Below are 143,868 nucleotides of genomic sequence, written 5' to 3'. Positions count from 1 at the left end.
TTGTTTTTTATGTTTCAAATTTCAATCGGTAATTATATTGGGAATTTCTCACATTTCTCAAATTTCGATTGGGATTTTCTTGGGTATTTTTGTTTTAATAATGTATTTTCTGGAGTATTGCTAATATAATGTCCAAAATTTTAAGTGCTTGTCGCTGATTTCTTGCTTTTGCTAGGAATTGGGTACTGATATGCTGCTTCTTTTTTCTAGATATTATTTTTGGGCTGTGATTCAAATATTGTTATTTACTAGCTATAGCTGCCAATATACCTGCGGATGATATAATTTTTTCATTTTAAGGAATTGAAAATATGTGCTTTAACTGACATTGAACTCCAAGGACTAAGAAGAAATAGTGACTGAAAATTCAGGATTCGATGAGCATGATTTAGGGGAGGGAAATTTATCAGTCCCATAGTTAATTATTATAGAGTCATGGTTAATATCCGTTCCAATTTTTAACACCATGCGGAGTTTGATCTACCACCAATGACTCGTTCGCATAGTCTAACACGGGTATGGGTTACTCCGACTGGCATCTTGCTGAGGCGAGTTCCATGTACAAACTCGGTTATAAAAAAAAATAAAAAATACTGAATTGAGGAATAAATATTTTATATACAATTTTGATTTTTTTTCTTGTCAAATGTTGTATTTTTCTATTTTCACCTTTTCTTTAATTTTTTGAATTGTTTCCAGCCTTAAATCAAGATTTTCCAAATTCCGTCTTTTATATATATTTTCCATCTTTTTTGGACTGTAAATGTTGTTTGTAGTTTAGTTTGGTTTTCACTTTTCTGTTTTAAGTTTTTTTTTTAGCTTATTTTTGGGCTCCTTCACTTCTCAGGCTATTGCACTATGACTCGCCCTTGTTACTCGGCTTGGGTACAGCCGGAACCTGAGCCAAGTAATTGTACCTTGCCTCTATGGCCAGCTGGGAAGATGGATTAATGAAAGCTATAATTTAGCAAAAGTAATGTTAGAACCATGAGATCATTGGCCATGAAAATGTTGGTGAACAAATGACCCCTAGGAGACATCTCTTAATCACCTGTAATAGGCATCAAATAGAATTACAAGAGTTGGGGCATTGAGCAACCCCTACAAACCAAGATTGGTTACAATATCCATCTATTATTCATAGGTTCTCTGTTTGTTCCTTGAGAGACCAAATTGTCATCCATGAATTTATTAATATCTGTATTAAGAAAACCAGGATAGTTCATGTGATATTATTTTATTTCAGAGCATCGAATTCCAAACTTTTGTAAGCTAATAGGTCATAGAGTTACATGTATTCCTTCCTATTCTTGAAGGGGATTAGTTTAAGGTTGTTAATAGCTTAAACAAATCTTCTGGTACATTCAGCCTGCTTATTTGATTCATTTATCTTATCGCTTCCAATAAAAATGTAAAATTTGAAGATATCGTGTTGGGTATGTGTCCATCTTATTTTGTTTTGGTTCGAGGAATGATATCATTTAGCCATACTGATTTGGGGCATACTGATCTGAGCTGGTTTGAATGGCTTCCCAAGACTGGGTTGGCTGGTCCATATTGGGGGGATTGACTAGTTAGGCATTGGGTTCATTTCTATTTGTTTTTGTTGAGGTCCAATCTAGATCTGAAACTTTGGTAGCCTATGACATTGTGTAGTTTCCTCCTACATTTGGTGATGGCATCGTTTATCTTGGCAGGTCTGGGCTACACCTCAAGTGAACTTTGGGTGATTGTAGATGCAAATATTGATCACTCTGATTGCTTCTGAGTCATGAATTGCTTACCTTTTCTTTGCACAAGACGATGCCCTTCAGCATCAGAACCAATTCCTGGTAAATTTATGTTTTCCCGGATGTGTCATTTTTGCACCTGATATCGAACTTCATGTATCCTTTACACACTGAACTAAACTACCATACACTTGGAAAATTTTTTCGAGCACAGAGCAATGCTGCCATTGGTTGTTGTCCTTATTTTGTTAATTTGTTGGATAAATTAGTTCACATAAAGTGTTTATGAATGCAGATTCACCATCTTTCCGCAAATTTCATGTATATTCATATAATGATTTGAAGATCGCTACTGAAGATTTTGGTGAATCTAACAAAATAGGACAAGGTGGTTTTGGTTCTATTTACAAGGTACTATCATCCACTTGAAAGGTCAATTCTCTGTTTTATATACTCTTTTGCTGAAAGCTCCAGATATGGATTCACCTTGTGATATTGTGGTGGGCTATGGGCAATATTGGCAAAATTGGACTCGGTCTGGAACTTGGGCAAAGCCCAGAGCGAGTCAGCTTGGAGAATCCCATGTGGCTTGCCGAGTTTTCCCTAAATAATGGGGACATTTTGTGGAAACTAAGGAAAATTTGGGAAAAACCACATAGGAATATACAAATTGAGATATAAATTTAATTGCATGTCCTTAGAATTTCTACCACTACCACTACCTCTACCAAATGTCTCTGAATTTCTTTACTGATTGAAGATACCATACTCTAGTTGACTTGATTTTCAGTCTTGTCAGGTGACTGAATCTGATCACACATCCAAATTAAATAGTGCTATGCAAGAATAACATCAGGATATAGTACTGAATCCAATCAAATCCAAATTAGATCTGCATGGGCAAAGTCTCATTTCATGACATTTGTCGAACATCATTTTATAAACTTAATGAGCACGATGGATTTTATTTTATTTTTTGTACTTGGTTATAATACTTGGTTATAAACTTTCTTATTAATCTATGGAAATGTTTGTATTCTTTGCTGAATCTTTCATTGTATCAAAAGGGAAAACTCAAAAATGGTGCCACTGTGGCTGTGAAAGTTCTTTCCGCGCAATCCACACAAGGAGAGAGGGAGTTCTTGAATGAGATTTCTGCCATCTTTGACATCAAACACCAAAATCTTGTTGAGCTTTATGGTTGTTGTGTTGATGGGGATACCAGAATTTTGGTCTATGGCTATCTGGAAAACAACAGCCTTGCACAAGTTTTTCTGGGTAATTTTTCATTTCATGTGAAACTTCTATCAGTTATTATTTTCGTATGGCACCAGAATACTTGCTTTTATTAAAAAAAAATGTAGATAGTTTCTTTTATTCAAATGTGATTTCAGTAATATCCTACTTGCTTATTATTACAGGAAGAGTTCTGAAGTTCCTTATGCTTTTTTTTGTCAGGCAGAGAGTCCAGTGGAATTGAGTTTGACTGGATGAGAAGGAGGACAATCGGCCTTGGTGTTGCTAGTGGTCTGGCCTATCTCCATGAGGAAGTTAAACCACATATAGTGCATCGGGATATTAAAGCTAGCAATATACTCCTTGATAAGGACCTTAATCCGAAAATTTCAGATTTTGGTCTCGCCAAGCTTTTTCCAGATGACAAGACTCATATAAGCACGCGTGTTGCAGGCACTCTGTATGTTCGTTTTCCTTCTTAATAGATATCTCTTCTTCTATTGCTAATTTGAAAACTAGGCTGTTGATGATTTGCTGTTTTCTTCTTTTTGGCTCCATATGGATATTTCAGTTTAATTCAGAAGTTGTATATGGCATTCTCTTGAAGCTCTCAACATATTTCTTACACTATTTTTGGTTTGTAGTTGATGCATTGCATGGTTCTGATGTTATGGTTTCTGCTTGTACTTTGAAGAGGTTACCTGGCTCCAGAGTATGCAATAAGTGGGCAGCTGACTCGGAAAGCAGACGTCTACAGTTTTGGAGTACTTTTATTAGAAATAGTCAGTGGAGGAAGCATTCTCTACTCAGGAGTTCAGATTGAGGAACAATATCTTCTGAAAAGGGTGAGGACCATGGATGAGTGCCTCTGTTAGACAAGAATTAGAGGTTTGCTTTGACAATTAGTTATCATCATATGCACTTTAGGGACTGTTTTTTGATGAATCTCTGTTGGATCTTTAAACTCGAACCTAGATAAATCCGAATGTGTAGGCAGATGTAAACAAGTCTTTTAACTAACATACGTAGAATGTTGTTTTAGTTTATGTGGCATTTGGTGTGTATCCCCACGTGCGTGTGTGAGTGCGTATGTGTGTGCGTGAAGAGAAGGATTTTGGAGATGGCAAATAAAATATTCCTTTTTCATTAAATTATTGAGAAGAGTGTCAAATTGCAGTTGGAAAAGGGACAAGCTGACTATCTCTTTGTTGACCATGATAAAACTTTTTATGACTTGTGCCCCTGAGTAAAGAACTTTTACAGAAAATAAGTTATGGAGAATTGAGTTTTGGTTCAGTGGTGGATTTCTGTTCATTTCTTCAATATATTCTGCGAGCTTCCTGCAAAATAGTTCAATATGATGTTTCAGAACTTTATGATTCTAAGAAATCATTTTATTCCCTGTGATGCTGACCTAGAGAACTATGCTTATTCTTTGGATCTTTTACCAGAGCAATCACTGATGACTGCAAATGTGGAAGTAACAATATATCATGGAAGTAATGAATATCATGTTGCTTAAAAATGAAAGTAATGCTGTAATAGTTGCTGCAATGTCTATTTTGTCAATATGATTATCAATAAGATTGAGGACATACATGGGAAATAGTGTGAATGCATATCAGCATATGTTAGGAGTTGTTATAGATTGATGTATGAAACAGGGTTCCGTAACTCTCCAGAGTTGACTCGAATTTGGGCAAGTTACTCGGACTCGCCCTATGGCAAGGCAATTAAGTTTGCCCATTTTCGTTCAAACATCACCCAAATGACATGTTGGCTAGTATATAAGCTTCAGTGGCCTCACGACCAAGGTTCAAATTCCCTCAGACAGCACCGTATCGTTTTTTTATTAAAAAAATACGCTTCAGTAAAGTAAGGTTTAACAAGGTTTATTAAAGAAATAATGTAACGGGGGTTAAAAAAATATTAAATATGGGCATGGGTCTTGTTGAAGATCCATGTCATTTATATATATATATATATATATTTCTTTGTTTTTCTTTCTTTTCTCTTGACGGGCTGGATTCAGGCGAGTTACTTGGACTTGCTTGAGCAACTCGGCTTGGCCAATGGATGAGTACCTTGGCGGAGTCGAGTCCCAGTGCTTTGGTATGAAATATAACAAACGGGGTAGCAAATGCATTAAATAATGACATGGGGCATATAAATTGTGCATTCCCCTAACCTAGCAACGGAATGCTCCTAACAAATTAGTGCACAGAACCCTATAAATGTTAAACTTGCTGAGTAGCATCATGTGTGGTATCACTTGCATCAAGTTAGCCTGAGTAACCTCCTAAGCAAGTAGTTAATATTCCTAACAGGAAGCAGCATTAGGTGTATTCCAGGTTATGAACTATGTCGGTTTCACAAAATATTTGAACCTTGACTTTTTGTGGAAATATTAAAACTGGTTATATCCTCAATTTGCTGCAAGAAAATTTAGTAAAATGATGTTCTTTAATGATTCCTCTCAGGTCTGACTAGTGAAAATGGCACCAGAAGGATATGCAAAATGATCATAGCAGCTGTAAGCCTATTCATGAAGATACCTTTTTATGAATCATTGTTTTTAGTTGATTGGTATATTTTTTTGTCACTTTTTATAGTCATGAAAAATATTTGTCTCTTGCCTCAAGTGTTTTTCTTGTATGATATTGATGTCCTTGGACCTTCTTATTTGGTGTGTGACATGACCAATGTTAACATGTCATCTAATGGCCTGAGTTTTGCTCTATAGTTCACCATGTCATTTATGTATACGCACATTTACACCCTTGTGTATACACACATATGCCTGCATGTATGCATGTAATGGGTTATATTCCTATTGCTGAAATTAATGTTGATAGTAAGGCCGTTTTAATGTGTAAGATCCCTGGTTTGCTGCTTGCTGCTTGCTGCTTATTTGCGTGCCTTTTGGATAAAAGAAATTAGCTAGAAAACCAGAACAATAACTTCTATGCAAATCACTTAAATAGTTTCAATCACTTCTTTAGTGAACTTTAATGAGTATCAGTTGGTGATTTGTTGTCATTGTGATGCAGGCATGGGAACTGCACAAAGCAGGTGAGCTCTTAGAGCTCATTGATCCAAAACTAAATGGGGATTATCCCAGGGAGGAAGCAATTTGGTTTCTTAAAGTGGCCCTTCTCTGCGTACAAGAGAAACCTAACCTAAGACCTAATATGTCTGAAGTTGTGAAGATGTTATCAGATACTGTTAATGATATGGATGTGAATATCCGGAAACCAGGGATCATACCTAATTTTATGGCTATGAAAATGGGCAGAACGAAGAAAACTGAAGTCCTCTCTCAGAGCTCAGGTCACGAGGGGTCTTTCTTCTCTTCCTCCACTGGTGTCACACTAGGGTCATTTTCATCCTAAAATACATTTCATACAAAATATTGAGCCTAAGAAGGATGGTTTGAGCTTCTTGCATAGTTGCTGAACTTGGCTTGGCTTCACCGAAGAGAGTCGCCATACTTCGAGAAAGTCATGATTTGGTTGGAAGAGCAACCAGTGGTGTCAGGCGAGGCTAGATCAAGGATAAATTACCCAAGGAATGTAAGATTAAGAGGCCTCAATGTTTAGCCATGGATACCAATGTTAAAGAATGCTGACTCGGGCTCGGACATGCCAGGGTCTCGGGCCCTAGGAAGTTAGAGGCATAGTTTGAGAACTAACTTGGTTGATTTTCTGGGAAAATAACAAAAGGGACCCTAGGCTCGAGCGTAACTTGATTCCTGGGTAACTCCCACTTGAATCTCTAGGGTCTTGTCTGATTCTGAATGGGCATGCGATTTTCACACCATTACACCAATGCTACCACCACCATCACACAAGTTATAATTCAGATGGAAACAATTAAACATCCCACGAGATCAAATGATATTAACTAAATTGCTATTTGATTGATTATTATGGGAAAAATTATACAGAAATTTTGGAACTGAATGGTTTTCTATCTGCTGGGTCATCAGTCTTGATGGAGTTGGTCTCCGGCTCTCAGCTCAAACCCAACCAAGTTTGCAATTCCATTTCACTCGTACATTTCTCATACACCGTAATTGTTTTTAAGGTTTTGTAAAATATATAATAAAAAAAAGAGACTACAAAATGTCTATAGGTGAAACTGAACAGTATTTTTGTCCATAACTCTCATGAGTCCGGGGCGGTTTTTAAGCAAAGCCTATGTTCGTGACGGGGTGAAGCATTGTCGTTTTTAGAATTTTTCCATAATAAAATTAGCATAAATCTTTTGACAAAAAGTTCCTAATAAATGCTAAGACTGCCCAGCCCAGTCGAGTCGACCATGAAAAACCACATAATGGGTGACAAAAGTGTGACCGAGGGTAGGACGAGGGTCGGGCCACCTTGCTCGGCCTTTTTTTTTTCCCTTATTTTTTCTTGTTTCTTCTTTGTGTCCATTAGCCGTGGCCCTGCCCCAAACCTGGCCAAGGCTGTGTTGGTCTAGTCCGGTATGAGTTGGGCCCAAGCCAAAGATGGCCCAGACTACGCCCTGGCCTACGCTTGCCCAAAGAAGTGGAAATCACTAAAATATCTCCAATTACTTATGAACTCTAAAATAAGAATGAGCCTTTATTTTGTTAATTGTTGTGGGAGCTCACAAATTCAGCCAAAACAAAAAAAAAAAAATAGAGAAAAAAAGGGGGGGAAGATAGAGCTTCCTTCCTATTATTTTTTGTTCCAATATAAATTTGCGAAAGTCATTGGTCTTTGGAGACCTTGTTCTGCAACCTTTTATCTCAAAACTCACCAAAAATTGTAATTCTAGCGGTGGAAAAAATATTATCTCAGTCTTGACCATTATAGATGTAAAAAAAATATATATATATAATTTTCTATTATTTCTTATTTCAATATAAATTTGCGAAAGTCCTTAGCCCTTCTGAGGACCTTGTTCCAATTTCTCCAGGAAAAAAAAAAGAAAAAAAAGGAGCCCATATCTTTTGTTAAGAAAATATTTTGATAAGGCTGCAACCCTTTAATGCTTTACCTCCAAACTCACTAAAAATTGTAGTTCTCCATGGAAAATATTTAAAATGATTATCTTCATTATGGTTGTAAAAAACAAAACAAAAAAAATTTAAACTCTAAAAATATTATATATTACAAAATATTATCTAGACCGTCCATTTGCCCAAAAATAAATAAACGTTATTGGATACGCAAAATCTTTAATTTTTTGAGTTTTAAATTTCATAATCAGCATTGAAAATTGATTTTAAAGTCATCTTAAAGATTTTCGAAAACCAAAGTGCTTTTCAGATTAGAACTCGAACTCTAGATAAGGCTTTACTTTGTCTTCATAAATCCTAGGGCTTATAGGAACTGCGCCCCTTTCGGCAAGCATTGTCTCTCTAAACCTAGAAGGGGAGAGTAAAACAAGAATAGAAACAAAGAGCGGGAGAGGTTAAAGTACAGGACAGTCCTCAAGGAGACAATCCGAATCTTGATCAGAGTGGAATGGACGGCCCAGATTTCAAAACGTATGGCTGCCATTGGAAGAGCCAATAATGCTGCTGCTGCTGCTGCTGCTGCACATTTCCACAGACATTCTTTCTTTTCTCTTCTGTAAACATGGAAGGACCTCACCTCACTCATGAACCAATACCTCTCTCTCTAAGACCTTCATGAGACCATACCCAAAACCTATACCTCTCTCTCTAAGACCTTCAGGAGCCCATACCCAAAACCTCTCTCTCTCTCTCTCTAATATCTTAGTGAACCAATACCCCATCTCTCTCTCTAAGACCTTCATGAAACAATGCCTCTCTCTCCAACACCTTCATGAACCAATACCTCTCTCTCTAAGACCTTCATGCACCAGTATCTCTCTCTCTCTCTCTCTCTCTCTCTCTCTCTCTCTGGTGTTTGTATTGCTGGATTGGGTGTTGTTCAAGAACCAAACTTGAAAACGAGACAGAAATATCATGAACTAGTAAACTTGTTTCCACTATTTATTGATACTTCATTGGTCACAAAGGGAAAAAGAAAACAAGGGAAGATTTGAATTCATATGCAACCTCAGGCTGAATAAGGAAGGAATATTATGAAAGGAATAATAAGATGAGAATGAGCAATCAAATAAGTAAATTAATGGTGAGGATACCATGCATACATGCTCCTCTCCATCCTCCAATCTTTTTTCCTTTTAGAGAGAGAGAGAGAACAGTCTTCTGCCCATCTTGTCTTTTTCCTTTTAGAGAGAGAGAGAGGGAGGGTGCAGTCTTCGGCCCATCTTGTCACAAACGAGCACCTGGAATACATAAATGATCAAGAATTAAGTTTCACAGCGCAACTGAAACATAGTAGAGAGAGAGAGAGAGAGAGAGAGAGAGAGAAAGAGAGAGGTAAGTATGCATGGCTCCTCGCACGCCAGGTGCATGGTCAATGGAAGGATCATGGACGGTGCAGGTGGCATACAGGGAGCCAGGCATAGCATACTTGCACCATTCACTCATCTCTCCTCAACACACAACCTACATTTTCCTCTCACTCATCTCATCTCATCTTCTTAGAGAGAGAGAGAGAGAGAGAGAGAGAGAAGGGGAAGCAGGAGCAGAGGGGGAGGGAATGGAGAGGGGGTGGTGATGAAGGATTTATTGAGGAGGAAAGGGAGGATTATTGTATAATACAACAAAAAAGTGTTGGGAAAAACATTTAAAGGGAATTTTTGGTTTCCTTTATTTTGTTTTATTTTATTTCATTTCATGTGTGCATGTAATGTAAAGTGTACAGTTGGTGTCCTTCCCCTCTTCTTCTCTCTCATGAAACAGACAACTTTTGGGCTTTTCAACAAAATAAAACAAAATCAAAATCCTCTCACTACACCCAACCTCTTTGCTTCCTTGCTTTTTCCTCTCTCTCTCTCTCTCTCTCTATCGCTTTTCCCTCAACTCCTCTCCAAACTCGGTCTCTCTCTCGCTTTCCCTCAACTCCTCTCCAAAACTCGGTATCTCTCTCTCTCTCTCTATCGCTTTTCTCTCAACTCCTCTCCAAAACTCGGTCTCTCTCTCTCTCATTCATTTGTCTTAGTGGTTGGGCACTAGTCGGGGGTTAAAAATGGAGGGACTCTATTTCTTAGACACAGAGGGAGGGAGGCATTTGAATTAAGGGTGTGGTATAAATAAGGCTGAGGGCATAAACAATCCAAGTATCATGTCATTTCAATACCAAAAATCTTTATGATGATATCATGAAATTTTATTTTTATATCTAAATATAAAATTTAAAGCTTTAAAAAATTGTTTAGATTAAGAAGAACTATGAACTATTAAAAAAACTTAAAAATTGATAGGTCTAGATAATACATTACAAGATGCACTATTTTTTAAGATTTGTAATCTTTTTTTTTAACTTCCATGTGTTATCAGATTCGATAATTTTTCAACATCAAACCATCTTCCAGTGAATTCTTGAGGTGCCCAATAATTTAATTATTTAAGACCTCAACCTTATATACATTTTTTCCTTGAATTAAACCCCCTATTTCTTAGAAAGAGAGAGAGAGAGGAAGGAGGGAAGGGCTGAATTGAGTGCTTTGATTTTCCTTTTTGGGCTCTCCAAAAGCAGCAGCCAGCTTTTGCCTTCTCTGCAACATATTTGTCTCGAGCGTTTGGAAGATTTGGATTCCCTTTCCCCTAAAGCCTCCCCCTCTCTCTCTCTCTAAAACTTTATGGTGGTGGGGTTTCATTTTTCCATGCTATTGTCCTAGGGGAAAAGTACCTCTAAAATTTGTTTATTTATATTACTTTTAAAAATTTTATTTATTTTTATCACTTATATTAAAAAATTATATAACTTTGGAATTTTATTTATTGAAATATAGCAGTAATTTCAGTGTCTAGTTTATTTAAAGTTTTAGATTGAGCATTATCATGTATTAATAATGTCTTAAAAGATTTGTCAAATATACATTGTCCGATAGGAAAGAAACTGTCATCCCCACTATATTATATATATATAAAATTAATCCGATAAAATAGACGGTGTAGATTATCACAATTTTATTTCTGAATATAAAGTTACAACCTTAAATAATCCACATCCACACTAAAAAACCAATTAATTTTTCTTAGAAGAAAATCCTCCAATCTCTTTCAATAATATCAGTACTACATTTCCACAGGTGGCAGCATTAAATTGGGGCCATCCATTTATGTCCCATGATCATCTATCTGCTTGAAAGATTAACAGTGATCAAATGGTTAGCAGTTAAAATTGTTGGGGAGGTTTTTTTCTTGTCTTTTTTATTTGATATCCTGTGTTTCCTTATCTTTTTAATTTTAAATTTAATGGGAGGTTGGGCTTTTTATTGATAATGGAGAAATTTTATCGTTTTATGGGTTGGAAGTAAGAAGTGTGGGAATCAGGATGTCAGTAGGGGTGAAGGCGTTTCGTGTTTGGAGTCTTATGATGAGATTCCAATACTCAGTTTCTCTCTCTAGCTATCTAAATCTCTAGGCATCTCTATCTCTAGGAGGGTCTTTCTCTTTCCATCTCTATCTCTCTCTTTCACTTGCATATGTCTCTGTCTCTCATGTTGTTAGAGAGAGAGAGCATTGTATTGTATTGTATTGCATTGCATTGCATTGCATTACATGCAGAGGGCGTTCTCAGTTGGGGCTTTCATTTGCCCATATTTGGCTCCAAACTCAGTAGGAGGTGCATTTCATCTCTCAAACCATTTCTCCAAAATTGGGAGAGGTTTTAGGAGAAACAGATAGCGAGAGGGCTACCTCATATCATTGCTCCTCTTACCTTTTTGGGACTCATTCGATACCACCTGAGCCGTGGGGTAGAGAGAGTGACCCAACACCTTTCTTCACGTTATGAGTTATGATGGGGTATAGAACCAGAGAGAGACCCATCACCCTTCTTCATGTTATGAGTTATGATGGGGTAGAGAGAGGCTCAACACCCTTCTTCATGTCTTGGGTCAAGGAGAGACAACATCCGCATTGGCCTCCAACCAGACTAATCAGTAGTTGAGATTAGCCAAGCTATATATCTCAAGTTCGATTCCTACTGCCACTGCTACCAAAAGAACAAAAGAAGGATTCACAACACCTAGAGTGTCCGAGTGAGAGGGAGAGAGAGACACCTTTTTGTTGGGAACCGAGGCTATCTTGTTTAGTGAATCTTTCGCTGCTATAATTCTGAAACCTTGAAACCATCTTGCCAATTATTGATAAATTGATTTCAAGAAATCTTTGGTAAAAATATGGTAAAATTAATAAAATGTAACATAAGAACCCCAATGGTACAACCACACACTACGAACCATAATCAAATCAACATCACCACATAATATATGTGGTTTACGCAAAATCGTGCTATATCCACGGGCGTTTGGCAAGTAAATGATTTATTATCAATAGAAGAAACTTACAAGTTTGTGTGTTTTGTAGAGATTATCTAATAAAACGGTAAAAAAAACTCAAATTGATTTTCCTACCACAATAATATCATCAATCGACTTCTTGCTTTGTCTTTGTTGACAAACATCGCCGCCGCAAAGAATCCCCGATGCAATCCAACCTAATACAAGGGTACAATTGTGCTGGAGTTTGTGCAAAAAAATTTCCAATGATTTTGGCATCATGTCTCAAAATTTTCCACCTTGATACAAAATTATACCCTTGTCTTGTCAATTATATATTGTTATTCCTTTTTTAAAGAACTTAGAGAACTTAACGAATGCCATGAGCTCTCTAGTCCAATAACTACCGTGGCCATGCCTTGCTCATTTTCAATTGTGTTTATTCTTCTTTTACAAACTCCACATTCTTCAACATTCTCATCCTTAAGTTCTTGAGGCCATCTTGCCTTCACATATACTCTAGGTGAATCATTTTCTACACATCTACTGTGCTTGAGCTGATATCACTTAGAAACCCTATGTCAGTCTCTCCCACGAAGCCTTCTTTATGCTCAAAACCTTGGCTATACTTGCCCATACTTCTTAAATTTCAAAGTACCTATTTCACTTCATTCCAACATGTTCTTCCAAGTTGGTAGAGGAAGTGGCTCTGCTAGGGTTTCCTAGCCGCTTCCAAGAGATCCACTGCCGACCAAGCCATCCTAGACAGCAGCCACCTTCACCTCTACCTAGCAACTGTAGCATCCACCGCCACCACAACCGAGTAGCAGTAGCAACCTCCACCGCCACCACAACCGAGTAGCAGTACCAGCCGCCACCGCCCTGCTGTAGCTGCCACCAACACCACCCTGTGAGAGGAAACATATGTCATGTTGCAGCTGTTGTTTCTCTTGATCTTTCCTCCTTTGAGCTAGATCTAGTCTCTTGTGGGCTAGATCTTTCTGTTTCTCTTTCTTTCTCTGGTTTTCCCCTCTCTCTCTCTCTCTTCCCAGAGGGTTGGTTTCCAGGCCTTTGTTCTAAGCCTTCCTCATCTGCTATTTCATTTCTAAGGTAGTATATAGCTTCTTGGTGTCTTAAGGGGGGGTTGTCCACCCTTCTCCCCCCCTTCTCCCTCTTCTCCATCTTCTCATGTAGTCTATTCTTCTCATCTTCTCCCATTTCCAACCTTTCTTTCTTTTCCTCTCTTCTATCTCCAACTTTTGTCCATGATCCTCCTACTCTCTTGCACTCTTTTTCTTTTCCTCGACTTTCACCTCGTCTAGGTAGGCTAACGCCTAAGATAAGATTTTCTCTTTTTTTTAGGGATTTAAGACCCTATCGCCCCCTATTTAGGTCTTATGTGGTTAACGCCTAAGACAAGATAGACCTTTTTGAGGGCCACTTTTTCCCCTGTCATGGAGGATTTTGCTTCTTGTAGTTAACTCCCAAGATAGGTATGGCTTTGCTGAAGGCCACTTCCCCAGTCATGGAAGAATTTTTTCCTTCTAAGAAGTGAGATCCCCATTTTTTCCCTGTTCAATTGCTAGACGAGTTATCGTTGACCTCTTTCTCCATCCTTTTGTCATGGTTCTTCATCTGCCCCCCCTCTGGTTCCTCTTCCCTTCCTCTTCCCTCGAACTCAATGTTTTATACCCATCCTTTGGCCATTGGTTTAGCCATTTACTTTTAGATGCTGCCATTTTGGTGCAGTTTGGGTAGCATCCCAACCCCGGCATGTGTGCTTCCTGCAGAAGGGATAATGCTTTGGTTTGTTTTCAAGTTAATGAGGCTTGAGCTCAGGGATGTGAGCAAAATAGGCTTCCTTGCTTCAAGTGGTCAGCGAGTTTTCCAAGCTTCTAGATGGAGTAGGGTTTTCGATTTTTTGTGATTGTTTGTGTCTCACAAGTTATGGTTGATCTTGCTTTGAGGTAGGGCTACTCACCCTATTTTTCCTTTTTGTAATTGTAATATTGGAGTTTATCTCCTTATATTAATGAATTCTTACTCAACTTGTTTAAAAAAAAACATTTTCTTCCTAGTTTAAAACAAAAGCCAATCAAGAAAACCACAAACAAGTGAAATAACAAAGCATATATATAGATCATGGCAATGATCAAAATCAACACTAGAGAAATATACAATACTCTGGTCACCTCAGCTATTTTTTCACCAAATTTTAAACATTGGCTTGAAGAAAATTTATAACGTATTTTCGGGTTCACATCCTCTTGTGAAAGTCCTAAATCTTCAATTTCTCTGCCTTGGCGAATATCACCATTAAGATCTTGCTTTGTCAAGATCTTCCATTGTCAAACCATGTGCCTCTTACCAAACTTCTTCTTCTTCTACAACAAAATTTACCTTTTCATTCACAATTGCTCCCCGATAATTTATACAAGTTTCCTTTTCAGACTCCCTTCATCATAGTTAGAGCCTCCTTTTAAAACTTTGAGCACTTCACCTTGCCTGATAAATTTGTAGCCTTCTATATGTAAAGAAGAAAGTGAAATCAAATTATTCTTTAAATCCGACACATGTCTCACATTTTCATATATTAGAGCCATCCCAAACCGAGTTCATTCTGGTTGTGTTACTTATTGAATTATTCCCTATTGAAGCCAAACTACCCTCACATGACTTATATACATCAAACCACAATCTACACGGGCACATATGATGTGTGGCTCCACTGTCAAACATCCAACTTTAATAGTACATGGGATCGCATCCCACCATTAACACCTCATCTTCAATATAACCAAATATTGATTCTTCAACTTGGTGAACTTCATTCTTGGCTTCATCTTGATCTTTCATACGTGAACTGAAACATTTTGAGGAATTTGATCCTTTTCTTTGCTAATTTTTTTTTTTTATGTGGCCAATCTAGCCACAAAACCAATATCCTTTGTTATAAGACCCTCTCGACTTTGATCTGCTACTTGAGGAATCTCTTGATGAACCAACCTGTTCATCTAACCGACCTCTTTCCACAAGGACATCTATCCTCCAACCTATTTAATCACCTATCAAAGTCTTCTTTCAAAGGTCATTGGCAAGAAGTGCATTATAAACCGAATCCAATTTGTGTGATTCTTCATTGCTGCAACTCAATGTAGTAATAAGGTTATTATAAGACTCTGGTAACGAACAGAGCAGTGTTACTGCCTTATCTTCCTCATCCATCTTCACCCCGATGGTCTTGAATTGACAAATAATGTTGTTGAATTTATTCAAGTGTTCCGACACTTTCATATCATCTCTCATCCTCACATAATACGATTTTCTTTTTAAGAAAATTTGATTTGTGAATAACTTCGTTTGATACAAGCTTTCTAGCTTCGCCCATAAATCCGCTATATTAAATAGTATCTCATTCCCTAAACACAATAAATAGTGGCAAGCGCCTTCCAATCCAATTCTTCCCAATCGTCATCCTTCATATTTTATGGTTTTTGGATTTTTTTTGTAGTCTTTTTTGTAAAGGTCTTGTTGTACCAATATATCATGAACTTTTATTTTTCAAAGTTCAAAATCATTTCTTCCATCAAACTTCTATACTTCCAAATTGTAATTACCCTTTTTCCCAAATTACCACACACTTCCCTTAAGCTCTGATATCACTTGTTGGGAACCGAGGCTATCTCGATTACCCCTTGTTGCGGTGAATCCCCCACCACAACAAAATCTAGTACCTCGAAACCAACTTGCCAATCACCAGCAAATTAATTCCAAGAAATCCAACACCCAAGAATTAAATTATGGTATAGTAAATTTGGTAAAAAAACGATGAAATCAAGGTAAAATAAAATATGAACTCTAATGGCGCAACCACACACTACACAGTACAAACCATAATCAAATCAAATTGATACAAATTATATATGGTCCACCTAAAATCAATTGGCAAGGAAATGATTAACTATCAACGGAAGAAATTTTCAAGTTTGTATATTTTGCATAGATTACCTCATACAATATTAAAGAAAGCTCAAATTGATTTTCCTACCACAATAACACCATCAATCAACTCTTTGCTTTGTCTCTGTCGATAAACACCGTCGCTACAAGGAAATACTGATGAAATCCAAGTCAATACAATGACACAATGGTACTAAGGTTTGTGCAAGAAACCCCAAATCTCTACCTTTCAAAACTTCTCCCCACTTTTTATTATTATTATTATTTTCTCTCTTTAAAATTCACTTCTACAGCCTTCCATAAAAATTCATTTTTTATGATTAAATACCCCTCATTAAATAGATAATGCCATATAAAAGTGATTTTGACATCACGTCCCAACACCTTCATGACGGTAGAGAGATAACGTTTAGAGAGAGAGAGAGTTCTTCATGAGAGAGAGAAAGTGAATGCACAGACTTGTTAATTATGCTTGAGAGGCCTCACGTAGCTAAATTTGTTTAGCTTGTCTCTCCAGCATTAATCCCTCTAAATCAAAATTTTTGATGCTACTCATAATGTGTATGTAAAATAAGCGATCCACTTCAATGCTATCTTTAATTATTAAGATTCAAGATTAATAATTGTCTATCTTTTTCACCAGTCTTATATTTTTAGTAAGTTTTAGTTTGGAGATTCATTATTTCTATTTGCAAATCTTACCGATGAAAATACACACCAAAATTGAGGACCAATATTTAATTGTTAAAAGTTATATTACCACTTGGCCCTTGTTTTCAACAATTTTATGTAATATTAAAGTAAGAAAAAAACATTACCACCCAAGTGATTTAGAACTACAAGTGTGTTCCTTATTTGGAAACATTAATACTAATAATTTTTATTGTTGAAATCTCTATTTTATTTTATTTTTTACACTATCTTGAGTCATATTTTATTGTCTTTCCAATTTCTTTTGAGCTTTTTTTTTATAAGTAGTTTTTCTGTAGTACTTTCTTAAGAATGTAAAAAACTTTAAAAAATAATTGGAGATTTATTTTCCCAAAATATTCCTGAGAAGTTTGTCGCTGTTGACACCAAGGCCAAGAGCATGAAGTTTCTTGATCATAACACCTCTAACAACATGTTGGAATAACTTATGTTGTCTTATTCCACTCTCAACGTGATGTCCATATTCTTAAAATACATCCAATTCGGCTCAAGCCACTAGTTAGAGAGAGAGAGAGAGAGAGAGAGAGAGAGAGAGAAAACTTAAGGCAATTAACAAAGATTTAGTCAACATTGGCAGCTCTTAACTATGCTTTATAGCAATTTTTTGGGGGCCTAGTTAGTTAATGGAACAAAGAAAACATAGGGGGAGAGAGAGTTAGAAGTGTTAAAAAGTTATAGAAATCATATATTAATTATATGTTTGAGTTTATACAAGATATTAAAGTTTTTATATTGAATTTTCTATTTTGTGGGATTATTATTGTAATGGGATTTGTTTCTTAAAAAACAAGAGTTGTAATTCTATATATCTCTAATAAATCAGAGTAATCCCTATGAATGAGATATCGATCTACCTTCAGTGGATGTAAGCACTATTGCCGAACCACGTATATGCCTTGTTGATCTTTCTCTCTCATTACTATTTCTTTTATTGCATATTCTATATTATATTAGAGCAGGACGATTGATCGCTAAACGATCTATTGCTAGTCGACAATAAGTTCTGCACATTAACCTTCTTCCGTTCTATGACGAGTCGTTCATTGTTTGAACGACAGCTACGTTCAAATAACTTTTCCCTTATTACGCACCATATATTCTCTTTTTATTACTGCGCACCATATTTCCTCTTGATAAGGGTTTTAACGAGAAGCACTATTATTCTTCCAAGCTTTTAATGGGGCCACTTATTTTTGCAGGCAACAAAGGGTGCTTCTCATATAATGTGGAGCAGTTTATAAAAACCACCGTTTTGTACTTGGTTGTGGTTGAACAAGTGTTTTTTTTGCACGCAGTAATGGGTGCAACAGATTTTTGCATGCAGCAAAGAGCAACATTAAGACAAATTTTTTCCCTTTCGAATTTTTTTTACCGACGCTCGACTCTCTCTTTAGCAAATCTTGCACACAGCTGCGATTCTTAGCACCCACATGCAATTATATTGGTGACTTCTAGAGAGAAAAACAACAATGCTATTTGGGATCTTCGATTGGTAGCGGTATCTTTTTTTTTGTCGTCTTTTGCTGCTAATAAGGTCAGTTTTCTGGTTCCTTTTATTTCTTCGTAATGGCAGATTCAAAAAATCACTCCACCATGAAACTTACTATTGTTCTTTTGACTGGATTTAATTATCTTACTTGGTCGAAAGCTATTTCTCGTTCTCTCTTTGAAAAATCTAAACTTTGATACATAATTAGGAAGAATATCATGATTGTTTATTTCAAAACCTTTGAAGAAAGTGTTGAGAAATTTTTTATGGTTGCTAATAATGAGAAATATAAAAGAAAAATGCCTCAAAATAGTGGTGGTGGTAGAGATCCTACCAATTATCATGATAGGGGAAGGGATGCTCTCATGACTTTCTGTAACATTTTTTTTTGGATAATAGATTCAAGGGCCACAGATAATATGACTAGTAATTTATAATATTTATCTAACCTCAAAACTAATGAAAATATGAACCATGTATCTATTGCTAATTGTTCTTCATTTCCTATCCATAGTGTTGGTAAGACCAGTTTCTTCTCCAAGTCATAAAACTCTAAAGTTCTTTTTATGCCATCATTTTCCTCTAACTTGATGTCTGTTAGTAAAATCACTGTTGTTTTTTCTCCCTAACCCTGTGACTTTCCAAGACTAGGCTACGGGGAGGAAAATTGGTGAAGGAAGACTGTCTCATAGGCTATATTTATTTAATCAGGAGAATAAGGCTTTGGTTGTCGGTTAAGATAATTTTGATATTAATAAATTGTGGCATTTGATATTTGGATACCCCTCAGATAAAGATTTAAAATTTTTGATGCTATCTCTATCTTTGAACTCTCGTTCTTGTGAAGTCTATAAATTCTCAAAACAAACAAAACATCTTTTTCAATCTTTTATGCATGTTTCAAAGGAACCCTTTTATTTGATACATTTTGATATCGAGGGACCAGCCCCAATTGATTCTTATGCCAGCTTTAAATGTTTTATTACTTTTATAGATGATTGTTCTCATGCTACTTGGGTATATTTATTGAAATAAAAAACAAAAGTTTTTCCATTGTTCAAAGAATTTTCAAAACTGATTTTCAAATCAATATATAGTTTCTGTAATTATGCAAACTGATAATGACACAGAGTATATGAACGAAGCTTTTTCTGAGCATTTATTGAATCTTGGTATTATACACCGAATATCGTGTGTTGGAACACTTCAGCATAATAGAGTTGATGAAAAGAAAAATAGATACTTTTTGGAAGCTACAAGGTCTTTGTTGTTTTATATGCATGTTCTAAAAATTTATTGGTCTGAAGCTATTTTAACTGCTTGCTATCTGATTAACAAACTTCCAAAAAAAATTCTTAAGGATAAATCTCCCCTTGAAATTTTAAAAAATAGAAAAACTGATTTATCTTATTTGCGAGTATTTGGATGCAAAAAACTGATTGATCTCATTTGCGAGTATTTGGATTCGTGTCTTATGTTCATGTGGCTGGGCACAATCAGGATAAACTTGATAAGCGTTCCAGTAGATGTATTTTTCTTGGATACTCCTCTACTCAAAAGGGATACAAATTTTAAGATCCCATAACTAGAAAAATATATATTTTCATAGATGTACAATTTGTTGAAACAAAATCATATTTCCGTGACACATTGGAGAGCAGTTTGGAAAATATAACTCAGGGGGAGTGTTCAAGAGGTCATTTTCCTTTGCCTGTTATTAGCATCAGTTATATGTCCAATACACCCCGAATAAGTCATGATGATCAAGCCGAAGTTAAAAATACCTCTAAAACTCACCAAACAGGTTTAGAAGAAGAAGACTCCGTCGCGGCCATGGCCCCACCTGATCCCCCCATGCGTACATCTTCTCGTACTTTTTAATATTCATCTCAACTTCAAGATTTGTATACTTACTATGCAGTTTCTTATCCTGTTCAAAATCATATTGTTTATGAAAATATCTATCCTGACTATTTTCCTTTTTTGAATTCTATTTCTAATAATTCTAAGCCAGTCAATTTTTAAAATGCTATTTCTCAACCTGTGTGGAGGAAGGCCATGAAAGAAAAACTTCAAGCACTTGACAAGAACCATACTTGGGATATTGTCAAGCAACCTAAAGGGAATAAAAAAATTGGATGTAGATGGATTTATAAAATCAAATATAATAGTGATGGGTTTGTTGAGAGACATAAGGTCAGATTGGCAGCCAAATGATTTACCCAAACTCATGGAGTTAACTATAAAGAAACTCTTGCACCAGTTGCCAAGATGAATATTGTTCGTCTTCTTTTGTCTATAGCAGTTATTTGTGGGTGGTCTCTGCATCAGATGGATGTTAAAAATGTCTTATTACATGGTAACCTTGAAGAAGAAGTTTATATGAGTCTTCCTCCAGGCCATTCTAAAGAAAATGAAAAAAGTCTTGTATGCAAATTAAAGCAGGCATTGTATGGACTTAAACAATCACCTCGCGCATGGTACGCCAAACTCAGTTCAACTTTGATAAGTGTCGGGTTTCTTAAAAGTTTCACCGATTCTTCAATGTTTGTAAAAAAGGGGATTTCAGGTGCAACAATTGTACTCATTTATATTGATGATATTATCGTTACAGGCGACGATAAAGAAAAAATCATACAATTTAAAAATTATCTTCACAAGAAATTTGACATCAAGGACTTTGGTTAACTAAAATATTTTCTTGGCATTAAAGTATCACATTAAAAAAAAATAAACTCTTCATTTCTCAAAGGAAATATGTATTAGATATGTTGAAAGAAACTGTTGAATTGGGAGTCAAACCCGTTGACATTAATTGCAAGCTTAATTTAACAAATGAAAAACCTCTTGAAGATGTGGACCGCTTTCAGAAACTTGTAGGCATATGGATTTACTTGACTATAAAATGACCAGATATAATGTATGTTGTTAGTCTTATGAGCCAATTTATGCAGTCTCCTAGATCGTGTCATATGGAGGCTGTTGATAAAATTTTCAAATATCTTAAGTCGTTACCCGACAGAGGTGCTTGGTTGAAACCGAACGGTTACATTAATATTATTGGTTATTCTGATGCTGACTGGGCAGATAGTTCAATTGATAGGAAGTCCACTACCGGCTATTATACATTGGCTGGAGGAAACTTTATTACTTAGAAAAGCAAGAAACAAAATGAACTTTCTTGATCCAATGCAAAGGCCGAATACAGAGTGATAGCATCATCTACAAGTGAATTGATGTAGCTAAAATACCTACTTAAAGATATGGGGTTCCCAACGGTCAATCCAATGGAGATGTTTTGTGATAATCAAGCAGCTATATATAACATCCAATCCAATTTTTCATGAAAGAACCAAGCACATAAAAATTGATTGTTACTTTGTGAGAGAAAAGGTCTAGTAAAATATTATTTGTACTCCTTATGTTCAAAGTGAAGACCAACTTGCCGACATATTTACCAAAATTATTGTAAAGACAAAGTTTCATCAAATATTGTCCAAGTTGAGCTCTATTGATATCTACGCACCAACTTGAAGAGGGGTGTTGAAAGTTATACAAACTATATATTGAGTTTCTTATCTCGTATATTACAAGATATTAAAGTTTTCTATAGAGAGTTTTCTATTTTGTGGGATTATTATTGTAGTCGGATTTGTCTCCTAATCGGATTTATTGCAAATTCAACATACGGAGAGAGAGGGGGCAAAACAACCGAAAGTGGTTTGAGTGGCAGGAAAGATGAAAAGGAGCTGACACGCCTTACTAATATATCGTCTAACACCCACAAAACAAAAAAACCCCTGCACCAAAGCCTGATTTCAATATTCCTTTCGTTTTGGTGATTACCTCAATGCAATATTCTATTTCAAACACACAATTCTTTGTTAAAAACTAAATATAAAAGTGGTAGCCTTGGAAGTACACCTCCAGGACCATAGTTTCCAGGCCTACCCTCCAAGACTTTATTGATCTTACTGATAAGCAATATTTAAAAAACTCGGTTAGGCAGGGTGGATGAGAAACCGGTACGTGCTGGTGAATCGCCGGATTGACGATCCAGCTGAGAGAATAGGCTAATAAAAATAAAAAATTGATAACATAATAAAAAATTTAAAAATAACAAAAACGTCAAACGATAGGGCCTGATTAGCCTGTTCCTAACGGGAGTCGCCCGATTCACTGTTCCTATCGAGAATCGCCCGGTTCACGATATATTCAAGAAACTGGGACAGCCCCACCAATTTTCGAGTCAGATCGGGCAGTTTCTTTAAGGCTTAAGCTTAATGAAAAAGAAGTAGAGCCTCACTTCGAATTCTTGCCTAAAAACACTTTGAGCATGAAAAATCCCTAAGATGCCTCTAAAATCTATTTCTTTTCATGATTATGAAATGTGTAGCTCAAAAAGTAGTACCAATCTAATGAAAATGGAGAGCGTAGATAATGTGTTACAATATACCCTATTTTAGGAGTTAAAATCCTAATTTAAAAAAAAAACCATAATGATTAAAGTTGAGAAGATCGATTTAAAGATTTTTCGACACTAAAACTATAATTTTCAATGAGTTTTGAATCAAAGCTTTACTTTTTTTCCATAAAGTCTTAGCTTTATTTTAGCCTTTTCGATTTAATAACCATAGCCCATACTTTCCTAATCATTATGATAACCATTTACTGGTTTTTTTTTGAGCCACCGCCCAAAGAAGAATATAAGGTAGTTCGGATGAAAATATCCTTGTTGTAAAAAACAAATTTTTTTCATAAGGTGGAGTGGGTCCTCCACTTGGGTTACCCACTTGATACTAAATGTTCTTTAGAGGACGAAGCCGGTTAGACACTTGGAATGTCAGACCGGCCTCGTTTTTCAATTTTGTATAGATTACAAGGCCGGTTCAATACTCCATATACCAAATCATTGAGGTGTTTTAAAAACAAAAGCCGATCCCATACTCTTATGTGGTTGACTGGCTTTTAGTATAAAACTAAAACCCATTCAGTACATGAAGTGCTAATTATAATATTACATATTAATTATAGCTTGACAAGAATTGGCATTGTCTGCAATATTAGTTAATTAATAGCCGTTTGATCTTCATCATAGCACAATTGACCTACAAACATATAAATCATATGAGTATGAATCCACTATAAGGGTTTCCTAATGAAATTCTCAGAAAGACACACCATGTTATAAGTAAGAAAATTAAGGTCCTTGGACATACGCCTTCATACAGACACACATGCATATTATTGTTAGTTACGTGTCTGTGAATTTCACTCCTAAAAGGTTACTGGTTTGTGCTTGACTAAAAAATTTGGAGCTGAAAAACAATAGAGTATATGTATGTCAGTGTTAGACGGGTTAATACTTTAACTTCCAATAAGAACAAAAAAAAAAAAAAGATAAACTAAAGAACTAGTATTAATAATTTTTCGTTATCTTTCTTTGCTAAGCCTGCCCAAAAAGATTTATACTCCATAAGCCACTATTAATCATCAAAGTAACAAAGAAAATAAATTTAAAATAGTTTCAAAAGTTCTTCAAAAAGATTTTTTTGCAAATTGATTAAATGTTGTAAACATTCCATTTTCTTAAAAATTCTGGGATTTTAAAGTTTTTTTGAAAATCATGCATTTCAAGAAAAAAAAAAATATCATTATCGTCAGAGAGATATCCCAACTATTTGGAGTCAACGATATGATCATGTCATTCCACTCTATCAAATGTCATACTCTCAATTAGACTATAAGTCACCAAATATCTTCTCACAACTTCCATCCATTTTTTTTCGGGTAGACTTTCCCCTTGTTTTTTTAGAGCCTTCCACTTGAACAAAATCACCCTTCCTAACTACTGTGTTTTCAGGTCGACGTTGCACATGGCTAGACTACTTAAGTTTATTTTCCCGTATCTTATTTCCTATTGGAGCCACCACTAAATTCACTCGAATATATTCTTTTTGAATTCTATCCTTTTTTATCTTGCCACTCGTCTGTTTCAAAATCCTCATCTTAGTCATACTCATTATGTAGATATATTGTTTATTGACTACCCAACATTCTATCTTATAAAACATAGATGGTCATATAGTCATTCTATAGAACTTCTTTTCAATTTGATTGGTATGGGCATTCGTATGAGACCCTAGAAGCACATCTTCACTTCGTCCACCTAATTCTAATCCTATGCATGACATCTTCCCTAATCTCTCCATTCCAATCGATTATTAACCCAAGATATCGAAAACAATCATTTTTAGGTACTTCTTGATCATCAATCTTAACTAATTCAAAATGTTTTTTTCACTATTTATAGTTCCTACTGCTTTGCATGCATGGAGTGTAGAGTTTAAGATGATATGATGTACCTAAATTATAGGAATTGAAGGTTTTTTTTTTACTTTTTTGGACAAATTTATCAAAATACACTTCATTTATCAACTATTTAGCATTTTCCCCATTTTAAAGTTTTAAGCTATTGATGATCATGTACATTTTGACAAGCTTCTTAAAATTGATTAGAAATAAATAAAATCTTAAATATTTATTCTCTTAAATAGATTTTTTTTTTTTTGGATAATTCAATGGAGAAGACACGCTCCTATCCATTTATTAAATAATTTAGGAGTTAGTTTTTTTGAAAATATTAGCATGATGATATCAATGGAAATGAAAATTACAATAAAGTGACTAGGGTGTGGGGTGCTACCAGGACGGCCCCAGCCCCTTTTACTTCTCCTCGACAGATTTTCATTTCCATTGTACAGTTGAGTTGGGAGTTTAGAATCCTACAAAGGATGCAAAAGTGATGAGATGCCAAGGCATGGCACCTAGAGAGAGATTAGGCCTCTTTTCTTTATGTGTTGCTCTCCTTTTGTTCCCTTTCCATGTTTTAAAAAGCAATATATTCTTTATCCATGTGGTGTGGTCCATTTTCTGTTGTTTTTTGCATTGGTTCCTACCCAAAGGACTGGATGATACTTAACCGAAAAAAAAAAAAAAGGACTCGATAGATGGTGCATACAACCCAATGACTATTTGCCTCGCCTAAAATAATGGTTCCACCACTATCTCTCTCTCATGGCTATGCCCTGAGTATAGGTTTATTTATAATCTTAGCTGAAACTTTCTCAATAGACATTCCATCCCTCTCTCATGCCACCAAAGTGGGGGCTGGAGGGAGTATCTCAGAGAAAGAGAGGGCCTTATCAAAAATAAAAAAAAGTCCAGAATTATGCATATCAAGATTAGGGAGCTAGGAAATTTTTTTTTTTTTTTTAGAGATGTGGGTGGATTTTTAGATTAATATATAAGAATCATATTTTGGAGTTAGAGTTACTCTTGATGGTATGTGAGGAGGTCTCGACTCCCGAATCTATATTTTCTTCTTGCTGATTTTATTTTAGTGTTTTTGCTTCTCTTTCTAAAACACGATTGTTTTGCCGGTGAATTTTCAACTGCATCAAGATAGGGTGGAAGGGAGAGAGGAACTCCCATGAGACACAAGTCTTAAGCTCAAATTCAATTCCACAGTAACAAACAAAGAAAAGGGACACGAGCAGATGGGATTTATTTTCCTACGAATCGCAAATCCAGATTTTTATTTGATGATAACTTGTTTGATAAATATTTTGCATTCTGAATGGCTTTTTGAGACCAGAATGATGGCTGTGGATTGACAATTTAGAAAAATGAGATAATTACTGTTATTTTCAGGGGTTGGGACAGTTAAACCAAGATAAAAGAAAAACGAACTCTACTTCGTATGATTTTCATGATTAATAATAAAATGCCCCAATTTGCCAGATTATCTCAAATGCTCTCTCTCTCACACATAAATATAGAAGCAAAAGCTAGATACAAACACATGCAGTGAATGCTACATTCTTGAAATCCATCCAAAACATAAACTACAACCAGCAACATACATGGGACTGAACAAAAGATATCGAATGAGGAAAGAATAAAGGGTGAAGATCCCCTCCAATGCAGCATGCACAAAACACTAGGGACTCGGCCCCTGCCCTAGCCAAGTAACTCGGGCGAGTCCGAGTGGCCTCACCCAAGTTATGTACAAGTATAAAAAGGGCTAAATATGGCAAAAAAATTACAAAAAAGAATGACAAAAAGCAACAAAAAGTAAACTCACCATAGTCTAATAAAGATGTAAAAGATATACAATAGATGGAATTTGGGAAAATCTGATTTATAGCTAGAAATAGTTCCGAAAAATCTAAACAAAGTGAAAATAGAAAATAGAGCATACGATAAGTAAAACTCATAAATCATCATCATCATCAAAAACATCAAAATCATATATAAATACATTTTTGTATAATGATTTAGCCACATGAATAAGAGTTGAAACTAAAACCATCACAGTTTAGATATAATCAACGTTGCAAAATAACCACAACTCAAACAAACTTTCTAGTTTCACAAACAAAGCCTCTTCATTACAATGAAGTTGCTTTGAAATTGTAAATAAATTCCACAATTCTGCCCACTGCACAGGCAAGAAACAAACTTTCTAGTTTCACAAACAAAGCCTCTTCACTACAATGAAGTTGCTTTGAATTGTAAATGAATTCCACGTTATAAACAACGCACATGTGGGTAGGTATTCCATGTCTTGCACTAATACAGGGAGGCTATCCTGGATTCGTTCACAAGAAATGCCCTTGTTCAAGCAAAATATATTTTGCTAGGATCATCTTGCATTGTATGATGTAAAAGCTTAACAAAGCAATACATAATTTTTTATTCTTTGGGTACTTGATTAAGGGTTAAGATTTGGCTGTCAAAAGGCACTAATGCGACCTAACATGCATAACGCATAATTATATGCCAAATGTTATCTTTGTATTATCATGTAATCTTCTCATTGACCTTGGCAAATGTAGCAGATCCCTCAACCCCAAATATTTTGTCAAAAATAGGTATGCGCATCTCTTTTCAAGGAGTATGAAGCACAATTTCTGTGTTTACCAGTAAAAGAGTACAAGAAGAAGAACCCTAAAAGTGTTTTGAGTATGCAACTTGAGTCTGCAAAGTTCTAATCCGTTTTTCTCACTGCACAGAAGTTTTAATATGCAAGTTGGATAACTTGAGGACTGACACGCACACACACTACTATTACGTCCACAACCCACTAAAGTTTCGAATTTAATGTTCAGCGAAATATCAATCAATCACAAAGACATGTTAGGACACTTAGATGAACCATTGTTGCAATTAAATGGTTTGCACTATCACATTGATCCCAATTATGGAACCACAGGCTAGTAATATATAAACCAGTATGAAAGTAAAAGTGGACAAAGCTTTCATGACAAAAGAGAATATCACGTCAGGCTTTGAAGCAGTAATAAACAATGTTAGGAACTAAATACCACTTGTTTGAAAATATAAGTATTGTTCATTCAACAAGAACAAGAAACTGGTTGTTTCGATACCCATGCCATACATTTCTGCAAGTCTTCTTACAACACTAATTCCAGGAATTAGTTTATATTAATTAGTGTTAGGAATTAAAAATCAATTCTTTGGGAGTTAAAGATCAATTCTTTGGAAATCTAAGCATTCATGCAGTAAGAACAAGAAACTGGTTGTTTCCATACCTATCCAAATGCACTCCCGGATTGGCACCCAATTTGGGAGAGGAGCTCAATTCATATTGTATCTGGAAGCAAAGAACGAAAAGGAAAAAGAAAAGATTATATATAAACATAACATAAATCAAATCTGAGTTGGTACACTTATTATAAATCAGGAAGCCTGCAACCATGTGACCTTCAAAATGTGAGCTCCTAGTGATAGCCTTCTAAGAGTCTAAAGATAAGAAGGCAGTGAATTTCCATTTCGGTGGAGGTAAAACGGTAAAACGAAACAGAGATGAGTGCTTCTTCGATGGACTGGGGACACAATGCACTTGATCCTGAAATCTGAATTGTTGCCATGAAGAAGCTCTGGAATAAAATACAAAAGCTCCATGAAGAAGCTCCGGAATAAAAGCGAAAAACTAGAAACTTAACTGGATGCATATCAACAACACAGAAAACTACGGAAGGGTACTTGGTGCCAAGCTTGATGGCAAAAGCGCACCTAAGCTCACTGGTGTGCATTTGAAGAGTGAGGAAATGTGCATTTGAAATATCAGATATCAAAATATGATAGTAAGGTCATATCGAAATCATAGGTTATTGTAATCACTTCTCAGCACTTCATTGAGACCCATGAGTGAGGGAGCAGGAGAATATGTGCACAGAGAGATATTTGCATATATGTAAAATTGTACGCACATATGTTAATAATTGGAAGACATACACCAATATGAAGATTAAATTTACTTGATTTGATGTAGTAAAGGGAAAAAGTATAGATTCTAGAATATCATCAAAGAACAAATAGTTAAATCCACATTAGCTGTATTATTTGCAACGCAAACATGACATGGCCCACTCAGTTTACATGACAAAACAGCATTAAGCACACATAACTCTTCCTTTTTTGGCTGAACTTGGTTACAATACTGACCCTCAACCAAGGAGCTATAGGTGCTTGTTAGTAGGCACACGTAACTCTCCATCCAAAAGGAAAAGAAATGACTCAACCCAGAGATATGAAATTTAAGCCACAATATACCATGTGCTAAAGAAAAACAGAGCAACCATCAAGGTATGTTGGCCAGGACTGGCAAAAAGATGATAACAATTTATAAGAGCATATATGCCAATATATGTCTGATTAGGCCAAAAACAAGGCTCCTTTATTTATTGTCAAGGTGACGCGCAACCAAGTTATTCAATTTCATGAACTAAGGAGCAAAAGTAGATATTTTACAGTATCATCAAGCACACGACCAAATCACATCAATGGCACTAAGAATAGCAGAAACACATAGGCCAACCAGGCAAAATGATTCAAAAAACACAATGGTAAACCCAAAATTGTCAATGCTAAAAAAAAGGAAACAAAAATCAACGCAACGATACCAAATTTAAGAATATAGAGATTTCTTGGAACAGATCTTCCATCAAGTATATTGGTTAAGGGTACAATAATAACAAAACACAAGCCAAGTTCCATGGATATCATTAATTTGGCCAAAAAATATGGCTCTTCTTATCTTGACATTTCTTTAATCATACTATCCTTGTGCATCTTTGTGTGCTATACTTTAGCTTCTACATTCCCACTGAGGCCACGGAGTTCGTAGAATCAACGAGTCAGCACTGTTCTGAAATACAGATTTTGGGAATATAAAGGAAAAGAAGAGCAGAAAATAAAAGAAAGAGAAAAAGAAAAAGAAAAGTGTACGATTGGAGATAATACCAAGGCAAAACAAGTAGCCTCCTGAATCTGGATTCAGAGAATGAATCGGAAATAAATGACATGGCTTTTGTCAAATTGCGGAAAGCAAGTTACCCATAGGGCAGGGAATATCAGAATCAAGACAGTAAGAGCTTAGAAGAACCCATTCAGTATCGGAAAATGGGTTTTTTTTTTCGTCACTTCAACAACCCATCACAGCGCAATTGTAAACAAACACACCAGCATGCTCCTTGACCCCAAGAACTTTCCACTCCAATCCCCCATCAACCCCAGACGAGCTCGGAGACCACGAGTTGAGCACGATGCTCTCCCCCTCCGCTCCTCTCTGGCCCCCAACAACAAGCAACTCTTTTCCACAGGCCTTGAAGGCCAATCCCCAACCATTCGTTGAGTCAGCTCGAACAGGCAACCTCCCCAAGACACTCCAACTGTTATTGCTCTTATCATACTTCTTCACAACATTCGTTGAATACTCCACTGCATATAATTGGTTATCCACCACCGCGACAAGAGGGGGAGCATGGGTTGGGCTGTTGGAACCCGGGTACATCCCTTCGATCCTCCTCCATGTCCTAGTCTGGAGATTATACTCCTCCCCGCAAGTTAAGGACTCGGTGTGGCTTGCTAGCCCACCGATCACATAGAACTTACCATCCATGAAAAACCCAGAGCACAATTTTCTAGGTGAGTACATATCAGGAAGAGCCTCCCATCGCCCTGATTCTGAATTGTAGAGCTCGGCCGATTTGAGAAAGGCCCCATTTTTATCAGTCCCACCTGCAACTATAGCTAACTCCCCGTAACTGCTTGACCCAAACAAGCATCGAGGAAGGTTCATAGCTGGGCCTCTCGACCAAGTCTGAGAAAGCAAACTATACCTCCAAATAACAAAACCCAACAATTCACGTCCAAAAACGAGCAATTCGGTGCCAACTGCAAGCGATTCCTTGTCTGCATAGTGGAAGCATTCATCACATGGGATTCTTGGGAGTCTCATCCATCGCTGCCTCTTTGGATCAAAGGCTTCCCACCCCCTCAAATCACAAACCAAATAAACCCAGTGCTCAAGAATACCCATTTGTCGACGCAAGCTATAGAGGTAGCCACTGTAAATCAAGGAATTGAACCTTTTGTTTAGGCAGGCCAGGGTTGTATAATCGGATCGCGAGGCAAAGGCAAGGCAGTTGAGGGCTATGTCGTCATGGAGGCCAGGTAGGAGAGAGTCATTTGATGATGATTCATGGCCATCATCATAATCTCTATCACCACAACCACCATGATGCTTCTTCTCAGCTATATCGTTAAAGTTATGATTCCTCTTACTGATACGGCCATGGTCATCTATTAGATATCTATGATGATACAGTGATTTTAGCTCTGGATTTTGAGGATCAATGAGATTGGTGGTTTTCTTGGTTAATTCAAGCATGCAGGTAAACACGTACCAGCTCCTCTGATGAGACGACGGCCTATCCCGCTTGCTCAGAGGTGAGAGGACGCAGCCCTCGTTCTTCACCATAGCCGCTTAATCTGGTTGAAGATCCGGCAACAGATGGCCGGAAAATTTGAGGTTTTCCGGGCGAGAAACAGCCGGAAAAACAAGATATTTCTATCTGGTTTTTTTTTTTTTCTTTGGCTATCACAGGGGATTGGATTTCAGGCCGTGAAATCGATGGGGGTAAACCGGATCTTATAACTAACCCCCGATTCGTAGGAAAAACAAAAATAACCGGAAAATCAACCCGATTTTTAACTGGGTTATCGCAACCAAAAGTGAAACCCTGGTTAAACAAGAGACATGATACAGTAAGCACAAATTACCAAGAAGAGGAGGAATCAATCAGCGACCAGACTGCAATCAGAAACAAAAAGCAAGACTCTAGTGGTTAAGGCCGCCGGAAATTCGTCAGTGGCCTGTCGGATTACGACAAGATGGCCGGAAATCGAATCGAGGGACTGTAATCCAGGACGGAGAGATAAGTGTCAAGGGAGAGGGAGAGGGGGAGGAGAGAGTGATTAAAGGAGAAGGGGAAGGAGAAGGAGTTAAGAGGGAGAATCTAAGAGATTACCTGCCACACGTGCACACACACACACACTCAAACTTCACTTTAATCTTTGCATTTGTAAAAAATTATGGGAAACCTCCCCTCTCTCATCCGTCCGTGAATGTTGAACCGGCAAGTCAGATCGGAACTGGCCGGTTAGACCTAAAATTGGTTGGTTACTTATTTTAAAAAAAATTAATAATATTATATAAAATTATTAAAATAGGTTTTTTATAATATAATTTTAAATATTTTTTATCATTTTAACAATCGGAAAAGTGTTTTGACCGTAAATACTTAGTTTTACTCTTTGCATTTTTCGAATAATTTAAACAATTCACTTGAAAACAAATCTTGATTTTTTAAAAGAGAAAAGTTTATATAGACTCTACGCTCTAAACAATCAAATTAGAGCCTACCTCAAAAATTTCACTAGAAAAATGTTGTTTTAATGTCCAAATATCCTCAAATTGATCATCTCAACATCAAGATGCATGGAATTGAGAAAAAATGGATTTCAAGTTTTTCAAATAGTGCATCTTATAACGCATTTTTGGACTGTCAATTTTTAAGTTATTCAAGTTTTCTTAGATCTGCTCGATCTACACTATTTTTTAAGCTTTACATTTTATAAGTAAAGATCAAAATATATTTTAAGGCTAGTCAAAGATTTCTAGAATCGAAATCACATTTCTCGACACTATTTGATGGTGGGCTCCAATTTGATTGTTTAGAGCCTCGGTTCTATACAAACCGCACTTTTTTAAAAATCCATTTTTCACTAGTTTTCAACTTTCGTTTGGATGTGTTTTGTTCCATCATGTTTTAAATATATTTTTTATTATTTTTCAATTTTTTATTTCTTTTATATTTTTTATTTTCTTTTAACACTTTTTTTTACTGGATGGGACTTGCCCAATTAGGCTGGTCTAACCATCAGATTTACCAATTACTTGAAACCAACCCTTGGAAGGTTTTAGAGGCCGGATCATTTTTTTCAAACACTAGTCATCAATCGATAAAAATATTTGCACAATCTAATCGTGATTAAAAATTGATAGTGAGATGACAACAAATATTCTAAATTAATATAAATTATTTGATTAATAGTAATTTTTTTGCTGGTTTAGTATTCCAATTAGATCAAACAATTATTACTAGTAATTTTGTTGCCATTTTACTGCTAGTCTTGATTTGTACTTTTTTTAAAACTTTAAATCTTATAATTAGCAACCCTCGCAAGATTTTCTAGCATTGAAACTACATTATGTGTCCCTCGATATGGATCATTGGAAATGAGTCGTATCACCCATTCATTACATACAAAGATACATTATGAAGAAGCTTATAATATATGAAAAATGTGTACTTTAAGACTTGAAATTATTGTTTTTTAAATCATAAATCTCGAGGTTGGGAAGGTTTTCCAACTTCAAAACTGTCTTTTCTCCATGATTTTTGAAGTTTAAACTTACTCCTGTATTATAAAGTTATAACCTTACATAGACTTTTTGCAATATAATATACTGTAATGAAGAGAGGTACGTGGTAATCTTGATGACGACGTAGAAGCTATAGGCATATAGAAGTTTTGGTCAAGAGTCTCATCATCCAACCAATGGACTGGATGACTGGAGGGCAATGGATATGACATCACCAACGTCCATCGGTTTGGTGTGGAACCCATTGATATCAAAATCACACGGTAATCCCTTGGACCACCGCCATCATCATTTGGAAAAAGAATTTTGTCTATTTTACTTTTACAGTGTTCTAATTGTTTTTCTAGACCTGGTTATCTAGGCCAAATGGGACTGGTATCTGGTATGAGGATCGGTTTAAATAAATTAAATACTATTCAAATGTAAAAATTAAAAAAAATAATAAAAATTAAAATGAGTGGAAACCGGGTGATTCGGTTGATCCCGACCGCCTATATCATACCATTTTTTAGTTCTAACCATGAACTGGGTTAATCCCAACTAATTCCCAATCCAAATCGATGATTTTTCAATGCATGTTAAAAAATAAAAACTACCTGTTCAATAATAAATTGAGCTTTTTGGAGCTTCAAATTTATAGATACGAGGTGGGGGGGGGGGGGGGGGGGAAATAAATTTGAAAAGCGTTTTGGTCCCTATATCGTTCAAAACCAAATGAACACGCAAATGAGCCAACTCACCATATACTTTTCCTTACTAAACTCATATATGTAAGGGTCCGCACGACAACAGCAATTTCACTGGTTACTGTAGTAATACGGGTGAGACCCTTTAACACGGCGATTGGGGACACCAGATAAAAAAGGAGTTGAGGCACCTACTTTAGGAGGTCCTAAGCTCCATTCACATCATTCATTAATGCTTTATAAAAAAAATAAAAAGAAAACGTGGCATCTTCTCAGCATAATAGAAAGTCCCTTTCACGTTGTTCATATTTGTTTGAGAGCAAAGAGAAAAGCAAAAGGATGTTTAGAAAAAGGATAGAATTTATGAATAGAATTATATGTTACAAGAGTATCAAGGATGTCACGACCATTTTTAGATATGAAATTTCATGATAAATAAATTTTGATTTTGAGTTTGTTCTTTACAATGACGCATCCTCAAACGTCTAACTTGAAATCTAATGATCAATGATGATGGTGATCTTTATGTATTAAAAATAAATAATTTTATTATATATATATATTTATTTTTATAAAATATTTTATTTATTTTGTTATATATTGGTAGAGAGAGAGAGGTGAATAATGAGGGGGGTATGGGACTAGGAATTTGTAATGAGAGGTAGGGTAGGATTTCGTACGCACACAGAGACAGGAATGTTATGGGGACTATGAATTTGTAGTGAGAAAAAGGGTGGTGGGCCATGTGTTTTGTAGAGAGAGAGAGAGAGAGAGGGGGACGACCACCTCGAAGGAAGGCTTGGGGAATCAATGGGGCTGCGTGGACAACCGGCAACGAGGTGGACCCACCACCCACCCATTCATGTTTCTTATTCTCTCTCTAATTTTAAATTTTTTAGTTTTATAAGTAGAAAAGGATGGAGTTAGAGAGAGAGGGGAATTTTTTTAGTTTTATAAGTAGCAAAGGAAGTAGTTAGAGAGAGAGAGAGGGGAATTTTTTTAGTTTTATAAGTAGCAAAGGAAGGAGTTAAAGAGAGAGAGAGGGGTTGTGGTCCGTCCATGTGCATGCATGTGAGGGGCCCTTAATAATTAGTGGGGTGGGTGGGGTCCCCTGAGGCTATCTAATTAACTTTCGAGTCCATTTATGCCTTCTCACTTTTACAAGAGAGAGAGAGAGAGAGAGGGAGGGTGGAAGGTGAAACGTCTCCCTCCATCCTTTCTCCCTCAATACAAAAGACATCATCATCCAAGCCTGCTTCTCTCTCTCTTATGAGATCCACTTTATCTCTCTCTCTCTCCTCAAACATAAAAAAAGATCCCTCTCTCGCATTACACAACCCACTGTTGTTTCAAAAATCGAACTGGCCAATGGCCGGTTCCCAGTAATTAGTAAACTGACTTGTTTAAGTCCCTAGTGGCCAAGAAAAGCATTAAAAAGCTAAAACAAAATGCAAAAAAAAATCTGAAAAGAGTGATTAAACAAATCACGTCCAAATGGAATTGACAATTAATTAAATAACTAAATTTTTAAAAATCGATTTGTGCCCAAAAATATTTTTCAAATAAGACGGAAAAATGTAAAAATAAATATTCATTGTCAATATTTGCCAAAATGATATATAAAAAAAAAAACATTAAAAAAAAATCCTTATTTTTTGAGATTTTATATAATTTTTTTAAAATATTCAGCTGGATAACCATAACCAAAATTGGAACTGGCCGATATTACACAAACAACGTACGTTCAAAAGACTGTCTCTGTTCAAATCAAAAGATTCTCTTAAAAGACAGTTGAAAATAGTTTTTCCTATACATACTTTCTCTCACACACACAAATAGCATATGGGTGTGAAATTTATTTGGTTAGGCACAATGTTAAAGACGTGTAGGTGGGAAGGCAGTTACCATGGTTTTCTTCAATGCAAGTCACGCCCCATTCGTGACTCTCTCTCTCTCTCTCTCTCTCTCTCTCTCTCTCTCTCTCTCTCTATTTATTAGGGATAGGTTGGTTGGAATTTCCATTTCCTTATTGGGAATGTGTCTTACACTCAAATATGGGGGTGAGTTAAGAGGTCAGGTAGGCATCCTCTCCTCGTCTTTCCCAACACATCTAAGCCATGTTACCCCTCCCTCTCTCTCTCTTTCTCTCTCTCTCCCATCCATCCATGTTATAGAGAGAGAGAGAGAGAGAGAGAACTGGGTTGAGAAAGAGAAAGGGACCACAAGGGAAGGGAGGGAGGTTTGAGTTGGTTATTCTTTCAAGAAGCAGAATCCAAAGCTTCAAGGCTTTTCACACAAAAGATGACCTCCCTTCCCAATAGGAGAGAAAGTTAACAGTAAGAGAATAACCAAAGTAAAACCTCCACCTCAATTTTTTATTCTCCTCCATAAAAGCAGGGATAACATGCGTTACTTTTCAGCAAATTTATAATGGTTTCAACCAGTGATCCAAAAATGGCCAATCCGAATCAAAATTGGCCAAATGGATCAGAACCGGAAATGGACATTCACAGCTGGAAAATCCCCAGAATTGGCCCATTCTACAGGTTTTCTATTTTTTCTTTTTCCTTCTTTTCTGTAGCCAGGTCTGACTAGGAGAATATAAAAACGGACCACAGCTGAGTCGGGCCTGATTATAATTTTTTAAATCGAGTTTCGAGCATGGCTAAGGGAAGCAAATATAGTAAAAACCAAAAGAAACAAACAATACAGCTCCCAATTAAAGAACTGAACAACCAACCACATCTTTGACTGAAGAAACTTTTATCTTTCTAGAGACTATACATTTTTCTTTTACTTAAAACCACTTTCATCCACTTATAACATTAATGTGACTCAAAAAGTCTCAAAAGGAATAACCAAGCCTCACAAGCAGATTCAAATATAACAACAACTTACACCCCACATCTAAAAAACACCCCCATTTGCTCACTTCTACAAATAAGAAAGAAAAGGAAATGGGAAAAGTATTAAACCTCTCGAAATAAACGGTTATGCTTGTTTAGTAGAATCTGTGGTTGCATTGGGATCTGGCTCAGCTTGGCTGGGGACATCCTTGTGCTGGCTACCACGCTGGCACCTACAAGAATCTCGAGGAATTGGGCCGTATCCTCTAACCACCCAGGGATGCTCCACTATGGCATCTAAAGTAAATCTTTGCTTTGGGTCTGTAGCATAACAAAGCAAAAATCAATTTGCGTGAGCGCACGCATGCACATGCTCTCACTAAGAGAGAGAGAGAACAAATCGTGAATGAACTATTTCAAAGAGAACAATACTTGCCTTTGCAGAGCAATCCTTCAAGTAAGTCTTTAAGCTCAGGATCCATATCCTCCGGTAGATGCAATGGATTATTGACAATCTGAACAGATTGTATCAATAAAATGAAAGACGAGAAAAAAAAAGAAGCAAATATGTATAGGCTGCTCATGCTATATTTACATATAAGCCTCAGTAAAACAAAAGCACCAAAATACAAAACACTATTTCCCCAAAATCAGTCATACCCTATCATATGTATCTTGTAAAGTGTCTCCAAGGAAAGGATAGCACCCAAATGTCATACAATACAATGTGACACCAAGAGCCCATACATCAGCAGCTTTGCCATGGTATGTCAAGCCTGTTCATAATAGGTCAGAATAGGAATAGGAATATCAAATATCAATCTGCAGAAGACATTTCTCTCATATAAATAGAGCTGGTCTCTGTGCGTTACCTAAGCAACATTCGGGTGCAGTAAAGACAGGTGTTCCTGGAGATCTTCTTAGCTCGTCATTGTCATCCTACAAACATGAATGGAAATGAGAGCTGAAACAATGCACCTTTTTGTTTGGTCACATTTCTCAGGACCATTTTTAATGAAAAAAAAATTTCATCTGTGAGAATTAAGAAAAATGCCAACCGTTATACCATGAATCTTGTCATTCTATAACGTAAATTTATTCTACCAATATTGCTCTGGATTTTTTTTTTTGGGGGGAGATAATTGGCATTATATATACTTATAATTGATGTAATGACCAATTATATATACTTATAATTGATGTAATGATCTTGATGTCACTATGAAATTAATCCTTTAATATCCATACTAACAACTGGTTCCATAACTGGCCTAAGCTTTGTCTAGATACACTTCATAATCACGTCAGCCTCTTCATTTTTAAATCTTGTCAAAACCGCAGCCGCACCTTTGACTCAACCCAACAAAAGAGAACCAATCTCAAGGAGTAATCACACGATAAATTCAAAGACAAACAATCAGGACCATTCTAAGTATGCACAATTGAAAATATAGTTACCATTCTGAAACCTCTAAATGAAATTGATAGAATGTCCATTAGCAGAGAATCAAGAAATATAATCACATTTTCACGTACAGAAATGGCCTGTGAAGCTTAACATTCAAGGAAGTAAAAATTCATTTTTTATTGGTTAAAAACAATATTTATAGCAATAAGCCTTATAGATTAAGTAGAATAGCCATATTTTACCTCAAAGATGCGACTAACACTGAAGTCACAAATCTTCACCCTGCCATTACTTGTGACCAAGAGGTTTTCAGGTTTAATGTCCCCATGCACAATATTCTGTCCATCAAAACGACTAGTTAAGGCATGACCAATGCATTTAATTTGATTTAAATATATAAGTATAAGTCAACCACTCGTATTAATAATAAAAAATTTAAATAAACTAATGCTTTTAAATATTTTTATTATTGTACCGAACACATTGGAATTAAAATAATGAAAAATGACAATGCCGTACATCATGATCTTCTTATGACAAAACCGATTGACACAAAGTAATAGGCATTGATGTGTACAACGATGTAACAGCAATCAAGTGCATTGATTTAGGCCTGGTTTGGACAGACCACTAGATATATTTTAGATACTCTGCCCTGCTCGCTTGAAGCAGTAAAGAGGACATTTGGTCCGCTCGAGCTAATCAAGAGTAAGTCCCAAGCCTCTGCCTGCTTTTGCGGAAAGGGCCGTTACCTCTGCCCCACTCAAATAGTGAAAAAAAAAAACACTCTTTCCCACTTATCTCAAGCAAGAGGGTCCGAGGAACTGAAATATATCAAGTATTATCCATCCAATCTGGCCCTTAGTAATGCATGTAGTAATGCATGAACACAAGTTTAGAAATGCCAGGTCTTTCTCTTCAAAAGTTCAAATAGGAAACTAGCAAATAACAACAGCTGCAAAACAATCAAAACAAGAAAATGGAAACCTGCATTTATAGAAGCATGCCCAATGCACAGTTAGGAAACATCAGCACAAAACTAGGTTGTTTTTCTATTTGAAGAGTTCAAGTAGGATTACACTTATAGAATGCAAAACTAACACAGTATCATGTAGCTTTTCCCTTTACGCCTTTTCTACAATCATTTTGTGTTGGGTGCAGTTAGCATACGGATGCATCCGTAGCTGTAGAGGTAAGGTGCACCTTCAAATTTTATCATGGTATATAATTTTGATGTAAAATGTTCTTAGGATTATCTCAAAATTTACTTTTATATCTAATTATAAAATTTTAAATTTCAAAAATCGTTAAAATCAAGTAGATCTATAAACATATGGAAATCTTGAAAATGGACAGTGTATGTTGTAAAATGCACTATTTCTGAGACTTAAAATCTTTTTATTTTTCATGGTCATACATCTCGATGTCGAGATGATCAATTAAAGGTTTTCAACATTAAAACTACCTTTTCCGATGGATTCTTGAGGTGCATCCGTAGTTCTACATATAAGGTTGCAACCTTATAAAAACTTTTTCCTTTTGTGTTTGTGAGAGGAGATCAATATTTATAATTATAATAACAAAATACTTATCATATAAAAGTAACAGATATAAACACAAGAACACACACATAGAGGTACCATAAATACACCCCAACTCACATGGGCATGCAGATACATGAGCCCTGCAACTACATCCCGGAAATATCTTCTTGAAGTAGTCTCCCCAATTCCACCAGGTGGACCAGATCCCTCACATATCCACTTGCCTTCCACATACTCGAGAACTAAAAAAGCAACAATCAAAAATATAAATAGAAAAAAAAATGACACTCGCAAAGAAAAAGAAGACATAAGGACACCAAGAAAGTTCACAATGAAGCAATAAATCAATAAGAAATTCTGAGGTAGCTTCAAGGAAAATATGCTAGAGAATTGATAGTACCCATGTAGAAGTAATCTGTGTCTGGGTCATCAATGACCTCAATAAGATTAACAATGTTAGGATGGCCCAGCATTTTCATGATTAATACCTGAAATAAAGTACAAAGCATCAATCTCCTAGCCACGTTCCAGCAGTAACTGCCGCAAAAAGGCTTTAAAATAGAATGCAAAAGGGATTCTATCTATTGGTCCTGTAGACTACCAAGATTTTCATTTAGAAATAAAAAACACCATGAGTCAACTAGCAAGTTTCCTAGTAATCCTCTATTTGTCATGTGTCTCAAATCTATCCTATATCGGGCATGTTTGCACATTTCTGTAAGTCCACCGCTCCCTCACTTTTACTTCCAATTAACGAAAGAGAGCTTGTCAACATTTAAAATTAGTGCCCATAGCAGGGGATTCTATGGTAAACAGGACGATGAAATCTGGGAATTCTTAAATTGCAAGAGCAGACCAAGCTCCTGGTTTTCTCTTTCAAATAGTATAATAGCACTGTAGAGTTACTAGAAGTAAGATGCTCCACCCAAACAGGCCCTTAGTACTGGTTTGTCAGCGGGTGGAGCATGCATCAGATTTTGTTCCCAAAATACCCCTGCTTAGGAGCTGTCAGTCGGACTCTCTTTCTACCTATAGCGTTTCTCCTTTCCATGTATCACAAGCTTTCAAGATGATTAACAATTAACATTTTCGGGCTGCTTCGTGATATAAGGCTTCACGTTAAAAACTTAGCAATATTAATTATGTAATTAATAGCAAGGATACACCTGTCATGTCAAAAACTCTATTGGTCGAAATTTAAAAGCTTGGTTCCTCTCCAATTAACTGCATCGTCTATCCATTCCTTCCTTCCTATCTGTTCATAGTGAGTCTTTTTTCATTGGATAATGAATCAGAAACCTCAAGCCTATACAAAAGCCATAATATATGCTTCTCATTGTGTTAAATAGGATACATAAACCATATATATTCCCTGGGTTTTGATAAATACAAATTCGCATCCCTGCCCTCCATATCTATGTTGGAGCATCTTAAGAGCCAGAATGATATCTTATTTCTAAAATATATTAAAGTTTATCCTTGTTTCCCTAAAATATGCTAATCTCAACACCCCCTTCTTCCATCCACCCATACCTTCCCACCCCCCACAACCCTTCCTCCCTCCCTCTTTCTATCTTATTCTTTATCTCACTGCCCAATTTTCTAAATCGACTCACTCTGATGCTCTCTACATGCATTCATACATACATACAGTATATATATAAACATACGTGTGCATCCACGCTTCGCCACCCTCTAAAATCCCACCTAACGGGATCGTTTGATGCCAAATCTTGGGAATGGTCTTAAAAGCACAAGATGAACAATTTCAACAACCAGAAAAAAAAAAAAAAAAACAACTATTTTGGAGCTCATCCAACTTCAGATTTGACAAAGCATCAAAATGGGTGGTTAGCGTTGAACATATTTTCTCTCTCCTCAAAGAACCATTTTTTAGGGTTTTTTGTCAATTTTTTTCAAAAACATATTCGCAAAGGTGTAGAAAATGTGTGTGCAAAACAAGCGGTTAAGAAAATTTCCTTAACATGATTTTGTTAGGGCCGGCGAATTTTGCAATTGGAGGATGGGGTGTTTGTAATTTTTTCTAAAATTGGTTGTGTTGGGTGAAGACAAAAAGTATGTATTGTACATGTACCCTTGCTTAATGACAAGCTACCCATAAAAAGTAATTTCTCAGTAAAGAAAACCACATATTTGGTAAATCCATCCTTCACAACTGATTCTAACATTAACCTTTGTATTTTGAAGGGTTGTTAAGGTTAGATTCCTATATATACTGACTCAGCAGTGCCAAGACCAAGTTGGCACGCCACGTTAAACAGTCAACCCAGAAAAACTTGGATGAGTTTTCCAAATATTGTGAAGATTTGCAAAAAAAATATAAAATGTTCATAATGCCATATGAACCCAGCTTGTCACTATTTCAGAGTAGCATTCTTATCACATCAGAATATGAAATTTGTGTCAAAACAACAATAATTATTATATAGTACGATGTACTAGGCCATATCCTGAGTCTTTTATTTATGAATAAAAGTTACGGGATAAGTCGAGTTGACTCAGCAACTTCTTTTGAGTGAAAGGCAAAATTTTGTTTTTTTATGACCTGAAATTGAACAGGGATGAGTTTTGCCTTAAAGGCCGTACCAGTATCAATATTTGGCTTCTTCTATCTACCTCCCATGCATCGCATGGGTTGAATGCTAGTCACTTTAAGCCTCATCCACAACTTTCCTGGCTTGTGTCAGATTCAGCAACTCAATCGACTGCCCCATGTCCAAGTCATCCACTCCTCCAAGTATGACATCATGCCCTTCATTGAATATGATGTGTCCATTTCTTTAGGAACCCATGAAGGTATTATTGGGTTTCTAAAAAAATTTAAATGATTTTACACTCAGGTACTAAACTAGATCTTTGGGTCTCTTTTCAATTTCTCTAAATCCTAAAATAGGACAGTTACTCAAGTATTAACAATTAAATCCAAAAACTATCCCTCCTTTTATAGGCGGTCATTTAAAGTATAATAAACCTTGGAATGAGAGTTAGATTGATATTAATTGGCAGCTTGTAAAAAGATAGCGTTGTTGATAATTAAACATCTAAACCTAAGAGACTTCCAACACTTCCTTCTCTTTTTGGGGAGATTAATAGACAAGATTTCCAAATTCTCACCCACAATAACACAGTATGTTAGAGGATTAAAGCCATTTAAAACCATTTAGCTTAAAGATCCAAAGAGAATCAGTATGATGCAAACCACAGAAAAGCTTCCCATGACAAGCACACCTTTGAAATAAATAAGCCAGCGCAATCCAGGTGACCTGGATGCTTATATCATTCAGCTATTATTATGGATGATGTATTCTATAATTCCAATAAAAGAGTTTCTGCAAACATCAAGGAGTCCATAACTTGATAAAGTGAAATGGATCATTCCATTCTCTTGCCAAAGATAATAACAGAAGTGAATATAGAGAAAAATAGAAGGCCAGAATACTGAGAGGAGTGTCATTTTCTCTTCTTTATACGGGAATACTGAGACGAGTGTCATTTTCTTTTCTTTATGTCCCGTATCAAAGCATATTCTGTGAACTCTTCAAAACGAGCCCGCACTAACCAATCTTAAAATCATTGGGATCCTTAACACCCATGACAAACAAATCAAGATAATTAACTAGATCCACCGAAGTATCAAATTTCATGCAGTGTGAAACCAAACATAACAATGCAGCAAACACACCTCCCTAAGAACATCCGTCATGGCAGTTTCAGAAGGGGCTACACGCAATTTTGATAATCGAGACTTGTGGAAAGCCTGCAAAAACAAACACACAGGAGATTTCAAATAATAGCCTAAGATAGACATTTTACCGAGATACGAATGCAATTTTGAATGTCTGTTTTGCACATAGAAGCATCATATACACGAATAAAAGGCCAAGTATTATAACCGCCTACGCTATAGATATATCCATGAGAGGCTGATCATGATTAAATGCTTTCTTTCAGCTAAACGACTGACCAGGATAGATAAATCATTTTGATTGTCTAGATATCTGAAATAAAATCCTGTGCATAGGCCGTGATGTTTTCAGCTGAAAATCAACCACCTCGGGAGAAAAAAATTTTAGACAATAACAAATCAGAAGAAACCAAAATGAATGAGATGCATGTAATCCTGAAAGATAGTTTTACCAAGATGGTCAACCCAAAGGAAGATAAAAAAAAAAAAAAAGAAAAATAGCATATGATTCACAAATCACTCAAGATGCCCTTTAAAAATAATAAGAGATAGCTTCAACCACAACAAATCGGACTATCCAAACGAGATAATAAATAAAATAAAATTATTTTAACTTTGTCCATCACCTCCAAATGGGAAAGGAACAAACACTGACCTTGATAGCATACCGCTTTCCATCAATACTACTTTGATACAACACCTGCTCAAATAGAATAACAGTTATGTGCTTCACCATTTTCATGCTTGTACTAGCAGCAATGTGAACTATTAAAGCAATAATCTTACCACTTTACCATAACTGCCAGAACCAATCTTAAACTCCCGAACATATTCATTAATCATCTTATTTCCATTATCATCCTGCAAGAGTACAGAGTCCAGAAATTACTACTCACATGATTTGCTATTTACGAAGTCCAGAAATGATTTTCTTTCAGCAACAATAATATATGCATAAGAGCAAGTATTCAATTTCTTAAATCCAGTTGAGGATAAACCACAAGTGGTAAGCTTGTGACACCACAAAAAGATGATGTGTTTTACTATCATGGCTAGGGGCTAACCAGAGCCCATGCCAAATCCCTTGACTTAACTGAAGGTTTGGATAACTGAGAGCTCAAAAGAGGAAGGCAATATGCATACATTCATTTTGGTACATACAGTCCTTGGGAAACCCATTGATTGAAAAAATAAAAAATAACAAGTTCGGGAAACCCAGGGAAATAGCCGTTTCAGGCAATTTGGGAGCTCAGTTAATTCTTGGGACAGCTATAGTTCTGTTCATTTCAAAGAGATATTACTAGCAAAAATATGATAGCAATTCAAAGGAAGCATAACCACGTTATTCATGAAAGCTTAATCAATATCATCTGTGCAATAAGCAAATTTCCTAGAATAAATAAATAAATTGCCATAATATGCAGAAAGAGTAATATTTTTCATTAACTCATACAGATAGAATTACGAAGAGTATTCTATCAATATACATACAGATAGAATAATGAAAAGTTCCATTTACTCGTACGGATAGAATTACGAAGAGTATTCTATCCATATACATACAGCTAGAATACACTGAAAATTATGAAACAAAAACCAAAATCTAGAGAACAGAGGACTTCTGAGATTATTCCTAGCAACTTACCTCTGCACGAGTAACATGGTGAGTCGCCTTGACAGGAGTTTCCCTACATATTATTCCATCTGGCAAAGCAAATATGGAAGTCTCTTCGGAGTTATTATTACACCGCCGCAAGCCACTGGCACTTGCGTGGAAAAAGTCAGCCCCTACTTTATAAGAAACACCATCAACATCCTCCAGATCATCTGTCAACAAATATTCTTGAGAGAAATGATTACCAAATCCATGTGCAGGCTTCACTGACTTATCATAGGGCTTCCTCAAGAAACCAAAGCAGCTACAACAACCCATGTCTGGATCGTACTCAGAAGTTGAAAACTTTGAGAGAGGAAGCTCCTTCCCAAACATGGGTAATTCGGAGAAGTCTAGAAATCTTATGTCAAAAACAAAATAATTGTGGTAATGATGGTGCCACAACTGGAAGATATATCAAAACACCAGCTTCCTGCATATCAAATTCCCCGCAGTTCTCAAATGAAAATTAATTAATAAACCATCTACTCATGAAGAAAAATTATAGATGCATCTACAAGCATAGTGTGATTAATAAAATGGGGGAGAGGAGTGGGTAAATGTAATGGAGATACCTGGCACGAGAAGGGCTTTTAAGCCCTAACCACCTTTGCTATCCAAACGGATGCCATTCGCAAAGTGCAATGGAGCAACTAACTAAATCCACACCATTCCGATTCAATACGACCATTTCGATAACCCAGTCTACGCTAAGAAGAGAAACTGGGGCGTTTATCCAACTACAACAAGAAACCAAATGGTGCATGAATTTCCTACATTGGAAACCTCAGTAAACCCATAAGATATTCACATCCAATGGATATCTTCAAGTATCAAATGCATATCTAATATCATAAGATGCATACTAAATCAGTTTGAGAGTACTGTAATGATCAATCTCTCCACAACCAAGTGAGAAATACAAGAAAATCAAGTTAACACTCCAAAGATTAAAATCCATTTGTCAGGAAATAGACACATCCCTATGGCTGTCTAAGAATCGGCCTACCCCAAGGTAGACACGTCATTGCTAGTTGTCCCGCTTATAATAACAATAGCAGTTCAACCCCTTCAGGCCTCACTCTACATGGAAAAATGTTTACACCACCACTGCAAAATCAAATTGCACACTCAAGTGAAAAAGATCTTCATTAACCATGGACCATGACATTGTGACAGAAGTTCCCATATATTTTTCCTCCATTTCCCAAAATTATTCCCTTTGATTTAGGATGAGCTCATTCCATATGATCAAACTTGCCAAGATGGATTCTTGCACATGATAGCAGGTAACATCCTTAAACACCAAAATTCTAGGATTACTTTACATTTTTATAAATAGCAAGAATCGAAGGGGTTTACAAACCAAAAGGGAACCACCTATATTTTACATTTACCCAAAAGCAGTCTTGACAAGACAAATTAAGTAGACCATGACCAACTTTAACTACTGACTAAAATTCAGAATAGATTTATGAAGGATCTCTGCAAACTTGATAACCAAAGTACCAAACCTACAATTCAGAGTTTGCTTCAAGGTCATCAGGAGGGCATCAGATTCTCACAGCTAAAACCATTGAGATCTACCTTGAAAAGCGATCAAATGAATCTTTGAAACTAAGGGCCCATGAAATAGTACATTCCTAAGAGTATGGTCTAGTTCACAATTCACACAACCAGTGCATCTTAAGATTGAATGTCTAATGTCTTTGAAATAGTTAAATGCTATTGAAAACGCACATAATTGCTTCTGCAGATTTTCCGAGGTGATCAAAGCAAATGTATCATGTCCATGATATGCATAATCTCCATAATGCACATTTCAGGGCCTATTCCTTTCAGAGGCAGATATGCTATCCCGATGAAGGACTGGTCTCCCTAAACAGATGACATTATTTCATCTTTTTCATGCCAATCTGTAACCATCACAGCAGTCGGACATTGGTCAACAGATTGAGTAACCTCAACAACATACCTAGTTCATCCTTCCAGTTTCTTGTCATCCCAGCAACTTGGCAGGAGCATCACAAACTCATAATTATCACCCACTCTCCATTGATCCAGTCATATCCTGTTCTTATCCTTACGATCCTGTTTTTTCATTTGGGGTAGTTTCATTGTAGGAATCAAACTTGAGATTAGAGCCCTATCTTTATTATACATCTGATACTAACAATGAAACATATATTTAGAAAGAAAAGGCAAGCACCTCTTAGAAGTTTGAGGACCTGAGAAGCACCAGGCGCCCCCCTAACTTTACAAAGCAGTGGAAACTTACAAACAAAACTAAAATAAAAATAAAAAATATGCATGCGTAACATACACAGTAATCTCATGTATTAATCATCTATCATCTACATATAGATCTTGGTCACTGCACAATGGTAATATGTCACATAATTCATTCAAAATTCTCTCTTTATCATTTTTAGCTTTAACATGGACAATGTAAGAGATTGATCCACAAGGAACTTCTAATTCTAGAAGAACAACAGAAAGAGTTTCTAATTATATATAACAACAGATAATTGTTCTCATAACTCATTAACGAAAACAATTTAAGAAGAGTATACTTGTTGGTCAACTCCCGGAGACCAATTCATACATTTTGTATCCAAATAGGATATAAAATAGAAGTTACACAAGAACTGATACATTACAAATGATATCTCAAAAAGATTAACAAATTAACAATGTCTCAAAGACCATGTCTAACCTTCACATAAGACACAGAATTCACATATGGAACATACAAACACTAAAGAGTCAAAAACACTAAAATACAAAAACCTGGAAACTTGTAGTAGATAATCAAAACAGAAATGCCTTGTGAGCATTCAACCCCTAAATATGGGGTTCTCTCCCACCTTTCCCAAACTAAAAATAAATCCGAAATAATTTTTGTTTGCTTTTTATCCTCGTGAACAATGTCTAAAAACACAGAGGACAGGGATGGGTCCAAGTCAACTCAATGAGTCCCAATTCTGACAGTTCAAGACTTGGACCAGTCACTGGCTTTCTAAAGTCCCAGACAGACTCAGGCAAACTCAGTCAAAAACCGTCACGACTCGGGTTACCAGAGACCGGGTCACCAAAAATCCAGGGTGCTGATTCTGCGTCAAACTCACCGAGTTTCTAATCGCTTCTCCCAGATGTAAAATAAGAATTTAGAATGTTCTATCAGGAGAAATATAAACTCCCACAAATCATATCGAAGGGGGAAAAGATAAATAAAAACTATTAAAACCCAAATCTGAGTCAGGCATGTACACAACGCCTGTGCAGAGAGTGCCAGGTCTAGGTTGTTCTCAAGTGGGGGTGTAAGTGAGCGCCTAAACCTCCTGCCTTAGACAATCCACCCAAGCAACTGCTTTCAAGTGCAGGGTTCAAATATTCTATTAGAAACTCGATATGTCAAATGGATTTCAAACCTTGATCTCTTTCCAGTATAGTTTCTTCACACCTTTACATGACAATCAAACTCATGGCCATCGTCTCTCGGCCTTCTGTAAAACTTCCCACCTTTACAATGGATCCCTTCTACAATTGCTCACTGCTTCGCAAGATTCCTTTCAGGTAAAGTCTCACTAATTTGTTTTCTTTGCCACTTTCTAGCATATTTGAAGCTCAACAAAGCTTACGATTTTTCCAGTTATATAGCCAGCAAGTTATTTTTTCTTTCACTTATTTTCAATTCCTATGCATTTTCTCAGGTTTGTCTTTGGGAAATTTATCAGAATACACCTGACTTATCAACTACTTAACATTTTACACCTCTCAACAATTCCACTTCATGATCATGTCGTTTTTTTTTTTTAGGTTTGGGGGGGGGTGGGGGTGGGTTGAAATTAAATCAAAAGAAATGGGAAAATGTCAAATAATAAATTTTCATTTTTTTCCCAACATAAGCTCAATAAGATAATATATATCTAAAATAAAGGGGAAAAAAAAAAGGCATTCTCATATAATGTGAACATAACGAGTGTCGCATTTGATCCAAATATGCTTTTCAACAGAATCAACATAGTCTCACAGATAGAAATAAGAGATAAGAGATAGAAATTGCGGTAGAAAGAGAGAAGGATTTATATGGATTAGTAAACAATAGCATCATAGACGATCATGACCAAATGGTACTCAAACTGAAATCAAAAGAATTGCATAGTGAGATACATAAAGAATGCGAAGCAATAACAAACACCCAAGATGAATTAGTACAAAGCACTGAAATCAAAAGAATTGCATAGTGAGATACAAAAAGAATGAGAAGCAATAAGATGAATTTGTACAAAGCCAGGAAGAAACGGGCGGAAAAAAAAATGAAAAAGGATAAAGAAAATTATAGCAAACAAATGAAAAATATATTGAAAATGTGGTCCACATATGAAGAAAATCATCCCAAAAACGACGAAATATTGTTTATCAAATTCACAATACGGGGTCGTTACCTCTTTTCTTCAGTTTCTTGGGAGGATGAACTTCAAAATCGACAAAGAAAATTGAAATGGATTCAGAACAAGACAACTCAATTCTAAAGCAGCAAGCCCTAACTGAAACAACCAATAAACAAAAACGAAAGTTCAGCCCTACAATTCTGAACTAACAGGCAAGCAATAAACCACTAAACCTTACCATTCCTCAATCAACCAGATGATGAATCACTTCAAATAAGAAGAAACGCAAACGAGTAAATAAACATGCATCATCAAAAAACAGGGAAGATGAAAATCTAAAACCAAATAGAGCATGCAAGAAAAACCATGAAGGAATTAAGAGAGAATCAAAGAAAAATTGAAGTGCTTACCTAGGGTTTGATGATCGTAATGTTTATCTTATTTTATACTATTAGGCCGTCTTCCTCCTCTTCCTTTTCTTCTGCTTATTCCACATAAACAGCTGAAAAATAGAGAGAGAGAGAGAGATCCTTCCTCTTCTTCCCTTTTCGTTTTTCTTCTCTCTCACTAGAAATATACCCAATTCACCCTTTGTTCCTTTTTTGCTAGCTTTAAAAAGAAAAATAAATAAATCCCTAAGACTAAAAATATCCGTTTTCTTCTTCTTTTCTGTATTTTTTTTTTGGTTTTCTGAGTTCGCTCTCTCTCTCTAAAACCGCAATGTCCATTTCACCTCTGACCTTTTAGTGAGAGAAAACAGAAAACAGAAACGGGGCGCTTCTTTCTCTCTCTTCTTAACTAACTCCGCTGCTAATGATTTGTTGCGGAGTAATAGCTACTGCGTGGCGCGTTCTGGCGCGTACGATAGGGATTCCTGCGTCTTGCACGTCTTTCGCGTACGATAGGGATTCCTACTCCAAAATGATATGTGCTTTTTTTAGTATGTACTATGTTTATACATTGGAAAAGTATATTATTTTTTACAAGGTGGTCAGGATCAATCTTTATCACTAATGATAAAATTGGATCTTTGTGTTTGTTTTATTGCTCAAGCTCAAATTTCAAAATATTTTTTTTTTTTTAATTTTATATTGCACTCAAGCCAAGGCTCTAAACAATCAAATAAGAGTTTATATAGACTTCTTTTTATAATTTTATAAAAGTAAAGGGAAAAGTTTTACAATTTTATATAATTGTTTTCAAATTTTTTTAAATATTTCAAATTTTATAAAAGTACAGAGAAAAGTTTTCAGAATTTTACACACTTCCTTTTATAAAAAGTAAAGGGAAAATTTATATAGAGCCGAGGCTCTAAACAATCAAATAAGAGGCTACCTCAAAAACTTTACTAGAATAGATTGTTTCGATGCTCAAATATCTTCAAATTTATCATCTTGACATCAAGATGCATAGACATGAGAAAAAAATAGATTTCAAGTTGTGAAAATAATGTATTTTATAATGCATTTTTGGACTATCAATTTTCAAGATTTTCAAGTTTTTATAGATCTGTCGATCTATACTATTTTGAAGCTTTAAACTTTATAAATAAAGATAAAAGTATATTTTAAGACTATCACAAAGATTTTCAATATTAAAACCACATTTCTTGACACTTTTTGAAGGTAGGCTCTAATTTGATTGTTTAGAGCCTAGGCTCTATACAAACCGCACAAAAGTAAATGGTCTCATTATGTAGAATCCTTAATATATTATACACAAATAATACATGTGTAAATTAATGGGGAGATTTAACATACCCCTTGCCCCATCTTTCTAGTGGTATCCCCTCAAAAAACAAAACAAAAACAAAAAAACAAGAAAATCTAAATTGAGATTGTATACTATAAGACTATTTATTAATATTATAAGGTGGTCACAATCACTCCTAGATATTATAACTACCTAGATCAAAAACATAAAGTTTTTTAGGATGAATGGTACAATGCACATTTCTTTCAAGAAAAAACTTCAAATAATCCCACACAATGTGTGTCAGACTGGTTTTATACTCTATTGTATATTATGCGAGAAAGAGACCTGTATTATTTTTATGATATGTATCCCTCTCCATATCATTTCTCTTTCTGAAAAAAATGTTAAACGATTGTTTCTATTTTCAAATATTTCAAAATCAAAAGGTCCACCTCCTTAAATCTCACCAACAATCCCTCTCTTGAAATTAAATATATCTATTAACACTTGAAAAACTTGAAAAATGAATGTCTAGACAATACATTACAAGATGCATTATATCCAATATTTGATTTTTTTTTTTTCTCATGTCCATATATCTTGAGGTTGAGATGAATGAATTAAGGGTTTTTCGGCATCAAAGCAACTCTTCTAGTGAAATTTTGAGGTATGCGTTAATTTGATTCTTTAGGATATCGCCCATATATAATTTACTTACTGTTAATTTGGTATGGTTTGTATAAGGTTGAGGCCCTAAACAATCAAAATAAGATGCACCTTGAAATAATATTAAAAGATATTATTTAAATACGTAAATCTTTATGATAGCCTGAAAATTAATTAATTTTTTTTCTAATTATAAATTTTAAATCTTCAAAAATAGTATAGAAAAAATAGATATATGAACAATTGACAAATTTGAAATTTGACTGTCTAGAAAATGCTTACAATATGTACTATTTCTAAGACTTAAAATCCATTTTTTCTCATATTCATACATATTGAGGTCGAGATGATCGATTTGATAATTTTTGGGTATCAAAACAACCTCTTCTAGTGATTTTTCAAGGTGTGCCTTAATTTGATTGTCGAGGGCCTCACCCTCATATAAACTTTTTTCTTTAATTAATCAATTAGCTAAATATTAATTTGATAATATTAATTAATTTTAATCGTTAATGACTCTTACATAAAATAATAAATATAATACATTATAAATGTGATGAGTATGAGAATAGTAATAATCATGCTTTGATAATTATAAAAATATAATAATTCACTTAGTATGTGTATGTTAATAACAATAATCATGCTTTCATAATTATAAAAAATATAGTAATTCACTTAGTAACGATATTAAATATAGTTTGGTTAGTCATAAATATAATGATTATGTTATACTATTAGAATTTCAACTAAATAAATTTTATGGTATAAATTTATTTTTTCAAGTAAGAAGAAGAATTAAATAACGTATTAAAATTTTAAGTTTTATTTAAATTAATGCATAAATAATTTTATCATTTTATTAAGTTTATGTCTAATATTCAATCAAATAGTATTTATATCCTTGTTGCTTTGTTTGCGAAAATTTAGTTTACTTTTTATTTGATTCTATATTTTTATTTTACATTTTGAAGATTTATTTTCCTTACAAAATACCATTAACAAAAATATTAAGTGCATGACAATGCAGATGCATGCTACTAGTTTTAAACAATCTGACACAACATTGTGTCGGACCAATTTATTTTAAACAATATGGGGTCTCTCACATATCGTCCCAAATGGGCTTCATTTTTTAAAACAAAACCACCAGACTAACACATTGTCTAAAACGAAGCCTGTCTAGCACATTTTATGGCGGACCGACACAGTTTAAAATGATGCATTTTTTAGCATATATTGTGTCAGACCGTCATCATTTAAAAAAATCGAGAGTAGGTGAGAGAAACATGTTATAAGAAGATATTTCATCCTGAAAGACAATGCTTTTTTACTTCGGGAACAATCCTTAGAAAGTAGAGTCCTGGGCGTATCTCTAATTTTTTCCAATTAAATGCTTGGTGTGGGGCTAGGGGAATTCTTTTTCTAAAAGTCAAATGTGAAGTTAAAAAAATAAAATAAGGAGAGAGAGAGAGAGAGATTCAAATAATTTTTATTTTTTTCAATTTAAGAATGGGTTCTGATATTTTGGCAATTGAATCACTGAATTTCTCCTCGAATTTTGCATGGTGAATAGGCAACTTCAGCGATGCTAATAATAAATGGAAAAGTTTGGAGGAATCCAGCCTTTTTTTTTTTATACATGTAAAATTCAAAAATCACTATCTCATTTCAATTTGTTTTTAAAATGGAATAAAGGAAGTTTAATGAGCATAACTAAATCCGGGGAAATTTTGAAGTGCAAATTATCCAAGTTGTTCCTATTTAGGGGTTATGACTCCAAAGTCTAAACATAGTGGGTTCGACATAGTATGACTACTGATTCCAAGTGGACTAAATTTGATGCCTTTTAATTACTATTGATTCCATATGGACTTAATTTGATGCTTTTTAATTATTATGTTATTTTTCCAAATATCAAATGCATAACAAATGGATGAAATGTTTTTACAAAACATTGCGCTCAAGGCATAGGTGGTTAGGGTAATGGGTGCTACAACCAGACATATTGAATTTTATTGTTGAAAAAAAGACGTTTTTCCCACCAAAATACTAAAAAAAAAAAAAAAAAAGGTTTTTAGAATGCCTATGACCTATTGGCACAAGAGTAGGAGAAAAAACAAAAATTTGAATTTCTAGACACCTAAATGTGACCGCACAAAATGTTTTTCGTTTAATCTTAAGATGTTATTTTTTTCATTTTTTCAAGCAAGTGCAAGGTGAGTTTTATTTTTTCTTTTTAGATTGGTGGCTATGCTGAAGTTACGTCACAAAAATTAGATACTAAAAATACTCCTAAATAACATTAAAAAAAAACTCCTAAAAAGGGGTTTTTAACTTAAAAAATAATGTCCATAGGTTTTTTTCTAAAAAAAATAAAAATATGGCTATAGTTTGTATAAAGTTGCAACCTTAAACAATCCAATTAAGGTGCACTTCTAAATTTTATCCTAAATGTAATTTTGATATAAAAAATTCTTAGGATGACTTGAGAATCTATTTTAATCTCTAATTATAAAATTATAAACTCTAAAAATAGTTTAAATTAAGTACATCTATAAACACATGAAAATATTGGAAATGGACGGTTTGTATTGCGAGATATATTATTTTGTGGACACGAAATCTTTTTTTCTTTCTATATGCATGCATCTCGTTGACTAGATGATCAATTAAAGGGTTTTCTAATATTCAAACAATTTTTTATGATAAATTTTTGAGACGCACCTGTAATCCTACATTTCAAGGTGGCAACTTTATATAATTTTTTCCCTTTAAATAATGGTTCGTAATTAAGTTGGGATTAGAACGTAAATCCAAAGTGATGCGTCTTAGTTTAGTAGCAAGTTTTTGAACCTTGCACATACTTTCACGCTGAACCACAAAGCCATGAAACCCTAATATGGAGGTAAATACCCAAATTTTCTATCTCCATACACAAATAATGTGCAACACATTATTGTTGACTACTTTCACCAAACACGTATAAATTATATGTATGGAAACATATAAAAAGTTTATATGTGTGGAAATATACAAAAAGTTCATTTGATATTAAAATGAATGATATATATATATATATATATGGGTGTGGTTTCCATAAGGTTGCAACCTTAAACAATCCAAATTTTATTATAACATATAATTTTGTTTTTAAAAATTCTTAGGATTATCTTAAAATCTATTTTCATATTTAATTAGAAAATTTAAAACTCCAAAAATGATTAAAATCAAGTAGATCTATAAACATATAAAAATCATGAAAATGGATGGTCTAGATAATGTGTTGCATGATGCACTATTTCTTAGACTCAAAAACATTTTTTTTTTTTCCATATTCATACATCTCAATGTCGAGATGATCAATTAGAGTTTTTTCAATATTAAAATCACCTTTCTGATAGAGTTTTTAGGTACATATGTGATTCTACATTTTAAGGTTGCAACTTTATTTAAACTTTACACATATATATATAATTTGACTGAGGGTTGGCAATGGGATGGGCCCAGGCAAGCTCATGGTGGGCTTGACCCTTGGGCTAAAGTTTTTGGCCAGGCCCTAGTTTCGTAGGGACTAAACCATGCAGCCCACCCATTGCCGACCTTAAATTTGTCGATTATTTTCCCTATTGGGGGAGGGTCTCTTCTATTTCAAAGGGAACATTACTTAATTAGACATGCAAAATTATACTACCGCAAAAACCCATTGGCAAAGGTTATTTTAGTGTGAAAAAGCATCAAATTAATCATCTCAACCTTGAGAAATATGACTAATGAAAAAACGATTTCAAATTATAAAAATAGTGTACCTTGTAACATATTATCCGAACCATTCATTTTCAAAATATCTAATTGCTTATAATTGCATTGCCGGAACCACAAATAATTAGGCGAATATTGTTGTGCGGTCGCTCATGCATCAAACGATGGTGGCACTAGGCCCTAATCAGACCCAAGACCCAACTGGGTAGACCCGACCTCGGGTCCGGGTATGAGTCAAAATTTTGGAGCCAAATACTATTCGGCTGTTGCCAGCCCCTGTCTGGACAGTCTCTCCCTCTCTACGCAAAGCAGCACCAAACATGGCTTCTTTCATTCGTTCTCACATTAATACATTGTAGTTTGGAACTTTCGGTGCGCTTTTCATCACTTGAAAACCAAGGAAGCTCTCTCTCTCTCTCTCTCTCTCCAATTAAAAGAGAGGGGAGAGAGCCTTCTAGAGAGAGATTCAGAGAGCGAGGAGAGAGGTTCTCTTTGTATAGGCCCGAATTTCCTTGTCATTCTAGAGAGAGAGATGGCATCTGCAATGTCGCCGTCCACTTCCTTTCTCCTCCTCGTTTTCTTCCTTCAATTGAAGCACCTCTGCAATTCTATTCTGGTTAATGGTATCTATCATCTTCTCCTCTGTTTTGTGCTTCAATCTTTCCTTCAGTAAAAAATGCATAAGAAATTATCGATCTTTGCGTTCAGGTGATGGTCTGTATTCTGTAGAGTATTCTCGTTTCTCTCTGAAATCTCATATGAAAAATGTAGGTTCTTTTTGGATCATATACACAGCGTGCTTAATTGTTTGTTTTTTTGTTTTTTTTTTGGTTTTATTTCGGCCACGAGTGTGGAGATCTGCAAATGAAAATAGTTTCCTTGAGTGGAAGGGCAGAGATCCAGCACCTTCTGCATTTCTTTACTTTTCTCTTTTCTCTTTTTTGGAAATTTTGGGCTTAATGTAAAAATTCATCGAGTGGAATCTCAGGAGATCTGTGATCCTTTATGCTTTTGGAAGGATTTTACATATGTCAAATAATCTATATTCTCCAAACTGTTTTCATCTCACCTATCTCATTTCATGGAATCATATAAACATATATCCTTTTCAAAGATCATTTTATTTCTCATATTTATCTATGCTTACCTGAATGAAAAATCATTTTGGGGAAATTGAGAGATCCGTAATTTATCTCGTGTTCAATTGGCTTTTCACAAGTAGTAGTATCACAAGATGTCGAAGACATTATTCTGATCTCCGTTGTTCAAGTCCCTACTGTTTGACAGATATGGTCTAACCTCAAATGTGTTTTCTCTGCACTCTGTTTGTGAATAGTTTGGCAAATCTGTGACATATATATTTTCATCGTTGGTGTCTTCCATCCTGCAACTCAGCTCGTACATTTGGTGGAATTAGGAACAGGAACTAAACACAGTTTCACTGTGATCAAGCATTTCACTCTTTTATATATTGAGGGTGGTTGTAACAGACCATGAAACTTTTTATTTTCCCACTTGAGTTGAGCTTCAATGGCATCCGACACCTACATTACAATACTTTTCTTCCATGGTTTTCTCAGCATTATACATTTTGGTCAAGTAAGCATATGATTTAAACTTGAAGCTAACCAGCTAAGCAGTTCAGGTCATGAGCTATCTCAAAATGATACAGTGGCATCGAGCAGCCAATATTCCATGTATTTATAGTTCAATTGAATTATTTATAGATATACTTCTATTCTAAGAACTTCCATAACCAGATATGGTCATTCCAAACATGCGGTTTTATTTGGAATTTTAGGTATACGATCAACATTTAGTAGAAAGGTTGATTTTTTATTGTAAACTTGCACTCAAACGTGCATGCTTCTCAGGGCTTTCCTCTGCTTTTGGTTGGTGTGTGGGGAATGAACCTGTACTCTTAAAAATGAAAGCCAACAAGTTCATTGCGCATTATGCAAGCAATCAAGAATTTTTTTGAACCATAATGCATGTGGATCAGGTAATTCTTCATACCAACAACCTCTGAGACAAGTTAAGCTTTGGACTTATTTCTCGACTGAATATATGTAATTTCTGTACTATATGTTTCCTGGTTTATAGAACATGCCAAAGCCAAAAGGCAGCATGCCACTTGAGTGGTCTTAAACTTACAATGATGGCCTTGGATCTTGGAATTCCATGTACTTAGTCATAACAGCTTCCTATTGTGTGTAATTTGATATTAATTTAAAAATAAAAAAAAACAAAAACTTAAACTCAACTGTATCTTCACCCTTCCAAGACCTACCATTCATATTTGAGTACTTTGCTTTCTTTGTTGCAAGCTTTAGCCTATGGACAGTTTCTAGACACATGTGACCTACCACAGTAGCAGTTGAACAGGTAGCTCTCATTTTGGCCTATAGACTTAAGGCTTCAAATACTTGTTCATTTGAGTGGATGGTTGATGCTAGAGAATGAATATCTTATCACGTAAAACCATAAGCCAGCAATTTAAAAATTAGCCTTGGTTACAGTTTGCATGCAGCTGATCTTCTTATATGCTTGAGTCTCCTGGTGTCTGAGCAATCCATATACATTGAAGCTGTGTTCATCAACAGGTTTTGAGGTTGCGCCAGCTCCCAGTTTCAATGGACATAGTTGGCCAGGATCAGCTGCAATTTCTCCCTCCTATCCTTCTCCTTTCCATGCCCCTTCCCTTATTCCAAGCCCTGCAAAAGCTGCAGATCAAACCATACGACATTCAGAACTGGCTCCTACGCCTGATCCTGAAAGAAACTCACCATTGCCAGAGCCAACTGAAGGTGCCAATGAGGAGAAAACAAGTCCAGCGAGGGAGCCATCTCCAGCCCCTTCTGAGGATATCTCTAGACCCGCAGAACATGAGGTTGATAATGCACCACCCGAGGAAACTGATCCCAAGACTGTAAAATGGTGTGCAGTTAGGGATGAATTCGTTGACTGCCAATACTACATAAGTCTCTTAAAACCGGTGGACAACTATAGCTGGAAATGGTACATTTAGTAGTAAATAATTGTATTCATTGGCTCTTTCACTTTTATCCTCTCTTCATGCCTGACAAGTTTCTGGAGCTTTATTGATCACAGACAAACATTTCTTTCCTATATATACAGACAAAGATTTCTTTCCTCTTTGCCTTCTATTTCCCAAGTTGGCATCAAACCCTTCCAGCAGAGCCCATTGTGAATAGTGGTATGTTATCTTGAAATATACCTAAGCTACTTGAAGTGACAAGATCTGGTCAGTGTTTCAGAAAGGTGCCATCCAGGAAAATGAGGCAAAGAGAAGTTGATATATATTTCTTCTTGTATGGATGTGCATACTTTGATGACCGAGTCTTTGTTGGTTTCATTTTTGTACTAATTTATGATCTTCTTATCTTCATTGAGAATCGAGGAGCTTTCTTTTTGTAAGATCATGCATTGTATAAAAGAGACTTGTAGTTGCAATGACATATTTTGAAAGCATGGCAACTAGTTGCTCACTGTCTTCCTGCACATACAGTGTTCAGAGGCAAACAACCCAAGAATGCTTGCAGGCAATAAAGGCCAGGGAAGCTGACTTGATAGTTTTGGATCCTGGTTTGGCATACATTGCATTCCTGAATTACTCCATGAAATCAATTCTAAACGAAGTTTACTGCAACCATGCCCAGACATATGATGCAGTGGCTGTTGTGAATAAGAAGGCTTGTGAACGTAGTGAAACAATTAGCATACAGGATTATAAAGGCAAGAGATCATGCCATGGATTATATGCATCAGCAGCTGGATGGAACTATCCCATCCACACTGTCAGATCGTACCTTCCACACCAAGGAAATGATGTGAAAATTGTAAAAGATTTCTTTTCTGAAACTTGTGCACCCTCAGAATTGGAGGGAACAGGTCTATGCACCGGTTGTGGAAATCAAAGCTCTTGCCTTGCTGATAGCCCTTATTCTGGTGATTTGGGTGCTTTCCGCTGCCTCATTGAGGAGGTGGGAGACATTGCCTTCGTAAAGGCTGATACCCCGCTGCTTTACTCAAAGGAGGGCCCCTATAATCAGTCATGGTCAACAAAATCTATCAATCAATTCATGTATGTATTTGTGAATGTGAGAAATAGTAGAGTAGTATCCTTCAAATAAATTATTGCTTGCTGTGGTCAAATAACTTTAAAATTACTTGTTTGCAGGTATCTTTGTCCCAAGGGTGGCTGTAGAGCTATTAATGGTTACCCCGGAACTTGCAAGTAAGTTTTTATTACTTACCCGCCTTATCAATCTCATTTTGAATCATTAGTCTCGGATCAAAGGAGATAGCACTTGTCCAACAACAGAAAGGTTGCCATGGAAGTTAGTCTTATTGTATTTAAGACAAATTAACCCAAGCCTATAGATCAGCTTTAGTTCCTTCCCCCTTGTCCATTTCCAGCTTACTTTTATATTATTGCCCGTTCTTTTTTGGGGTATTTTCATTTTTATGTCAGTGGCTGCTTCAGCCATGTTGAATTATGGGGTTCTTTTTATTGCTCTATTTGAAATATTGGATATATTTGTTTCTCGTTCAGCAGCATTATTGAGTATTTGAGCCCATCTTGAGGTGAGTGATTTCGTTGTTCTCAGATTTGGAAGTGTTCCTGCAAAGACAATAATGGCACCTAATTCTATTTCAAGCAAGAAGAGATTGGCCATTTTGCAGACGTTGCTGAATGCAACCTGGGCTGATTCTCTTTATACAGGGAGAAATGGTGCCAGCCACCTACTTAGCTCTGGGTAATTCCACAAAATCTCTAGCTGTCTAAATACATGCAATTTATATGAATTCTTGTGTTACAAGGGGCTATACACATTACAGAAAATTGAAAAATTTCAGGTGCATTTGAAATAAAATAATATCCTTGAGTGGCAGACGTTTATACATTTATATAAGATCAGAAACTTATTAACATTTTCAATAAGAAGTGAGGGAGGGGAGACAAATGTTAATCGCATGATTTAAGGTTCATGCAAAATTCGTCAGAATCACTCACTATTATCCCACTAACTTTTACAGCTCTTGATTTTCATCTTGATCCATGTGCAGTACACAGAGCTTAGCAGAAGTTAAGCAGCTCACAAGGTCATATCTCGGTGTCTCTGCAACTATTTCTCAGACTTTACAAGAATTAAATATTGAGAAGGTCCAATCTGCAAATGCTACATCAATTCCAGTTTTAGGTATGTGAAAGGAACTGATTCCCTGTTCATTTTAGTGTTCTCTTTTTTTCATTCTTCTTTCCCGGGCATTAGACTTCTTTGCACCCAGAACTTGAGTTATGGTTTCCATTTCATCTCAGTGTTTCCCTTTTCTTCTTTGCTCATTTTGAATCTTTGATACATTTATCATGATAGTTTTTAAAAAGCTAAGATCCATATGTTTTGTTATTTCAGAATATACTTCGTGTTCTACATGCATTCTGGCTCGACATCTATGGCTTGCTGTTATATTTATATCCTGGCTCGGGCTTCTGTGATTCACCATTTCCTCATAGTGACAGAATTACTACACTCTTATGAAGATTAAAGTTTCATTCCTCTATCTCGTATAGAGTGAGAAAATCTACAAAGTAATTCCTCTGTTTACCTCTCTTTTAAGTAGGAGACAGTTTATCCAGGTCCAGAAAAACAATTAACAAAATGATGAAGGCCTTTTTAACAATTTAAGAAATGAGTCCATTACAGAGAAGATATACACTAGAGGAATAGACAGATAACACCACCAAGGTCACAGGGACATAATAATTCTACAAAAGCTCTGCCGCTTTCTCTCTGATTAGGGCAAGATTGATCTTGGGATGATCACATCCCCAATGTTGTTGTGCCAGGGGTCAGCCAGGTGGGTCGCCAGGTTCTCCAATGGCCCTGTTCCTGGACGAGCCGATTGCTGAACGCAGAAGCCCACAAACGCCAACAATGCAAGGCGACCTGATGAATAGAATAAAAAGAAGATAAATTTTGAACGCATATCAGAAGTGAGTATGAAGTTCTTTCTTGTTTTGTGCTGGTTGGTATGAAATGTATGTCATAACTGAGATTAATAGCAATGATAATTGAGAACACGGTCTAAAAACTTGTACTCTCTTATACTATTAATTAAAGGTTAACATTCTCAAAAAAAAACTTGGAGAGCCCCACTCGTCCGAGTTAATTGGAACTGGTTCCCCGTCTGTTCCGGGATAGCAAGACTTGGATGATCCAAGTCTACCTGAGTGCAAGTCTGACTCGAGTCTATCCTGAGTCCATCCAAGCCTTCAATAAATCCATCAGTATATTTTCTAAGGATGAGAATCACCGCACCGACTCCCCCTGGGCAGTGCCCAAGTTCTGGGGTTTCTCCGAGTTTCAAAATACTGATTGAGATGAATGACATAAGCATAGAAATGGAGGGGTGATTAGTACTCACCGTTCTTAACCTCCTTGACCTTGTATTCTTCGAACTTGACGGGGTCCTTGGAGTAGCCAAGGGGGTCAAAAGCTCCTCCGGGGTACTTCTTCTTCTCGGGGTCCTTCTCCATGCTCCTCTGGTGCTCGACAAAAGCGATGGACAAGAACTCTATGACAAGTATGGTGGGGAGGGTGCCCCATGGCACAGGGTTCCCAAGGTAGGTGGCCTGCCCTCCTGGGGTGGCAGCCCACTCCTGGGCTTTGACCCAGTTACCCAGCCCCAGTGCCTCTGGAATCAAGATCCCTGGCTGCAAATAATTTAAAATTTTCAGAGAGAAAGATGGGGTAAGAAGTCACACTTTGCATCGAGCTAGCAAATATGGCATAGAAAAACTAGAGAGACAGAATTGAACGGATTGGTAGGTGACACTCACGACTGCAAGCATGGCCCATCTGCAGTGAATGAGCTCAGACTCCTTGAACCTCTCCAGGTTCTCCGGTACCTCACCCAGACCAAGTGGGTCAAAGCCAAAATCACTTCAAAAATTACAAGAGAGAGAGAAAAGCAAGATCAGAGGGGACAAAATTACTGAGAATAGTACAGAGAGAGAGAAGCAACATAAGATTACTCGGACTAGTATAGAGAGAGCAGATACCCAGGGGCTGAGCCATCAAGATGTGGAGGGCGGGGCTGGCCAGGCATCCATTCAGCAGACATGGTGAAGCGAGAGGAGGATGAATTGAGAGAGGGGAAGGAGAGAGATGGGGTGAATGCCGACTTGGTGGAAGATAACACTGATGGCATGGCTGCCAATTGACAACATCTTCCTAGACTCGCCATCTCTCTCTACCAACTCAACTGTGATGGCTGATGCTGAGATCTGAAGCAGTAGCAGTAGCAGTAGCAGTGGAATGGAAAAAGAAGAGAGAGTATAAGTGGAGGTGGGGGCAAATCCGAAAGTCGCATTCTATTGGCTCCGTAATCTGCTCTTTGGCTTCCTATTGGATAAGTGAAGAGCCCTGCCCTCTACACCAACCACGTGGCTTTGCCCATATCTGGGTACTGCATTTGTGGTGCTCCCCCTCCTCTGCTATTTCTCTCTCGATTACCTCAAAAAAATATCTCAAATCATCCCACTTAACCACAGAGGTATTAAACCTTCAGTTGATAAATACAAATTGCAATCATCTTCAAAAAGGGCAATAAAAAAAATAAAAAAATAAAAATCTTCAAGAATGAGAAAAGGAAAATAAAGTAAGAGATCATGTTGATGTAATTAGAAATCCAAGATACTAGTTATGAGATTTACGGCGTGTTTGAATTTTGGGATACGAGGTTTTGAAAATTGCATCCTTCAGACATGCTAGCGCTACGCAGACAGTGATCTTACGCTATTTTTAACATTATAAATTGATACGGAGAGCCCCTCATGGTACCTATGGTATTTAGTTCTTTGGAAGATGTAGTTATGAGGAAGAAAGCCCGGACTTAATCGGTTAGCACTTGTTAATTCCTATCAAAGAGTAGGGGTCATCTCCACTTACTCACCCAAAAAAGATGCGGTTACAAAAATCATGTCTTCCAAAATTCAAACATTCCCTAGGAATCAAAACATATCCTAAATTAATGCAAATATATTTCTCCTTGGGACTTCAAAATAGTGCCTTGGAACATTGCATAGAGTCTAAAAAATTAAAAGAAAAAGTTTATATAAAGCATCAACTTTCAACTTTAGAAGTAACAGGCATCTCAAAATCAATTTGAAAAGATATTTTCGGTGTCGAGAAATGTCCGATTATTTGTGGTTCCATTGATCTACAATTTTCATCTTATTTATGAGTGCGCATTTATCAAAGTCGTGACAGTATGCGTCAAATATGTACTTTCCAACTAAGATGGACAATATAGATTAGTGCAACTTTACTTCTATAAACAAGGTTCCTGCCTAATATAAACCATAGCCTAGCCCTAGAGAAATTTGAGATGCATGCTTGATTATTCAAAGGAAAAAACTTATATGAGGTGTTAGCCTTATAATGTAGAAGTAAGGCGCACCTCAAAATTTGATGGGAAAATATTGTTTTGATGCATAAAAGCCTTCAGATTGGTTATCTTGATTTTAAAATATATATAAAAAATTTCGAGTCTTAAAAGTAGTGCATCTTGTAACACATTATGTGTATTGTCCATTTTCAATATTATGAGAATCTATTTAATTGCTTGATGTGCACTATTTATTGAGCTTTATATTTTATATTTGCGATTGAAAATAGATTTTCAAAGCATTGTGAGGTTTCGGCATAGAAATTGACATGGTTTGAAGATCTGTTTTATTTTGATTGTTTAAAGTGGATGCCTCATATAAACCGCAATCTTATTGAATATGTTGAAGAAAGTACAAGCATTTTTTTTTTTTTTGACAACGTTAACAATATTTTCATTTCATTATATACAACGGAGCAAAGCTCCAAAATAACATGACGAACAAATAAAGAAATACAATTCTCTACTTCCAAAGAAGACCGTAAATTAACAGCACATACCTCCCTCATTCCCAAAGGGTCCAACATCACCATCTACCTTGTTTCGTGTCCAAATCAATTTTCTCATACATAGAGCTCTCTAGCTTCCTCTACTTGACAGAAACTTTACACCATAACATTCAATAAACTCCATCTATAAAGAATAGGGCAATGATTTCATGCAATTATTGTATAGTAATATGATGTCCAGTCGGGCTGCACTTGTGACGTGACCCACAAGAACCAGTGATCATAATTTAGGGTTTACGAGAAAAGTTGGAGGGAGGTTAAAGAGAGGAAAGAATACTACTGTATTATACCACAGATTTAAGCTTCCAGATGAAGGCTAAAAAGCTTCAACTGCTACGACAGGGCTCGCACAGTCCCACTAAAAGGCCAATCCACATCTTAGGCGTTGATCCATTATCAAAAAATACAGGGAGCTTCAAGACCCACGGTAGGCACGAGAAACCTGTTAACAGGGTACCTGACCCCCATAGAAAGATAACTCCTAGGAGTTAATGTTTATTGGAAAGTTGAGAGTCGGGTTAGAAAGAGAGGTTTTCAAAAGTTAAAAAATGGCCATTACATGAAAATAACAAGTATCATATCACTAACAGCCCCAAACTTTCACTAAAAATGCAAATATAACAATTAAGGGGAAAGGTTTTTATACTTCCCCTGCTATATGGAAGATATATACTTCCTTGTATGGAAAACATATACCCCCATCCAGCTGTCCAATTTTGATCTAGAGTCACTGGCCGTTTGATCTAGATTTAATGCTTCAGAATATTTTATTGCTATTTTTTTTACAAATTATATGAATATGAAATTTGGTACATGTCATCATCTCAATAGGTTGTGCCTAAAAAATATTAAAAAATATTTATGATAAAATAAAATGACAAAAATACCCTTAAAACTTTTAGGGGCATTTAGGTTTTTTTTTTTTTATTGATAATATTATTTTTATAGGTGCGCATTTAAGAGAGGAGTGGACACCTAAATTTTGGTGTCAAAATATTTTGTAGAAAAAATTAAAAATAAAATAATGTAGATGTATGACATAGTGATTGGAGCCATCTCAGCCATCCATTCAGAATGGACGATTGGATAGGGGGAAGTATATAAGCTTTGTATACTAGCAGAAGTATAGAAAACTTGCCCCATAAAGAGACAAGAAAAGTTGTCAAACTACTCCCTAGGTTTGAACATTTAGTATCTTACCCATATTTTTTTATCTAACTTGAAATAGGCCATTTTTAAATCGAATTACATATAAACCCAACACATCAAAACGAGATTTTAAAATTATCAAATCAAATCTATTGTAAAATGTTAAAGAATCCAACTTCTAGGCATGCTTCGAAATAAAATAAAAAATTGGAAGTCAAAATTCACATTATTGTCCTTTGCTTTATATAAGGGTGCGGTTTGTCTATAGCTTAGGCTTTAAACTATCAAATTAGAGCCTACCTTCAAATAGTGTCGAGAAATATGGTTTCAATATGGAAAATCTTTTTGATAGCCTTAAAATATATTTCATCTTTATTTATAAAGTTTAAAGCTTAAAAAATAATGTAGATCGAGAGATCTATGAAAACCTGAAAATCTTGAAATTTGACGGTCCAAAAGTGCGTTACAAAATACACTATTTCCAAAACTTGAAATCCATTTTTTTATCATGTCCATGCATCTTGATATTGAGATGATGAATTTGAGGATATTTGAGCATCAAAACAATATCTTCTAGTGAAATTTTTGATGTAGGCTCGAATTTGATTGTTTAGAGCCTCGGCTCTATATAAACTTTTCCCTTTTTATAATGGTCATTATTGTTGCATGAAACCTCCCTTTGTTGAAAGGAAAATCGTTTGATGGGGGCTGGACCATCTTCCTACATATGCGTTCCAGAGTATAAAGATGCAAACAATTGGTCCATCTAAAAACAATTGAAACTAACTGTCTAAATATTTTCTTAATAGAATTATTATTTTTAATTTTTAAAATTTATTTATTTTCTCATTTAAAGAATACATATCTTTAAAAATTAAGTCAAAAAATCCACCTCACTAATAGATTTTTTAAGAGGCACCTCATTTTTAGAAGAACTCGTAGAAACCAAGTCCTTCTTGAAAAGATTGCGGTAAGCCACTCCTCACTAAACTTTCTCAACATTCATTCGACACTTAGCACTTGGGTTTGGTAATACTAAAACATTTAAGAGGTAGAATAGATATTTATAGGAAAAAAAATTAAATATATTTTATTTTGGGGAAATGGTCTAATGTAACGGTTGTATAGAAGTATAATGCAGCCACACCTTTAGAAAACCTTATTTTTGGCATTTGTATGACCCCAAATTTTGCACACACATTCTCTTCATCCTCATAATCAAATCGTATGAAAAAAAATTTTCAATTTGCACCTCAAAGTTAGTGCCCATCCAACGATGAATCTCGGCCATCCATTTGGTGAATTTCAAGATCTAGACCTTGACAAATTCAAAATCACTTTTTTCTTTTTTAGCATTATTAATCTAATGATAATAACGCTATATAAAAATTTTGAGAATAAAAAATCCTTCTGAAGCCTATATCTAACCATCTCAATAAAATGTACGGCTTTTATTAATTTGGCTAGAATGAAAACTTTTTATACTATTTTTTCAAAATTTTCTTTTTTGTGATTGTTTTTCAGAATGAAAAAAGTGTACATGTAAAAATTCATGTCAAACAAATATCTCTAACATAACTTTTGAATAATATTTGCATTATACTACTATATAACCGTTGAATAAAATCATTCTGTTGTTAAAAAAACAATTATTACTCTACTCTACAACCGTTGAATGAAATGCTTCTGTTGTTAAAAAACAATTATTACTCTATCTCAGTGACACTATATCTTGTGAAATATATACGTAAGGTTAGTACATGCCATAGTCAATAAATGCTTTTATTTATACCAAAAGTTCATATTTTAGGATTGATTAATCACCTAAAGTACCCATATGTAAAACATTACATTGCAGACTAAAGGGATCAAATGACAATCAGACCAGGAAAATGTTTTTTTAGCTTGTGAGAAGAAAATTGACTTCTCAAAATAGAGACATTTTTACAAGAAAAAGAATTTCCGATCCCAGATTTTGGATCCAAATGGCAAAAAATGAGCCAATTCCCTGGAAAAAATATTACCTGAAAGTTATTCTATAGGCATAGGGTGGTCTCCGTGCATGCACATAACAGGTTGTTCACACGCGTACGTACTAGTTCTCACATAGACATTTGGTCTGTAAATGCTCACATTTGGTTTGCAAGACCAATATCAACCTATAATTTTTTTTTGGGAAAATAATGTATAGATCTGTTATATTGATCGTTATTATGTAATTACTTCCAAGTTTTTATTATTACATTTACACATATACTCATTTTTTTGCCATCCTAACAAACTTTTTTTCAAAAAAGACAGCCTATTTTCGGTTTTTTCAAAAACTAAAATGGGACTGAATTCGATTTTTTAAAAATGAAATTTCTGTTCCGTTCTTTAAATAAAAAGGGATGTTGCCGAAGAAGAAAAATAGCATAATAAAGATTAAAAGACCAAACAAAAAAGAAAAGAACCTCTAACCATTATATGAGAAAGGACTCTCTTTAAAGAAACTGTGTACAAGGCAGCCTTGCTTTGGCCAACAAATATGAATAAAAAACATTCCAAACACAACTTGAATACACTATTCCACCTTCGACTTCAACTTACTTTCTAATTCTACTTCTTTCGTACATTATTCAATAAAATGAGTGCAGCTCCGCAGCTTCCTAGCAGCCACTTCAACCAACCTGATGTAGACCATCGGAAACAGATGCCACCATGAGAAAGAGAAAATAGACGCCCATAATCATTGATATACAGGAAGGTCAAAGGACCCTGGGCAAGATGGGGCATCAAGATTTCCCTCTGAACTCGAGCACTCAGCCCCCGGCTCTTTCACCATTTTCAAGAAGTAGCTGTGCCTGCATAGATGGTCACTTTCTAAATCAAACGAAAAATTTATAGAAAGAGATTTACATTGAATGGAGCTTCATTGCAGTTGATATTTTTCCAACAAAGAATGAAAAAACAACCGTACCAACGTGTGTCTGCCGTCAGCTCAGGATGGAAAGCTGTTCCTAGTATGTTCCCTTGTTTCACAGCCACAATCACTTTTTCTTCTGGCTGAGTTTTGTCCTGCCATAGAATAAAATAAAATAAACATAAAGAAGCGGCAAGCCAAAAGACAAAAAATCGTAACCGAAAGATAGTTTCCCTCACACACTAACACGAAAGGTTCCCCAAGTGTGATGCTCAAGAAATATTATTCATCAACTGATGTGAGTACTCTTAATACATATTAACAAGCATCATCATCATCATCATCAGCCAAGCTTTATTCCAATTATTTGGGATCAGCTAAATGAATCATGCTCCTCCATTCTTCTCTATCAAGGGCACATAACATAAGTTCAAGATTCATGATAATGTGGCAAAGTTTTTATGTTGCCTGTCTACTTAACGTAACCTACCTCTTTTACTCAGGCTTTAGATGGTTAAGGCAAAGTTTAAGGTCCTCACCCTTATTAGACAAAGCAAGCAACAAAACTATATCTAGAAAAAACTCGTCGCTAACCTTAACATTGAATGGCCCTATAATTTCTCTACCACTCAAACCCCTGCTTTTCAGGATTTAAGGTGACGAAATTTGCATAAACCTGAACAAGCATTCCAGATTCTCAGAGAAGTTCCCTATGTACACCCATCAACTGATAAACCCTCATAACAAATGAAAGCTGCAGGACAGCCACTATCCACACAATAAATGATTTGCTGCAAGATCGTGAAAGATTAAGAAGCTACAACCTAGAAACCTAACTTGGACATCATTCACAAATTTCTACGTTATTCATGCCTGTATGCATAAGTACGGAGTCTGCAAGGCATGTGCAGTTTATACTGCACACAATTGTCTATGATGGATTAATCCTTACTCCATGTTCATCTGATTTTTAACATGTTACCAGAGCATGATCAAAGAACTCTCTCAAAACCCTTTGCATTAAGTTCCTTCATAGAACCCAATTGCAGATTTATTTGCTAAATCAATCACCAAATGCTGCCATGCAATGGAGCTGTCTCCTCATCCTCCTCACCATTCATACGTCATTCTGAAGGGCAATGTTGATGTTATGAGGCATTTATGTGTCTTTCACATATCATGATCGCGTCTGTATGTATTATGAGTACCATTGCATAGGGCATTTATGTCTTTTAAACCTATACGGTTTGTGTAACAGTGCCAGGTATTAATCCCTAATCCAGACTTTAAGAAAATCTATTTAGTAACAAAAATGTCATCTCTATAAGTACTGCATCCATCTACGTTCATCGAGACTCTAAAATAAGGAAAATCACTCTCCTTAGCAGGGCATCTTGCTCTTCTTCACTATCACAATTCAGAAGTATACTTTTTTTTTTTTTTTGCCCCCCTTAAGGCCTAAAATATTATCCAGAAGCTAATGTTTCTCTTTGATAAATAAGCCAAGAGCAAGCAACTATGTGTATAAAGCAGTAAATACCGGCTATCTTTTGTCCCTTCAGAAAAGGAAAAAAAGATTGCCCCACACACTCGTAAGTCATAAGCAACATACTTTCAAAATAAAACAAGCCTTAAGCAATATTTCTATATAAAAGAATTGGTCACCTTATTCACACCAAAGAAAAGAAATAATATTTTCATAATAAAACCAAAAGAAAATTTGGATCATTACAGAAATAAAAGAAATAAAATTAAAAGAAATCACAGTGTGAACCGTTGGTTTATGGGATCTTGTTATTCATTAATTTTTTTGAAACCGGCTTCATGCATTGTTGGCCGCATTTTGTAAATACAAACATGTATTGTAAGCTAAGAACATTTCTAGAATTACTCTTTCGCATAACTTACTGCATTAGTACCCAAGATGATAATGTGATTCATCTTCTAAGTTTTCTTTGAGGTCGTGGCCACATATCTTAAATATGAAGTTATGAACTGACAAATTGAAATTTTCATTGGCCTATGAAATTATACCAAATCACATCTCAAATGACTTAAGTTGTTGCCGAATCAAAGTTTAAAGGGTATTCTTTTAGTAAGGGAAACCATAAAAAAAAAGGTTGTGAGTTACGAGATATTAATAACAAGTTAACAACAATGGTGCCAACAGTAATTATTATTACTATTATTATTATCAATATTCTTGCTGTTTTTCTTATTATTGTCGATGTTCTTTGTGAGATGCTATCAATGAATGAGTCCATGATTAATGAATTTTAACACAAACAAAAGGGAGATTCACCTCTCCATAAACCTTCCCCTATCAAGTAAGTGAATCAATCTAAACTGGACCTCAGGTTAGTGGAATAAAAAAGTATCAAATTAGGATAACCAAAATTTTGCTTCCCAATAAGGAACTTTTGTTCGAAAGGTTAGAAGAAAAACCAAAGGCTCCCTCATCATCAAATTGGCTGACTTCCATGCACAACAGAATTCAAACCAAAACTGGTGTAGCATAGAGTATCCTTGAACATATCACAAGAACCTCCAGCCCAATGCAGACTGATACACCATCCGTAGGCAGAAACTTATTGATGCTTATTTTCTTGGTGTACAAATAAACTGATGCTTGTTTGGCAAACCCCAAAAGCAACCACATTATTGAATCATGATTTCTAACCATGGATAATTTAACATTTGAAAAAAAGAAAGAAAAAAAGATGGAATCAATGTGTTCTAGGATTATATGTTGTAATGAGAAAATCAATCAGTAAGAAAGGGGAAAACAACCAAAGCAAATAAATCAATTATACATGGAGCTCGCTTCATTTAAGAAACTCGGAAAGATCAAAGAAAGATAGCATACCTCCTCATTTTCTCTATGAATAGATTCTGAATCTCTTGAATTGGTGGGTGAAATGGGGTAATCAGCTAAGACTTGGACAGAGGGGCCTGCTTCAACAATAGCAGGTGCACGAATGAAAATCCCTCGAAAACTTGAAGCCCCACCTTCCTTTTCTGCAAGCTCAGGAACTGAAAGCTCTGCCTCAAAACTTTGAAGCTGCATAAACAAACAGGCCAGGTTCATGGGGAGGAAACAAGCAAAAATTTTTGGAAATCAAGAACTACGTCAGCACTTTCCAGCATCAAGGTAACCTACCAACACAAAATTTAGTTTTTTTTTTTTTTTTCCCAAATGGTTTAATTAAGCCCATGGTTAACAAAATATATTGGAGTGAAAAGATTACCTGGCTTCCAAAGAAATTCCTATGAACTGTGCAGTCCAGACCGCCAACAAGCCCCTGCCCTCCAGCTTTTTGCCCTGAAAGCCTTTTCATTATTATCTTCAAACCCACAGGCGAGCTCAACCATTAATGTCAAAGTTTCATTTTTTCACCCCATGAAAAAAAACAAAACAAAAAAAGCAGTTTATTGGGCAAACAAAATTACTCACCCACTGCTTTATTTGCCAAGAAAATAAGACCTGCACAAGTCCCCCACACTGGCTTCCCCATTTGAATGAAGTTTCTAAGTGCTGGAAACTGCATTTTAACCTATTACTGAATACAAGCCATTACAGATATCGAAGTATCACCGTGAACAGAGAAGAGATCCAAACACAAGGCGGTAGTAGAAGATAACATCAAAAATAACAGTGATAGTTCATAAAGACTTATCCTTTGGGTCAGTAATATTCAGAGAATGGGTTGTTCATTACATTACAGTAAAAGAAGAAACCCAACAACAATGATAATTCATAAGGACCTGAGCAAAAACCCAATTTTTTTTTATGACGAGATATATTGTTCAGTGTAAGAGGCAAATGGTATAGAAATATGAAGAGAGAGAGAGAGAGAGAGAGAGAGAGAGAGAGAGAGAGAGAGAGAAAGAGCGAGAGAAAGAGATGGTAATACAGTTACCAAGTTATGGTACTCAGCAAGCTTGGCCATGGTGGTGCTCTCCCCTCCAGGGATTATAAGGGCATTGACATGCTCCAGCTGCTCTGGCTTCCTTATCTCCACACCCTTCACTCCCAACCTTCTCAACGCTGCCACAATCACCAACAAACAACCAAACCAAGTTTAGTTTAACCAAACATGGCAGCAGCAGTAGTAGTATTAGTATTAGTATAGAAAAGTAGAGAGAGGAAAGCAAATGAATAGCATGGTGGGGATATCACCAGCAAGGTGTTCATGGAAGGACCCCTGCAGGGCCAACACGCCTACAGACATCTCTCTCGCTCTCTCTTCTCTCTAAGCCCTTGAATCGCCTTGGGGTGGGGAAGGGGAAGCGAGGGAACCTCGCCCTTCGTAATAATAATAATAAGGAGGAAAATATTCGGATTGAAATCAACTCGGTCAATTCATATGCATGCGATTGCTCCACGATTCGCCTGGATTTCCTCCCTCTCTCTCACTCTCTCTCTCTATTAAACAAGAAAGGTGAGTCCCCTCTGTACACCGCGCATGTCGCAGAGAATTTTTGGACAATCAATTTTTTAGATTTTCAAGTTTTCATGGACACGTTCGATCACACTATTTTTAAAATTTTAAATTTTATAATTAAAAATAAAAATATATTTTAAAATTATTATAAATTTTTTTAATATTAAAATCACATTTATCAACAGTATTTTACTTTGATTGTTTAGAGCCTAAGCTCTATACAAACCACACACCCTTCAATTATTTATAAACATAGAGTTTGAGGCGGCGTTCTTTCTTTCTCTCATTTAAACCCTCACCTACCATGAGCTAAAATCCAACCTAGAATGTCTATTTATTCAGCTAAAGATATTCTACTCCCACAGCAGTCCACCCCCAGTTTGTGATTTTTTATTGATATTCTACTCCCACAAAGAATGTCTATTTACTCAGGACTTTTAAAGTTTGGAATGTAATATCTTCAACTCATAAATTAATCTTAATAAAAATAATTCTTATTCTGCTCTCCGTGCATATGAATAAATAATGTCTCAAGATTGAATGGAGACCATTTAATTTTGTAGATGATGAGATCTCACTGTTTGAAAACTTAAAATTATTATTATTTTTTCAGAATAACCTACTAGTAATTCTTAAGTGATTCCCAAATTTTAAAATTAAAAAATATCCTCCTCTGAGTAATGGAGTAGAAATCAACTATGTTCTAGAAGGAGCATAGTATATGTGCTCAAAAAACAAGAAACGTTAAAAACTAAACTTATTCTGCCTTTTAAGAAACAATTACACGCATATCTTAAGCCGCTTTATTTAGAACATTGCTTTTAATATTTTTTTTGACATTATTATTTTTTTCAATTATTTTTATTTTTAACCAATTCACTACTTTGTACCTTGAAGATATAAAATTGAACTTTGCTTCCGAGAAAAATGACCTTAGAGACCCAAAGTTAAACCGAAAAACAAACTTCCATCCTAAGTTAAAAATTGAAATTTTTTTTATATACACAATAAACCACTGAAGCTTTTAAAACCATATCCGCATGTTGTCTTTTTAATAAGTTAAAAGTTCAAATCAAAAGTACCGATCCAATAGCTATATTTATCAGAATCACATTTCACAAAGAATTTATTTTAACTTGTTATAGTAGGATTCTTAACATCAGATCTTCAAGGTTCAATGATTGTTTTAGGTAAAGTTCAATTTTTTTTTTTAGAACAAATTTTAATTCCAGGCCTTTAATATCATAAGTGGTAACAATAAAAGAAAAAAAAAAAAGAAAAGAAAATGGGGATGAACAAAAATATAGAACCCCATGAATCAAAGAGGCCTTAAAAAGTTGTTCTAGTGCTAGAGAAGGCATGGACATAAAAATAAAAAATAAAAAAATAAATTTAATTTAATTTAATTTAAAAAAGAGCATCTTTTGACACATCATTTAAAACAAAGATTTATAGATTTACTGAATCTGCATCATTTTTTAAGCCTTAAATTTTTTATAATTCAGAGTGAAAATAGATTTTTGGGACCATCTTAAGGGCTTCCAACATTATAACAAGATTTTGAGATGAGCATTGCTATGATTGTTCGAGATTGATGCCTTACATAAAGGCTAAACGTTTCAAATGCTGCTTATCATCCATTGCGTGAAACTCTCTTGTGAGAGAACATCCACACAAAGCAAACAACCCTTGTGTGTCAATTCTTTTGTCTAGTTTATAGAATCTTGAATGTAAATTATTTATTATATAATTCCAACTATGAAATCATTCTGTAAATCAATTTCGCATCCAAGTATACTATTAACAATAAAAAAGTGCGCTCTAAATGTGAAATCCCACTAACTTAAACCATGTCATGAACTCGGTCTTCATAAGAAAATCTAGTTGCAGTATGTCGATATTGAATAAGTGGAGCTTCCCAACTCTTTTGGTCACCACCACTCAAGATTAACTTGTACATGCTTAAGCATCAATCGACTCTAAACCAGAATTATAACAAAAGAAAAAGAAGCTGCACATTCATAACTACTTACAACTCTCTCTCTCTCTCCATTCATAACTACGTACAACTCTCTCTCTCTCTCTCTCTCTCTCTCCATTCATAACTACGTACAACTCTCTCTCTCTCTCTCTCTCTCTGTGCAATTAGATACGCTGGTTTTGCTGGCTCTGCTTTCCAGGTCTGCAAATCAAGATGTTTCACCAGTGACCATAGTAATGCAAAACTGGGTTTGATTTCACATATACTTTGCCCCTCGGCAAACTCAGCTTCCCGATCCCAAAAAGAAATGCAAAGAAATCCAAAGTGGGTTTTAAGCACTGCCCGTGTAAAAACAGACCACAGGGATTTCAATCCATCAATAGCCATTCCCTAAACAAGCCAAATACATACATATATGGAACTCACTACTCATATACATGAAACTCTTTATAGAAAATTTTTGAAGTACCCTATGACGACCGGATACCAGAACATCTTACATTAGCCATGATATTACATATGGGTTAGCATTGGATGCTTCCTATGGTAGGTAAGCTAAGAGGGCTTGTTTTGCAGGAAGAGATAAACACCATGAAAAAAAGGCCTCTTTTATTAGAAGTGAGAGAGAGAGAAACCAACAAAATCTATGTACCCACAGCAAATTGCCTCTGGGCAAAAGTTACTGGGGCAGCATATCTCATGGACCAAGAGACCAGAAGCCGATGACAAGCTTGAGCAAAAGCTGAGCAAACCACCATGCTGGCAACCCAACCAAACCTAATCATCAAGAATGGGTCTCTTCTCAAATTATTCAGTCCCTTTTTAAAGATCAGTTTTAGCCGGCGGTCTCTAAGACAAGCCTGATATATAGGCAATTGCACTCTGAGAGACTCATCCATCTGCAAGTTTTGGCTAACCATGTGAGGCTGACAAGCAGCAAATGCCCACTCATAAATCACATCAGCAAGGACCATGCCAAATTGATGCCGGAAGGGGGCCGCCTCCTTGGAAACTAGAGCTCTTACTAGTGATCCTGTATCCTGGTTTCAATATCACAAAGTGAACTTTATGGTTTTTTACCTTGATGAACCAATGGACAACGGTATATGGTACTTCAGGTCAGCATCTACTGTCTGTTCCCACTGACGGATGGTTGGAGATTAACGAGAGGGAAAACCACTTAACCAAGAAAAAAACTAGAGCGGAACCCAGACAATCCAATGGTCTACTATACATGGTACTCTCAAGCCACCTGTTCTGACACAACAGCTGGTCAGAGATTAACCTTGAATGCTCATGCGGGACCCACTCTAGTACCATTTACCATAATCCAATGGACTATGTATAGTACCATTTACCATAATCCAATGGACTATGTATACCGTCCTGAGGAGAAATGCAACCCACCCACAATGAAAGAAAAAAAAGAAAGGAAAGATAAAACGACAAGTCATATACCGCAGTCATTAATAGCCTTCTCAAAACCATGCCGTCTTTAGAGGGTAAAAGCTTCAGAATGAGATTTGCAACTTGGAAAATATTGCTTTGTCCAATAACAGCAAGGTTGATAGAAGTATCACCATCAGTAGTAGTGATCAAACCATTGCTTTTCCTGATACGAAGATGAATGCATTTAACAATTTTAGATGTATTTCAGGATATTTGACCACCAACAAGTATCTTATCTTTCAGAAGCGCATTTAAATCTGTAACCGAATGACAATATAATCACATTACAGAGTTTCAGTAGAAGAGGAGAGAGAGCATGAGAGATATCAAACATTTTGAGGACTAAAAACTATAATTTGTGCTTTATGAGAACTCATCAAAAAACACTACCATGAAAAGTCAGTCACAGAGTATAAGGGTGTAGAAGACCTGAGAATGCCTTGGGAGTATGCAAAAGAGACGTCCCCAAATAATAAACAACCACCCAAAGTTCCTTAACAAAGAACACAAAAAATCTAACAAAATCGAACACTATCATGATGCAGATATGATATACCACTAGAAGTTCCATTTTGGCAGGTGAAAGATATCATTGTATTTAAGCCTCTAATGTCATATCAGTAAAGCATAGGTTACCTATATTTAGTTGCACCTATTTTCACGAACAATGCCAGTTTCTTCCATTGAAGTTCCTTCCGTGCATTGAAAACCACCTGAAATTGAAAATTTCTTAGGGAAATTATAAAACAAATGAAAGCTCCTCATTCATGGGAAACCGGACAAAATATGAATTTGCCATCTGTGCTAAAAATGTGTTCTCAGATGACAGTGGAACTTGATTAAAGGAAACGCTTTGAACCCAACAAAAAAGGGAAAGCAGAATAAATGAAGGATTATGGCACAACCATAACTAATTGGGTCATCAATGTCAACAACCATAGGTGATGACCCTTAATTAGGTCATCAACATCCATTAAATAATGCCCAGCGATAGAGAGTGGGATCCTGGAGCCATGTCTTACTAAGGACTGGCAACGGTCGGGGCCTGGGCCTGGGCTAATAATGAAAAAAAAAGAGAAGAAGAAGAAGAAGACAAGAAATTCAAAAAACAAAGAAAAATATACAGCCAGGCAGGGCCGGCCCTATCATAGCCAAGGCCCAGTCCCGGCCCTATCATAGCCAAGGCCCAGTCCCGGCCTTAGGCCACATTTATGCAAACCCGACTCTTTCAGGGCTGGGCCTCCCAGACCATTGCCAGGCCCAGTCTTAATCTTCTGGGTTGTACTCTGTCTCCTTCACCATGCATCATTCACAGATGGTGATGACCAACGGTCAATTGTTTTCCATATTACATTGCAGTATGCTCTACGTCATCCCACGAAAGTGGTGAAAGATGGATACCGAGTGTAAGATTCTCCTCATAGAAACTGAATTATCCGTAAGGAGTTTTTGAACAACATATGGATATGCAGCTTGGAATGTCTTAAAAGTTGGATCTACAGCCACAGCCAATCCTGAGACGCACAGAAATGATTAGCTTTCTCAATGTTGTAAAATGGATAACCACTGATGAGGAAAAAATTGATTAAAAGAAAAAAAAACAATGTAGTTCATGAGCAACATCATTAACTGCAATATCCACTTGAAACGAACTCCTGATGTGGTCATTGGATTTCAGCAAAAGTTAGAACGCATAAATAGATGAAGATAACTAGGAGAAATTATCAACATAGTCAAGCTTGTTAGCATGCTCATTTAAATTTTACTGAAGTCACAGTGCAAGACATTCATAGTTTGGAAATGTAAAAGTAAGAAAATATTTATGTAATTATAATATCGAAAATCAGTTGTGTCCATTGTCCAGTGTTAACTAGTCTCCTTCATTGAAGTCTTCAGCACCAATGATTTTTTTTTCTCTTTTCTTGCATCATTTTTAAATTTTTTCTTTTTTGGATTTTCACTTCTTTTTTAATGTGTTGACTGTATAAATCTAAAAGTGAGTACAGAGTGTGTGAAAGGAGGGGAACAGGATACCCATAGACAGGCTCTGCCCCAAAAATAGGCAACCCACATACAGGTGCCCTGTATAAAATCTCTCGTCTATCAAAAATGCTTTACATTAATTGGATCACTAAGGGGTCAAATCCAGTCTATGATAGGAAACGGAGCATAACAGTCCCCTAGGGGTGACTTAAATTGGCGTGAGACACAGCTGCAGCTGCCTTTGCAAGGGAATCAGCCTCACCATTTGCTTCTCTCCAAACGGGATTCCAAGAGATATGTAGGTTTCTGGTGGTTTGACAGATGTCCTTGAAAATGCTGTCGAACCTCCAAGGCCACGGGGCAGTGCCTAAAGCCCAAGCTATAACACAGTACGAGTCCCCTTCGATGGTAACCAACTGCCCCCAGCTAGTGTATAATTTCCTGAGGCCTTCCCGGGGGGGCAGAGGCCTCCGCAACAGTTGAATCTGAGATGCCAATAGGAATCGAAAAGGAGTAAAGGGTATTGCTGTTGTGGTCGCGGAACATGCCACCTATGCCTGCAAGTCCAGGATTTCCGAGAGAACACCCGTCAAAGTTAAGTTTCATGGCCTGCTTCAGGTGGTGTCCAGAGGGACGCGCACAGGGGCCCCTGAGGATTGAAGGCAAGAATTGAAGTCCAGTTGTGTAGAAAATCAGAGTGGCAAAGATTTCTGAAAATTTTGTGGTGGCTGGCACAGAAAATGACCGCAGCTCCAATCTTTTCTACTAGTGCATCCAACAAAGACATTTGGCTACGAAATATCCTGGCATTTTTTTCAGTCCAAATTGTCCAAAGAGTGGCAGCGGCCAATGCCTGCTACAGCAGAGTGCCGGCCTTTGGCCATGGGGGTGAGAAGGTTGAGCTTAGGAGGTTAGGGAGATCAGGTGGAGTCACCCATTGCCATTGGAATAAATGGAGGATGTCGGCCCAAATTGATGAGGCTAACTTGCAATGGATAAGGGATGCGCATTGATCTCCTCGTCTTCAATACACATAATGCATCTGTTTGGGATTGGAGTCCCTTTCTTTGTAATTGATCCACTATGAGGGCTCTCTCGGACCACAATCCAATTGAAGAATTGAATACCAAAGGAATCCATACTTTGTTTACAATAGAAGTGGGGCAGAGGGGGAGACTTCTTGGGTGAGCTAGCGAGGAGTCAAGAGAGGCCATCAAGAAGGAACCCGAGTGGTTAGGGGTCCAAATAAGACTGTCTTGCCCCCGTAGAGGCAAAAAAACAAAATTTATGGCACTAGAGAGGGCTGTGAAATCTTGAAGTTCAAGGTCCGAAAGGGGTCGTCTGAGGATGGGACTCCACACCCTTCTATTACCCATCAGCTGGAATTGGGATTCCACAGTGGCATTAGTCATTGGCCAGCAAGAAGAGTCTAGGGTAGAGGTCTTTTAGGGGTGCATTCTCCAGCCAAATATCTATCCAAAACAGAGTTTTGGCGCCCTGCCTAAGCCTGTATCTGATCTTGGACACAATGTGTGGGTATGAGAGCAGTAAGGATTTCCAAATCCCAGAAGAGTTGCTATGAGCTCAAGAGGGGTCGGGACTTCTGTATAGAGAGTATACCACCTCCTGCCACAGATGGTTGTTTTGGGTGGCTAGATGCCACCACCATTTCCCGAGAAGAGCAAGGTTCTTATCTTTGAGTTTTCAAATACCCAGCCCCCCTAGAGATTTCAGTTTGCAGACATTCTGCCATGAGATAAGGTGGATCTTCCTTTCCTCATTACTATACTACAAGAAGTTTCTCATTAGCTTCTCCAAACGGTGGGCCACCAAAGCTGGCATATGGAATAGTGACATCGGAAAAATGGGGGTGCTTGAGAGGGTGGCTTTGATCAGGGTAAGGCGCCAGCCGGAGAAAGGAATCTGCCTTTCCACCCTGCCAATCTTCGGTCATATTAGTCTATGATATGGCCCCAAAGGTTCAGTCTAGGCTTTCCTATGCCAATGGGTAGTCCCAGGTAAGAGGATGGCAGGTCCTCCAAGGCAAAGCCCCAGTTTGAAGCGACGTTTCTCACAATGGAAGGGTCCAAGGCCACATCACTCCTCTTAGATTCGACCACAATGGAAGGGTCCAAGGCCACACCACTCATCTTAGATTTGACCTTATCGACCTTAAGGCCAGTAGTAATCTCAAATAACTTGAGGAAACGATGAAGATTGTCCAGTTGTGCCTGCGATGCCTCTCAAGACAACAAGGTATCGTCGGCGTATTGTAGGTGAGTAATCAGCTGTCCTGAATTGCTGATTTTGAATCCATTGAACAAGCCGGCCTGGTAAACACGAGAGATTGATCTGCTGAAAATTTCTGCTACAATCGCAAACAAAAAGGGAGAGAGAGAGGATCTCCCTGGCGGAGTCCCCTAGAGGAAGGAAAGAAGCCTTTGGGGGAGCCGTTGATTAGAATGGAAAAGTGTGGGCCTTAAATGAAACCTTTGATCCAGGCTCTCCATCGATTACCGAAGCCCATACTGCGAAGAGTCTCGTCTAGGATGGACCAATCAACATGGTCGTAGGCTTTCTCCCAATCGAGTTTGATTATTAATCTGGCATAATGCCGAGAATGGAGAGCCTCATGGGCAACGAAAGCACCGTCATGTATTTGTCGCTCTTTAACAAAAGAGCATTGGGTTGGCGAGATTACCGAGCTAAGGACCTCTCGTGGTCTCGAAGCACGCAGTTTGCCAAGAATCTTGTAAGAGCTATTGATCAAACTGATCGGTCCAAAGTCTTTGAGTTCTTCCACGCCCTCGACTTTAGGAAGAAGCGCTATAAATGTGGCGTTTATTGCACAATGAATGATCCCTCTAAAATGGAATTCATGGAAGAAGGCGAGAATATCCTCTCTTAGAGATACCCAAAAAGTCTTAAAGATGGCGATCGGGAATCCGTCAGGACCCGGGGCTCTATCTTGGCCAAGATCAGAGATTGCCTTTAAGATCCTGGACTCTTCAAATGGCCTCTCAAGCCAACCAGCAGCAGTGGGAGTGATGGTTTGGAAACAAAGGTCTTCCAGAAACGGTCTAGGGCCTCTGGGTGCCTCAAAGAGTTTCTGGAAGTAATCAGTGATTGCCTCTTCAATCAAATAAGATTCATTGAGCACAGTTTCACCCACTTTAATCTGAGTGATAGTATTATCCCTTCTCCTGCAATTAGCTATTTTGTGGAAAAAACTGGTGTTGAGGTCACCGTGCTTGTGCCATTTCACTCTTGAAGAGAATTTCCTCAGTAGAGAGGACCCATTTTACTCTTGAGAGGACCCAAAAACTTTCCTCTTTCTTCAAGAGGATTTGGAGTTCAAACTTGGCATTGGATCGACGAGATCTCTCGTTGTCTACAAGAGGACAAATCTCCTGTGTAGAGTCCCACAACTGGATCGAGTGGAGTGGAGTAGCCTTTTGGGACCGAAAGTTACCTGGCAGTAAGGCAATCCAAGCTTTGAGGGATTCCTTAAGACATTGAAGCTTCTTTTGGAGTCGAAAGCCAGCCCAACTGTGGACTTGGCTGGAGAAACAGGTCCACCAAGTGTGGAAAAGGTTATAGAAGTTACTCTCCTCTAACCATGCCAGCTCGAACCTGAAGGGCTTGGAAATGCGAAGGGCTGGAACAGTGTCTAACAAAATAGGGTAATGGTCTGAAGTGGGCTTAGGGAGGGCAAGGGAATGAGAACCAGGGAATTCGACATCACAGTCCAAAGATATAAGATATCGATCCAGTTTTAAAAGGGTGGGGTTGATGGAATAGTCTGACCAAGCGAAAGAGGCTCCCTGGAGCGGCAGGCCAATAAGTTCAAGCCTTGATAGAAGATCAGAAAATTTAGTCATTGATTGGGAGACCGTCAAGTTAGAGTTCCGTTCGAAAGACTATCTTGTGGTGTTGAAATCTCCACCAATGCACCAACAGTGCGGAGGGGCCCAAGCCTCTCAAGACAGTTCCTCCCAGAAGCGGGGTCTAATTGACGAGGAGTTGGGACCATTAACAGCAGTGAATTTCCATGGAAAGAAGCCAGAGGCTCTCTCTAGCGAGATGGAAACCGAGAAGTCGCCAACTCTAGACGTTAGCAAGATGTTGAGGGTTGGGTCCCAGATGACCCAAATCCCACCCGACACCCCTTGGGCATCTAGGGCCACCCATTGACAAGGTCTAGACAAGGTCTAGACCCCCAAACCGATTGAATGAGAGAGAGGGAAGGTCCAGGGAGTTTAGTTTCGTCCAAAGCTAAAATAGAGGGGGAATGAAAAGAGGCAAAATTGTGAACGTGACTGCGTTTTCGGGGGCTGCCCAAATCCCTGATATTCCAAGTCAGAATCTTCATGAGGGAAGTTGGTGGGAAGAGGAAGGGGGGGGGGGGGTTTGCGAATCTGGATGATCGTCGGGAAGAGGATAAATTGGAAGAGGTCCCCTGATCTCTAGCCAGAGTCTGACCGTAGTTGATCTCACAGGCCAAATTTGCGAGTTCTCATTTGCCCTTTGCCGATGTCTTGGGTTGAATCTTTTGGTCAGGAAAAACAAAAGTATTGAGGATCTCTTGGGGCCTATTAAAATCCACACCCGTGACCTTCATGACAAAATGAATGTTTCCCTGAGCTTTGTCCATGTAGTTAGCAAAAGATGAACTAACAGGGGCGGAAGAGGCCTCGAACTCAGACCCAGCAGAAGATGGGCTGAGGCAATAAGGGATGGATGAGCTGCCTATGTCCTCAGTAGTAGGAAGGGGGTTATGAGGCTCCACAAGTGCAGTGTCCTGCCGCGAAGAGGTTGAGAGATGGTCTACATCAGTTGCCAGACCATGAGAGGGAGGTGAGAGAGGGAGGCGAGAGAGGGGAAGAAAACTGGCAAGGGTTAGGGAACAGAAGTTGCCCAGAAGCTGGCAAACCTGAAGGCTCAAGCGAAGAAGCCGGCAAGAGAAAGTAGGGGTTAAAACCGGCGGGAGAAGGGAAAGAACGAGAGGAGGGGAGAGGATGAGGCAGGCCGACATACGTGGCAGGCCCAAGAAATGGGGGTTGTAGCAGAGGGGGAGACGGCAAAGGTTGGAAGGATAAAGGCCAGCCAAACACAGGTAAAAAGGGAGGGAAGAAGCGAGGAAGAGAGATGGGAGGAGGGGGAAGAGGAGAGGTTCAAGGTTGCTGGGAAGAGGATAAGAAAAGGGTGAAAGATTGAGGGGTAAAGGGTGAGAAAGAGGGGAAGGCTTAGGTGAAAGAGAGGGATAGAGAGAAAGGTAGGAGAAGAAAGGTCAATGACTGGTGGGAGAGCTAGGCTTACTGTCAACGGGGGCAGGCAGGTTATCTCGGTCGCCGGTGGAGAGGCGTGGTTCGAGGGTTTCTAGATAGGTGAAGAAGGGGCAGCCAAAGGAAGATCACCCACGAACGAAGATGGAGTAGGCCAGGGTCCAGAGGGGTGGGACCAAGAGGGCGAGGGTGAATTCGAAAGAGCCAGTGCATGCGGTGCGAGGGTTTGAGAAGGTTCCTTGGGATCAGACAGAGAAGGGCCCCCCAGGGGAGGGCAGACAAGTGTAAAGGATGTCCAAGGAAAGGAGGAGAGATGGATGGCTCGTCAAGCAAGGAGGGTTGAGACAGACGGTGATGAGGGCTGGAACGTGGAAAGGTTGGAGAAGGTGATGGGGAAGGGACAAAAAGAGGCCTGTGAGGTGGCGGTAAAGAGGCGGGAGGCTCAAAGGTTGAGGCAGGGTACACAGCATTGGCAACAGGCTGCAAGTGAGCGACAAATGCCAGCTCAAAAGTGGCAGATGTCAGGGGAGGGTACAGTTGGGTGCCAGGTGGCGTGTTGACCCCTGCTTCCTCCGGATGGGTTCCGCGAGATGGTTGCTATGGACGAGGCCTCGCGGGAGTAGGGCCAAGTGGAACCTTAGACACCCGACGATTGTAGAATCTACAGTTGCGATTTGGTGGACGCCATCGACCACGACGCATAGTAGTCCAACCATCCGGATTTGCGTGCTGATCATGCAACTTGGGAGGGCTCTGTTGTGATCCAGGGTGAAGGTCCTGGACATGGCGGATGGCAGCACGAGAGGCTGCGAACCAAGTAAGGGAAACCCGAAAAAACAAGCCTTCTATTTCGAGCCAGAGGAACAAAGGGATGAAGTAGGGGTCTACAGTATCAAGGAGGATTCGGATAGTACCCAGGGGTAGGACCTCAAGGGATTTCCAGTGGGTAGAAATGAACACCCTGCAGGCATCACCAATTATCTTGAAAGTTGATTGATGCCAAGCCTGAAGAGGGATGCAAGAGATTCCTAACCACACCCTGAGAGACCGAGCTGCTCCAAAGTTCGTGGTCCAGGGGGATAGCTTGAGGGAGCCACCTCTGAGACTGGGGTTCTTCCATTGTAAAGCTCTGTCCGCATTGTCCTTGGGGACAAAAAGAGAATCTTGCCGCTGGAGAGGGTACGGCAACCAAGGTTCGACTCATTCCAAAGGTTTTGTCCCCACCTCTCGATGCTTATAAAGTCATCTCGACGGGGTGAGAAACGACCACCAAACTGTGTTGAAATGAGAGACTTTGGGCCGAGATATGCGGCCACTGATATAAAGGAAATGAGGGTTAGCTGGCCTGCCAAAGCTGAGGCTAGGGCGAGGGTTACCGCTTAGAGTCTGGAAGAGGTGCTGGCCTGCAAGAAACGGGGTGAGGGGGGTTGCGATGTAGAGATGAGGCTGCCAGTTTCTGAGGTTGAGCTAGAGGCGGATGCAGCAAGCGTTGGTTGACCGGGCAAGAGGTATCCCAGGCCGGAGCTCTATCCTGAGCCGGCATATTTTTACTTTTCCAGCATGTTCATGTATGGACTCCTGCAGTCGCTCCAGGGTTCACTTTCTTCATTATTATCCAGATTATGTAACCATTAACGAACTGTATTCTTTTAGGTGGCAATTATCCCTGTCTCCAGCTCCAAACTCCACATGCAATCTCCTAAATAAATTAAGGTTATGGAAAGAACTATTTATGCCATTGAAGCAAGGGTGGAAGAAATTACAGCTGAAAATGGAGGGGGACCAAAGATGGAAATATCTATTCCGTAACCCATCTTCATGTATGGAAGAAACAAACTCATGAGGATGAATGCCATCAAATAATGCAAGTACTTCGAAGAAATATTGAGGTTGGCAATAGAATATGTATCATGGCCTAGTTGCAAACACCCTCCAAATCGAGACCGTGGAAGTTGGCTCATTTTTTTGACGAAATTATCCACCTTTGCAGGGATACGCTCGCCTTTTGGAAGCATATATGGAGGGAAGGCAACCAGGCAGCAAACACCCTAGCTAAAGAAGTGGCGACCTCGACTGGGTCCTAAACAACTACTTTTTGGATTGGAAATCGACGCTGGACTATCTTTTGGCTGTTACCTTCACTTAAAAGGCTCTCTTTTTTCTTTTTTGGCTGTAAAACTTCCTTGAGAAGGTTTTTTTCTTTCGATTTTCTTTTGAACTTTGGAGCATCTGCGTTGTGGATTGCCCATCTTTCTAATCAATTTAAGGTTAACATTATCCACAAAAAAAAAAACATTCCAATCGAGACCAAGTCACTAAGTTTTTAAAGGTTTGGGTGTAGTAACCAAATCTGGGGTCCATCTTCAAGGAAAGCACTTCTCAGCCCTTGACCCACAAAATGGTTACTCTGGTCCAATTCCAAAAAAATTAAGACCAGACTTTAGCTTCATCCAAAATTTGCAGCAAGTATTGGAGTTCCCCTGTCCTTTCTTTTATTTAGAGTTTGAAGATAGGATCATTGTCTGCCCCATTTTGTTCAGGGGCAGAAATTTCCTGCAACTTTGTTACCACATCAATGCAATACAGTCACTCGTTCACACACACACACACACACAAAAAAAAAAAAAAAAGTGTTATTATGTAATTTATGTTGTTACAGAGTTTTTAGGGGTAAAACTGGAAATTCAATATTTAAGGAGAAGAATTCTAATTAGTTTCGTAAGTAACTCGGGTTTAGGCTACTTGGGGACCAAGTTGCAAAGAGATTTCCTTAAAAATAAATGTTATTGGTCTTTGTAGAGGAGGAGAAGAAGTTGATGGAGTTTTAGTCTTGAAAAAACCATTATTGGGGTGGACACCTTGCAGGCCTAAGAAAGAGCGAATTCTTTCATCTCCTTTCTTTTTCCTATTCTTTATTCTTCTTTAGATAAACCACCGATGCCCGCCCTCACCCGCCCTTTCCTCCCTTCTCTCGGCTACATCAGTAGCTAACTTATCAATATTACCTTTTCAGAGTAGATGTTTCTATTGGACCATCCAAAAACACTAAACACTTTCAGATTTGTCAAGAAATCCACTATGTTAGAAGAACAAGTGATTTTCAGGATACAAGTTCATAAAAACAAGAATCTTTAAATTTTATGGGGTAAAGGGCATGGTATCAAAAGACTGTGATACAAACATTCAAAAGCAGGAGAAATCCCAAATGTATTCTGAAATGAATAATTAGTTCTGTTTTATATATTTCCCAAAAATTCTACTTCACCACTTGAGCAACCCAAACTAGTACACACGCCCACCCCCAACCCCACCACCACCAACAAAAAAAAAAGATCTGTGTGCATAGGGGAACACATGCATTATATTAATAAACAGAAATATCAATCATCAAAAGACATACATATTTATTTAATAGAACGGCATACATTACCTTCCAATGAAGCAATCGAACGCAAGACCAATGTGTAGTATGGAGGCATACGGAATTGATATTCGAAAGCAATTGACAAGATTGTCCCCAGAACCTTCACATGCATGTATGATAGTTAGACAGGAGCAGTTTCAAAGTGAAATGGGTCTTTGAATTAAGATAAAAACCAAATCAATTCAATCATGAACATAAATTATATACAAATGTTGAAATAAATGCATTTAATTTGACGGTTACATCACAGACAGATAAGAATATAGTTAAGAATTTAAGATGTTTATGTGTCTAGGACCAACAGATGTATGTCTTAATGGAATGACGTGTATCAAAAGGGGATGATTTTGAATACTCTGATAGTTTGGGGCTATGGGAAACACCAGAAAAATCGATCCTCAACCTTCAGGAATACAAATTATGTCCTTTTCATTTCTTACAAATGACCCTGCTGATGATAATGACATACAAGGGAAATTGTCACAAAATGACCTAAAAATATGTGTATGTGAGTTTGTGTGTGCGCATTTTGTTAGCTTCAACATGCGTCACCAAAACTGACATCAAGTAACTAAAATTAATTTACTTTTGGAATACGATGGAATTTTTTAAAGTGACACAAGGGATCCTCTTCACAGACCTACCATACATGTAATGAGCTGACAACGTTCCCAATGTGGCATTCAATGCGTCCTCCATGCATATTGGATATCATATATACCATAAAAAATATTATTCTTATTATTTTTATATTACATTACCAAAACAAAAATTACTCAAAACTGATTTGCAAGAAAGGGAAGGGGTTCTCAGTCTAAAATTTATGGAGAATGGTAAAAAGTTCAGCATGCACGGGAAGTTTTGTAGTTAAGATTGAACACAGGTATGTCAAGCACACGCACAAAATATAGGGTCAAACAAATGCCTCTAACATGGTCTTGAAGGATCAGTTTCATATATTACAACGAACCCATTACATGAAATCACTCCACACACCATTGCGTGAAATACACACACTCGTACTACACTACTGTCCATAACTGTAATAGGCTAACATGTCTCACTCACCCGACTGAACTTGATGTCAGGCAGTCCATCCTTCCAGACTACCTCACCTAAGGAATCTTCCAGTTCCTGTTAAGGCCATCAATCTCAGACTATAATATCATGAATTTAGTACAGGAGGGAAATAATGTGGCATAATACTCTTTGCATAGGTCTTTGAATTGTTAAATAAAATGATTTTATTAAATATGACACATAACGCCCATGTAGAGTAAATTGCAACTTGAGAAAGAATTAAGAATCCGATACCATGGTGACAACTTGGACATTTGTTCCTGGCCTTATGATGTCCATTTGAAATAGATCACGCACAAATTCAGACCAGTCCCCATTTACAATGTGAACGATCGAAGCAAGCATTGCAAGCTGATGCCTTTTCTCCATCTGACAAAGCAGACCAAAATCAAGAAACCTGATGAAGAAACATCATAAGTGTCATCAATAAGCTACAACCAATAAATAATGTGATCTTATTTAGCCACCGAACAGCAAAGAAAAGATTTTAGCCAATCCAGATAAAGATCTCTGTTACTGTTCCAGTATAGCAAACATGTGTCTAAGAGAAATCTTGACATCTAAAAACATTCTTCCACATTCTAGGGTATAAATTTAAGTCAGAGACTATAAAATAAGAAACTAGCATATGTTCACTGAGAATGAGTGCAAAAAGGGTGTCTAGTCAGTTACCCAATTTGTCCGGCACGTGTGTATCGCAGATTTCCAGGGTGTGGATCAGCATGCAACAAGCCTGTCTCCAGAAGTTGAACAAGTGATGCCTCCACTCCTTTGTTAACCTTATTTGTCCAGAAGTAAACAATGAGTTATTCACAAAGTTAATTGTTTGAAATCAAAATCATATGCAATAAATGAACAAAAACAATTCCAGCTGAGTATAATAAGCAGGAACAAGTAATAATGGTTGAAATTTATTGTTGGAACTTCATCTTGTACCCTCTTCTTCTTGCAGAAAGTCTATATGAGCCACTCGGAGTCTACTAACTAACACCACAATGGAGAAAAATCATAAGAAAAATGAAAGTACCCTACGACTATTTTTCTTTCTCTTTTTTCATGTGCCCATGTGTCTAAAGGGAGATACCCAACTAATTTCCAGTGAAGCTTCTAAAAGTATATCTTTATGATGACATTCTCATCTATGAACCAATCTCCACACGTAATACTGTTAATATTCAACAGTGAACTTACCACTATTACATATGAGAAAAATTTACTTGTTCCTCATGTCTCTAGTGCCTCACAATAAACCTAAGAAAGTAGAAATGGAGTTCACAAGCGAAAGACTGGAACATAGAAATTTACAGTTTGCATGAGTTGCGTACTCAAAAGCATTCAAAGTACGAGACTTGTATGCAATCACAACAAAGGAATGCATACAGAAAATTTGTGATCCTCTCCAACCACTTTGCAGGAAAATATCCTACAAAAACAACATACATTGCTACATAACCATATTACCAGAACCCACAAAAAAATCAGACTTTTTACAGGGTAGATAAAGAAAGCCCCGCCAGACTTGATCAAATTACTATCTTGAACACTACAACCTAACAAAAGTCTTGAAAATGTGATGAGAAGAAATTTGGCTATGCATGGACAAGGAACCCTTCAAGATAAATACAGTATTTCTTGTCTGGCCAAGTAAGATATTTCTAGTCATTGATACAAACACAGAATTTCCAGATTGCGAGATCCGCACTGCATTTCGCCTGTGGGGCACCAAAGGAGACCTAATATTTGATCAATTGAGCCTTTTTTCTTTATGTTTTCATAGCAACACCTGTCTTAGGTTATAGCATAAAATGTATCCACACTTTCACTGACTGATTTTGTTGGTCATGAACGGTGCCCTTTTCCTTTTCATTTTTTAGGTTAATACAAACAAGAAGAGCAGAGTTGCATAGAACCAGTAGAATGACTCTCATGAGAACAGGCAATTCTCAATGAGATCACTTTGATTGCAAAGAAGAACTAACAACCTACTTTGACACTCGTTTACATCCCCAAACCTATGAATATATGAATTACATTCATTGGTTAACAACCCTATCTCATAAAAAATATTGGAAAGAATGCAAGAAAAAATAAACTAATGGTGAGAAAGCTTCTCATCAACAAAAATAAAAAATATGAATGGTTTGTTTATTCACAGAAAAAAATGTTTACTTAGCATGCAATATTCAATCAATATGGTTTTGACATGGAAGCCCATTATTGAGAACAGACTATATTGGTGCTCAACAAACATCAGTTGAGGGATGCAGCAATCAAATCCCTTGATAGAAGGGTTTCAAAGGGAAACAAATGAGTTATAACATTTAAGGTATTATTGGTGATTACTGACCAGATCAAAGAGACATTTTCTAGCCTCTAGCTGCTGTTGCTCTAAATTCCCAACACTCTGATAGTTCAAGCCTTGAGATAATAAAAGTAGCTCATTAGGTTTTTCGCCAGCCAACCATTCCATTGTTATGACTCTCTTTCCACTCAAGTTGGTGAACACTTTTGGAACTGCCATGAATGGGAATCGAGCGTGAACCTCCTGTAAAAGCCAGAAATATAGAACTTACAAGTTTATAAAGTTGACATGTACTGGATATACCACATAAGGCGATGCCACTCATAGACCACATTTAATCTATCCTCCATAATATAAGTTTACAGAAAATATGCCATTCTATATATATTATGGCATATAAAACTGAACTAATTGACCTTTCAGATGTAGAGCAGACTCATGTAAGCATGAAGATTAGGTGCCTATGAAGTATAATGACAACAGTTGAAACATTTCAGTAGAAATTAAAGAATGGTAAGGAAGACGAGATGCATTGACCACTTAATGCATAGACTGCTCGGTTCAACTGCTGTACATGACACATTACGTCACATTCTACCAATAAAATGTTTCCTTATGCACCACTCATCGATCTGCATCAATAACTGCCTCACTTCCCCAAATTGAAGCACTCTGGCAATCACTAAGAGAAGGATCTCATAAAATGGAACATGCAATATAAAAAACAAAGAAAAACCCATAAGAGAAAGCTCCGAAATGTGCCAGCTGGATGTGGGTTTACTGACAAGAATACTCAAGTAGCACATGAAAGGGGAATTCATGTTGACTTCACGATTGTCTAACAAGTTTACATGGAACAGTCAAAACCACAACACGAGATGCCCCCATCACCCTTGGGCCAATGTGTGTCGCCCGGTTTATTTGAGGGAGGTCAAGGGTTCAAATCTCGAAGTTCATTTGTCATGAAATCCAAGGCAACTTACCAAAATAATCCCAAAGGATATTTCATAATTCGATCTCTTCTAATATTTTGAGTCTGCCGTCTCATAAAATGTTTCTCTATCTCACACTAAAACGGTTAAATGGGAATAATCAAGACCTATACATTTGGTAATTTTCCACAAACAATGATAATCCAATCTTAGTATAGAGATCTTTTTGAAATTCTAGTCATAGATATGATACCACATATTTTTTGAGAAATAGATATTATACTGCAATGGCCAATGAGCAATATGTTTGGGTGTGTTTGGATCACTTATACTCCAGATAGAACTCAAACAGAACAAACCGAGACCAGAAATTAGTGAATATCATAGCTCTATTCCGTTGATTTTGGGTACAAAACCTTCAAATCAGTAGGAAATGATTACTGGGAATTGATGCATGGAGCTGACTTCAGTTGATGCCTTATGGGCATTAAGAGAGCTCACCAATGCTTGCATCTGGATATACAGTCTCATACCGTGGTCCGTGGTCAATTCAAAACGAGCACCTTAATGTTTTTCTTTGAATCTGATATTTGGAAGATCATTAAAGCTTTGCTTCAGAGACCTATGCTCCAAATTTCATATGATTAGGAATTCAAAAGCTGCATTCAGTAAAGTTTGCCGCAGTCTATTGTCTGGATGAATGCCAACTGCAGCAAAAATTTGACAAGTTACATATTGATATGAAATTGAGCCGAAACTTTGGTAATACATAAGAAAAGGGTTCATAAACATGTGGTTTAAATTTCATACAATTTGGACACCATTAAGGACATCTGCCAAAAGTTTGTCATCATAAACTTTAGTCAGGCCTAGCTGCCAACTGCCATGAAATTCAAATGGTAGAAATGATGTTCATTTTATCTAGAATTTTGCAAGGAAAATGAGGAATATCCCAGAAACTTTCTGTCCAAATTTCATAGGATTTTCAACACGATTTGAGGAGTCAGCACGATCCTCAATCTGGTCTATATGCCAGACTGCAGCGAGTTTTTTAAAATTATGTTATGCACGTCCAATTGATTTTATGAATTGAAGATCCGTTAAAGAAGGTTTCATGGGTGTATTGGTCAAATTTCATACAATTTGGAGATCGATAATGGCACCTATGAAAATTCCCTGCATCTAACATTTCGTCTAGCTACCAGACTGCAGTGAAAAGTAAGGTTTGATGTTTTTAAGCTCAACTTCGATGTGGATATCACTGAGATTGTTGAGACATCCTTTTCAGTAAGGTTTATGCTTCTGAGATGAGTTTTAAACAGGTCTGCAATATGCAACAGATACCATGGTGATCGATGTACTTTCAAAGAGTAAAAATCTGTGAATTTTCAGCATGAAATTCAATGAAAATCGATTGAATTTATTCCTCTCTGGCTGCCCAATCAACATATACTGGCATCAGAATTGTAGAACTTAACAATTTTTAGTGACCTGACGATGAAATCAATTGATTTTCATGCCCTGCTGCCAGACTGTATTCACTCTGGCAGGCAGGCTGTCTGAAACTTCTTGATCCGAATGTCCTGTGATTTGGTGTTTGGATAAGCTTGGATTCACAAGTTCCCTATCCTTTCAATTCCAGAGCCGAGGTAAATTTCTAGGGAACACAGATTTGGACGAGGATACACTTCTAAATTGAATTAGGAGTTTATCTGCTCCTAGAATTCTCAGCCTCTATACAAGTGGACTTACAGAGTGAGCAGTACTGGTAGCTAGCTTACTAGTATTCGCCAAACCAATGCCAAAGTTGTCTAGCGTCAGAGATTTGATCTTTTGCAATTCTCAGCAAGCTACTCATTTTAATCTGTAATTTTTCTTTCCTTTGTGTCTCTGTAAAAGATTTGTAAACCCTGATCAAGGGTCTTTCAGGTTGATGTGAAGTATAGAATAACAAAGAAAGAAGGTACCTGGGGTTCCTTGGAACTCTTCGTACCCAGCATACTAAAAGAAGACGAAGAAAAAGCTCTTGATTAATGAATTCAAGGGTGTAATTTATGATGTGATTCATGTGCTTTTGACTATGGTTTTGTTTGTCTTTCCAATGGAGTTCTCTTGTGGAACTGCTCAAAGTACACATTCAATTCACACATAATGGTGTAAGTAAATATTCCTGAGTGTTGGCATATTACTTTATTGATAAGGTTTTATCTAAAGCATTAGCACATTCTGAGCCAAGCATTAGAGGTATTAGATAGTTATGATGGAACAGGAACTACGCAAACTATTTAATTACAACCATTTTAATGAAATTTTAAGGAATTCATGCAGAAAAAATATCCAAGAAATACTGGAGCTTTTTAATTTAACTGCAATATTCGTACTCTTCACGCCATAATGTTCACAATTAGAAATATATAGCATAACACGCTTGAATTTCCATATATGTATGCGTCTGTTTCTGCACATGCATACATTTATACATAGAGAGAGAGAGAGAATACTGAAATGAAAATTTTAATGCGCTACTCATAAGTAGTTCAAGTTCAGACAAAATTATGTGTGCAGGGAAAACCACAAGAAAGAAATTCCAGAGGATACTCATGGTTAAACAAGTTTAGCTCAATTCATGGGACATTCTCTGCATAGTTATTTCACCTTTTTGTCTGCCTCTTCCCTTCTCTCTGCCCGCTCCCTCTCTCTCACTTGCCTCTCCCCACCCTCTCCTTACTGTCCTTCATTCTTTCACTTTCCATCTCATCCCACCAATCTATCTATGTGTGTAGCCTTTTCTTTTGTATGTATCTATTTTACCCCTTGGTGCAACTTGATGTATATATTATTCTCTATCAATAAAAAGTCGATGATGATGAATAATAGTAATAACGACAATAACAACAGGAACAATGATAAGTATAATAATAATAACGCAGGAAGAAGGAAATTGTAGCTGTTTAAGCATCGAAAACATGACATACCCGGAATTCAGTGGCATTTGCAGCCTCTAGAGTGTAGTCCAACTCCCCAAGTAAGCCTTTCCCAATCTCGTCAGCATATAAACAAAGATCACTCTTTCTTTTTGCCACTTTCCTCAATAACCCTAACTGCAGTAGCCCATAACTTTTAAAGTTTGTCCATATGATATCACCAAAAAATCAACTATGCAGAGAATAACAGTATGCTAATAGGTTTACAGCCTATACAACAAATTTATTCTTTTTCACAAAACAAAAACTACCTTGCTAAAGTTTGTATTTTAGAAAAAGCTAACCAAAGATATAGCCAAAATTCAAAAAAAAGTGAACACAATGTAGGCACAGAGACAAGAATCACACATAATGACAGCAATACTGATTCGCTGATTTCAGGACCCCTTAAAAACAAGAAGTGTAACAACCATAATGGAACAGAAGCTAGTATTGATTGATTTACCATGAATCATGTTCCAAATTGTGAAAATAAACAATTGTAAGAACCATGAAGATGAATTACTGAGAGTTCAAAGCCATCTAAACAGAGGAATTCTACTCCAAGAGCCAGAAGATAGCAAACTCCTCCCAGAAACACGAGAGAAAAAAAGCTTCCTCCCATTCGCATCATCAGATCATAGAAAAAAAGCTTCCTCCCATATGTGTTGATAGGATAAAACAAAATAAACTATTCATGTAGAGGGAAGAAACTATAAATGCACAAATAATGATTGTACAGGTCTTGGACATAACGTACACCAAGGCGGAGAAGGTAGACATCTCGCAGTACAACATGATTCAATCTAGGCCGTTGAACTTTTACAGCAACAGTCGAACCATCTAAAGTACAGGCACGATAGACCTGGAAACTAGCCAGCAATACCAACAATGTCAGAAGTTAATTTCTTAATAAATAGGCACAAAAAGCCACTTACTGATTTAATAATCTTTGTAATGCAAAAAGAGAAAAAGACATATAAGACACAAAAGAAACTCAAGTTGAACTAAGAGAACAATGTTCCCACACAGAGGCTTGCAAACTCTAATCAGAAATTGACATTCAACATTTAAAAAACACCAATATCCTCAATAAATTAATATCTTATGAAATTAATGACTCATTTCCATGCATGACAATCATAATACAGTCAATTAGGGGTAGGATGTTCCATTAGTTCAGTTTATGCACATTGTATCATCAAATGAAGAAAAGTAATAGCTTTCTGTAATAAAGAGAGGCCTGACATAAGTGAAAATCGCAATCTACATAAATGAAGACCTATTCATAGCATAACAGGAAGTGAGAATTTGAGCATAACTTGGGAAAGGTAAACATCATGACAATCAATCTAGTAGCAATGGAGATCCGACAAGGATCTAAGAAATCTGGAGATGAAGAAGCAGAGACGCCGGCGTCTCCCTCCCTCCTCTCTCTCCTCTAGCTACTGGAGTGTTATCTATGACCTCTACCCCAAGCCCTCCCGCCTTTCTCCCGTCCTCCTTCCAAGGCTCTACCCCCCCTCCGGGCCTTCGGTCCCTCGCTCTCTGCACTGAAGAAGTTAGAAGTATCTCCACTAGCCTCTTTTCAAGTGCGTTCAGAGGCTCCCACCACCTCTTTCCTTGCTTCCTACTCACATGTAACAGCTCGCCCCTCGTCTTCTACTGCTCCCACTGCTTCATCAGTGGGCATAAAGGGGATTTCTTCCACTCCCTGCAAGGCCTCCCCTTTTTGCCCCTTCTTCGTCTCCATCCCCCCTGAAGAGTCCTCCCTTCTTGAAGCCAAATTCCTAGCCTCTCTGGTTGGCACGTTCCAGCCCCCTCGAGGTGATGCGAGAGGCATAGAAAAATGGGCTCAAAGCAACTGACAGGACCCAAATATCACAGCCGGGCCTATCTCCGGTGGGGACTTCCTTTTTTCCTTCTCGTCTATAGAACAAGCCCGCCAAGTGTCACAGAACTCCCACCCCCTAGCCTTCAAAGGGGCTAATCTCGGGCTTCGTGAGTGGACCCCTCTGGAAGGTGCCTTCAGAATGAAAAAAATTTGGCTCACCCTACACTACTTGCCCCTCCATGCGTGGTCTACGTCCACGTTTGGGAGAGTGGCGGAAGCCTGTGAAAATCTGATTTCAATCCACTGGAAGTCCATTGAAACCCTCCCTCTTGGGTCCATCCGTTTGCTCGTGGAAGTTCTGGATACAAAGCTCATCCCACCTAGTGTGTGGATAGAAGCTAATAACCTCTTCTACCCCATCTCTCTCTCCTGGTCGGAAGCTTCCTCCCCCCCGGCCAATTTCCTTGATTCTCCGACTTCTCCCGTGGTCAAGGGTCCTTCAACCTCTGCCTGGACCACGGTTTCCCGGAATCCTAGCCATCACCAGCGGCGTCACAGCCACCAACCCCCAGTTTTCGCCCGTCTCGAGTCGCGACGGTCCCAGATCCTTTGCACTTCGCCCCTCCTGGCAACCACGTGGCGCACCCTTGGGTCTTGCCTCCACCCATACTCCACGCCCCCCCCGCCCCCCGCACCCCACACCACCACAGGAACCTCTTTTGGAGCTTCCTAATTCTGGTTCCCCACCTTGTTCTCTTACTTTTCAAGATCTACCCAGAACTTCTACAGCACCCACCTCTCCTGCAACCATCTCTCGCCCCTTGGCTGCAGCGGAAGCCGAGAGGGTCGACAAGAATGGGGACCATAGGATGGCAGATAGAATGAAGTATATGTACCAGGTTATAGGTTTCGAATACTAGAGCCCGGAAGGCCCGACGCACATGTTCTTGCAAGCAGATGCTCAAAGTCGAGCCGAGGTGAGCGCAAAAGGTCAAAGAGAGCTGCTAAACCTCTTCTCCTCTATCAGCTATGACAAACACCCTACTTGTGCCTTAACGCCTTCCGCCACACCGCTTATTTCTCCATTGAGGCAATCAGCTAGGATTGCTTCCCCTGATGTCCCTCCTTCTACCAATGCAGATCCTTTCCTGAAATATTAGAGGGTTGGGACAGAAGTCCAAAAGGGACACTGTCAGGGATTTTTCTATCAAACTTAGCCCTGCTATCTTAGCCTTAACAAAGACCAAACAAGCAGAGCCAACCTCCGGTTAATCCGCAGTGTGTGGGTTAGAAGACCCTGCCAATGGGTTAACTTACGGGCGAAAGGGGCTTCAGGAGGCATCTGGGTGCTTTGGAACCCAACCGAGTACCATCTCCATTCCTCCCACATAGGAGCCTTCTCTGTTACGGTCCTCCTCTCTAGGGGTCTCAGATGGCTTTCCTTTCAAATTCTCTGCTATTTATGGGCCCAGCTCCGTTTCCCTCCGTCCACGTCTCTGGTCTGAACTTGAACTGGTCGCCTCTTGACCCCACTCTGCGTGGTGTTTGGGTGGTGATTTCAATATCACCAAGTGGTCCTTTGAAAGGAATCTCAATCCAAACATCTCACAAGGAATACTCGACTTCTCTGACTTTGTCTCTCGCCATGAACTTTTAGACATTCCTCTCCAAGGGAATGGTTTTACTTGGTCAAACCATTCAGCTCAACCTTCCCTTGCTAAGCTGGACCGTTTTCTACTTTCTCTGGATTGGGAAGCTGCCTGCCCTGGCTCCCATGCCCTCACTCTATCTAAACCCACCTCGGACCACTGCCCCATCCTCCTGAACACCCTGGCCATTCGAAGGGGCCTGAAACCTTTCCATTTCGAACTGGCCTAGCTAGAAGAACATTCCCTTTCTGACCTTATCCCTAGCTGGTGGTCCTCTTTCTCATCCCAAGTATCGGGTAGTGCAGGTTTTAAGCTTCAATCCAAACTCCAACTTCTGAAAAAATCTCTCAAAATTAGGTGCAAATCTTTACCAGGTAACCACTCCCAATCAAAAAACTCCCTGCTCAATTCTATCCAAGAGCTCGATGGGGTAGAAGAGTCCAGACCCCTCACTGGTACAGAACCTAACCTTAAAACACAATACAAGCTGGACTACTTTTCTACCCTTAAGAAAGAAGAACTCTTCTGGTACCAGCGATCCAGAGTCAAGTGGCTTAAACAGGGGACCTAAACACAGCTTTCTTTCACCGAATAGAAATTGTAGTAGAAGAGACAATACGATTTCCACCATCAGAGTGGACAATCGTTTTTTGACTCAGCCCGATGAAATAGAATCTGCCTTACTTGTTTACTTCAAGTCCCTCTACACTGCCCCTCTAGACCTCAGACCTAGAATGACTACCTTGGACTTCTTAACTCTTCTTGCTTAGCGGTCACAGTGGTTGGAACGACCTTTCTCTCAAGAGGAAATCGTCTATGCTATTGACCAACTTGCCAAAGATAAAGCTACGGGGCCGGACGGCTTCCCAGTCGCCCCCTTCAAATCCTTTCAGGATGTCGTTTTACCTGATTTCAGTAGCTTCTTCAAAGAATTCTACCATAGGGGGATCCTCAACTCAGCGATAAACGCTACCTTTATTGCTCTTGTTCCCAAAATTGAAGGCGCAGAGGAGCTCAAGGACTTTTGCCCCATTAGCTTGCTTAATTCCTCATGCAAAATTCTGACGAAGGCTTTAGGCTCAAGACTTAAGCTCGTCCTCCCTCTGATCATCTCTCTGTCTCAATCTGCCTTCATCCAAGATAGGCAGATTCTGGATGGGACAATGATTGCGCATGAGTGTCTCCACTCAAGGCACTTATCCAAGTAGCCAGGTCTAATTTTCAAAATCGACTGGGAAAAGGCTTATGACCACGTCGATTGGTCCCTACTAGACGAAACGATGGCTAGGATGGGCTTTGGTAACCGGTGGAGAAAATGGATGCAAGGATGCATCACCAACCCCATTTCTCTATTCTTATAAATGGGAGCCCGAAAGGTTTCTTCCCATCCCCGAAGGGCCTTCGCCAAGGAGACCCCTTATCCCCCTTTCCCTTCGTAGTAGTCATAAAGGTGTTCAGTAGGTCCATCTCCCGCCTTTATCAGAAAGACCTTCTTTCAGCCTTCCAATGTAGCAAGGCCCCTCGGTGTCTCATCTGCATTTCGGTGTCTCATCTGCAATATGCAGATGATACACTAGTCTTCCTTGACACTTCCCCACAGGAGATCGACAACCTGAGGCTGTTTCTCATTTGTTTTGAGACTGCCACGGGATTTAAAGTTAATATGAATAAATCAAAGATGATGGGGGTGGGTCTCATGAGTCAAGAAATCAGAGCCCTTGTTCCTTCTTGAGACTGCAAAGTAGAGGACCTCCCCACCACCTACTTGGGTATACCGTTGGGCTTGGGGAAGCCCAAAAAGAGACAATGGGCTCAAATTATTGACAGAGTGGATAGGCGCTTGGCCGGCTGGAAAAGGAGGTTTCTTTCCCTGGCAGGCCGCTCTACGCTAGTCAAAGCCACTCTGGCCAATGCCCCGATCTACTTAATGTCCATTTCCACATGCCAGCCTCAGTCGCTAACAGACTGGACCAGCTCATGAGAAACTTTCTTTTGGGACACAGTCCGACTACCCAAATCCCAAGGAGGGCTAGGTATCAAGAACCTTAGAAAACAAAACCTGGCTCTGCTAGGGAAATGGTGGTGGAGATTGGCTACTCAACCAACTCCCTCTGGGCACAGGTCATTCGCAACAAATACAAGATCCCCGCTCATAAGTGGGCACCTGACAGGACCTCCCGCAGTAGGGCCTCTGGTGCCTGGAAGTCCTTTGCATCCTCTCTTGCGCTTTTCAACCAATCCATCTGCTTCCACCCTAAAGAAGGTTCTAGAGTGCGCTTTTGGTCCGACCTTTGGATTGGACATGCTCCTCTTAGGGATCTTTTCCCCTCTCTTTCACCTCTCCGCCAACAAAGATTCAACCATCGCTGAAGAGATGGTCGTATTAGGTGGCAGAAGGTCTTGGAATCCCTCTTTCAGAAGGAACTTAACCAAATAAGAGACTACACTCTTCATCTCTCTGTCCACTGCCTTACACCTCATCTTCTTATCTTCCTCAGGGACTGACTCACTGGTATGGACTCTCTCTCCCTCATGTATCTTCTCAGTAGCCTCCTTCTACAACAAACTCATTCAACCCCCTACTTACCCACTGAACCCCACTTCCGTTCAATCCAAAGTCTGGTCAACCATAGCTCCTCCAAAAGTTCAAACCTTCAATGGGATAGCTTGCTGCCAACGCGCTCTCACAGTCAACCACCTTCAAAGAAGAGAACTTCCGCTTCCAAACAGATGCAGTTTGTGCCTGCACGAGGAAGAGACTAACCCTCACCTTTTCCTACATTGCAGCCTGGCTTTTGAACTCTGGAGCCGTATTCTTCAGCTGTTTCAAATTCATTGGGTTCTTCCACCCTCGGTCAAGGCCCTCATTTCCTCCTATCCTGGCTACCATTGGCCTAAGACCGGCAGAACTTTCTGGAAGTCAGCAATCGCTGCAACCATTTGGGTTATTTGGATAGAGAGGAATGAGAGGGTTTTCCAAGGCTACAAAAGAGAAGTTCTAGTGCTATTTCAAAAGGTTACGTCCTTAGTAACCTTTTGGGCTTCATCTCACAAGGATTTTGTAGGGATCCCTTCTAACACCTTTCTCAGTCAGTGGGACAATATTTTGAACCTCCAACCTCACAAGAAACAAAGACCTCACAACTGGTTGGCCCCTCCAGTCAACGCCATCAAACTCAACTTTGATGGTTGTTCACTGGGAAACCCAGGGCCATCAAGGGCAGGAGGGGTATTTCGTGATCACAACAGCAATATTCTCCTCACCTACTCGAAAAATGTGGGACATGGAGATTCCCAGTTCGCTGAAGCGTTGGCTCTCCTGCTGGGTTTTAAAAGATTCAACCCCTCTTGGGGCCAACTCTTGGTGGTGGAAGGAGACGCCCAAAACATCATCTCTTGGGCAGCAGGCACCTCCCCTTCTCCTTGGTACCTCTCCATAATTTTGATGATATTAACCATATATAGAGGGATATAAACGTCTTATGGAGGCATCCTTGGCGGACGTCGAACAAGCTCGCTGATCTTCGTGCTAAAGAAGGAGCACAGGCAAGTGTAGAAGACCCCGACCGGTCCATCTCCTTGTTTGCTCTAGACCACAGAGGCTTCCCAGGACTATAGTTACCTTTCCTTTTTATTGTACTCGGGCGTCTCTTATAAGCCTTTTTTGCTACACTATAATTTTTGTAATCTGGCAAGACAGGGCCGGTTTTTTTGTAAAGGGTCTTCGGACCTATTTTTTGACCGAGGTACCCACCTTGTGGGTACTCGAGGTCCTCTCTTTCCCCCTTCACTTGTACTCTCCCTCTTACAGCAATACGAAGTTAACATTATCAAAAAAAATATCTAGTAGCAATGAATTCCTTCGGTATTTAGTTTACCTTAACATATGTCAAGTAATTCTTTCTCCCATATGAACACCCACCTGACCAAATGAAGCAGCAGCAACAGCTTCTTCAGAAATGAAATTAAAAACACTGTCCACAGGAGAGCCTAATTCTTCCTCAATAATCTTCATGGCCATGATCCTAGAAAAAGGAGGAATTTGCTCATGCAGCTCAGACAATACCTGCCAAATAATTCTCAATAAAACAGCTAGTCTCAAAAACAAAAATTAATAGAACATGCATCAAAGCTAGTTGTAGACAACAACACGTATATTAGAAGATTCCGGAGCATACACAGAAAACAAAAACATGTGCCATCTTAATTCCATAAGCAACTGCAGTGACCAAAAACATTACGGTTAGAAAAACGAACCATATTCACGGTTCAATGTATTTCCTGTATACAATATACCATAAAACAAGTTTTGATGTAATACTCCAGTAAAATTCACTGAGTCATATAGACAGATAGCACAAATATAGCACCCTTCGGATACACACCACAATTATAAGCAAAGAAAGAATGACTCAAATATACCTTACACAATGATGTATGTGTATCCCTAACTACTATGTTTCACATGTCAAAAAATTCACAAAAGAAAAACACTAGGTACTGGAACAGAGAGAAGCATAAGTTTTTTCTTTTTCTAAATAGAAAAGCATGAATTATTATATTATACATATTCATATAAGAGCCTTAAACCCTCGTTCAGTATATATAGAAGAGAACTTACAATTTGCAAGCTTCATAGGTAAAACAAATTATTATTCACAAGCAAATGAATGAGCAACATAAAGCAACAACACTTGGTCACAAACCTTGCAAATTTCAGAACCAATTATGTCTGGCCTGGTTGAAAGTGATTGCCCAACTGCATTAGGAAGCAAATGCATGTAACTAGCATATTTGGCAGTCTCGTGACTGCAAACAAAAAGAATAGCCACAAGAGATATAAAAGGAAAAAAATAAAAAAGATAAAATGTGAAAACTTTGTTGGTCAAAGGCGAGAGTATAATGCAAAAAAAATCAAATAAACATAAGCATTATAGTAAAGGTTGAACTGCATCCCAAGTCCTAACTCCCAAAGATATTCACTCTCACCTTTCACAAAAGTTGGTCCAAGATTTAGCATCGCTTCTTTCAATAAGGTCCCCATGTAATATTGTGATTGATTTCTTCCATCATTTGGCTCCATGCGAGATCCACGTGATTTAAAAATTGCCGAGGTTCTCATTTTGATTGCGGCAGATGCAAATGAAAAAAATACCTTCAAATCACCACTTTGTCAGGATAGAACTCCTTTTGCATTCTTAGGTTTCCTAGTTACCCAGAAAATAATCATGATAAAACCAGTAAACGTGGCAGAAGCTCCATTGTTATGCAATTGAATCAACACTAAATCAACAACCACTCATCACCTCCAAAATCAAACAAGTAACAATACACAACTAAAAGAGAGAAGGATGTGATATGTTTTTATATTTACGATAAATAACATATTTACAAGTCAAGATTAGAGTCAGAGGAAGTTACATAAAAAGATTACATATGTGCTGTATTTCAAGTGGCAACATGAAAAGAATTTTATGGGCTTAATTTTGAGGAACTACATGATTGATAGTTATCGAAAATCTTAGTTTAGTTTGAGAGAATGAACCTCTGCCCCTGATTTCTTTGGATAATTAACCACACCCATTAAAGAAAAAAAAAGGTCCATGCCCCAGGTATAGAGTACTGATAGTGGTTAGTTGTAAGAATAATGAAGCAACTTCATCCACGACAAACTGAGAGGGGAACTACGTCTACATCAGAAATACTACAGACGGAAACAGTGGTAGGATTAAGAAGTCAATAATCATTTGAATTGTGTTCATTTCCATTTTCTTCAAGAATGGTAGCCATGAATAGAAATTTAGCTAGTTGGTTACAACTTTTAGTTGCAAACTTTGGCCATAAATGTAGATACAAAAACAATCAGCCAAAATGAGTCCAATAAGGCGCTTCATGTCAATCTTTTAGAAGTTGAACAATGAATATGAATTTAGCAAGTTTGGAAATAATTATTCACCACATTAATACCAGAGCATCTCCAGTAGTAAAAGAAACAATTTAGGGCTTTTTAAGGGGAAAAAAAAAACATGAAATTAGATTTCTAAGATTTTGGACCTTCTCAGTTTTTATTTTTTATTTTTTATTTTGGACCTTCTAATTTTAGCCTTAAATGGGAAAATGACTAATTTGCCCCTGTTTATAAAAGTGTAGTTCTTGACCTTTTTTTTCTATTTTTCTCTTTGCCTTTGGTTGCCATTTCTGCACCTAACAAGAAGTGGCCATGGTGTAGAGTTTGACACCATATGTGCAACTAACATCCCATGGTGTTCTTTCTCTTTTAAATAAGAAATCCAAATCATGGGTTCTCATAGTTTCAGGATCAGATCCAGATTCTTCAACAAAGAGCACCTCCTCAGTAACCCCACTTTTTATTAATGCTCCCTGGCCTCAATCTCATAGTCTACTTTACGTCCCAAATCTTAATTCCAGGTTCCCAGACCCTAATGGTAAGGTCCTAAGCCTTAATTTCATGTTCAGTGTCCCTAATTTGAAGTCTCACTCCCTAAAATCTCTCTATAAGTTCACCTCCATTCCAGGCTCACAAACATGTCGCCTTCATTCGACGCTCACAAAACCAAATGACAGCCCTGATATGGGGCTTGGAACTCCATCTCTCTCAACTTCTAAAGCATACCATCCGCCCTTTATCTTTCTCTTAAAGCAATCTTCTCTACATCTCTCTAATCTTCCTAGGGAAAATGTCTCTCTCATTTCCTGCTCTCCCCTCTTGAGGAAAAATGCTCAACTTAGGGGGAAAAAAAAGAAAATAAAGGGCTTTGGAGCTCTGATTTAGACTCCTCAATGGTCACGGCGGCAAGGAAAGAGGAGGAAATATACAACGAACAATTTAGCGGCAAATTAGTCAGTGGCCCCTTTGAGAAATCCAACTTGGATGGAGAGAGCCGAAATCCAAAATGAAAACCTCGAAGGTCCAAACTCTTAAAAAAATAATCACATATATTATTTTTTTTCTTAAAAAGCCCAAGAATATATTATGGAACTTGCTAAAGAAAGTCCTTTGCTAGACTTTCCGACATGCACTTCTCCATGTTGAGTCTTCTAGTTGTTTTTGTTTAACTTACTAGGAGACTTGGTACAACTAAGATGTTACAATGTACACATATTGTGTTTATGGATCTTGCATTTTTCCGATATTTTAGCTTAGCATAAAAGTTCATCCTTGTCTCTCTCCAATTCTAAGACAACTTTAATGATGTAAAAATGTAATATGGATCTTGTTTTATATGGCCTATGGTGGGCCAGAAATCCTCCTCCGCTTTTAACAATTAACACAACATATTAGTCTATAACAACTCAATGGAGCAAATGATTTCAGTGATGATTAAACTAAAAGTCCAAAACCAACATTTTGAATAAGTTCATAATCAATGATCATTCATAAGCGAAAACAGCTCTTCACTACACTTAATTGCAAAGCATATATTAAAACCACATAATTTTTAGTGCATTCAAATTGAAGGAATACTACTTATAGTGGGTGCTAGATGATTCATAAATAGAAGTACCTCAATTACTCGGAAGATTAGGACATGAAGCCTGCAGCTAAAATAGTCAGCTACCAGCTCTGGATCATAGGTTTCTGGGAGGGGAATATGCCATATTCTGGAAGCATGTCTTAAATAATCAGCATATTCCCCCAAAGCTTTAAGATCAGCAAGCAATAACTCCAGACCAGTGAGTCCTACAATAATTTTGTCAAAAGTTGATCCAGCTCCCCAATTTATTTTTTTTAGAGAGATAATGGAAAGAAAATAGCTCTGTCGCAAAGAAGTACAGCGACGAATGCGTGTTTGGGTGAATGCTTGTGTATCAACTTTAACAAGAACCAACCTAATAACAAGTAATACAACATTTCAACTGTCCATGAATGCATGCCTTAGAGCCATGGTAGAAGTTATTCACATATGAGTACAGCATAAAATTGTTCGCATTTGCTTTTAACTACAAAAAAATGTTGTTAATTTCAGCCAATTATAATTCAACCATCCCTCACAGTATAAATAAATTTAATGCTAGCATATTCCTAAATGTTTTTCACAAAATTTGAAAATAAATAGGAAAAAGGCATCCCTGCCATCAAAACTGTTTTGTAATTAAGATGAGAAAGAATTTGAGCATCCAAAGAAAACAACTCCTATATCCTCCAAAGAAAATGGCACAGCCTCGAACTGTGCTGCAGCATAAGTGTAACACGAAACAGAGAAGACACGATGTCTAGAGAGAAAGAGAGAGAGACGACATGGAGTCTAGAGAGAGAAAACACGAGAGTACCTGAGTACCAAGGCTGGGGCCATAGGAGAGGAGGTAGAGGGGCTTTAAGAGATGGATCCTCGAAATTGCGAAGCCATATAGCGTCCTCGACATGGTTGAGGAGGTTAGGATTAGGGTTAGGGTTAGGGAGAGGGAGTTTGCTCGCCACCAAATCCAACCCTTTCTTCAAACACTGAGCGTCATTTTTAATGATTTGGAGCATAGCAGTAATGCTACTACTCGGTGCTGGAGCCACCACCTCCTTCTTCTTTCCTCGCGTGCCACTGCTTGAGGCGAAGCAGGTGGAAGAGAGAGGCAGACAACACGAGACCGCCATGAAATGGGTTTCGAGTTAGAGAGAGAGTGTGTACAAGCAATAGCTGCCTGCATTGGAAGCCTCTCGACCGCCCTCCATGTGAATGGAGTGGAGTGAGAAGTGTGAGGCGGGAAATGGAAACACGCGCGCTGTGCTTTACTGCGGTTCCCCGCACGACTGAGACTCTCCCCCGCCCCCAAAAAAGATAACTAATACACCCGCGGGAGCACAATGTACACTTGCTACAGTAGCTCCCAGGCCCCGCACCCAACTCATTGGGATGGATCCGGTCAACTGCGAGTGAAAATCTAAACCCTAAAAATAATAAATGCATAACTTTATATTATATATTTTACCGTTTAAATATAGGATTGTGTACTGTGATAACACTTATTTTTTCGCCTAGAATGTTACAATCACTTCCTACCAACAAATGAATGTGTCACAAACAATGACATATCTTTGACCGCTTAGATTTCAAATCTAATGGTCTATGGGGATTGTAACATCTTGCATCAAAAGCAAATATTTAAATATGATTTTATAAATTTCTAAAAATTGATATTATTTTAAGTATTGGATAGGAGACCCAATAAGACTCCCACCGTAACAAATTCGGTGGGGCCATTATGTGCCACAAAAGTGGCACGCTCCACTTTGATGGCTTTCTAATTTTGTTGGTCAAACTCTAAAGCTTGAAGGAAAGGAATATGTTGCTTTAGAAAGCTTAAGCCTTGAAGAAAATTTGAATAAATTTTTTTAGTATGTATAAGAAAGCTTATGCATGAAATAATAAAGGATAATATTATCTTATATTAATTTTTATTAAAATTAATTGATAAAAAATAGTTTAAGAAATGGGGGATAATGGTTCTAGCACATTCCATCAGATATTGTTAGCCTAACTATAAAATGAACGACTCATATCTTTTATCCCACAAGTTGCCCAACATCAAATATGCATATTTAATCTCACATTAGTAGCAAGCTAAAAAAAACTCTAAAAAATCCAAAAATCTATCAAAGCACTATAAAAATAGATGGACCCTACAAAAATTCTGGACACCATATATTTTACACACCTAAAAGCTCTCTTCTCTCTCCATTATACAATAGAGGTGCAAGCCCTTGGTAGAGGATTTTATCTGTCTTTTTGTCTTGTGCAAAAAATAGGTGGCACACCCCACGTAGAAGGAGATTCTCTCTCACACATATAAACTCTCTCACCCTCAAAGAAACCCTAAGAGGGACACGACCCATTCTATCTCTCATGATGGTTGTCTCATCTCTTTGATCTCTCATCTCGCATTGGGGCTAGGTGTTTAGGGTTTGATAGAAATATAAGTTATCTCTCAAACTAGGTTATCAAAGGGGTCACCTAAAGTTTGACTTTGTGATCAAAGGGGTTCATGTTTCATTGGTGTGGCTTGTCCAAAACTTACTTTTTCGATTGAGATTTAAGGTTGACCATTAGATCCCACACTATCGGAAGGTGGTGACTCGGTATGGGGTGTAATAAGCCCAGTTAAGGTAATCTTCGGCACTCTCTTTTGTTTATTACTTATTTAATGGCTTCAAGTTTATTAGATCCTAGTTGTATTATTTTCTTTATTTTATTTTGAAGTTGTAAAATGACTACTTGTAAGATAATCTAAGCCGTGAAGGAAAAATATATATATATTCCAACTATATCACATGAGTCATTCTTTTAGAACCTTTTATAAATTATTTCCATGAGCTATATCACATGAGTCATTTTTTTAGAACCTTATATAAATTATTTCCATTAGCTATTAGTTTTTAGTTTTTTCCCATATTGTTACGACCCGACCTTGCATTAGAGCATAAGAAATTGCTGATTAATAAAATTCTAATCCATAAAATAAAATTTTACAGATTGTTAATTTAATTAGTTATTCCTTTTTATGCTTTACCAATGTTTATGGGATATAAACGGATGAATATGTAAATGCAAGTGAACTACACAAAAATTTCAATATACGTATGGATAGAGTTATTGACGTGTGCATGTACGTGGACCCATATATTGTACAGACGAGCCGTATCCCTATGTCGGTTTTTTGGGATGCATGTTTGAAGACATTCGCATTGGAATCGTAAATATACACGTGTCCATTGTCAAACTCTTTGTACAATAAAATAGTATATATACCAAATTTTTTACAAATCAAAATTGATTTTTCATTTTTTAAAATATTTATTCAATTTTTTTTGTTGCATTGAGGTGCATGGCCTTAAGGCTGAGAATTTGCTCGGTCCGGATCCGAAATCTGTAGTAGTCTGGATCATATATAGATTTGGGTATGGATCCAAGATTTGGATCCCAAGTCCGGATCCGCATCTAAAATCTAGATCCGAATAGTAATTTCGTCAGATCCCAGTATAGGTGGATTTAATCCGAATCCAACTAAATATTTTAAAATAACATATATTATATAGAAAAGTCTGTGATATTACAAAATACAAACCAAAAGTCAAGCTAAAAAATAGTTAATAGTTAATAACTTAATACAATCATCCATTTAGAGAGTCAATTTTGAAATTTGAACTTCATTTTTTCAAATATCAATAAGACAAGTCTTCTTGAGAGTTGTCTTGCGTATCATCAATATCATCATCAACAGCCTCTATGTATTATTCTTCATCAGTCTCCTCTGAGTCAGCTTCCTCCTCCTCGACCTCTGAAGCTAATGTGCGAGTGCGATTAGACCCAACAGCTCATCTACTCATTTGTGCTCTAGTGTTAGGTCGATCTTATTCATTAGCCCATGTTACTAGCTCGACATCAAGCCATGTAAGATCCTCACCCTCAAACGCACGCTCTTGTCTTGGATCCATAGTCCACTCACTTATGGAATCACCATCAGCTTCACATAATTGAATAGAGTTGAGCTTCGTGCGATTTTCATACCTCTCCCTAAGCCGCTCGTTATACTGCACATAAACCAAATCATTCAACTTTTTCTGCTCCAACCTATTTCCTTTTTTTGTATGGAGCTGTGGTAGAAATTTAAAATCAAATAAATTATATTTTAGATTAGAAAATTGAAATTCAATAAATAAGGATTGAGGAATAAGGAGTAAAGGACTTACATGCTTAAATGCACTCCAATTACACTCAGAACCAGATGAGCTACATGTGAGATTCAACACTCGAATAGCGAGACGTTGTAGATTTGGCGTCTCACTTCCATATAATATCCACCATGCAGCTGTATAATATTTTATAATTTATAATATAATTAAAAATTAAAGGTATAAAATAAACAATATAACTATATATAAAGTAAGAGACAAGTAAGATTATTTTTGGGCTTTTGGCCTTTACCTGGATCTGTAGTGTCCGTATTTCGAGTGGCAATATCTCTCCCAAAGTTTTTAAAGGCTACCTTAAACTTAATCAATTCATGGCTTTGGATCTCATCATGGATATCTTTGTCTGGCACCAACTTTTCCCGCACATCTAAGAACCCACCATTTATTATACAATTTGATTCAATTGATAGGTGCTTGTAGTGAAGAGATGGGTTTAAAAAAATAACCAGCTGAATGGAGGTGCTTATGAAGCTGGGTATTCCATCTCCTATCAATAATTTCAAGTATAACCTTGCGCATATTTTCATCATCATTTAAAACATCTTTTATTTCAGTTATTGCCCTAGTCATTGCCTCATTTATGTAGCCCATGGCGAGCTTCACATCATCATCGACCAGTCGAAGCACTCTCACTAAAGGGGGAGCCACCTCCAATGCAATAATTATTTGACTCCAAAAGATGTATTCAGAATAATTTTTTCAGCCTTTCTCTCATCCTTATGCTTTGACTCCATTGCTTTGAAGCAAACATAGTCCTCAAGGCATTTTTTTGCTTGGCTAGGCTTCGAAGAGTGAGAAATGACGTGGCAAATATAGTGATACCCGGTCTCACTAATTCTCTTTTATTTGTAAAAGACCTCGTCATTCTTAGGACTATGGTGCGATTATAAATAAATCCAACAACAAACATAGCTCTTGAAATCACCCCACTAAATAAAGATGTTGTACCCATTTCTTTAAGCATAAAATTAACATAGTGAGCTGCACAAGGTGTCCAAAACATATGCTTCCTTTTCAAAGTCAATAAATGCTCAGCTGCAGCATAGTTGGCACCATTGTTAGTGATAACTTGTACCACATTTAGCTTCTCAACAAAATCGACAATCTCATCCATCGAGCCAAATAAGTATATACCATCATGTGACTTGTCTGATGCATCAATAGACTTGACAAAAAAAGTACCTGTTAGGCAGTTAACCAAAAAATTAATGAATACCCTTGATTTCCCATCGGACCAACCATCACACATAATAGTGGCTCCATATTTTTCCCACCATTCTCTCCGAGAAATCAAAATTTTATTCACATCAAATACAACATCCTTCAACAAGGGCTCCCTAACTCATGTAGTGAAGGAAGAATCAGTCTTGGGATATATTGCTCAATTGCTTGAATCATATATGCAAAACTATCCAGAGTTATAGTATTAAAAGGAATGTCAGCCATGTAAATCCACTTACATACCGACTTCCTTTGTTATTTCTTATATTTATTGTCAATTATGATTTGTTTTGTTTTTTTCTTTCTTTCCTGAACCACAATTTCGGGGCTAGGGGTGAAAAATGAATTCATTGGCCCTTAAAAAAGAGGTGTTTTTATCTCAGCACTACCACCAATATTTATAACCCTCTCTCTTAAGGTTGGAGTATGAGTACCCCTTTGCCTCATTGCAACTCCAGACATATCATCATCATCAAATAATTGCATATCATCAAGTAATTCCTTTTTTTATTTTATTTTTTTTCTCTTTATCTTTTTTCAATTTATCCAAATATTATCTAATCTATTTTTTTATATCATTTGTAACTTGTGGGCATGCTCTTACATTCCCATAAATTCCGGCTAAATGCTCTTTTTGTCGAAAAATACGATCCATATAAGTATTTCCATAGAGCAAGCATATCACACAATTTCTATCTTTTGGATTTTTTAGTTTAGCATATTTACAAGTCGGATCCTTGTTACTAGAAGATTGGGAAGAAGACATTGCCCCAAAATAAGTATAACAGTATTATTGTACAAGAAGGAATAAAAAGTTACCGACTATGTAAAATAGTGTTCGATTTCTTCACGACCTCTGAAATCCGTAATTTATTATCACAAATTCACCTTAACATCCCCAAATCAACAATCAAAGGCATCAAATGAACATCCAAGTATCAAACAACAGCCAAATCGAAGATTTGGATGAAAAAAAAATTTCGCCGATTTTTTTTTTTTCCTTCGATTTGATGCAAAAAAAACCACAAAAGTGGCTGGAAATCTTTGTTTAGGGGGTATAATAACCCCCCAAACAATTTCCTTAAACTTTGGAACTACAAAAAGACCATTTTGCCCCTCCCCGAGGGGCAAAATCAATTTTTTTTTTCGCGGAAACAGATGTGGTGCAATGCGGTATGATGCGGTGCGATGCGGGATGCGGCGCATATGCGACCGCATATGTCAAAAGCGCATATGCGCCAGTACGCGATGCGGATGCAAGTGCATCCTGCATGATGCGGCCGCATTTTAAAACACTGGTGTACTACAATCGATTTATCCACGACGTCCAAAAAATTGGGCGTCGTTGAGCCTATGAGCGGAAGTACTGTTCATTTTCGTCCATAGGCATTGTGTAGTAGCTTTTTATTATATATATAGTTATATGTTGTAATATATATATATATATATATATATTATTTTTATGAAAAATATCTCCATATCTCCTAACTTTAGATTTTATTTCCTAATAAACCAAGGTTTCAAAAAATATATTCCAACCCCTGACCACTTTAAACTTATTTTCTAACCTAGACAAATGTGAGAAACACATGCTCTTTTTAAACCCAATCCCTTATCTCTCTTCACTTATATATCCCAAACTTATCTCTTTCACTCTTTTACTGTATGTTTCACTCTCTCTTCCTGTGTTTATCCAAACACCTATCTCTTTTCTCGTGTTTCTCCAAACACTTATCTCTCTCCTCCCATGTTTATCTAAACACCTCTCTCTCATCCCATGTTTATCCAAACACCTCTCTCTCTCATCCCGATAACTTCTCACCACCAAGCATCTCTCTCATCTCATGTTTATTTAAATACCTCTCTCTCTCTTTCTGTATTTATCCAAATACATATCTCTCTCCTCCTAGTAACCTCTCATCACCAAACGCTATCTCACCACTAAATACCTTTATTTCTTTCGATATACTTACTGTGTATTTGGGATGAGAGAGAGTGAGGGGAGAGAGATAGTAAATATGGAGAGAGAGTGAGTGAGGGAAAAGAGATAGGAAACATAGAGAGAGGGAGGAGAGAGAGGGGTTAGAGATGGGAAAGAGAAGAGATGGGAGAGAGAAAGAGAGAAAACTCTGGGATGATGGCTTTTAGAAAAAGCATGTATTTTTAGATTTGTCTGGCCTAAAAACAAGTTTAAAGTAGCGCAAAGGGTTATAAGAAATGACAGTATTTTATGCTCCCCCTATAACATAGAAGTTCTATCCTCCCCTACCATCCAGCCGTCCATTTTTTATCAAGAGTGTCACTCACCGTTTGATCTTATAGATATGACGTCTCAAAGTATTTTATTTTTAGTTTTTTTAATACAAATTTTATGAATATGAAATTTGGTACATGCCATCTTCTCATTGGGGCGCACCTATAAAAAATATTAACAATAGTTTTTTGATAAAAACTAATGACCAAAATACTTTCAAGGGTATTTTTGAAACTTTCAAGGGTATTTTTATCATTTTATTTCATTGAAAAAATATATATTTTTATATTTTTTGTTAGTGCAAGTTTAATAGAAGAATGGAGGTCTAAAATTTGGTGTAAAAATAGTTTATAATTTTTTTTTTTTAAAAATAGTGCATAGACGTGACATTGTGATTGGAGCAATCTTGGCCCTCCATTAAAAATTGGGGCAATCTTGGCCCTCCATTAAAAAAAAAGGGAGGATAGAGGGAACATAGAAAGCTTTCTCAAAAGAAATAAAATCTACAATTTTTATGCTCAAATATATCTTTTAAAACCTCAGTCTATTGTGAAATGAAACCTAAAAATAAAAAATATCGAGATATTTTCTCTATTTTTATTTTAACTTCTATAATTTATTTTAACTTTATAATATACAAAATTGGAACGGATCTACATCATGATTCGGATCTAGATCTTACTTATAGTTTTGGATGTGGATATAAATTTGAATATTATGGATTCAATCGGATCTGGATCTGAATCTAAGTGGATCCGAACCCGATTCAAAAAATTGAGACGAACGTGTGAGACTCAAGCTAGGGTCTAGTGGTTGACTAGTTCGGCCATCCGATCTAGGTTTTTAAACACTGTTATTAACATAAAATAAATGTATGCATGACCGTTAAATCAGAACTTAAAGGTGCTCTACCAGCTATAAATACATTAAGCTTTCATTTTCTTATTCTTATTATTAAATTTGTCTTTAATTTTTTTGTGATCTTAGAAATCTGAAGACCGGTTATTCACTGCAATTTACAGGAACGTGAAAACTGAAAAGCACGTTCATTCCTGAAGCGCGCTTTATTTTATCTATATTCCGACTCACGAGTCACGAGTCACGACTATCGCAACACAGATCACAGCGGAGGGAGGGAGGGAGGGAGGGAGGCAGGCAGGGGTTACAATTACATTGAGAGAGAGAGAGAGAGAGAGAGAGAGTATCTTCTCCTCCCCACAGAGGAGGGCTGCCATGATGATCAATTCTCACAATTTATCAGCAGGAGGAGTAAGCTTCAATTGCTCAAAATCAATCTCTCCCCTCCCTTATTATTAGGATTACTGTCATTATCTTTTTTCTGATTGTGTGATTAAAATTGGTATTTTTTTTGCCGTTTTACTTGCATTTCTTCATCCGTTTCTTTGAATTATAATGCGTGGATTTAATCGGCGTATGCATTTTTTATATGGATCTGATCTTCCCCTTCCACATGACCACTACGTAAGGGAAGGTTGCATAGAATGAACGGTTTTTAGGGCAGTGTGAAGAAGAATGATCCTGCAAAGTAAAGTACCATGAATTTAGTGAGTGTTTCTGGAATCTGAACTGACATTGGGTTCATGAATAAGGGCCTTTCGTCTATAGATGTTCCTTGCATTTCATTGGTGACCCTTCTAATCTACGCCAATTCTTTTGATTCACAGTAGCAATGCGTACACAGAGAAGCACGTGCGTTTATTTTTTAATCCAACTTGATGTCTCACTATCCAAGCCTGATTTCTGAAATTGTAGCGCCGTTTTGGAGAGGGACTCCCTCTTGGCGCTGATCTTGTAAACTAATTGGCCTCATTATTGTTTCATTGAAAACTCTATTTCGATTCTATTTAAGGTGTCACAGACCATTTCCTAAATTTTATGGGCAGTGTGAAAAGAAAAAGGAAAAAAGTGGCACCGCAGGAGCTTGACACAGTTATTGCACATACATATCCAAGTTCTTTGTTTCTTTTTAATAGCTTAAAATGACTGGTCTTGTCAAAGCTAACTCTGGCGAACTGAATTGTCATGTTTCATTTTTAATCAGTCCATTGTCTAAAGTCATTTAAGACCTACTTCTCCCATAACTTACCTAATATTAAGCTGGGTGAAGCTTCTTTTTAATCTTGTTTAAGGGAAAACCTTTTCTTGAGAAAGCCTTTAAAAATTCTTTAAAAATTCTACTAATATTTCCACCCCTTCCATTCTCTGTTCGAACAAGTAAGTAGGATCTACAGGGGGCGTATTTTTCTTTCCTATTTGCTATAATACTTTGCTACAGTGGTGGTTGAAAATAGCAGCAACTGAGGAAAGTCGATCTGCTATTGAAATGGCAGGCTGGTGGCAGTCTCTTTTCTGGGTTCACACGTCTCAGCAAAGGTCTGGCAGTGGTGCTTGTTGCAGGATATGCCATACTGCAGATTTTCCCCCCTGCTTTATCTTATGTCGCACTTATCCCGGCAAAGTATGGTTTGTATTTGATTCTCATTATCTATGTCATTAACTAACACAATGTTCATTGAAAATTGATATCTTGTTATTGATTTTGCCAGTTTTAATATATCTATTTTGTATATTCCCCTGTTAGTTTATCTTTGTTTTTACTGATGAAATGAGTACGAATAAAATGAAATTTACCAAAAGACGTAGTGAAAAGGAGCCCCCTAATAATGTTGATAATGTGTTCTCAATGTTTATGCAGTTAAGAGCATGGCATGGTTTTATGTTTTCGGATCATCTTAGCCTCATCATGGTCCCATGCATATTATCAAATGCAGCGACATATCGCATTATGCAGCCGCATCAAAGTGGATGTGCTCTTGGGCGTACCACATACACCCGCATGTGCAAGACATCAGGAGGCACCTGCATAAGCGGGGGCAGGGCAGAGGGTTTGGGTGGTACATACCCCTCCAAAACCTAATGTCCATTTTTTCATGGTTCTAAGGGAACCAAACTGTAGAAAATTCAATTCGAGTTTTTTGTTTTTCTTTCTTTTTTTTTAAGTTGAATTCGAAGATTTTAATAAAATTTGGGGATTCTTGGGGTGAAAATTTGAGTTTATTTGGTGTACTATTTTGAAGTATTTCAGTTGAATATTTACCAAGTAAGGGAGGGCTTCAAGGGTCGAGGAGATTTTAAAACCTAGAAATCATAATTTCTTTTACTATCACGTATTCATGCTATTCTTTATATATATATATGTGTGTGTGTGTTATATTAGGTTGCTCACACTATGAGTAATTTAACATTGTGCTAAACAAAATTTGGATACATATATACCTTTGTTTTGTACATGGAGTTTTTTTTTAGTAAGGGTATTTTTGGTCATTAGGAAGCGTGTGACGTCATCTACATGTGGTGTGACATCACCCATATGGAGCATTAAATGCCACTAGTGTGTTCCATGTGCGTGATGTCACATCCCATGTGGGTGATGTCACATCCCATGTATATGATGCATACCCTTCCTAATGATAAAAAATACCTTTACTTAAAAACATGCTCCATGTACAAAACAAGGGTATAGAGGTGTCCAAAATTTGTTGAGTACAATGATAAATTACTCCATAGTGTGAGTACCTTAACATAATTATATATATATATATATATATATATATATATATATATATATATATATATATATAATTGTATACTTTGAGACCGTTTACTTTTGATACAAAGAGGTCACAATCATTCTTGGCCCTTGGATGTCAAATCCAATGGATTAAAGTGTGTCGCAACATTCAAGAAATTTATTTTGAACTTTGTGCCCAACCAATGACACATCCTCAACCACCCAATTTCCCATCTAATGGTCAATAATGATTGTGATCTCTTTGTACTCAAAATAAATGGTCTTATTGTATACATTTTCTTATATATGTATATATGATTGACCTCATTGGAAGAGATGTGCCAACATTTAGCCGCATAGCACAACAGCCAACCCTAGCGCATTGAGTCTGCATCTTGCATTTGATAGCCTCCCATACATCAAACCTGAGGGGCCTTTATGATAACATTGGTATGTGCAAAATGTGATGGAGATGCCTTCACATGCCATGGCTGTTAGTCAAACAATATAACTCAATTCATTGTTGAACTTCAAGTGCCCATTGTTTGGGACAGCCCAAACCTCTTTGTCCCATATTTTAAGTCTAGAGCAGTACCATATAGTCCTTTTGTAAATTCTCATTGGACACATCCTATGTTTTTTGTCCTTCATTAGGTGTTCTGTTATTTCTCTGTTGGTATTATTACTTAGTGAACCTCTCAATTATCGTCCCTTTGAACTTTGAACCCATTTTATTACATGCTCTATTTATTTTAATTCTCATTTGTTTTTTTTTTTATTGATAAATTGTGTTTCATTAATATCAAAATCGATGTACGGGTAAGGTTCTTTTTTCAAAACCGAGTCTATATACCCCATACTTTACAATTGACTGCACATGATTTGTGACTTCTCTCTTGATGAGTGTTAAATCAGATTGGATTTGCTTTCTTGCCGATGCATCTGCTTCTCTTTTTGAATGAGATAGTGTTACCCTTTACTTGGTCCTATGGTCCAAAATTTCTTCAAAATTTCATTGTTAGCCTACCAAGGACAGTTTACCAGCCACTACACCATGCTATGACATTGAAGGGGTCCCTTCTATGAGGATTTATTTCTTTCTCATCTCAAAAATTTAGACCAATGAGAGTGACCTGATCTCTGCCCCATTTGAACTTAAGGCATCGCGCTCACCGTAGTTATCGAGATTGGTAGTGATGTTTGATCCTAGATCGGGATCGGGATCGGGATCGGGATCAGGGTTGGGACCATGAGATCAAGAGATACACAAAAATCCGTGGGATAGGGATCGAGATACGTACACTGCAGGTTAAAGGGATCATGATCCCAATATGAAAGGAGCACGATCCAAATTTGTCCATGATTGAATGTTAAAGTATACTGGATCGAGTTCTGTCTAGCTTAGAACCATTTTTCAGAAGAAGGGTACTCTAGCTAGGTAATGAAGTCCGTTGAACGATATTATTGGTGTTTTTTCTGAAGTCAATATACAAAGAATCCTTGATTTTAAAATAATTTTAAATTTTTTGTTATCTTTGAGTGTATTTCATAAATGAGAAGTGACTAATCCCAAAATGAGGATTCAAATTTCAGTCATCAGGCATGAAAGAAGCTTTAGCGTATGGAAATGCGGTGTCCTTGTTTTCCCACATTTGGGTCCTTTCATTTACATGCGATTGGACGTGCAACTGGTCAAATGCTTTCTAGATTTAGAGGAAAAAACAGGTCCAAAGGCAAAGATTGGTCAACCTACAATAGTCTCTGTAATGGTGGATATGCTTAATGGTGGCAGAAGATGGGGGTGGTGAGTGCATGAAACTTGAAAGGTGTGGGAGATCTTTGGTACCGATGTAAAAGAACCTCGATTCCACGTTAGTAAGGCTCGATTCCACTTATTCATGGACCCATGATTTGGATGAAAGGGATATGGATCCCATTAACCAAGGGTCTAGATTCCCAAATTTGTGGATTGAGATCCCTAAATTCAAAAAATGTTTGGAATCGAGATCCCTTGTCTTGGAGTGCAGGATCAAGCTTCCAGAGCTAGGGCGACAAACCGCTTTCTTGGGAGATCCAGGAAACTATGAGCTGACCAAAGTAGGTCATTAAGATCTTGCCTTGGTTGTCCCTGATTAGGACACCTATCTAGGCAATCCCTGGGTTTCCTCAAGAGCTATTGTCAAAATAATTTTTTAACAACCTTTATTTTTTTATTTTTTCCATTAGTAGAACAAAACCCCTATTTGGGCGATCTGCCTCTACAAAACATACCCAGGGAGCAGGTTGAGTGGCTCAAAATGGCTTCATAGTAGTAGAGATCTATAAGGACAGTGGTTGGCCTAGGTCACTATCAGCCTTTGGGCCCAGATGGTTCCCTTGTTGCTTTGTTTATAAAATTTTGGGATATTCATGCCCTTGATATATTAGCATTCTTGTTGGAGTCTTTCATAGAGATATCATTTATTGAGGAATCAATTATTTCCTCCACACAAGGTTTTCGTCCAAGGCCATCAAATTCTAGATTGAGCATTGATTGTATGAATGCATCCACACTAGGCACTAGACAAGGACCCATGGTCTTGTTCTAAAACTTTACTGGGATAAGCCTTATGACCATTTTGGACACAGTGCTATTTATGATGGGTGTCGATGTCTGTTAGGGGACATGGATCATGGGTTGTATCTCCCCATGGTTCTTGGTCAATTACCGTAATGGCGGAGATCTTTAGCAAGTCTATCTCTAGTCTCGTCAACAACAAGCTTTCTTCAATATTTTTAAATCATCTTGAAGGGGCCTGTTCAACTATAAATAGGGCAGGATGGCAGACCAAGATTCGTGCAGCCACTCCAATTAGTTGGGAAAGGCTTTGACGATGATGACGAGATGACTATAGTCTTTTGCGATGCAATCCCCAAACAAGTTGACCACTTATGGCTGTTTCTTGCGTGCTTCCGAGTTGTGACTGTCTCAAGATTAACATGGTGAGAACTATCCTATTGGGGGTCTATGTCAAGCGAAGTACTGTTTCGAAGTTCGCCAAAAGAGTGGGATTGGCACTGTGCCCCTCTGCATCAAGTATTTGGGCCTCCCACACGGTAGTGATAACCCTTGCAAGCCCCAACATCCACAACAGATAAGCGGTTTGAATGCCACGTAGCTGCTTGGAAGTGTAGGTTTCTGTCTCTCGGAGGTAGAACTGGTTTAATCAAAAGCTGCCCTTTCAAGTATCTTAGTATTTTAGATGCTTTGCTTTTGAATGCCCTCGGTGGTGATCAATCATCAAGAGTGGTTAGTGACGAGCATTTTATGGTTAGATATAGGGGGATCACACGAGTTTCATGTAGCTAACCGGGACATAGTCTGCAATGTCAAACTTCCTTTTCCAATAAAACATTGGGACAGTGTGCAAACCCATTAGAAGTGAGGTGTAGGTATTAGAATCTGAGGGACTGTGACGCCGCCCTTATCGGCAAGTGATGGTGGCCGTGTCAACAGAACTATGGGATAGATGATTTGGGCTGGTTATCAAAGGGACATGCAAATGCTTTGGTCTTAATGACAAGCATTTTATGGTTAGATTTAGGGGGATCACACAAGTTTCATGTAGCTAACCGGGACATAGTCTGCAATGTCGAACTTCCTTTTCCAATAAAAAATTGGGACATAGTGTGCAAACCCATTAGAAGTGAGGTGTAGTTATTAGAACCTGAGGGATTGTGACGCCGCCCTTATCGGCAAGTGATGGTGGTCGTTTCAACAGAACTATGGGATAGATGATTTGGGCTGTTATCAAAGGGACATGCAAGTGCTTTGGTCTTGGATGCTAGATCCCATGCAAAGTTTGTCGGTAGGATACGGTTTAAGGTTAAAATAGGGGAAACAATTCGACTGCGGAAAGATCTGTGGCTCAGGGAGACTATACTAGGTTCTCGATTCTTGAGTTTGTTTTCCCTCTCTAGGCCCCAAGGCGCTACAGTGGCCTGGTCATATGAACTAATTAGGAATTATTAGTTTGGTCTCCAGTTTTAGGAGGAATCTCACAGACTGGGAGATTCTCCATTTTTCCAGTTCTGTTGGATCTTCTTGGTCAAGGTTTAAAAAACGTTGGGTGGTCCCTAGGTGCCTGGGGGGTCTAAGGCGCCCAGTGCCTAGGTGGCCGTCCAAAACCTCAAGGGGCCAGTGAAGATATGCTCATATGTGCTGTCCAAATGCACATATACGCTTATATATGCGTTTTTTTTTTGAGAATCGGTTAACTTTATAACATAAGGGAAATTGCATGTAAAATAAGTAAGATAGAGGCAGCCCACAAGCTGGGTGCTCAAAGTACAGATTAGAAAGGGATGTTGAGTGAGAAAAATTGGGGGTTTAAAAGAAGGTGGAGGGGGGGAGGAGATCGACCAAATAAAAGATAAAGAGAAACCAATATAAGTAATACAAAGCGAGACTTGAAAAACCAGAAACTCAATAGTGTACAAGGCATAAATAAAGATCTGATATTCAAAGGTGCAACAACTTGGGCCAGACAGGGTCTTCTCATAATATAAAGCGGCAACACCTTCACCTTGGGGCAACAACTAGGGCCACACAGGCTCTTCTTGTGATGTAAGGCGACGACAGGGCACACCCAAAGGGCAGACGAAAGATGGGAGGTGAGGGAGAAGAGATGAAGGAGAGGGGAAGTGAAACAAGAAAGAGAAAGATGGTGAGGAGAAGAGGGGAGGAAGGGGATAAAGATGTGAGAGAGAAGAAGCAGCACTAGGAGAAGGGGTGGGAGGAGTTGGCAAAAAAGGTTTGGTGAGAGGGAGGAAATGAAGGGGGAAGAGTAAAGAGGATAGGAGGGGTATTGGAGAATAGAGGATAACATGAGGGGTAGAGAGATTGAGAGTTTAAAAGAAGAGAGAGAAGGAGAAAGATGGGGGAAAGAGAGAGAGGGGGAAAGAAAGCCATAAGAGATTGAGAAAGGATTCAAAAAGACTAATAGTAAAAAAAATTAATTATGTTTTTCTCGACCTTTTTTTTCCCCTCTTTCTTTTTCCCTTGTTTTTTTGTGCTCAAATATGTGAGATAGGCACCATGGGGGCTGAGATGTTCGTGTGGCCCAGGAAACAGAATCTAATTCAATGATGAGACCTTGGGGCTGTGGTTGAAGAAGCTTGATTTGTTTAAGACCTTCACTTAGGGCGAGGGCTTCAGCTGCAGTGGAATCTATGATTCCAATATACCCTGAGAAAGAAAGGATGGTGCCTTCTGAGTTGGCCATTGTGCCTCCGTATGCTGAGGGCCCAGAGGAGCCATCTATGTTCAACTTCAGGTGGCCTGGCTGGTGGAGGGGGGGTCCAGTTCACTTGGATTGCAGCGGTTGGGTTGAGAGAGTCAAAAGTGAGTCCCAGTTATTTAAGGAGTTGTTGATCGGAATATTGGCGAAGATAGGGATAAGGTTTGCCCAAGAGGAAATGAGGGAGGTTACTGAATCAACGATAGAAGGGTCGGACCTTATCCTAAAGGTTCTTGAGTTTCTTTCCAGCCAAATGCCCCAAAGGAGGGCTACCACAGAAAGTTGCCACAGCTTTCTGCCATTATGAGGGAAAGGCATGGAAAGGAGGGTGGAGAAGAGGCTTTCTATGTGTCAAATATGTATATTTATGCATTTATATGAATTCTAACTAACTCTTTCATACAAATATATGCGTGTGAATGTTGAAACATGTTCAAATCACTAAAATTTTTACTTCTTTGAATAACTAAAATAGCGAAAAAATGCAGTGTCTTAGTGATTTGTTGTTGTCCATACCCCATAATATAGTCGTACTCATAGACTCCAAGTCCCCAATGAGAGATGATGTTCGACAACACAGTTAACAACATAAAAAAAAAAAAAGGTGTTTGACTACAAATGCTATAGAATAATAGAAATGAGTAGAAAGAGGAGATCTTTAATTATTCAATGTTTTGGATGTTTTATCTTCAATATTTTGGTCATCTAACAAGCTCAAAATCACCCTGAAAGTCTTCTAAGGACCTCATGTCGACCCCTAAAATTGATTGCAATAAGAAATGGCAAGGGTTTGGATGATTCTACGAACTTCTAAAAAACAGTTTTGTTTCAAAAGAACTCAAAAAATGATTAATTTGGGTGTTTATATGGGCATAGGAAGAGTTTTTTTGACTTTGGGGGGTTAGAATACCCCATCTTCATGGAATAAAATGACCACAAATGGCCCTACAAAAAATTTTTCCCGCTATTTTTATGCAAGTTCCTAGGCGCTTGCTTAGCCCGCCTAGGGGTGCCCCAAGAACTTTTGGCTGAGATGGCCTGCCCAAGCCTAGGTGAGACAGCCTGTAAATCTTTGGGCACCTAGGTGCTGAGCGGGCCATTTTCTGAAACAATGTTCTTAACATGGAATTTATTGTGAGATTTGGGCTTGATAGGATGATTTAGCTCCCAGCATCTTTTGGTGATTTCTCAGTGCTTTCCTTTTACCAGACCTTCTCCCAAGTCAACCTGGATACAAACACCCTAGCCCTTGCCCCTAAAGGCCTACTTTTCCTCTGCTCCACTGAAGCTCCTAGCTTTCAACTGGTGGGCATTGTCTAAGAGAGTTCTCACGATTGAGAACCTTTAGAGAAGGGGTTTACCCATAGCTGGGAGTCTTGGCTGGAAGGGGTTGTGGATCATATATTTGACCTAAACTCCTATTTTGGGCCCAAAAGATAACTGAAGCAAAGATATGATCCACAACCCCTTCCAGCCAAGACTCCCAGCTATGGGTATACCCCTTCTCTAAAGGTTGTCCATCGTGAGAACTTTCTTAGACGATGCCAGCCAGTTGAAAGCTAGGATCATAAGTGGAAAAGAGGAAAAGTAGCCCTTTAGGGCAAGGCTTGGGTGCTGGGGATTGTTTCTTGCTAATTATGGAGAACCCATACATGAAATATTAACAAAGGCAGGAATTCAAAATGTAAAAGATGAATCACATTTTTTTTAAAAATATAGATGCATAGTATATTAGAAATATATTTATTATACTTATCAAGAAATTTCCTCAAATAAAATTTGAGTGTGAGTACTTATAGTTATTTAACTTGTAATATACTAAAGATATTTATTTGATCTTACATTGTAGATTATATTTAAGGATATTACTTTTGGTCTAATCATATACAAGTCCTACCCTTTCCTTCACATGTCCCACTTCATTTCAATTGGTTGGGGGGGGGGGGGGGGGGGGGGGGGGAAGGGGAAAACTTGAAGCTTACAGTAGAGAGAGAAAAAGACAGTGAGAGATGGGAGAGAGAGAGATCATTCTCTCTCATACACCTCTGCTTTTCAAAGATGACAGATTAAAATCCTTTAACCATTTGTGACATAAGTTGGACACTTGAACCCAATTCCCTATATTATTTTGGGAGCATTGAATGTAAAACTCTCTCTTTTTGGTGAGAGATGGGAGAGAGAGAGAGAACTTGAAGCTTACAGTAGAGAGAGAACTTGAAGCTTACAGTAGAGAGAGAAAAAGATAGTGAGAGATGGGAGAGAGAGAGATCATCCTCTCTCATACACCTCTGCTTTTCAAAGATGACAGATTAAAGTCCTTTAACCATTTGTGACATATGTTGGACACTTGAACCCAATTCCCTATATTACTTTGGGAGCATTGAATGTAAAACTTTCTCTTTTTGGTTGATGTAAATTGATGACTGTATTTCTTTTTGAATACTTTATAGATTTCATTGATTTTAGTAATTATTTTACTTTCCTTTTTTTCCTGAGGCACATTTATTGCTGTCTTTTCTTTTGATGGTTAGGCATTTATTTTTGATGGTTAGGCATTTATTGCTTATTATCCTTAAAAAATATGAACAATATGGGTGTGATTGGGTTCATGCTCCCCTAACATGGGATAGCGGCCGGACCGTGATCCTGCTCTATTATCGCATTCCCAGAGCGGGATCTCCACCCATCTTAGGAGATGCTGGCAACTAAGGTTGAGGTGTTTGGCCCAAATAGACTTTAAGAAAAATTGAATTGATATCCTTGGTTCAAGGCCAATGGTACCATCGAGATCTAACCTATGGGTCTCTTTGGAGTGTGGGCATCATAAAGTTAAGTTTCAATAGTTGCTTATTCAGTAACCCTGGCCTAGGTGAGGTAGAAGGCTTTTTCAAGATACCTAATGACTGACCCTACTCTGCTTTCTGCCCAATAGGAATGCAAAATCCATGTTTGCTGAAGCTAGTGCTTTATTAGAAAGAGTGAGGTTGTTCGACCATTGCTAGGGCTCTTGTTGTGTCAAGGGACTTAGAAAATGTTATCTCATGGGCGTGGAGGCCTTTTCCCCGCCACTGGAGGTCAGAATCCATTTTCGAACAAATTGAGAGGCAACAAGGCCACTAAAAGTCAACTTTAAAGACTTATGGAGGAAGGCAAATGCAAATGCCTTGGGGAGCTGGGGCCCAAAACTTTGTACTAAGTTCAATTGGGAGGGAAATGCAAAAGCCAATGCCTTGGGGCACTGGCACCCAAAACTTGGACTAAGTTGAATGCCACCAGTGCACTTTGGTTTTTCTTTTTTTGTACAAACTGCCACCCTAAAGTCAATTGTATAGGGCCAGATTCATGTAACTCTATTCTACATAAATACGATACTGTTAAACTACTACAGAAAATAAAAAATAAAAAATCATACTCTCTATTGAACCCACTCTCTCTTGTTAGTATCTCCCCCTGAGTTTGTCCAAGAAGTCATATATATGCCAAGTAGTATTTTGTCCATTTGTAGATACTAACGGAAATGTTGCTATAATTTCATATGCTATGATTAATAACACTTTTCATCAAACTAATTCTGCAGGACAATTCCTTTTGCTTGGAACCTCATGACTGCAGGCTATATTGAGCAATCAATTTATGGGGTATGTTCTACTTAGAAAGTTACATTACTTTATTTTCTGGTTATTAATGCCACCTTTATTTGACGTTTTGCCTCCCTGAAAGTGCCCTATTTTGTGTTTTAAGTAAGGATCCTTATCGCTGTTTTGCATACTGTGTCAAGTTCACATCTTGCTTCCTCCTGTTTAATGAAAACCCCCAGTGTCAATTGAGATATTTTTCTGCGTTATGAAAAGGTGTCTAGGCGATTTACATGAAAGGTATTCATTGCATTATCTAGTCCATATAATTTTCTCGTTGTTAGCATTCTGTATTTAGCACGTCTTTTAAAGTATGTTATTTCCTTCCCTTCAGAATTGTGTTCGTGATAAAATAAACTTCTAACTTGGCATTTCTTTGATGTTGCTAATTTACATCTTTTTTTCCTTTTCTAATACATGTATTAGTTACCAATCACAAAAAAAGGGAATCAAGCTGGGAGTCTGATTTATTATGAATTGGGGGCATTGGGAGTGTGAGAAAGTTACAAAATATTGAATTCTTAACATGTACATCATGGAAACCTGCACATGTGCTGCTTTCTATGTTTGAACTGTCACATTCAGGCATGTGTGGAATGTACAACTTGGATATATTGTTTAAATCCAAGATCCAAGAAGTTGTGTTGCATCCTGGCAATTTGAATGTCAAAGTTTGACCTGCTTAGTGATATTGTATGGGTTACTTTTCTTCTTGAGAAGGATAATGACTTGCTTGAGCTTAGTTATTCTGTTTACTTTTGTTGAATAGTTTTTTTCATAAATGAGTATTGTTGAGCCGATGAACTTTAATAACTTTGCTTTTCTACTACTAATCATAAGTGGTGTTCATTGGTGTACAAAAGTCAAGCATTGTAGTAGACCCAATAAGAGAATTCATCTGAGAAGTTAGTTCACAACACTCGTAAAGTTTGTGGTGCTGTTTTAGGAAACTAATCCTCCAACGGAATTTTGGAATATGTTTGGGTGTGAGTTTATTTGTCATGATGCGCAAAGTGTATCAAGTGGTCAGGGCAATGAGTATCTTCTTTGGGAGCAACATATTCCTCCTTCTCATGCATACTTGGAGGATGTAAACCCTAGGAGGGGAAGAGCAAGCATTGCTTGGGATACTTTTCTAGCCGTTATAGGGTATTTTCAGATTTTTTATTTTTTTTTACTTGACCAATTAGGAACTTTCGGGGAATTTTGTTTGAAGTCGAGGTGTTTATTTTTAAATTATATTTATAGTTGAGGTGTTTATTTTTAAGTTACATTTTGCAACCAGAATTTTATGTGATCATCGCCTACCAATGAAGTTGAAGAGCACGATTCTTTAGGACAGCTGTGAGTGCTTTATGGGGCAAAATGTTGGGTAGACAAAAAACAATGTACCTATAGAGTGAGTGTAATGGAGATGAGGATGTTGAGATGGCTGAGTGGCAAGACAAGTAGGGATAGAATTTGAAATGAACCCATTCAGGAAAATTTAGGTGTGGCACCAATAGGTGATAAGATGGGAGTGGGTAGACTTAGGTGGGCTGGCCATGTGTGGCGCACACCCAGTACAACACCTGTTAGGAGGTGCAAGTTAGTTCAAGTGGAAGGCTCAAAAAGAATAAGTGATAGGTCCAAAAGGACATGGTTGGAAGTAGTGAGAAAAGATATGGGGACTTACGTTCACTGAGGATATGACCCTTAATAGAGGAAAATAGCAGACCGGGATTCGTGTAGCTGACTCCAATTAATTGGGAAAAGGCTATGATGATGGGTTGATTTGGGATTGTTTTAGTTATTCTAAGTTAGCTCAAGGGTATTATGGACTTTGGTGGTTAAGTTAGGACATGGGGGTCAATTTTTTATTTGTATGGATAAAAAATAACTTCCTTGAAACATTAAATAAAGAATGTAAGCTGGTGCCTGGGGGCTTGGAGGGATACCACGTGATTTTAAGTAAAGCAAAAGAAAAGGTTAGGCTTTGAAACCTTAGCTTGGGTGTGGAGAAGAAACCCAGGGTTTCTTCGAATAGATGTTTGTGTTTGGCTTGTTTTTTTGATGATTTTACTGTTTCCATCAATTTCCCTACATCAATTTGCTGTCCGATTCATGATTTTTTCAAATAACAAGGCCAAGAAACTACAACTAACTCTAAGGTTTGCTGTTTTTGAGTCAAATTTTACTAAATTCAGCCTAGTTGTTGTTGATTTCATTGAGTTTTTGTTGATTTTCTGCCTAGGATTTGTGATTTCTGCAAACCAATGGCAATGAGAATTGCCCGTGGAAGGGTTTTTTCGCAGACCCACTTTGTTATCCAAGAGATGGAGAAATTGAGGACCTTTAAAGACAAGTTCAGCAGTTGGCGCATCAGTTTGTGAGTATCTATCATGGGAAGGACGGTGGTCTTTTGGCCCATGAAGATCTCAAATGCAACCTATTTTGCCGTTGCGCGTTGCATCTATAGTCGTGTGATGAGGATAGCGGCAAGAGGCCTAGATGTGGGGTTCATCTCTAGGGATGTCTATTTGAAGGTGGATTTACCTGATTTTTATGGTGCCCCTACCTGAGGGGTTTATAGATTGGTTAAAAACTGTAGAAAGAGTTTTTGATAAGGAGGTTCCCAAAAGTGAAAAGGGAAAAGTTATTTCCATAAAGTTGAAGAACGATACCTTGGCATGGTGGGAACAATTTAGGAATGGATAGAAGGGAGGGAATGATAAATCCCAAAATTAATACCTAGGGGAAGATGAAAAAGAAAATAAGGGGAAAATACCTACCTGAAAAATATCTACAATTCTTTTATCATTGGAGGAATAACCTTTTTCAGGGAGAGAAGATCATAGAGGAGTATACAAATGAATTTTATGAGTTCATGTCTCTTAGTGATGTGGTTGAAAGAGAAGAGCAGTCCCTAGCTTGCTATGTTGGTTGGCTGAGGACATTCATACAAGATGTGGTGGTTTTACAGTGTCACTGCAACTTAGATGAAGCTTAGTACCTAGCGGTTAAGGTTGAAGCTCCGCAGAGGCGTCGATCATCAAGGTGGAGCACAGACTAGGGTAGTACAAGTGGCTATGGAAGCGAATTCAAGGGAAAAAGTTGGAACTGGTCTGTTTGAACAGTCCTCGCGACCTGCTGATCTGTCCAAACAGCAAGATATAGTGGGTGTTGGGGCCAGTGCTTATCGCCCGAGTTGTCCAAATAGCAATATCATTGAGTGCTTTAAATGTTCGGGAATCAAACGTCTCTTCTCGATGCCCAAATTGAAAATTTGTGAATCTTGCTAAGTAGTTTCTTGAAGAGGACAACGAACTATGTTTCGATGAAGACCCTGTTTATGATGAGGAACCTGAGAGAGGAGCCTAAAGTGACATTCGTGACCATGGGAAGCCTTTGGTAATTTGGAAATGAGTTAACAGTTTCTAAATGTCGTCTAGTTTCTTTTTCTATTGAAAAGCACTATAACGATGAGGTATGGGGTGATGTCGTGCCCATGGATACGTGTCTTTTATTATTGGGTAGACCGTGGCAGTATGATCGGCGTACCATTCATGATGGGTTAAAAATATTTACTCCTTGTCAAAGATGGGGTAAAATTGGTTTTAGGTCCATCTAAGAAGAAAAGTGCATCCAAATTCGATGAGGGGTGTGCTAAACTTTTTTTTATGGTTGAGTTACGGGTTGGAGGAGTCTAGGATGTTATTTCCGATGATCCGAGTAGAGCAGCTTGTTGGTTTGGTTCCACCACAATTAGAGCCCTTAATGAGGTATTATAACGGTGTAATTCCATATGACTGACCCGATGGGTTACCACCCATGAGGGACATCCAACATCACATAGACCTTGTTCATGGCTCTAGCCTACCGAACAAGACCTCTTATAAAAGTTCGAAGGAGCATGAAGAATTGTAGAGATAGATCACAAAGCTTCTATAGAAGGGATTTATCATTCGAGAGAACATGAGTCCCTGCACTGTAGCAGCCTTATTTATGCCTAAAAAGGATGGGACTTGGTGCATGTGTGTGGATAGTAGGCCTATTAACAAGATCACAATCAAACACTGCTTCCCAATTCCACACCTTTGATGATATGTTGGATATGTTGACTGACTGTTTTGAAGATAGATTTGATAGGTGGGCTCCATTATTCGACGAGGAGATGAGTGGATGATTTTCCATGATTTGATGAGGAGATGAGTGGATGACTGCATTCAAAACATGAGACGGCATTTTTGAGTGGTTGGTGATGCCATTTGGGCTATCAAATTCTCCCAGTACTTTTATGAGGGTGATGAATCATGTGTTTAAGCCTTTTATTGGAGAATTTGTGGTGGTCTACTTCGATGATATTTTAATACACTGCATTGGTGAGCAAGCACATATGGAGCATTTGCCGTTGGTGTTTGACTTGTTACGAGAACAACGACTATGTGTTAATCTTAAGAATTGTGAATTCATGATACACATCTTAATCTTTCTTTGATATTTTGTCTCGGCTGAGGGTATTAAAGTTGACCAAAGGAAGGTGGCACCTATCAGGGATTGGCGTACTACAATGTATGATGTTAGTAGTTTTCATGGGTTGGCTACTTTCTATAAGAGGTTTATCGAGGGCTTCAGATCATTGCACCTATCATAGATTGCTTATACAAGGGGGTGTTTGTATGAACTGATGAGGCCGAGAAGAGTTTCCAGTTGGTGAAGCAGAAGATGACTAAGGCACCTGTGTTGGCCCTTCCAGACTTTGATAAGGTCTTCGAGTTGGATTGTAAAGCTTCACAGGCAGGGATCAGTCCAGTGTTGAGCCAAGAAGGTTGTCCGATTGCATTCTTCAGTGAGAAGTTAAATGACACCCGGTAGCGATATTCTACATATGATGTGGAGTTTTATGTTGTTATTCAAGCCCTGAGGCGTTGATGGCACTATGTGCTCCAGAGGGAGTTTATTTGCTTCTTAGATCATGAAGCACTGAAGTATATTAATAGACAACATAAACTAAATCAGCGGCATGCTTGATGGGCAGCCTATTTTCAGGAGTCCGCTTTTGTTATTCAGCATAAGGCAATTCAACATAAGGCAGGCAATCAAAGCAAAGTGACAGACGCTTTGAGCAAAAGATGGGCTTTATAGACTACCATGACAACTGCTATTATGTGGTCCAAGTTTATGATCTTTTAGCATATGATGTCGCCTTCAAGACATGGGATCGATGTCATTATGTAGTCAGCGGGGATTTTCTTATTCAAGATGAGTTTTTTTTTTTGGGTGAGTCAGTGGGGAGAGGGCCCCTACCCTTGGTAGGAATTGAGCCTAGGACGTAGCATGGCAAACTGTCAAGTGCTAACCAATTAAGGCCCAGACTCTTTTCCGATTCAAGATGAGTTTCTCTTTAAAGGAAACCATCTTTGTATACCCGTAGGTTCCCTTAGAGAAACCTTCATAACAAAGCTTCATGGAGGAGGTTGTGGTAGACATTTTGGTCAAGATAAAATACGAGCACTGGTGGAGTCTAAGTATCAGGGGCCAAGATTGAAGAGGGATGTTATGAGGTTTGTCGAGAGGTGTCGTAAGTGTCAATTGCCTAAAGGGAAACAACATTACCAGGCTCTATTCTCCACTTCCTATTCCTAGTGCACCTTGGGAGGATGTTAATGTGGATTGTGTGTTGGTTCTTCTATAGTCTCAAAGAGATATGGATTCTATATTTTTGGTAGTGGATAGAATCTCGAAGATGGCTTATTTTATACATTGTAAGAACCCTCTAGTTGCCACACATGTTGCTAATCTGTGCTTCAAAGAGGTGGCAAGGTCGCATATGTTCGAAAGACAATAACTTCACATCCTAAGTTTCTCAGCCATTTTTGGGAGCTTTGTGGAAGAACTTTGGCACTTGATTATTGTTCAGTAGTGCTTATCATTCACAAATAAATGGGCAAACTGAATTGGTAAATAGACGATAAAGTCGAATCTAGCACTGCCTCAAGCCGAGTTTGCCTATAACAGTGTTCGCAAGAGGTCTACTGGTAAGAGTCCATTCAAGCTGGTGTACTAGAAGAACCCTACCCATTGGCTTGACTTGGCTCCTTTCCAGGCCAATGGGGAGGGTCATACTATTGTTGGGAGTTGGTTGAGGAAATGAAAGGAGTGCATGAATGGGTGTGTGCCAATTTAGAAGCCAATACAACCAAATATAAAGAAGTTGTGGACAAGCATCACCATTTCAAGGAGTTTAATGTGGAAGACTGGTGATGGTGCATTTTCGAAAGGAAAGGCATCTAGCAGGCAAATACCACAAGCTGAATAATCGCAAGGTGAGACTGTTTAAGATTTTGAAGAAGATGGGCAGCAAACTTACGAGTTCTATTTTCCTTCGCATCTGGAGGCTTCAAATATCTTCAACATTGCTGATTTGTCTGAGTATCATGGGCCAGAGATGGGTGAAGATGAAGGTTCTAGCTCGAGGTCAAGTTCTCCTCAACCCGGGGAGAATGATGATGTGCAAAGTGTATCAAGTGGTTAGGGCAATGAGTATCCTTTTTGGGAGCAGCAGATTCCTCCTAATTCTCATGCATACTTGGAGGATATAACCCCTTGGAGGGTTACAAGAGCAAGCACTACTTGGGATAATTTTCTAGCCATTTTAGGGTATTTTCAGATTTTTTTATTTTTATTTGCTGGATTAGTTAGGTACTTTCTTGGAATTTTATTTAATGTCAGGGTTTAATTTTGAGTTACATTTAAGTTGGATTGTTTTAGTCATTTTAAATCAGATCAAGGGTATTATGGACTTTATGCTTAAGTTAGGAAATGGTGGTCAATTTCTTATTTGTATGGACAAATAATGCCCTTGAAACGTTAAATAAATAATATAATGTGGTGTGTGGGGGTCCTAGAAGGGATACCACGTGATTTTCAGTTTGGAAAAGAAAAAAGAAAGGCTTAGGCTTTGAAACCCTAGCTTGGGTGTGGTGAAGAAACCCTAGGTTTCTTCAAATAGATTCTTATTTTGGTTTTTATTTTTTTTCCTTGCTGATTTTATTCTTTCCAGTGATTTTCCTACATCAGTTAGTCTAATAAGGAAATTGTGTGACATGCTATCCAGCTTTTGCGAGAGAAAGGGCTTTTTATTTGCAAAGTCATGCAGAACGCAGAAGTCTGAGTGTTGTAAAGCAAATTATGTATTCAAAAAAACATAATACTGAATTTGAAAAATGCATTTCCCCTCAAGACTGGATGCTTTACGTTGAATTGTTGTGGTATCTCCATCAAGACTGGACTCTTTGAATGGATTTATTGACTTTTGTTTTTATGTGTATGAGCACGGTCTTTTAATTTTATGAGATCAGATAATCTGACTTTTGCATTGGTTTTGCAGCTGGTGTTCAACACGCTTGGTCTCCTTTTCATAGGGAAACTGCTAGAACCAATATGGGGCTCAAGGGAGTTCTTGAAATTCATCATTGTGGTGAACTTTTTAACTTCAGTTTGTGCCTTTGTCACAACTATTGCATTATATTACATAACGACACAGGAAAGGTTTCTGTAAGTTTTCTTGCTATGCCTCAACTATCCATCTGTTTTGAATCTTTGCATTTCTTTGCTTGTTCTTTGTGCTAGTGGATTGTATTGTTACCACTTGGTTGTTTAATCTCTTATCTAGGGTAATAGTTCTGAACTTTTGATTTATAGGTAAATCAAAGCATGTATTTGTGGTAACGAGTTCTGATAATTGGCATATTAGATCTGTTTTGTCATTTATGCATGCACTTAGGGAGAAAAATGGGTCGAGGGTACAAAATTAATCAAACTTAGCGTGACCTCTGGTTCTGACATTGTGCTGATCACTGCAAGGAGTTGCCTCCATAGGATTTATCCACCCTGTGCTTGTATTTGGTTCTTTCCATGGTATTATGATAATAAATTAGTAATCACATCCTCATAAAAAAAAGTAATTCTCAAGGGCTAAATGGCTGAGGCCCTCACATCTAATTCTATTACTTTATTAATGTGAGAAAGGAAAACTTTTGGGAATTGAGAACTGCGTAGCTGATGCATGCTGAAAATTTCTAACAGTACTTCATGTGACACTTCTTTCTTGTTATATGCGGTTTTTAAATTGTGGAACTCAAAATTATGAACATTGTGACAGCTTAACGGTTAGGAATTTAGGTTTTTACAATCTCACTTAGCTGATACAAGGGTGAAATAATAGTACTAATTACTGAGAGAAATCTGGAAAGGACACAGTTTCTCTGAGTCCCAGGACTCATATGTAGAAATGTGCCCCCTCTTAATAATTCTTTTTTGAAGCAGATTTTAACCCTAATTTATAAGGGCTATATAATCTCTAACATAGAGATCATTAATATGTAAAAATAAATAAAATTTAAAAACTAAAAATGAGAATTTTTTAAGGAAATATTTATACAATTACTTTTTATTTGTTTTGGGGGGACAATTATTTACATCCATCTTTGGGATGGATGGTTTATGCCTCGGGGGAAGCAAATGAAGGATGTAGGCATGCATCCCCTGACGCATATAACATTTTTCCATCTGGAAATTTGTATACATGTCACTTGAAGTAATTGTAAGTCTATTTTCTTTCGGGATTGTATACCAAGGCCATTCACTTTTGATACAAGGAGTTTACAATCACTTTTAGCCATTGGCTGTGAAATCTGACATATTGAAGTGTGTCAGAACATTCAAGAAATTTTCTTTTGGACTTTGTGCCCAGTCAATGACACATTGTTAATCACCCAATCTCACATCGAACGGTCAATAATGATTGTGACCTCCTTGTACTAGAAGTAAATGGTCTTATTATATACATTTGTTTTTTCTTTTTGATAAGTTAACACTATGACATGTTCCAAAAATGAATACAGATTCTGTAATACAAATAAAATACATAAGCTGGTAACTTAAATTAAGAAAAAACAAGGTGTCTCTATCAGTACATATAGTCCAGATTAAAAATCAATAAAATGCAGTTTTTTTATTTTTTTTGATGATTGAAATTGCTTAAAATGCATCACAAAAAGGAAAACTAATTCTTCCTGCTTGGAGGTTTGTTCCCACATAAATCTCAGATTGAACCAGGTTGGCGAACTTGAAATGAGCTGGATGATTCTTCTAGTTAGGCTTTACCAATTCACAGCTAGAAAATCATGTCATAGCAATCTTAAGCTATATTTGCCAAATCCATGCTAGCCTTCTTGACTTCCCCAAAATCATTCTGTTCTAGGGCCCCAACTCTTGTGAGTTGTGGTTGCTAAATGAGCCTCCAGTAATATCAAGCTTTCAGCACCCAGCTGGTATATCTGCTCCTGCTGATCCCCCCTACTGAGTGCCATTGCAAACCATGCCACAAAAAGAAACATTATAAACCAATATTATTATTTACATAATTATAATAAAATATCAACTGAATGTCATTTTTTGCACAGTACAAAATGTTGTGATTGTCAACTAATGAAAAGTGGCCCTAATAAATCAGAGCTTCTTTTTGTTAAGAGTATTTGCTTGCTCATGACAAAAGCACAAGGACATGGGGAATGGAGTAACAGTCCATGGTTTATATGTACAACCCATGACAGCCTTTCATCTTTTTCTTCTCTTTGATATAATTGAAAACTTTGTATTTACATGTAAGAGTACATATAGTAAACCTTTTCCTAAAAATACATGTATCCATTGCCTTTACAAAAAACACCTCTTTTCTTTATATACTGGGTTTAAAGAATTGGCCAAGCATCTCATGTTGAGGAGAGGAAAGAGAATTAGGGGTTTTAGAGAGGAAGGGTTTAGGCGCCTCGGGTCTTGAAGGTCTGAAGCAGTTTGTTCTATGGTACGCACACCCCTACTGTAAACTAGGACCACTTATTTCCCTGACATTGGTGCAGTGGGTTGGTACAAGTATCACAAAGGGAAGCCCAAATTAATTTGTAGTTGGCATGGTTTACAATACTGTGCAAATAAATATTGATGTTAATGTATAAGGGATGATCACTATTATTATAGAACGTTGGATAAGCAGAAAAAGGCACTTAAAATACTAGTTAAAGTTTACGATGCCTCTTATTGAAGTACCATGACTCTCGATGCTGAAAGGTGTGGCTATTTAGAACTCCAAGGTATAAATAAATTTTTTTTCTACTTTCCTTTTATTGATAACAAGAATTTCTACTTACAATTATACAATACAATGCAGAGATAGAAAATAAACCTACTGCCAAAATAAAACTTTATTCATAAACTAAATTCTATTACAATATCAGTTCTAAAAGAAAAATATGAATCAAGAAGCAATAAAAGGAAATAAACTAAGAAATTAAACTGGGAAAGCTTACTGAACCTCTGCCTAGAGTTACCCCTGCAGGACTTAGCATATATACCCTCACCTGATTCCCGAACTGATAGCGCACTCAAACCTTAGATCCTGCTGAATCCTCTAACTTGGGAAGCACCTCTGGCAATACCCTGCAACACAGAACTATGAGGCTGAGAGCATGGACTATGATTGGGTGTCTTTTCAACTCTTAAACCTTGGGGATTGCCATGATGGCACCACCCCTGACCTCAAAGCTAGATGGGCTAGGCATGCCTCTCTCAGGATAGCCTGGGTGGTCAAGTCACCAGTTGTGGCCCTGCCTTAGGTGGGGTGTACTTACCCTAGAAGGGAGAAAGAAAGAGAAAGAGAGAGAGAGAGAGGGCATGGAGGAGAGAGAGAAGAGGAGGTGAGAGAGAGGTTTCTTGACTACCAGCTTCCTTAGCAGTTGGCAGTACATACTGCTAGCTCAGCCTGCCCATCTTTCTCAATCCTCTCTTTGGAGACCCCTAGAGGCCAACTAAATAAAGCTTAACTTCGATGGTTGCTCCCTAGGAAATCTGGGCCTGGCAGGTTATGGAAGCTTGTTCAAAGACCACAATAACAACACTCTCCTCTCGTTCTCAGGTCATATCGCCATTGCTGATTCCATAATGGTGGAAGCAATTTCTCTAAAGGGTATTAAAGGATACAATCGTGATGGGAGAGAGTCCTTGGTTGTAGAGGGAGACTAAAAAACCGTTAACTGCATGGGCATATCTTAGAATATATTTCTTTCCTAAGCAGGCATTATATTCTCATCTCCTTTCAACATATGTGACGAGAGGCCAGCTCTAACGCTGATGCACTCGCAAAAGGAGCCACTACTCAACCCACATGGGGAACCCATTCAACAGCTTTTTGAGCTTTGTTCCCCAGTTTTGGCCGTTTCATTTTTTTTTTTACTGTTCTTGTGCATCATTTTTTGTATATGATCTCAAAGCAGGCCTCATTGTGTGGGCCAACTCATATGTTGTGATTTTTTGGTACAATACTACAAAGACATCATCAACATTTCAAAAAATAGAAAAAGAAAATGGAGCGCTTTTTCTGATACGAATGTTGGGTGTATAGAATGGTGTTAGAAATGGTTACAGTTTCCAAATTTTCAATACAAGTCCCTTACAAACCCATTCACCTACCCATGTTGAACAAAATTGTGGGACTCAATGCAAACTGAAACAAGACAAACCGAGGCCCAAATAACACGTCTAAATTGCCCTAACACAACTTTCCGTTCATCCATACAATTGAGATTGTAAATTAAAAGATTATGTGTATATAAAAAAATTCAGCACATGTATTACATAAACCAACTTGTATTAAACTCATATGAAGTTCATTACAAACACTTTAATTGCAATGTCATGAATAAAAACTCAAACGCAAATACAATCACTGCAACATAGAGCCATGAGAAGCCATAAAATCACAAAGGTGTTGGAGATTACCTCAACGGGACTGCCATTACCCCATACAGAATCTCCTCCTCCGATAGCACGGGGATCTGATGCCCACCTTTGCTTTAACTTTGGGAAGCACTAATAAGAACTCCCTAATCACAGAAGTCATTCTCCAAAGGGCACAGTAGAGGCGGCAGCAATCACTCCTACTAGGGCATGCCAATCCAAGAAGGGATAGTGCTCAAAACTTCATAGAAACAAGCAGACAACAAGTGTACTTCAAAGGGCTTGAGGCACTCAAACTGATGATCAAGAGGGCAACCAAGGTGACTGAAAATGGGCTAGATGGGGCTGGTTTCAGTTACATGAAAGCAGTGTGGAGATCAATAGAACAGTAAGGGCCAAACCATGCACAAGGCTATGTAGTAATGGTGTAGTTCGGGTGAGCTTGAGATGGGTGAGCCAAGGTTCAATGAAACACTACACCATGGACTAGCTAAGAGAGGGCAGTTCACTTTAAATTTTGGTAGGATAACTACTAAATAGAGTTTATTGTGAATGGAGAGTGGGAGTCTAGAATATTGTTTAGTGCATCTCATTTTGACATTCACACATTAGGATTCCATTCTTACTAATATTTGCATGAATATCATTGTAGTTATGCATCTCTTAGTCCGTTTTTGTACAACCAACCATTACTTTTAGAATGTAATGGATCCAATTGTATAGCAGTTTTTTGGTTTCGAGCCACATGCTTGGTGGCTGTTTTGTAGCACAGGAATGGGCCTTTTTTGTATATTATAAACTCTTTTACCCAATACAAAGTTAACAATTTTAAAAGAAAATCATTGTAATTCAGTTTTTATTCGTTAGGGTGACAATTCACTAGTACACTGTTACCGATTTGTTCTCATTTTTGTCAGTTATACACCCCTTTCTGGGTTCCATGGAGTCTTGGCGGGTTTCTTTGTAGGCATAAAGCAGATCATACCTGATCATGAGCTGATTACATTTATTTCGCTGAAAGCCAAGGTATAATTATGGATTTTATTTGAATTTGGTTCATTTTTTGCAAAAGTTTTTCATGTCATGTAATTGTGTTGGACACCTTGTAATTCTTGGTTCTTTTTCATTCTCCAGTGGATGCCATCACTCCTTATCTTGACATCAATTGTGATAACCTTCCTTACTTCAGAATCTGCTTCCTATCTTCCATTCTTAATATTCGGCACCTATATGAGTTGGCTCTATCTACGTTACCTTCAAAAGAATCCGGAGACAAACTGGAAGGGCGACCCAAGTGATGAATTTGCCTTCTCGACATTCTTTCCTGAATTCTTGCGGTAGTGCAAATAGTTCTATCTAATCTTTTAAATGTTAATGAAGCTGGAACAAGACCGAGCTACAATATTTATCTATCTCATAGTGATGATTTCTAATTCTTGGCATTTACAGACCAGTTATAGACCCTGTTGGTTCTGTTTGTGAAAGACTATTTTGTGGTAGATCTGAAGTCTCTACTGAAGGCAATGGTCATATACTGGGGGGTGCTCCCTTGCCTGGTTCTGATCCTATAGAGGCATCTAGAAGAAGGTACTTTCCTCTCTTTATGGGATCTGTCTCATGGTTAAGAATTCCAGCTTGTCTCACACGAGATGGTTATAGAAATTTTATTCACATACAATACATGAACTATGCTTTGGATAGAATGGGGTGCCCTTTTCTTTTCCTGATTCAATATCAAGAATAACATGGATTACGTATCCTTTCTAAACATCCATGTCTATGGGAAGCTGAACCTCAAATATGGGTATTTTTTATATTGTTATGACAGGGAACGAGGGGCGCGTGCACTTGAGGAAAGACTAGCAGCAGAGGAGGTAGCTGCATCCGGAGGAGGGAATGCAGAGGAATCATCACCACATATAGTAATGAATGCATCGGAGAACGTTTAAGGATGAACCTTTTCAAGGGCTATATATTAAAATATAGTTGCTAAAGCTTTTGTGGGCATCTGATCCGTCCAATGGAATGAATTATGAGGTTGAGCATGTTCCCTAAGACTTCCTCTGGCGCAAGTTGGTGTCCAGTGTGTGTGTCATTCTCTTGATCACAACTTGTAGCAAGTGGATCCCTAACCTTGTGTTTTTTGAGAGAGCGAGAGATTCTTTGTTCAAATGACCTTGAGAGGCATTGTTGTAATTTGGACTGGAGTTTACGATGTGCACCTGTGTGTGTGCGTGCGTGTGTTATATATGGTTCTCCCTGGGCGTTATGGTTCACTTAAGGAATGTGGATCATAAACCATTTTAGTCGGAAAATATAGAAGGGAAGTGGACAGCAAGTCTTAGAAGAAATGATAAAAAGAAAGAAAAAAAAATTTTGTTTGTTTAATTTGATGTTATTCTTCACTTTGCCATTGGTATATTTTAGGAGCATAGCATAATTTCAATGAACTAAAACCAGCGCGGTGCCCGTGATAAAATTTAAAACCTTTAGGTATGATATGCAGCGCTTCCTTCCATCCAAAGTTTGTGTTTGGCCTCTTGAAAAGTGTTCCTTTATATCACATATCGGATTGGTAAGTGGCGCTTTTGGAATTTCTTTTGAGATTGTATACAATGAGATTATTTATCTTTGGTACAAGGTCACAATTACTTATAACCATCCGATTTGAAATCTGATAGTTTAGGTGCATCACAAAGTTCAAGAAATTTTTTTTTTGAAATTTGAGTTTGGTCAATAAAATAAATGCAGCCACCCAACTTCACATCCAATGGTCTCGTTGTATATTTTTATTTTTATTTTTATTTTTTATTTTGTTATTGAATGGATTCATGAGGGGCTCTTACTTCTTTGGATGCCATTCGTTTGTTTAAGAAAATCATTTTATGGGCTTATGAGCATTAATGACAAACGAATTAAAGTAACTATACAATAATTCCATAGATTCTTCCTATGTCTAAAAAAAAGGTTGTTTGGGTTTTGAACCGAATGGGTCGTTTATGCTATTGGGTTCAAACACATCCCAATGTGGCCTTCTGAGTAGGGAATATCCTTATGCATTTTGGTTATATGGGAGTTGGACATAGGATTTAGCAGTCCTGACCACTTCCCTTTTATTTTATTTTTCTTGCCATTCGAAAACCACCCAACAGGGTAGAATAAAGAGGGCCTCCTCTTATTTACCCAAAAAGAAAAAAAAAAAGAAAGAGGGCCTCCTCTTATTTACCCAAAAAAAAAAGAAAAAGAAGAGGGCCTCCAATTCCCTTTTCTAGATCTTATATAATTGTGTGCCTTTTACGCCACTTTACTAGTACAGCTAATAACCTCGTAACTGGCCTCGAGGACCTGATGCAGAAACAACACATAATAACCACCTTTAATAATTGATTCTCAATTGCTTTGTATTTCTCCCATTCAAAACTCATTAGGGTTTTAATTAATAATAATAAGAATAAAAAAGGAGAGCTTCATGCAAATTAAAGGAAAGTTTTGCCACTATTTTGATATTTCTATTCAATTGGGACTAAAAAACTGCAAGGTTTTGGTTGTGAGCCTAGACCTCTTTGTTTGAATCCTAGCTGAAAGCCTGGATTTCAGGGTGCCCTTTTTTTCTCTTGTATTTTAATTTTAAGAGTGTCTTGAAAGCAATGTTAAGAATGTTGAAGTATCGATCAGCCCATATGAGTGGATGGTCCACGCCCGGCTCGATCCATTACGTAACTGGAATGTGAGGCATACCCAAAAAAAAGTCAAAATGACATACCCTAAAAAGACAAAATGTAGTAACACCAAATTTTGGTGGCTTGGAGTGGTGTTATGACTTATGCACGAAAGCTCAATCAAAATGGTCGGTCAAACTAGCTGGGAATTTTTTTAAAAATAATAATAATAATTTTAAAATATGAAATATATTTTTAAAAAATACTTTATTTTGTTTTTTGAATATAATAAGTCAAAATTAAATAATATATTTAGTCAAAATTGGTCAAACATTGGGTTTTGACTGATTTTTTATCAAATCAAATTTTTTTTTGGACCAGACCAACTTAGACATAAGGTGGCAGGCCGAGCAATTAAATGAGCCAATAAGGTATTATCTTGATAAATATGATTTGGAGTATGACATAGCCACTATAATGTTTTTGGTGGGTGATGTACACCCATTTTTTCCATTTTAAGACACCAATTATTCTCGACTACTATGATCATAAATCTAAAAAAAAAGGAATTTTAACCTTAAATGCTTCATTTTAGGACCGTTCATCACCATTTATTTGAATTATTTGCAAATAACCACACTTAGACCTTTTTTTGAGCTCTAAATCATGGATCTAAAGCGCATCTAAAGGTCAATCTTCCTATCTAATATGGATTTTTGGAAGGGGAGCTTATTTGAATAGGAACATTTAGACTTTTCCCTTTTACCTAATATTTTTAAACTATTATCGCTTGTGTTATTTAAAAGGAAATGTAACATTTACTGTTCGTATAAAGGTATAAAGAGTTTACATTCATCATTGCTTTTTCAATGTGGAATTAGGTCGGAATGTGTTATTGATTGAGCTAAGATCAAAATAAAATTTCTCGAATATTGTGATATTCTTCAGTCGATTAAATATTAATAATTGTTACCTCTTTATAACAAAAGTGTTCTATACTATACAATCCCTACTTAAAAGTAAATATTGCTGTTTTTCTCGTATTTTCAAACTCTGACTTGCTTGATTTAGAAGATGTATGATAACAACTTGAGAGGAGAGACCTATACAACTGGAGAGTGAGGGTGTGAGGTCAATGAGTGAAGTAGGAGGGGAGGAAGCGTGTGAAAGAGCACGTGGGGCGCTCTTGCTATCAACTTAACGTAACGGAGTGGCGTGGAGGGAGAGAGTCTTCATGGTTTTTGTTCACTCTTCCTTACAATTTCTCAAATGACTACTTTCATAATTGTAACATATTCTTCTATCATGGGTATGGTTTGTCTAAGGCTGAGTGAAGCCCTCAACAATTAGGGCATCTTTGGTTCGCTTGAAATAGGAATCACATGTTTGGTAATGCTATCTAAATTTCTTATGAAATTGTTTTCTTTGGTTTGGTAAACTATTTCCGAATCTTCCTTCCAGGAATCTGGAATGTTAGCTATTCTCTATCTAGAAATCCAATCTCGCTTTCTCTCTCTAAAAATCTAATCGTTCTCACAATAACCCATCATCTCTCTCTAGAAACCCAATCTTTTTCTCTATTTAAACACCTATTCTCTCTATCTAGAAACCCAATCTTTCTTGCCCTGTCTAAAAATCCATTATCTTTCTCTCTCTAAAAACCTATTCGCTCTCTCTAGAAACCCAATATCTCTTTTTCTTTCTAAAAACCCATTATCTCTTTCTCTCACTAAAAACCCAATCTATCTTTATCTCTAAAAAACCATTCTTTTTTTAGAAACCCAATCTCTCTCTAAAAACCCATTATCTCTCTAGAAATCCAATCTCTAAAATTTCATTATCATTTTATCTCTCTAAAAACCCATTATCTCTCTAGAAATCCAATCTCTAAAATTTCAGTATCTTTTTATGTCTCTAAAAATTCATTCTCTCTCTAAAAATTGATTCTCTCTTTGAGAACCCAATCTCTCTTTCTCTTTCTAAAATCCCATTTTTTTTTTTTCTCTCTAAAAATCCATTTCACTCTCTCTAAAACCTATTTCCTCTCTAAAAAGACAGTCTTTCTCTCAAAAATCAATTCTCTCTAGCAACTCAATCTCTAATTCTCCTTCTAAAAACCCATTATCTAAAAATCTATTCTCTCGCTCTAGTAATCAAATCTCTATTCTCTCTCTAAAAACATATTCTTTCTACAAACCTAATCTCTCTCTAAAAACCAATTCTCTCTCTAGAAACTCATCTCTCTTTGAACCTAATCTCTCTTTCTCTCTCTAAAACACATTCTCTCTCTAAAAACCCAATATTTTTTTTTTTTCTAAAAACCCATTCTCTTTCTCTCTCTCTAAAAACTATTATCTCTAGAAACCCAATCTCTCTATCTAAAAGCCCATCATTCTCTTAAAATCTATTATCTCTAGAAACCCAATCTCTCTATCTAAAAGCCCATCATTCTCTAAAACATATTCTCTCTCTTTAGAAACCGAATATCTCTTTTTCTTTATAAAAACCTATTCTCTCTTTCTCTCTCTCTAAACAACCAATCTATTTCTCTCCCTCTAAAAACTATTATATCTCTAGAAAACCAATCTCTCTATCTAAAAACCCATCCTCTTACTATAGAAATCCAATCTTTCTTTCGCTCTCTAAAAACCCACCCTCTTTTTATAAAAGGTATGGGGAGTTATGGTTTCACTAAAATATGGCTTTTAATAGGGTAGAGTGGAGAATT

General features: G+C 37.5%; 8 protein-coding genes and 1 long non-coding RNA gene across 35 annotated transcripts in view; 3 read left to right on the top strand and 6 right to left on the bottom strand.

Moving 5' to 3' along the window:
• Positions 1-6,741, top strand: part of LOC18444259 (cold-responsive protein kinase 1) — a 7,187-nt gene extending 446 nt beyond the window's left edge. For 3 of the 8 annotated variants that reach the window (XR_016059308.1, XR_016059309.1, XM_088871947.1), the window contains exons 2-7: positions 1,698-1,832; positions 2,026-2,141; positions 2,798-3,008; positions 3,193-3,426; positions 3,661-3,811; positions 6,017-6,741. Coding sequence is in view for 6 of the 8 variants with exons in the window: in XM_088871947.1 (XP_088728073.1) it covers positions 3,221-3,426; positions 3,661-3,811; positions 6,017-6,358 (699 nt within the window). In the remaining 2 variants the exon portion in view is untranslated. Of the gene's footprint in view, positions 1-1,697; positions 1,833-2,025; positions 2,142-2,797; positions 3,009-3,188; positions 3,427-3,660; positions 3,855-5,446; positions 5,500-6,016 lie in introns of all 8 variants that reach the window. The other 5 variants (XM_006854434.4, XM_020673641.2, XM_088871944.1 and 2 more) reach the window with 3 other exon arrangements.
• Positions 6,742-9,071: 2,330 nt separating this feature from the next.
• Positions 9,072-9,618, bottom strand: LOC110008111 (uncharacterized). Its single transcript, XR_002282632.2, has 2 exons — positions 9,482-9,618; positions 9,072-9,254 (listed from the first exon to the last, which is right to left on the bottom strand). It is a non-coding gene; the product is annotated as an uncharacterized LOC110008111 (long non-coding RNA).
• A 19,873-nt stretch (positions 9,619-29,491) lies between these two features.
• On the bottom strand, positions 29,492-31,902 carry LOC18444258 (Galactose oxidase/kelch repeat superfamily protein). The gene is made up of 2 exons (XM_006854433.4): positions 29,812-31,902; positions 29,492-29,716 (listed from the first exon to the last, which is right to left on the bottom strand). The coding sequence occupies exon 1, from the start codon at positions 31,328-31,330 to the stop codon at positions 29,993-29,995; it is 1,338 nt and encodes a 445-aa protein (XP_006854495.1). The 5' UTR covers positions 31,331-31,902; the 3' UTR covers positions 29,492-29,716; positions 29,812-29,992.
• A 4,828-nt stretch (positions 31,903-36,730) lies between these two features.
• LOC18444257 (serine/threonine-protein kinase GRIK1) lies at positions 36,731-50,126 on the bottom strand. Of its 2 annotated transcripts, XM_020673632.2 has the most exons (14): positions 49,947-50,126; positions 49,591-49,692; positions 45,718-45,882; positions 45,134-45,575; positions 44,275-44,349; positions 44,144-44,188; positions 43,486-43,560; positions 40,183-40,270; positions 39,900-40,024; positions 38,481-38,576; positions 37,703-37,769; positions 37,491-37,606; positions 37,267-37,345; positions 36,731-37,151 (listed from the first exon to the last, which is right to left on the bottom strand). In XM_020673632.2, the coding sequence occupies exons 4-14, from the start codon at positions 45,476-45,478 to the stop codon at positions 36,976-36,978; spliced, it is 1,287 nt and encodes a 428-aa protein (XP_020529291.1). In that variant the 5' UTR covers positions 45,479-45,575; positions 45,718-45,882; positions 49,591-49,692; positions 49,947-50,126; the 3' UTR covers positions 36,731-36,975. The 2 variants fall into 2 exon arrangements, with proteins under 2 accessions (XP_020529291.1, XP_011627099.1); XM_011628797.3 differs by lacking the exon at positions 49,591-49,692.
• Positions 50,127-56,035: 5,909 nt separating this feature from the next.
• LOC18444246 (uncharacterized) lies at positions 56,036-61,776 on the top strand. 3 transcript variants are annotated; one of them, XM_088871942.1, is made up of 8 exons: positions 56,036-56,282; positions 57,534-57,661; positions 58,263-58,677; positions 59,189-59,764; positions 59,861-59,917; positions 60,291-60,440; positions 60,751-60,884; positions 61,098-61,776. In XM_088871942.1, the coding sequence occupies exons 4-8, from the start codon at positions 59,298-59,300 to the stop codon at positions 61,178-61,180; spliced, it is 891 nt and encodes a 296-aa protein (XP_088728068.1). In that variant the 5' UTR covers positions 56,036-56,282; positions 57,534-57,661; positions 58,263-58,677; positions 59,189-59,297; the 3' UTR covers positions 61,181-61,776. The 3 variants fall into 3 exon arrangements, with proteins under 3 accessions (XP_088728068.1, XP_006854493.1, XP_088728069.1); XM_006854431.4 differs by lacking the exon at positions 57,534-57,661; XM_088871943.1 differs by lacking the exons at positions 56,036-56,282; positions 57,534-57,661; positions 58,263-58,677 and adding an exon at positions 58,754-58,876.
• On the bottom strand, positions 61,336-62,999 carry LHCA1 (chlorophyll a-b binding protein 6). The gene is made up of 4 exons (XM_006854430.4): positions 62,747-62,999; positions 62,525-62,627; positions 62,110-62,398; positions 61,336-61,631 (listed from the first exon to the last, which is right to left on the bottom strand). Exons 1-4 carry the CDS (start codon positions 62,929-62,931, stop codon positions 61,480-61,482), a joined length of 729 nt encoding a protein of 242 aa, XP_006854492.2. The 5' UTR covers positions 62,932-62,999; the 3' UTR covers positions 61,336-61,479.
• A 5,232-nt stretch (positions 63,000-68,231) lies between these two features.
• On the bottom strand, positions 68,232-73,002 carry PDX2 (pyridoxine biosynthesis 2). The gene is made up of 7 exons (XM_006854429.4): positions 72,875-73,002; positions 72,615-72,742; positions 72,149-72,236; positions 71,943-72,016; positions 71,561-71,755; positions 68,752-68,849; positions 68,232-68,635 (listed from the first exon to the last, which is right to left on the bottom strand). The coding sequence occupies exons 1-7, from the start codon at positions 72,924-72,926 to the stop codon at positions 68,521-68,523; spliced, it is 750 nt and encodes a 249-aa protein (XP_006854491.1). The 5' UTR covers positions 72,927-73,002; the 3' UTR covers positions 68,232-68,520.
• ATATH8 (Protein kinase superfamily protein) lies at positions 68,232-106,678 on the bottom strand. 17 transcript variants are annotated; one of them, XR_016059305.1, is made up of 21 exons: positions 106,314-106,678; positions 105,548-105,723; positions 103,011-103,176; positions 102,728-102,780; positions 101,944-102,087; positions 95,299-95,403; positions 94,551-94,676; positions 90,689-90,886; positions 89,014-89,120; positions 88,576-88,738; positions 88,330-88,395; positions 87,268-87,361; positions 77,971-78,083; positions 77,206-77,282; positions 76,579-76,732; positions 72,615-72,742; positions 72,149-72,236; positions 71,943-72,016; positions 71,561-71,755; positions 68,752-68,849; positions 68,232-68,635 (listed from the first exon to the last, which is right to left on the bottom strand). XR_016059305.1 is itself a non-coding variant. In XM_088871933.1 (16 exons), exons 4-16 carry the CDS (start codon positions 102,800-102,802, stop codon positions 76,364-76,366), a joined length of 1,431 nt encoding a protein of 476 aa, XP_088728059.1. In that variant the 5' UTR covers positions 102,803-102,830; positions 103,011-103,176; positions 105,548-105,723; positions 106,314-106,678; the 3' UTR covers positions 75,485-76,363. The 17 variants fall into 17 exon arrangements, 14 of the variants coding, with proteins under 14 accessions (XP_088728059.1, XP_088728056.1, XP_088728058.1 ...); XR_016059307.1 differs by lacking the exons at positions 68,232-68,635; positions 68,752-68,849; positions 71,561-71,755; ... (1 more) ...; positions 72,149-72,236; positions 72,615-72,742 and adding an exon at positions 75,485-76,372 and having other exon boundaries at positions 88,576-88,710; XR_016059306.1 differs by lacking the exons at positions 68,232-68,635; positions 68,752-68,849; positions 71,561-71,755; ... (1 more) ...; positions 72,149-72,236; positions 72,615-72,742 and adding an exon at positions 75,485-76,160 and having other exon boundaries at positions 88,576-88,710.
• A 7,689-nt stretch (positions 106,679-114,367) lies between these two features.
• On the top strand, positions 114,368-139,869 carry LOC18444253 (rhomboid protein-like protein). Its single transcript, XM_006854426.4, has 8 exons — positions 114,368-114,469; positions 115,552-115,679; positions 125,649-125,709; positions 133,076-133,242; positions 138,399-138,507; positions 138,616-138,818; positions 138,931-139,068; positions 139,310-139,869. Exons 1-8 carry the CDS (start codon positions 114,434-114,436, stop codon positions 139,428-139,430), a joined length of 963 nt encoding a protein of 320 aa, XP_006854488.2. The 5' UTR covers positions 114,368-114,433; the 3' UTR covers positions 139,431-139,869.
• The last annotated feature ends 3,999 nt before the right edge of the window (positions 139,870-143,868 follow it).

The sequence above is a fragment of the Amborella trichopoda genome, chromosome 7 (genome assembly GCF_054954075.1).
Source record: "Amborella trichopoda isolate Santa Cruz 75 chromosome 7, AtrichopodaSantaCruz75HAP2 v2.0, whole genome shotgun sequence".
Lineage (NCBI taxonomy): Eukaryota > Viridiplantae > Streptophyta > Magnoliopsida > Amborellales > Amborellaceae > Amborella > Amborella trichopoda.
This window is presented reverse-complemented; position numbering and strand designations above follow the sequence as displayed.

Excerpts from the sequence above, each read along its gene's own strand:
- ATATH8 (XM_006854427.4), bottom strand. The coding sequence starts at position 106,629 with ATGGCGGTCTCGTGTTGTCTGCCTCTCTCTTCCACCTGCTTCGCCTCA. Across the intron at positions 77,283-77,970 it reads TGAGGAGAATCTTACACTCG|GTGGTTTTCAATGCACGGAA; the intron begins GTATCCATCTTT and ends TTTCAATTTCAG. Across the intron at positions 76,733-77,205 it reads ATAGGTGCAACTAAATATAG|GAAAAGCAATGGTTTGATCA; the intron begins GTAACCTATGCT and ends TCTTCGTATCAG.
- LOC18444253 (XM_006854426.4), top strand. The coding sequence starts at position 114,434 with ATGATGATCAATTCTCACAATTTATCAGCAGGAGGA. Across the intron at positions 114,470-115,551 it reads ACAATTTATCAGCAGGAGGA|GCTGGTGGCAGTCTCTTTTC; the intron begins GTAAGCTTCAAT and ends TTGAAATGGCAG. Across the intron at positions 139,069-139,309 it reads ATAGAGGCATCTAGAAGAAG|GGAACGAGGGGCGCGTGCAC; the intron begins GTACTTTCCTCT and ends TTGTTATGACAG.
- LHCA1 (XM_006854430.4), bottom strand. The coding sequence starts at position 62,931 with ATGGCGAGTCTAGGAAGATGTTGTCAATTGGCAGCCATGCCATCAGTG. Across the intron at positions 62,628-62,746 it reads CTTGATGGCTCAGCCCCTGG|TGATTTTGGCTTTGACCCAC; the intron begins GTATCTGCTCTC and ends TAATTTTTGAAG. Across the intron at positions 61,632-62,109 it reads GGTCAAGGAGGTTAAGAACG|GTCGCCTTGCATTGTTGGCG; the intron begins GTGAGTACTAAT and ends TCTATTCATCAG.
- PDX2 (XM_006854429.4), bottom strand. The coding sequence starts at position 72,926 with ATGTCTGTAGGCGTGTTGGCCCTGCAGGGGTCCTTCCATGAACACCTT. Across the intron at positions 72,237-72,614 it reads TTGCTGAGTACCATAACTTG|TTTCCAGCACTTAGAAACTT; the intron begins GTAACTGTATTA and ends GTTAAAATGCAG. Across the intron at positions 68,850-71,560 it reads TTCATAGAGAAAATGAGGAG|GACAAAACTCAGCCAGAAGA; the intron begins GTATGCTATCTT and ends ATTCTATGGCAG.
- LOC18444246 (XM_006854431.4), top strand. The coding sequence starts at position 56,192 with ATGGCATCTGCAATGTCGCCGTCCACTTCCTTTCTCCTCCTCGTTTTC. Across the intron at positions 59,765-59,860 it reads AAATCTATCAATCAATTCAT|GTATCTTTGTCCCAAGGGTG; the intron begins GTATGTATTTGT and ends ACTTGTTTGCAG. Across the intron at positions 60,885-61,097 it reads TACATCAATTCCAGTTTTAG|AATATACTTCGTGTTCTACA; the intron begins GTATGTGAAAGG and ends TTGTTATTTCAG.
- LOC18444257 (XM_020673632.2), bottom strand. The coding sequence starts at position 45,478 with ATGTTTGGGAAGGAGCTTCCTCTCTCAAAGTTTTCAACTTCTGAGTAC. Across the intron at positions 37,346-37,490 it reads TACAAGATACATATGATAGG|ATTGTCAATAATCCATTGCA; the intron begins GTATGACTGATT and ends CAATCTGTTCAG. Across the intron at positions 37,152-37,266 it reads TGAAGGATTGCTCTGCAAAG|ACCCAAAGCAAAGATTTACT; the intron begins GCAAGTATTGTT and ends GTTATGCTACAG.
- LOC18444258 (XM_006854433.4), bottom strand. The coding sequence starts at position 31,330 with ATGGTGAAGAACGAGGGCTGCGTCCTCTCACCTCTGAGCAAGCGGGAT.